We start from the raw sequence: 144,179 nt of genomic DNA, 5'->3' as shown, positions 1-144,179 counted from the left end.
GTTGCTATTGCTGTTGCTGCTGTTGTTGTTGTTGTTGTTGTTGCTGCTGATGTTTGTTGTTGTGGTTGTTGCTGCTGTTACACAGGGCGTACTGAGAGTTGTTGTAGTTGTAGTTGTTGTAGTGATTGCTGAGGGCGATAGTGTTGCTGTTGTTGTTGTTGTTGTTGTAGTTGTAGATGTTGTTCTAGTTGTTGCTGTTGTTGGAGTTGAAGATGCATCTGCAGCAGTTGCTGTTGTTGCAGTTGTTGTTGTAGTTGTTGGTTGTTCGTATTATTGGGTTGATTGTTGTTGTTGTTGTTGATGGTTGGTTTATTCAGTGGGCAGCTCTCAACGAAAAAATAATTGGCGTCTACGAAAATTTGTTTACGTATTTTAACCTTTTTTTTGGGGTTTTGGTTTATTTTTGTATTTTTTTTTTTTTTTTTTTTTTTTTGGTTTTGTGCAGCCAAGACAAAAAATGAAAGAAAGAAAAGAAAGAAAAAAACAAAGCGAATTCGAATATATATATATATATATGTATATAAATGCAGATATATGTATATGTGTGTACACACTACCAATACCAATACAATAATGAATAAATAAAAAGGTACGAATCCAAAAAAAAAAAAAAACACGACTTTATATTTTCTTCTCCCTTTTTAGCTCTTTTCTTTTCAACTCACCTTGATAATTCTGAGGCCAAATGGTGGGAACATTCTGAGACGAGAAACGAAAAGAAGAGAAGAGAAGAGTATATTGGTTATATATAGGTTTAGGTTAAGGTGGTTTTTCTTCCAGTGGGGAGAGGGCGGATGGGGGATGGGGGATGGCTTGGTTGGTTCTACTTACCATTGGCACACTGTAGTACTGATAGAATGGCTGATATTGCATGGCTGAAGGTGGGTAGATGGCTGGCACACCAGCGGCTGTAAAGTCAGTAACTAGGTTTTGGTTAATTGTTCCACAAAATAGTTGTTGGTTGGTTGGTTGTTTGTTTGTTGTTTTTGTAGATAGATACAGATGGTTGTTGTTGTTGTTGTTGGTGGTGTTGAGATTGGTGTGTATAAAAAGAAAAATATAAATAAACAAAATAAAAGCAAAGCCATCAAAAAAAAAATCACTCAATTGATATGAAATTTAATGAATTATTGAAATGAAATGGGTTTCTTGCTATATGTAAATGCACACACACACAAACATACACACCTGGTCATAAATACAGGTGGCGCATTTGTTTTCATTTATTTGGAATACCCTCTTTAAAAAGTAGTTTCCCCTAGTTTCAATATTACTATCGATAGGATTTCAACCTAACTGTGTGTGTGGCAACTGTGGCCCGGATCCTCAATACTACTTTTGAAGGGGGTATTCCAAGTCAATGAAACAATGTGCATTCCTTGTGCATCTCACCTGGCGGATAAACTGCAGCCGCAAACTGATCCATAGGTATGTTGCTAATGGGTGCCGGGGGCGTGGTGGTATAATAGACAGCTCCATTGGTGGCCACAATCGATTGCAATGGGTTTGGCTACATCGAATCAAGGCAAATATATGTATTAGAAATGTATATATATATATATATAATATACCAATTACTCACCTGCTTCTTGATGGCCGGCGCAATGTTCAATTTGCGATCACGTAGGACAACACACTCGCCCTATATATAGAGTGTGTGTGTGTGTGTCACACAGGGATAGAGAGAAAGGTGAGAGGTAGACAGACACACAGTGTGTGAGGAAAAGAGAAAAACGAGAGAGAGAGAGAGAGAGAAAAAAATAGATAAAACTGTATTAGCATTAGGTTATAGCAATTTTCATACACAAGCCGAACGAAATTCAAAGTCAAAATCGAACGCAGCAGCATCAAAAAGTTCTCAAAAAAAGTTAATAATAAAAAAAAAAAGTTATTTATATATTTTAAAATTAATGCGCAACGCTTTTGGTTTTTTCTTTATATTATTTCTTTATACCCTTGCGGCGTAAGTTTATATTCTTCGAATTTATATACACAAAGTGGTTAAAGTATCTGGCCGATCGGATAACTAGTACAGAAATCGGCCGATTTCTATCTGGTTTAACGATTCATTTGCTCGGACAGTCCAAAACAAAATTAAAGTATATACACACATATTTTGCAAGGATATAAATAACTTCGGTATAACGAAGTTGGTTTTTTTTTTTGTCTATATTTTTGTTCTTGTAACGGCACGGGGCTAGGAGAGAGAGAGAGAGAGAGAAAAACACGTGCCAAGGCAAAATACCATTACCAAATTATACATATATACGGGTGTTTGGTGTGTGTGTGTATGTGTGTGAGTGTGGGTGCAAAAGTGTGAGTGTGTAATCAGGTAATACTTCTTTTTTTTTTTTTGGCTCGCTCGAACATTAATTGAAAACTCAAGAAAAAGCTTTAAATTAGATAAGCAAAACTCAAAAAAACAACGCAACAAATAAAAAAGGACAAACAGGAAATGAAATTAATTTTCAAAAAACAGAAAATCAAATACAGAAGATCAGCAGGAGCAACAGCAGCTTCTTAATTTTCTATCAGATGCCATCACATCAGATTAAATATTCTGTCTTTAGTTGAAGAAATTTCATTTAATATGCATTTGCTTTGTGCTCTCTCTCTCTCTCTCTCTCTCTCTCTCTCTCTTTGATAACAGACCACCCACTACCCACCTCGAGCCAGGCAGCATTAACTAACTAAATATAAGTACAAGTGTACAACTAACTAACAAGGCAAGCAAGAAGAACTCCTCGCTAAGCTGAAAGTCGACGAAGACGACTCTTAAGACCCGTTCGCTCCAGTTTGTCTTTAATTGCCAATTAGTCTCGTCTGATACCCTTGTGATTTGACCGAACGACCGACCGAGTGACAGTCCGGCCCGATTGTCTGCCCTGTCGAGCCACCGCTCGAAAAGCGGACACTGGCCAGCCTTCCTGCCCTGGCATCCCCTTTCCCTTTCCTTTCTATATTTAAACAGAGATAAGCTTAAAGGCGGACGAGGCTGGTGGTTAGAACCATTTTTGGCCATTAACCTAAGCAAATGTTTGCAGGCCAGCTCGTTTTTCTCTCATAAGGAAAAATTGAATATAACAAAACCTGAAGAAGGAAAACCGCGTGTATGCGCGCCTATCCATCCCTTTGACCGCCGTTGGGTAAATATGCTTGGCTCTTTTTTTTATGTCATACCCTGGAGGTGGAAGTGGAGGAGCCCGAGCAGCTGGCACACAACAAAGCGACATGACAAAAGAAGGAACCGTAAGTAAACTAAAAAGAAAGAAAAAGCTAGCCACTTCTTCATCTTGAGCTTCTTCTTGGTCTACTTGTCTTGACTGAATTTAATTAAGAACCCTTTTTTGGTTGGCCTGGCTTTTACCCTGAGCCTCAGCTAGAGCCATAGAGCCAGAGCTGGGCAGGAGATGTTGCCCAAGTGGAATGGGTGGCTCTTTTGTTTCGAGCAAACACTCCCACACACACACGCACACAAAAAGGACAACAAAAACGTGGCCTGGGCACTCTAAAATAATTTATAATGTAAGAGAGAAAGATGAAACACATTCGTACACACACTCATACATGTGTATTATGCGTGTGCTATAAAGAGGATTACAATTTTATGCTGGAGACAATTTTATTTTCTATTTTTTCATTCTGTAAACTAGCTCCTTTATTTATAATGGTTGGTCCTTTAACTAAAGAGGATGAGAGTGACAAGGATTAGTGGGCCATTAAGTAACTATATACACACACTCTCTCTCACACACACACACACACACATGTGTAATTATGATGGTGAACTGCTAGAACTAAATTCTATAGTCATTATAAATAAATATATTTCACATACAATTTGAAACCTAATCTAATCTAATCTTAGGGATTCTAAGTGGGTGATAATCGGTCGCCTTGGACATCGCTTCCATGATTTCGACCCTTCGTGGGGAAACAACTATTCATATTTTAATCAGGATCAGGACATTTGCTCATATGTATATGAAAATATACTCTGCTAAGCTATTCAAATTAGTCTAATGGGTGAAATGCGACACACAAAAAAAAAAAAATAAAAGGAACACACACAAAACAAAAAGCTAAAAAGGAAAAAAAGGAAAATCCAACAAAATGTAAAACTTTGATAAATGAAATTTAATTAGTGTAATGTGTGTTGTATTTGCATTTTATGTGAGTGTCCCTGTCACACTGTCTCTGTGTGTGTGTGTGTATAGCAATATATTTATATGTATCTCGGAGGGTAAATGTGTGGAGATGTGTAAATTAAAACTTCGTTAAACGTTGCCACGGCTGTAAACCCATTGTTGGTGGTGATGCTGCTGCTGCTTTTGCCTGGTCTCTCTCTCTCTCTCCTTTGTGCCAGTTCGTCCTACCCAAACCCCCGCCGCACACCATCTACAATTTGTTGTTGCTGTTCAGCTTGTTTTTCCTGCAGGCATTGTTGGTCCTTCTGCCGTTGCTGCTGGATTTCATCTCAAAAGTAGATGGCTCACTCTTTCAAGCTCTTTTCATATACACAAGGACACTTGTGTTGCAGCAGCAGCAACAACAACAACAACAATGCATATTAACAACAAGCACAAAGTTTTTCACTTAAAATGCCACAAAGAGGAGTGCGAGAGAGAGAACGAGATTGAAATGGGAACTGCCAAAGAGAGACGCGATCTCAAAAATGGGCAAAAATTGCATCATTGAGATGCTGCTAGCTGCTTGCTGCTTCTGTTTCTGGTGATTATGCAATTATAATCAATTAGTATGCCAAATCAGAATATGGCAGACAAGTCAATTTCCAACAAGGTTTCTATCTCCTAAACACCCCCACACAGCCAACAACCCCATCTCCACCCTCCCGTTTGATTGTCTTTCTTTACTATATTAAGGCAAGATCTGTAACAGCAACAGCAACAAGCAAATCAACAACAACAACAACTTGTTTTGAGGTCCCATTAAGGGGCCGCGTGTAGGCTGTAGTTTGAATAGTTACTTTTGAACAGAGTAGGCTAGGGTTGGCTTGGGGCAGAGGGTGAGGAATGGTTTTGTTCCCTAAGACTAGTCCCCAATGAGTCTCAGGCGCCACGGCAGGGCGCTCCACATCTCTCCACTTACTTGGATGTGACCAAAATAAAATATGAAGTTCCGTTTCAATTAACTTATTATATTCGCTCAGTGCATATTTAACTCTTATTTTGGAAATTAACAACAAAATTAGGCCAAATCAAAATGTAATTGTTTGAACAATGCAAAAAGTAAACGAACGGAAATTATTAAATAACAAGTAACAAATGTAACGCTCTAAATTCTAATTTGACTAGTTTTTTTTTTTTTGATAGTAAAACAAAAAATGTAGTTTTTTGAATGGTTGGCTGGTTGTTTTATTTGTTCGAGAGCGCGTTGGAGAAGTCTCCATGCTACGCTTTCTCAATGAGACCCGCCAAACGTTTTATAAAACCTTCCTCAGTACAAAGACAAATGTTAGTAAGTGTGAGTGTCTGTGGTTTTAAATGTGTGTGTGTGTGAAGGATAGTTTTGAAAATTAAAGGTTTTCCTAAATATTACATTGGGCCTGTTCTCGATTTCGATTGGATTCGATTCTCACTTGATTTCAATTTTAATTTCCAATTTAAGTACAGCTTGGAAATTAAACTGAATGCTTAAAAAACAATTCGAAAACGATTTGAAAAATTAAAATATCAAATGAAGTTTTGTTTTGTTTTTTTTTTTGGTGCACACACAACTCTAACTGAACTCAATTTGCTTTTTACGTGTATATATTTATATATATATTATATATTAATAACTCGTGGTTTTAAGACGCAACTATACAGAATAGAATATGAAACTATATAGCAAAAACAAAAACAGAAACAAAAATAGAAAAAAAAAAAAAAAAACACAAGGCGAGAGTCGGCCTATGCTTTGGAAAGTTATTAATTTGTGGTGGGAGGTGGTTATATAAGTGGTTTTGGTTGGTGGGTGGTTGGTTTTCGGTGTGTGTGTGTCTAGTGTATATCTGGCATGAAAAAGATATATATATGTATAAAACGTAACGTAATTTATAACGCAACGGAAACGTAAACTCGAAAACGTAAAACTCAACAAAACGCAATAAGAAGAATTATAAAGAACAAAGTGCCGTCCGTACCTAAGGCGGTACATATCATTTGGATATATATATATATATATATGTGCGTATATATATATATTCAGATATTTTTTACTGAGGGGTATTAATCTTTTTGTTTCATTTTAAAGGAAGGGGGCGTCGAAGCCCCGCGCTGTTGTTGAGGTAGGCGGCATCTCAAAAGTACAAGTACTTTGTGTGTGGTTGGTGGTCGGTGATGGGTCAGGTAATGCCCTAAAAAATCGGAGCACAAGATAACAGATAGAGTATGGCAGTTCTTTGGCAAACGACGACAAGAAGACGAAGAGAACGACAGAGGCGACGTCTTCTTCTTGCGGACAGATATCGAAAATCAAAAATTGTGGTAAATCAAATAAATGTGTGTGTTTTTGTTATACAATGCCAAGATAATTGGGATAATCAATAATAAGCAAATTAACGTGGATTGGTAACTAATTGAACTTACATCAGCTTGCAGTCTTTGAGCCTCCTGTTCTGTTTCGAAGGTAACGAAACCATAGCCCTTGCTAACCCCAGCACGATCCACAATGATCTTGGTGCTCTTCACTGTGCCATAGGCGCTGAAGACGCGCGTTAAGTCGGCCTCGGTGGTATCGCCACTATACAAATGAAAGGGTATCAAGGATTAATTGGGGAATACCCTTAGTCGTCTGTGGTTTCGACACTCACCTAATGCCGCCCACAAATATGCGATTTGGTATCAATGTGCCATATTTGGGACCAGCCATTGATGCCTCGAGGGCACCAGCTGGCGCTGGGGCCGCCACCGGGGCAGCTGTGATCTTGTGCATCTCTGCCGGTGTCGTCTCCAGACGAAAATTGGCTCCGAATGGCAGAATTTTGAGGCTGTTCTTGTACCTTTTTGGTGCACACCGGCGAAAATTTGGATACTATTGTTCCACACACACACACACTCTCTTCTCTTTCTCTTTCACAAATGGCTTTTGCCTCTTGTTTTTCTTCCTTTTTTGCGGGTGGTGGGTATCGAACGATTTCTCTAATTTTGGTTAATTTAAGCTATATATATATATATATATATATTTGTATATATGTAAATGTTGTAGATTATTTTGTGATTCTCGTCTTTGCTTGTGTGTTTCTCTCGCTTTTCCTATATATATTTATATATATTTATTCCAAAATCTAAAAGTAAAAAGAGAGAAACATAAATTAGTTGGGTTCATTAATAAGTCATTAAATAGAAAGAGGGAAGCAAGGATAGAGAGAGCCCAGGAGGAGAGAGAGCCAGCAAGAGAGAGAGAGAAAGAGAGAGAGAAGGAAAAATTAAAATTGAATTTCGATCTCCTCTGAAAAAATGCCCCCTACATTTCGAAATGAATCTATTTTTGTATCAGCGACATATGTCACACGAGGAAAACTCAGCACTTTTTGCTGGCTAAACTAGCAGCAAGCAGACCGAATGATTTTTAAAGAAAGACACAGAGATTCAGAGAGTGAAAGAGAGAGAATAGGAATGGGAATGAGAATGGGAGAAAGAAAATACACAACCGAGACGTAGAGGTAGAAGAAGTAGACTCTACACAACCGACATGTGTGCACCATAAATTCACCTTCAGAGACGATGGCAAGACAACTAAATAGCACAGAGAGTTTAATTTTAACAGCAGCAATACCAAACGGCGACGGCGGCAACGGCAACAGCATCGCAACGGCAACGGCAACGGCAACGGCAACAATAAAGTTGCCTTGTCAACAGCAACATTTTGGGGAACATTTCACAATGGCTACACGCAAATCGACAAATAGCACAAAGTAATGTATCTTTCTATCTATACCTAAATGTATATGTACAATGTGCTTATATACAATCTTTTAGCTTGTTAAGGAAATACATACACGATATTCTTGATAATTAGCATCTAAAATGGTTTCTGTTGAGAATACGATGCAATCTAATTATCATTATACCTCTATTATCTATATATTGAGTCAAGCCCTGAGTCCATATACACAATATTCCCAAAAAAGGCCACACATGGCTAAAGATTACCTTTGTGTGAACTCATTGGACTAGCCAAAAGAATGCAGTTGACTGAATGAGTTGTAGCAGCAAAGCAAAGTGAGGAAAATATCCATTTTCGGATGATTTGCATTAGTGGGAAGATCACCTAACCATAGACCTGGCTCCAGTTAGTAAGGATTCCCCCTTTTGGCTTGGGGTACCTGTAAATAGCATCTTCTGCGATCTGCCAAGCAGCCTTTTAAGTATTACGTATTTCATGAACCCTGCGAAGGATCTTCTATAATTGCATTACGTAATACCCGAGCAGGCCCCACCCCCGGCACCTATGGCACAAATGGGCGCATGAGCAATCGGAATTGCAATTATTTAATCATGAAATAATTTATAATCTGCAACAATGCTGCTGCATACCAGTTGGATTTTATTAATTGCAGTTGCTATCTAAGGCATTTAGTCGCTCTTCCACCCCCCTCTCTCACTCTCTCTCTCTCTCTCTCTCTCTCTCTCTCTCTCTCTGTCACTCTGTTAATTAATATAATATGCAGTGCAACCTTCGTCAAACATTTCATGAGATATTTATGTTATGTTTGCTATGTATGTAGGTATGCCGATGTACATATATGATAGATGAAAATACAATTTGCATGTTTGGCATTGCATGTTTGTGGTAGCCGCCTCCACCCACACCCATGCCCGATCCCCCCTAGAACTTCCCCCTTTAGAGGGGCAAACTTAATAATTTTAGTGTCTCCCGTTCTCCCCTACCGATACGCTTTTTGGTGGCGCTTATGACGAGGCGGTTCGCGGCTTATCATTGAACATTTATCTACCATTCCCAAAGACAAAAAAAAAAAAAACAAAAAACAAAATAAAGCCATCCGCGCCACCGAATACCGTGTTCAATTGTGTGTATATTGTGCGGTGCTCCATATATTTCCATGTCAAGTGTTGATGTCTCTCCCATGTCCACCAATGTTCATGATGTTGTCCGATTGGTGATTGGCACATATACCAATGAAAACATAATTAAATTTTCATTAACAATGAAAATGTCAAAATTGTTTGCGTTTGCCCATACATCGAATCTATCGGCTTCGCTTTGGCATTTCAATTGTATCTGAAAGTTGGTTTTTATCGATTCCACATGATATGAAACAACAACGATATACTCCATACATGTACATATATACATATATCCAGGTATATATGTATACTCTCACTCCCCGCTCCTTTCAACCTCATATAGTACATTGTGTGCATGTACGTTCATATACATACATACATATATAAATTGGGCTTATCAGCTTAATGGATGTGAATAAAGCTGTTGCCAACGTTTGTATATGTATGTATGTATGTATGGGTGAATTGTTTGGCCTAATTTCTATCTACATATCTCAAAGTGTAATAAATTTTGAAAACTCGTGCATAAATCAAGTTAATAGAATTAAGAAAAACTAAAAATATAAATATTGATATTTCGCACACATTAAAACGCGTCACATCATTCCCAACAACAAAAACAACAGAAATGAATAAGAGTAATATGTTATTTTTCATTTTCATTTAATTATTTTTAGACCAAACACACACACACACACACACACCCAGGCAGACACACCGAAAGAAGTATGAAAATCAAAAATTGTTTTTCACATTTTCCTCTTGGCATGACGTTGTTCTCATATATACCTACTTACTATATACATACATATGTACATATATATATTTTCTTACTTTATAAAAATATAAATTTTTCAATTTTTGGAAAACTAGAGAAACTAAAAGCATCTCTCTTATGGCCCTCCACTCGCTTAGCACATACGTGGACAGACTGACAGATAGATGGATAAATGGACAGATTGACCAACCAAGCAGGCCGGCCACATAGTATATTGAAAGTTGGGACTGAATATATGATAGAAGCTAAGTGCCCCTGACATGATTCATGGCAACCGACGGCAGAAGATGGCAGTGGAGGAGTAAAGACGGGAGAGCCTTCTAAGATTTATGTGCGGTTCTTAATTATTTAGCATATTATAAAATTTTGAGCACTTTATTCCATGGGCCAACAAAATAAATTGGCATTCAAGAAAAATTGATGATGAGCTAACTTGCTAAACTTGGTTTCACAGTAGGTTTTGTTGGGTGGGTGAATGGGTGGCTTTTTGGCACCCAAGTGCCACACGGACCACCCCCTAACAGAGAGAGGGGGGCGGTCTCTTGCCCCAAATGATATTGTCGAATATCTGAGCCAAAAAACCGCATGAATTATTAAAATGTTCATTACAATGACAACGACAATGTAATGTTTGTGGCAGTGCTGGTGGCCATGGCCACGACAACGACAACAGCAACAGCAACAGCAACAACGACGACGACTTCACTCTCTTGAGATGATGTGGCAATGGCAAAGGTCAGGCAGAAAATCACGGCAACAACATGACAACGTCGACAAGAATATCAGTGGAATTTAATTAACATCAGCAGCATACCACCCACCCGCACAACAACCACCTCCCCCAAGTCAGAATGGCAGTCAGACATTCAGTCAGTCAGTCAATTTGACCAATCAACAATATTGCCAAAATTCCACGTGCGAAATATTGCACGAGAGAGTGAGTAATGCCAATGAAAATCGAAAAACGAAAAACCAAAAGAATTTAATAATAAAGCACAGAGGGAATTCTAGAGATAAAGCATATCGAAGCTGATGATGATGATGATGATGTTGAGGAAAGCCAGTCCTGAATCAAATGGAATCAATCAAACATTTTTAACAAAGATTAAAAAATGTGTAAAATTCAGTGAAGGGAACAAGGCACACAAAAATGCAATGTAGAGTTGGTTCAACAAATAAAAGGCAAACTAAAAGTGTAAAGCTTTAAGCCCTACAAAAACGATTCGAATGCACAACTCTAGAATAATGAAAACAGATGTGGGAAATCACTAGTTAAATTAAAAAGGTGGACCATTCGAAGTATCGGATATAAATTCTGCATGTCTTTTGTAGACCCAACTGGAGAAGCAACTTCTGACGTTAACAATTCACGCTTTTTCCAACAGTGTAAACCCCAACAAAAGCAACCGAAAATGTGGAAGCTGCAAAAATAGCAAAGGGCAAACAAAAAAAAAAACCAAAACACGATTTTAGCAAAGGCAAATATTCTGTTGCAACGGTTTTCCATTTCACATTTTTTGCTTTGGAAGAATAGAAAGGGAAAAAGGGAGTTTGTTTTCTTGTTTTTGTTGTTTTTTGGCACATTTTCCAAGCGCAACTTGAGCAATTAGGGCAATGCAATTAGTGAGGAGCAGGCTAGAGCCATCAAGCCTCAAACCATTGAATAACAAGCTGACCAAACTGAATGATGTTAGATGGTAGAGGGGCGGTTGACCTATAAATAAAGGGGAAGTGTAGGAAACCAAGCAAGAATGAGGGGAGAGGAGAAAAAATAAAACTAAAGTGCCGGGAAGAGACTACAGGAAGCCAAGAGGAAACTATGTTGTGCAAAGGAAGCAAAGCGTTGCGGCACAGTCCTGCCCTCAAGGCGTAAGCACTTTTTAAACTAAACAACCCACACGAGACATGGCCATAGTGTGGAAAGCGAAGAGATAGGGCGAGAGAAACCTTCAACTATGCACCAAATGTGGCCCTTTTGTTCTGGCTCACCTTTGCAAGTGGCGTCGTCGTCCTTGCCAAAATAAAAAAGTAAAGAAAAACAATAAAACGAAGGCAAGGAAACCTATAGAAACAGCGCCAACGATAGCCAAAGTCTGATAAACGCTGACACAGAAAAAGCTAAAGGCAAGAAGAAGACTGCCCTCTGCTGCTGCTGCGCCTGACAGTATGCTATAGACATCACACAAGAGGGACGCGCACAGACAGAGGTGGAAACGTGGAGCAAGGTTTTTCCTTTACCTGATAAGCTTGCACATACACACGTACATGCGAAATATCCCCACACACACACACACACAGAGAGAGAGATATAAGTCACATAAGGACAATTAGCTCGTAGAAGAAAAAAAGTTTTTGAAAGAGTTAAACTCAAAATGCAAATAGCAAGAGGGATAAAAGTGAATGGACAGGCATACGAGGGATGATACAAGGAGAGCAATGGAAGTGGGGAAACGGGCGGCGAAAGGGGGCGAGAATGCAAAATGGAGGAAATAGATGTTGATGGCTAAGGCATGACGACGATGACGTCGTTAAATCGTACGTGTTGGTGCATAACTTAAAAAGCTAAGCGAACCGAAAGACAAGAGTCAAGCTAACAGATACCAAGAGAGAAAGAGAGAGAGAGAGAGAGAGAGATAAGAGGTAGAGTGAGATAGAAAGCTACAAAGGAGGCAAAGGTCAATTGAAGTTGCGGTGCAAAGAGGCAAACAAGTATCAAGCAAGAGTCAAGTCAAGTGTAAAGCGAGAAAGCGCAAAAATGGCACACACAGACACACACACTCACACATAACCAAACCCAGTGAAAAGCCATGGATGCACTGACTCTGAGTGACGTGGGCCGGAAGTGGAAGTGCCTGCTCACCTACAAAAAAGGAAAATAAAACTAGAAGGAGAGCAGCAAGGAGAAAAAGAAAAGGCAGGCAGGCAGCATTTTTGCCTTTCTCCTGCATGTTATACAATCCTTGAGTATGGCAGAGCGAGGACGAGAACGGTTGAAGCTTTGGGTGTCAGTCAAGTGAAAGGAAATTGTAGCACACACACACACACACACACTCACAGAGAGAGAGGAAGAGTGGGAGTGGTTGGCAAGCGGTCGTAGAGAAAGGGCCTTGCGCCAAACCAAACCAAACCAGACAAACCAACAGACAAACATGATGATGATGATGATGCTCATCATGTTGCTAGCACGAGACGCGCCTCGGCAGCTAAATTGATGGCCTGCCATCAGCGTATCCATCTGATGTCCACTGTGTGTGTGTGTCCTTTCTTTTTCTCGCTCTCTCTCACACGGTAATATAAATTTGTATGTGTGGCACACAAAAAAATCCATAATCCTCAGCAGAAGCTGAAGCTAAAGGCAGCAGCAGCAGCAGCAGCAGCAAAAGGGAAACGCCAAACTACAAAAGCGCGAGCACAAATTGCCATTGCCTTTGTATGTATGTATGTGTGTGTGTGTGTGTGTGTGCATGTGCCTCTGTGTGTGTGTGTGTGTATCTATGTAAAAAGCCAAAACTTATGTGAAACAATGAAACTTTTGCTTTTGCTTTGGCTTTGGCTTTAGCTTCTGTTTTTCTCTGTTTCTGTTTTAGTATTTGTTTTAGTTTTATTTCTGGCCCTCGTCCAACATTTGCTTTGCCAAGCAACTTTAAGTCTTTTGGAATTAATTTCAAGCAAATGTATCTACATATAAAATAAATCCATCTCTCCTAACTCCTACAGAACTCGCTCTTGTATGTATGTGTGTCGTCTGTGTGTGTGTACATTTGCGTGTGGTTAGCAGCAAAGTTTCTGATGATTTATTACCACTTTGGAGTGGTTACACCCTCTTCATCCCCCCACCCTTTCATCCTTGCAGGGGAATACATAGTAGCGGAGGAGGTGATGGGAATTGAAGGCAGCTGGATTGGATGACATACAACATGGCGTATGAGCGATGGAGTAGAAGTCTCTGCTGACAAAGGATTTTGAGTGGAATTTGATATACTTCTCTTTTGCTACTCTCTACTCCTCTCTCTCTCTCTTGTATATCTACATACATATATCCATTAAATGTTGCGGCAAATTAAGTCATTAAATAACAATTTTTTGCCTAAAGTTTATTCATTCTGCAAAGCAGGTGGACAAACTGTCAGAGAAAGAGAAAAATATAAATATATATATATATGTAAATTTCCCTTTCTCCATATTTCAGGACTATAAAAATGCAATCACAAAGAAAGCCTAAAGAAAATAATAAGAAAAAAAGACGTAAAAGTGTGACTCTGGGTATCCACGTGAGAGTGTGAGTGTATGTATATCAGTGTGGGCGGGTGGGTGAGTGGGCGTGGTGGTGAAATGTTGGGGCGTAGGTGTGAGGGATGGAGCAACTATTTTTATAAACGTAGCACCAGCAGCTGCTGGTACTGCTGTTGCCTTTGTGTAGGCCAAAGGCATAAAATTAAAATGCAAAAAGAAAGAAGGCAGAAGAAAAAAGTGCAGACAATGGTTTGTCGACGGAAAAAGAGCTGAAGATAGTTGGTAGAAAGAGAGAGTGACGAGAGTGAGAGGAAGAGATACATAGGTAGGTGGATGGATGAATGTGTATAAAAGTGAAAAAGCGCAGCTGAGCGAGAATAGCATCAGCAGCACATCATCAAAGGCCAACTCAGCCCATCAAAGAGACAGCCAGCCAGCCAGTCAGCCTGTCAGCCAGTCAGTTGGCCCTTCAATAAGGCATTGAGCAGACGCCGACTTGATTTTATATGCCCTGTAGTAAGATATTAAGGGCCAGATGAAGCAATTCTACGAGAAAGTGTATCACATAAAGTCGACTCCTCCTTATGGTGTATATATATATATAGGATAAGGAAAAAAGCAAAAAAGGAAAAACAAAAGTTGCGCGCGCGCGACCATTTCTCATTTTCTCTCATTTTTCTACTTATTTTTCTTGCATTTCTTTTGGCAATGTTTTAAACATTTTTTGCGTCTTAAGTTATGTCGTCTGATGACCCAGTTGAGCAGGTTGCACACACACACACACATACACACCCACGAAGAGAATGAGATAGTGAGAAATCTAGGAGAAACAAAATGAGGAGGATAAGAAGAAGGAAACGAGGAAAGAGGGAAGAGTAAAATGTTTCCAAGCCAAAAATCTAATTATAAGCAAACGACCAGACCCAGCAGCAAGTAGAAAAATGGCTAGGAAGCAAATATATGTACATATATGTATTAGTATATATGTATGTATAAAGAGTTATGCAGATGACAGATCTGCCTACATAATGTGTATGGTGCATTTGAAGATATGAAAAGTAAGCAAAGCGTAGAAATACCTACATATATAGATTAATAGATATATCTAGATATAGAGATGTGAACTTGAACCAAAGTTTTTCGTTTTGTTTTTGTTTTATTTTGTTCTGTTGTGGCGACAGAGTGAAATGTTTATAAACACCAAGCCCCAGAGTAACCCAAAAAGTGAAAACGAGGAATAGAATAAATAATACGTTAACACACACACAGCATGTGGGCTAAATCAATGAGCTCCAATTAACATCTGCTGCTAAATATCATAAAAAATAGTAAACAATCAACTTGTATAGGAACTCAATTAAGGGCCAACAGGAAATTCATTCATTGAAAATGAAAATCTCACAAATGTGATAAGAACTTTTAAAAATCAATTGTTCTTCAATTCAGATTCTCTCAGAGAATTTCCCATTATAAACTTGAAGTGGAAACTTTTGTCAGGTGGCTTAAATATGCGAGTGTGTGTGCGTGTGTGTGTGTGTGTGTGCATCCGCTAGTGGGCAGAGCTGAAAATGATTTGAAAACCGTGAAAATATGCAGATAACTAATATTAACTTGTTGTTGTTGCTTTGTGCTCTTTGTGTCTGTTGAAATGCATGAATGAAGCATGGAAACGGCACAGTTGTAAACTGTTTGAATGAATGATTGAATGAAAATGGTAAAAAAAAAATGAGATGTATGTGTGTGTATGCCAAGTTTGCAGCTCCAATGAGTCTGTAAGTCAGAGTCGAAAGTTTTGACTCTCTCTCTCTCTCTATGCAAAAAGCTAAATTGAGAACAGTGCGTGCAGTGGTCCGCAGTGGTTTTCGTTTTGACTTGGACCGTTGACTGGCTGCCTCTGACTCTCGGCTCTGGGGGTTCTATTTATGGCCAGCAAGAACAGCCAACAAAATGAATGGCGGTCATAAAAACTGCCTCACGCAGTTGACCCATAGATTATGTAGGCGTGAGGGTGCGCACACACAGACACACACATTGTAAATGTGTGTGCTCATTGGTCTAAATGCATCACAGTATCTCAGTCACTAACTGATGAAACAACAATTTAACTTTAACTTAAGCCCAGAGCATTCGAATTTTGCAACCACAAATTGCATTTTCCATGCTTTCCTTTTTTGTAATTAAATAGGATTCAACTGGTTTGGTTGCCTTCAAAGATGAACTGTTTACTTGGGCCAAGTTTGAAATTTTTAACTACGTAGGGCAAGGACTGGACTTAAATACTCCTCCATGTGGGGGAGACACTACGATTCGATGAAGATTAGGGCCCAAGTGTGGGCTGAAATATTTTCAATATGTACCCAAAAAGGAAGCCGTATTTTCCTCCTACACGACACTCGTTTCTATCTGAAGGAAATTCTTAACAAGATTATTCCAATTCATGGTGTTGACCATGAATGAAATAGGTGTTATGTAACTGTATTTGAATGTCTCCATCGATTGCTTGTTATCCCCCCTCCTGCTCGCCCCGTTTTAACATCTCATACTCTATGTAAATTTGGTTAAATTGAAATAATGTTCTTTATCTGAGCTTGAGAATTCGGTTCCTTTTTTTTTTTTTTGTTGGCTCAATTTCAACGTTTTTATGCGTTTTCGCTTTTCTTTTTTGGGGGTTTTCTTGGCATTTCTGTTGACACAGATTTTCTTTATGGCCCCGTGACTACTCTTACTCGTCTTGCTAACTCCTTTTTATCCCATTATGGTTGCTCTCTGGTTTGGTTTCAGCTCCTTGCCGTACGTAATTCGCTTATGTGAATTTGTTGCTGTTGTTGTTGTTGTTGTTGCTACTGCTGATTCCTCTACAGACTCTCTACACTCTCGTTTATGAGTTGCGACTTTCGATAACAAAGCCTGGCGGCATTATATTTTTATGGCCGTATAAGAAGGATGAAAAGGGGGAGGAGGTGGAGAAGGAGGGGGCGTGTCCCGCCTGCTTAACCTATCCAGAGAACAGCTGTCGCCAATGATGGCGTCGCCGTTGCTGTTGCCAACGCTGGCGGCGGCGGCAAGACATAGAAAAAAAGAAAAAAATAAAGAAGAAACAACAACAACACACGCAAAATTCCTTCTTATTCTTTTTTGGGTTTTACTTTTGGCTCAAACGCGCCATCTTTGTATCTCTCTTGACTGAAAATTAAATGAAAACATACTCGTGCATAAGCAAAAGTACTTTTAGCTCTTTTGGCATGCGTGTCTCTTTATAAAGAACGAAAAAAAACATATACATATATATATAGACACATACATATATAAAATAGGCACAAAAAAAAAAAAAAAAAAAAGAATCTCTAAAGTATAACGAAATTTCACTTGTAGCCTAGGCGACGACGACGACGACGAGAAATGAATATTGAAGAGACATGCCGCATTATAATTTTAGATTTATGTACAGGGTGTTTCTTAGAGTGTTGTTGTTATTGTTGTTGTTGTTGCCTGGAGGCGTAGAGAAATAATAGTAGTAGAGGGAAAAGTCAAAAGGAACTCTCAAGCAGGCGGCACTCGCAGGCTAGGTAAGGCAATGAAAACCAGCTAAAATTTATGAAAGCCTTGGGAAATCGCAACTAAATAAATTGCAAGAGCATTAAGAAATTGAAAATGTTCTTTGGGGGTGATCCAGTGCCTTGGATAAGGGCTGTAAGCCTAATGACTCAAATGATTTAAATAATTCTAGAGAAAATTTTATGATTTATGAAAGAGTCCGAGTCGTACGTGTTGTTGGAATCGCATCTCTCATACTTTCCTCAGAAATGGGAAATTGGCAATCCAATCATAAGCTGGAGCAAATATCATTCATATTTCTTGAAGTAAACTAAAATAATTTCGATTTGGCCCAGATATCCTTGACCTTATTGCTGAATTGGGTCAGCAAATTGTAAGTGCAATCGTCTTTTTTGCAAATGAGTTAACAAATTTGTAGTGTGAACTTTTTTCACACAATTCACAAACACCCTTTGCGCACCCCACACACGCGCACACACACACACACACGGAGGAAGAGAGAGAAAGAATAAAGCCAAGCACACTTTAGATGTTAATATACTCTATCCCCAGGCGACATTTCCCATTGGCCTGCTGGGCCACACGAAATATGAAGAAAAGAACAAGACAAAAAAAAAAAAAACAAATTAAGGAAAATACAACGAAATTCTCAATCTCCTACCTCTCCTCGCTCTCTTCTTATACAATTTTCTCCTCTATCTTTCTCTCTTTGTGTGTTTGGCCTAGCGTGGGTTATTTTGAAACCATTTGCCAGTTCTTTATGAGACTTTTTGACTCTATTTCTAGTTCATCATGATGATCGTGTCATCGTCATCATTAGCATTTATACGAATGCAACTAAAAATACATATTAAAATCTAGTTGAATTTAAATTACCTTTTTTTCTCTATTTTCCAAAAACTTTCCACTGTTGTGGAAGGGGGCTGCTGCTGAGCGCTGTTTTTTTTTTTTTTGGTTTTCGAATTTTCAAATTGTCTTTTTCCCTTTTTTTTTTTTTTTTTGTTTGTTGGTTATTGTATTATTTATTTATTTATTGCTGCTTAAAGATAGATTAGCACCTTTTTCTCTTTCTCTCTCTCTCTCTCTCTCTTTTAATATTTAAAACGCGTGTGCTCTTCAATATTTATTTTGCATAATTTTTTTCCTTTTATCACTTTTTTCAGACGCTTTTCAGAAACTTTTCAATTAGAGCAAAGCAGCTGCAAGGCAAACAAAATTCAAAAAATGTTGGTGGTTTAGAAACGAGTATGTATTTGTGTGTATGTGTGGGTGTAGCATATATGTACATACATACATAGATAGGTTCGTTTGAGGTTTATAGGCATTTAAACCAGAAAGCGAGCTAAACTGTTAGCTTTTTTATTATATTAAATTGCTCGATGGTCGAAGAGAATGAATGAAAAATCAAGTCTTTCTTCACATTAACAAGAATTTAAATGAAAATGCCATGCGATAATGTTTATTTGGCTTATTAAATATAAATTTCTATAAATTCAATAAACGATGCGCTTAATGTTTAACTTGGAATCGTTATTCTCAAATTAAAAAAAAAACCGAGGCCACCACAAAATGCCATACATTTCTTTTAAGGGTAAACCGAGTTCTGACACACACTCCCACATATACACACACGGACATGAACAAAAATATTTTATAGAAATGTAACCCGTAAACGTTATTCAATTCGTTTCAAGTCTCTGGTTTATATCACTCATCAAATGGCGGTGAAAAGGCCAAACCCGGAAATATTTGAATAAACAAATTTTCAAGCCGCTTCTTTCTCGTCTCTCTGCAATGTTTGCCCAGTTGAGAAATGGTAACTTTTCAACAGTCGTTGGAAAAGGGCAGGGTGAAGTGGAGATGGGGAGAGAAAGAGAGGGACAAAAAGACGAGAGATGAGAAGGTGGAGGTGGAGGTGGATGTTGGTGTTGTTCTTTATGGGAAACATTACGTATACGCAACGTGTGTGCGAAAAGGCTACAAACAAGCGCTCACACACACACACACACGCACGCACAAGGGACAACGATGCCGTTGCCGATGACGACTGGCAATGAGGACGACGAGTGAGAGAGCCGTCGATATGGCGCTCTGCTTAAAGCGGAAAGGGAAATAGTACTCCCCCCTCTAGAGTAGTGTAGTGGGCGGGTGGTGCCGGGGGGGTTTGGCGTTTACGGGTTGGTAGCACTACTCAATGTTGCCTATCGTAGTTGCGATTGGTATACACAAAAAAAAAAAAAAAAGAAAAAAAACCAAAAATAAGAAAAAAAATTTTGTTTCAATCCTGCAATAAAACAGAACTTTTTTTGGGGGCGTCCTGTTTTTTTTTTTTTTTTTTGCTTTGTGTGTCACGCATGAAAGTGTTTTCCTGTTTCCATTGTTTTCTCCCACACCTCCCTTTTCTCTTTCCTTATCCCCATTCATATCTCTTGCTTCTACTATAATTTATGTTTCTTGCAGTTTCTGATGAAAATTGTCGTTGGACTTAAAACAAAAACACAAAAAAGCAATAACAGCAACAACCAAGAACACTCCGCGAGAATAAAATCAAGTACGTTCACACACAATTTTCCATATATAACCAACTACTCAGACATATACATATATACTTTTGTCGGATTTTATTATTTTGGCTAACACACACGCACACACACATCTGAACTACTACATTTTAGTTGTTTTTGTATATACTGTCGTTGACTTGGAGGTAAAAGTGTGAGTGTGTGTGTGTGTGCTCGGACGGGCTAGTACTTAAAAATTCGTTTTTATGGCTTTTTTGGCGAAAAAAACGCAGTTTATATATATTTGTGTTTTTCTCTCATAACTGACGGGCCGAAAGCCACGATATGTGGTAACTGTTTGGGCCAGGTTCTTGCTGCTGTTGCTGTTGTTATTGTTGTTGCTGCAGCAGAACGCATGAAAAACTGGCACACACACACACACACACACCACACGCATGCAATTACATCAAATGCTGGTAGAACTTTATACTTTTTCTTCTTTTTGTTGTTGTTGCTGCTGCTGCTGCTGTTGTCGTTGTTTTTGTAGCTGTAGTTGTTGTTACTGTTGTTGTTGTTGTATCACTCACACACTGACAACACACAGAAAAAAAAAACTAAAGAAAAACGTGAAAATTTTCAACGCGCGCGACACAAGCAACGGCGACGGTAACGACGACAGCGACGACAACGACGGCGACGACGACGACAACGATGTCGATTCGATAGCTTTTGTTGCTGGTGTTGTTGTTTTTGCTGTGCCTCTCTTTGTTGTTGTTGTTGTTACTATTATTATTGTTGGCTGTTTGTTGTTGATGTTGCTGCTGCTGCTGTTGTTGTTGATGATGATGTTGTTGTTGCTGCAGTCAGAAAATTCGGAAAAAATTCAAGAAGTGTTGCAATCACAACGACGGTAGAACAACGACTCAGCGTCAAGAAGTGAGCGCCAAACAACTTGGGGCCCCCAACAGGGGCAGCAGCAGCAGCGCTACCAACAGCAGCAGCAGCAGCAGCGGCAGCAGCAGCAGCAGGCAGCAGCAGGCAGCAGTTGGCAGTCGCCGTCAACGTTAGCGGTGGCAGCGCCAGAGAGTATAAAATGCGCGCTGCTGCCCACAACTCTCGTTCATTCCCTCTCTCTCTCTCTCACACTCTTTCTCTCTCGCACTCTCTTTTTTTTGAAGAGCATGTTCTCTTTCTCTCTCGCAATGTGTGAGCTTGTGTGTGTTTGGGGCTGCGCTTGCTCTTTGGTTAACAGAAAGTAGAAGAAACTTTTTTTTTGTTTCAAGGGATGCAATAATGCACGTGGGTTTCTGTGTGTGTGTGTGTGCGTGTGTGTGTGTTGCATTGTATGGGTTGTATGTGTGTGTTTATGTGGGTGCGAAAGAAAGATTACATTAAACACACATTTTAGCAATATTACATATATATATTTGGCCTATTTATTAAACAGGCAAAAACTCTCCGACCCACTAACAACAACAACTAGCAGCAGCAACAGCAGCAGCAGAGGCAGAGGCAGCAATCACAGTCGCAATCGCAGCAGCAACGATTAGAGTTGACAATGCCGACCAACTGAACGACTGATAGACAGTCAGTCAGCCAGACAGACCAACCAAACGATAGCAGCTGCTCCCTCTAATGGGACAGTGTTTAGAATGCGATTTAAATACAAACTAAATGAAACTAGATAGGCCATATGGAGGATAAAAGAAAGAAATTAAAATTGGTTTGTTCCTTCTGCTTTAAAATTCTCGTGAAAAAACTCTTTCATAACAACCTCTTAATTTAAATAGTTAGTTACCTCTGTCTCTTTTTTTTTGGCCGCCTTTTTATTGTGAGCGAATACCGGGAAAAAATGTCAAAATGTTGTTACTTCATTCATCTACCTTTGGTTTTGGTTGTTGTTCTTAATGTTGTTGTTGTTGTTGTGTCACATTACAACAGGGTTAAACAATAATCATAATAAACTTAATTAGCTTAATTTCAACTTCAAATATAAACACTGTGCCCCGCACGCAGTGGGCTCAGTGGTAGTGGCAGAGCGCCAAACCAAAGCAGCGGGGCAACAACAACAACGAAGCCACTAGGCAACGTTGACAGCAAAAAGCTAGCCGTCAACTACTCAGTCAACAGACGCTATGCCTGGCCAAGCAAACACAGTTATATTCTTTTTTTTTTTTTTTTTGGCTGCTGCCGCTCCCGCCCCATGTAGCTACAACAGTCGAGAAGGGGGGGCATATATTCAATCCAATGACAGACTCTCCAGGGAGGGTAAAATTTGAAAAACGATATTTTACCTCTTAAACTGAGAGGGATTTCGATATGCGAGAGACCAAACTTGGCAGGGAAGAATTCAAAGTCACTTTTTAATTGAAGCAAAAATAGGACCAAAATCATATATTAGGGATAAATTCCTATATACAGATTTATCTGTTTTAGAAAAATGGCTGAAACTGAAATACAAATTTACGTTAACTTAATAGGATAGAGGCAACAAATGGAAAACAAATAGAAAAATTGGGTTATTTTGGAGCCTAAAAGCTTTGAGTTAAGAGTTCTGACAAAAAACCAAATTTTCATTCTGCAAGGGTATCGATTGGGTCGATGATACAATGCTTAGTAGATTAGCCCTGCCTCTCTGGACTTTTTTTGTATTCTCATTTTGATTCTTTGCTTATTGTGCAATGATCCATAGCAACTTAATTGCTTTTGGTTTGGGTTTTTTTTTTGGCTAGAGTATAGCAACTGCTCGTACTCTTAACTCTCTATATGCATGCGTCAGTATATTTCATTTTTTTTTTTTTCTGTTTCTTCGCTTTGCGCTAGGCTGCACTTCAAATGCTCAATTGTTGTACCTCACCCAAACACCCCCCACCACCTATCAGTTCTAGCACAACCCACGAATACGTGTATTTGTGTGTGTGTGTGTGTGTGTGTGTGGGGAGGGCGCATAAATAACGCCACTGATAAAAATGGGCGAAGGGCGAATCGCGACGTAATTATGGCCAGAGCTTTTTTTTTTTATCAATTTTACGTTTTATACTTAAATTACATAAGCCAAACACACAGACAAATTCAAGGGGACAGATACACACATACACACGTTGATATATTAGCCAACGAGAAGAGCAAACAATGGCAAATTGGAGTCCAATTTGAGAAGTTGGAAAATTTCAATTTCATCACTGGCTGTGGCTGTGGCTGTGGCAGTGTCAGTGGCAGTGGCAGCAAGCACCAAAGACAGCGAGAAAAACAATCATGATAATTAAATTGAGTTCACTGATGCGTATACTTAACATTAAATTCAAAGGCAGTAGCAAAAGCCACCTCGACCCACTCTCTCTTTCTCTCTCAATCTCTCTCGCTCTCTATTTTTCTCTCTGTCGCTGTCACTAGTCAGCCGACAAACGAAAAACAAATTTAAAATTATATAGAATAAAATATATACATACATATATACGTATGTATGCACCATATAAAAAGAAAAACCTTCAACGACATCAGCAGCAGCAGCCGCCATCGTTTCCTCCTTGCTGAGTGTGGATGGGGAAAACGAAGCAGGCAAAAAATAAAGGAAAAGTTATATAGGTTACTCTCGCATCCCTCTGATATCCCTCTATATTAGAGCCAACAGCACTCGACGACGACCTACCATTACCAGGCTAAGAGAAAGAGAGCGCGCGTATCGTCAACAGAGCGAACGCTGAGAGAAATAGAAAGCAGAGCCTCGCGGTGAGAGTGAATGAGTGGGTGAGTGAGAGAGAGCAGAGCAAATGATTCCGTGTCAGCATGGCATGCAAATGTGGGGCGGCCACGCAAAAACCCACCCACTTAATGGCAACAACAAAGTAATCGGAAAATAAGAGCCAGCCAGCCAACCGACCAAACGACCCACCAACCAAAAGAAACTTTTAAATAAAGTTCAGGACACACTTTCCTTATGATCTTCAAAAGAATTTCCTATGTGAAAGGATTTCAAACAAATTGAATTATTAAATTTAATTACCTTGGCATTGAAACAATGCAAATTGTGGGAATACATTGCCAATTTTGGAGTACTAGTATTTTGAGATTGGCACAGAGACAATATTGGGGTTTGGATAAGGGAAATCCAGAAGGTGAAGGTAAACAGGGTATCAAAGCGTCGACCTGTTTGTAGAGCGCCATATCTCCTGTGAGAAGCAGAAAAACGGATAAACCCGAAATCAAAGCCACTTTTATCCGCTCTCAAGTGCAAAAATCATAGACACACACACACACAGGGACGACACAGAGCCCCCAAAAGCACTCCATGCACCCCCTTAACTGGCCATCGTCTTGCTCTCTGGGGTCTCTCTTCGTGTGCATTATTTATTGCTCTTATACAGCCGCGCCGACATTTAACGACGACGCTTCGTGTGTGTGTGTGTGTGTGTGCTCCACTGTCAGTGTCAGTAGCCGCCTCACACCTCCCACATATTAAGCAACAGAGAAGCAACCCCTCTTGACAGCACGCGCTCTCTTCTACACACACACTCACACATACACTCTATGTATATCGCGCTCTTTCTCTTTTGAGCTCTTGCCATGTGCGTGCGTGGGCGACGACACATATACAGGAAGCAGAACAGAACGGAACCCAGTTAACTAGTAAACCAGCAACCTATAATATAGGGCTTTCCTTGTTGTTATCCCTATCCCTATCCCACAGGAGCATGTGCACCAGCTGGTTAGCGTTTGTTAGTGCGCTCTCTCTCTCCCTTACTCTCACACACTTTATTAATCTGTCTTGCCGTTTCTCCCAAACGTTCTCTCCCTCTCACTCACTCTCTCTTTTGGTGTGTGTGTGTGTGTGCTGCTGTCAGTGGGTCTATTGTTTATTTTGTTTTGGCCTGGTTGTATAATAAATAACTTTGAAATAAATCAAATCTAAATAGCAAAATCACAGCCCTCTAGCCCCTCCTGCAGCATGGACAACATGTGTTAAATGGACCGCGAAATGTAAGCGGGGCCCGAAAGATGTTTTATTGGGTCAAGCAGCAACGACACTGTCGTTGCCGACAACGACAACGACAACAGCGACAGTGACAGCAACGACGACGGCGGCGACCTTAAAAACGCATTTAGCAGTCCGACAAGTCGTAATAATTTTATTAGCAAACATTAAAAAAAAAAGAGAAGAAAAAATAATGTTAAAAGCCAACTGCTGGCTGGCTATTTCGAAAGGTGTGCGTTTCTATGATTATTGTTGTTGTTGTTGTTATTGCTGTTGGTTGTGCTAGTTGTTTAGCTTCAGTTTAGAAGTTCAAAATCAAATACAAACAGAGACACACACACAGAGACATAGAGAGAGAGAGAGAGAGAGAGAGAGAGAGAGAGAGAGAGAGAGAGAGTAGTGCTACCGTGCGAACGAACAAACGAACTAGCGAGTTAGCCAATTGGGGGAGATGGAGGTAGAACAACTCTGGCGACAAGTGCAGGCGAGCTTCAAGGTAAAAAGCTTCGAAGTTGCCGTCGCAGTTGGTGCCTAAGTTAACGACGCGTCGCACTGAGTGCAAGATCAACTGAACCGAGTGGCCAAAAAGCCGAATAAACCGGAGAATCGAGAGAGTAAGCGAGACGGAGACGGAGACAGGGGAGATATTAAACGTAAACGTTTGAGGGAACTGCTAGTTAAGTACTTCAAAAAGCACTGTATGTTGCATATGAGCAACGGTAAATGCATACTATGCCAAAGAGAAGTCGACTCTTTCGAAACATTAATTGGCATTATACGTAAATACGAGTTTTTCAGCCAGCCGAAAGTGTAAATAATTACGTAATTATAGTCAACTAGAATGTCTCCCCTTTTCCCTCAGAGCTAAGTTATAATGGGCATAATATGGTCAATATCTGAGAGGCCCATGAGCCTGATATGGCAATTTCTGATGGGACAATAAATCCCTACATTTCAAGGATCATGAGAAATTCCAATTTGAATCCCAATTGAGTGAGTGGCTTACCACTCTTAAGAGACTGAAGCTATACCAAAATATCAATTTCAAAATCATGGCATGTTTCTCCATCCTTGACTGCTTTTTTCCACATAAGGTGATTTTCTTCTTTTGTAGGCATGCCGAAATGGAAATCTAAAATTACCACACACACACACACACACACACACAAAGAAGAAACACTGAATGCGGACACACATGTTTCATTTAACTAGTCCCATATACCTCTCTTTACCACTAGGTATTGTTGTATACAGGGACGGATTTGGAGAAGTGAAGACAAGGAGTTGCGAAACTTTTGGGAATATATGTATACAAAATGATTTTAATAAGCCTTTTTTGCCTCTCTTTGCCTGGACAAATATTCACCACTATCAAAAGTCATTTTGGCTTAAAGAGGCTCCTCCATACGATCGACAAGATACGGCACTGGTTGTATCTATCGGTGACAGCCAAACACGCACACACACATACACATTCTGTTCCCAATGGACCCAAACATCAAGCAAGTGAGAGCAAGGGGCGCAAGATTTTCAAAATGCTTTTTTGTCTTTTTGGCCGGCCAAGCATCAAGTGTGGCGACTAGAAAAAATAGTAAAAGAGATAAAATGAACAAATCGACCAGCAGCTGCTGCTGCTGCAGCGTTAGCGGCAGCAGAGCGACGACGACAAGAACATTAAGAAAAACACGTTTTAGCCAAGAACAAGACCAAGACCATGAGTTTAGTTAGAGCCAAGAGTTACATATCCATGAGAGTCGAGCGAGTCGGCGAGCATTTGACACACTGACCCAATTCCCGGTTTCGATTTTCTGGTTTTTCCTACAGAATACACGTTTTCCGCTGGATGCTCACACACATGCACGTGTACACTTGTGCCACCTCCTACCACCCCATAACCACCAACACACACACACACACAGACACTTCACGTCACTTCCCTTCTTCTTGACTTGACTGACATTCTGCTGCTCAAGCAAACGAGTTGCAAGCAACAAAGAATTTTCGCTAGGCATTTTCAAATTTGTTTTTCTCCCTCCTCGTCTATCGATAGTGCATGTGACATTTACTATTCAATCGGGAAGGCCCTTGACTGCCCACCCAGACCCCACCTACTTACCGTTAGCTGGCGCTTTTGTCGTCCTCGGGATGATGAAATGAGATGAGATATTTTCTGATTCTGGTAGTTCTTCTTATGCTTGGACAGTTCCTTCTTGTTGGATAGTTTCTACTGCCCTTTTACTGTGATAACTTTTGGCTTTGAATTTAGTTTGTTTTTTTCTTCTCTTCTATGGTGATATTTTGGTTGTTGTTGTTGTTGCTCTGCCACACCAATCAGCAGCACCTCAGCGAGTTCTGGTTTTTGTTGTTGTTGTTGTTGTTATGGAGGACAACGGATAGATAAAAGAGCTGTATACGAATACTTATTGCACGGAAAAGACAGACACGGATATAGAGCGCGTTTGGCCGAATTATTGCACGGGTGAAACAAATGAAAAAAAGAAACACAAATGGATAATAATTTCAAGTTGGTCGAATCCAATTTTGGCTAGATTGATTTTGTCTTTGTTAATTTTTTGCTGTTTCTTTTCCTTTCTTTTTAGTTTTTAATGGCCGTCGGGTTGGTGTCGCTTATTTGTTTGATTAGATTTGCGTTTTGTATTATTTTGTTGTGTTCCGATTTTGCTTTAAAGGATTTATACTTTTTATATTTTTTTTGTATTTTATTTTTTTTTTTTTTATTTATTACAACATATATTTTATTTTTTTTTATTTTTTGAATATATTTATTTTGCACTAGAGAACTTACTGCCTACGAATCACAATTATAAATGAGTATATCGATGCCCCCCCCTTGACCGGAAAAACTTCCCGTTATAGATCAAAAAAACAGCGCCGCCTATTCTCAATAAAAATTTTGCCCGAATTCCTCGATTTTGATTACATTCAAAGTGTCCTGCTAGATGAGTGAAAAAGACTATCGTTACAGTTATAGCTGTTTGTTAGTTCTCTTTGTATTTTGTTTCTCTCTGATTTAACAACCAACACAAAAAAAATAAATGTTTTTGTACACACACACGCGGCGGCGGCGAGAAAGTAGAAAAGAATTTTCCCTTTTTTCCGGCTTTTCCTCTTACATGCGTTCTCATCGGCGGACTAAAGAGCTAAAATTGAATGGAGATGGAAAATTTAACGGTGGCCGGGCCGTTATGAGCAGCAGCGACAAGAAAGCAGCAAAACAAACAACAACAACGGTGGTTCGCTACGAACCACATGGAACCACATGGAACCAGATCGAACTCGTAGCAAAAACACAAAGCCGACTAACTTATACTCTTCACATACTCATTAAAACTGACGTCATATATTTTTGTAAGCAGAAAGATCAATATTTTATACAATAATCAGGCATCTAAAAGATTTTGCAAGGCCAAAGCCTTGATTTTTTATGACATTATTAAAGGTGAATTTATTCGAATCTTCCATAAACATTTTTTTCATTCTCCAAGATGCGAATGAATTGAAAGTTTAAAGTTGTTTTTTAAATTCAGTAAATTTAGTTTTTTGTAAGCAATTGGTGGAACGACATTTCTTTTCTTTAACTTTTTTTTCAAAACCAAATTTAGGTTATTTTTCAAAGTGGATATTGAAGAAAAATTGGCAATGGAATGAAGTTTAGAACGATACTTAGACCGATGGTAGAGTGAGGCGCCACCGCAACATCCTTGAGGGTCACTTTGCTGCCAACTGGATGTACATCCAGGCTGCTAATGTTGTTGTTGTTGTTGGTGAGGTCAATGCTATTGTTATTCTCGCTTAGAATAGATACAGTCATCTTTTCGGGTAAATCTTTCGAGTCTTCGACAACAGACTGAGTCTGATCATTGGGATTAAAGATGTCAAGTATCCAGGATTGCGATTGCCAGTCTTGATTCTGTGAAATGGTTGGAAAGAAGATAAATATTAGAAATTATTTACATTATAAATTCCATTCTTACCTGGAATGAACCAATAAAGGATCCTTTTTATAGGGCTTGAATTCGCCATGCATATGAGATATGATTGTAAGTTACTTCGGTGACGTTCAGATACTCGTCCAAATTGACTGGCACCACACCAGGTAACAACGGTCATGCCCCTAAAGATGTGTGCTGAGGGTGGTAGATTGCTGAGCTTTATGGTCTATGACGCAGCAAGTGATATTTAAGGGAAAGGATTTCATGTATTAAGTAACATTTGCATTTATTAAAATATAGTGTAAAATTAAAATGATGTACCCATAATGCAACTCTGTTTTAACTTAAGAGGGTGTTCTTAAGTGATTCGGGTACGCCGAATCTGACTATATACTGGGTTTTTGCCCATTTCATCGAGATTGGGATCCTTAAGGGATCTGGGGTTAAAAGTTAAGCACCCAAAAGTATGCCATAGAATGTGGTAAATATGTATTTACTTCAGCTACTCGGGCGCAAAACGGGCTTTAATTACATAAATTTGGTATCAATCGAAAAGGACAAATTCCCCGAGAACAACCTCAGATGCGCCGAGGCGATTTATTTCGTAGTTTTTACGTAATTAACAAAAGAAAAATTATGTTTTTAGTGGGATTATAGCTGAAAGTAGCTATTTCCGGCCAAAGTGTGGCCGAATGTCACGACATGTTGAAAAGCACATCAAATGGCATTGCCAGATACAAAATTTTCTGGGCGGGAAATCGAAATGCGTTGCTGATCAACAAAGTTTTTCAAGTTTTTTGTTTTTAAAATTGTTTTTAAATGTATGTTTTGTTAAATTTAAGTACATATGTATTAGAGAGCTGCATGAATGAGAATGAATTAAATTCAAATGATTGATAATAATATTGTATCATTACAAATGGGGTAATTTTAAATAAATTCAACGCATTTTTTGCGAAATCCTTACGTGATGGACAAAAACTACCCCCAAATTACCAAAAGAGACTCAAAACAATTTGTAGGTAAGAAGTCGAAATGCTTTAAAAAGTGAACCTCCCTAACCGATACCCATACCCTTTCCGAACCACACCGAACTCCTTGAAACCACGTCGAACTCAGCCATTCAAGTCGAACATGCAACAAAAGAGCAACAGCATGCAACAAAAGAGCGAAACAGCGAGCAATTGATGCCAACGTCATACGAATGAGGCTATCCGCAACCATTGATCCCAAGCGATGAGGCGAACTGCAACAGATCTCTTAAAAATGTTTAACAGTGGCCGGGCTGTTATCTCGGTAACATGTGTTTAACATTGTTTGGGGTGTTTGTGAAAACATCCGTCGTTCAGTTTTATCAGCTGATTAAACAGTGTTGCCACAAATTGCAATTAAAAAATATGTGGGAAAATTGTTTTCATGGAAAATATGATTTTTTAATGTTTAGCATCAGTTTAAGGCATATAAATAGCATTTCATCTATTGTAAGGAGTCGCAATATCCATATTTACATTTTTATAAACAGCTGATGCTGGTGATTTGAATGTAACTGATGATGGCAAGTTGAATTCAGGGATGCATAAGAAGTTGGAATCAATAGTTCTAGTTATTGGACAACAAAATATATTTATAAGAAAGATATTCTACATTTCATAAATAATTTAGCATTAATTAAATCATTAGCTAATACAAATAAGGTAGATATATGTTTATAGCATTTTCATTCAGTTGTCAATGAACTGGATCGTTGTGCACTCGACTCCAGCCCTGGTTAAGTATTATTGATTTCTACCCAACCGAGCACCGCGCCACACTTGTTGATTAAAATACAACGATTCGGCTAATTTGTTGTTATTGAAAAGTTCCAAATCTAAAATAAATTCCGATTACCGGTAGAACAGGTCCCGCCAAGTAACTACCAAGTGGTTAATGTCCGACTCGCTGCATCGGTCAAAGCTCTCTCGCTCTTGCTCTTGCCCATTAATACATCTTGAATCACAGCTTAGACGCCTTTGCGTTTGTTTTTGCCTCAAGTTGAATTCTCAGTTCAGGTCGAACCGTTAAACTGGCAGCACAGGCTCGTACAATCATGTCCGCAGGTCGCGTAGTAATCTATGGTGGGAAAGGGGCATTGGGCTCCGCGTGCGTCGACCACTTTAAAGCCAACAATTATGTGAGTAACCAGCAAAGCCAAAGCCAAAAACACAATGCAGTAACCTTTCACTTTACAATTAACAATTAAACAATGATTCATTTCATTCCATTTTCATTTTCGAACGACCCTCAGTGGGTGGGCAGCATTGATTTGAGTGAAAACGAGAAGGCCGATGTCAGTATTGTGGTGCCACGCGATGCCAATTGGCCGGATCAAGAAGCGGCGGTGGTCAGCAAAGTGGGTGACTCTCTGAATGGCCAGAAACTGGATGCTGTCATCTGTGTGGCAGGCGGTTGGGCTGGTGGCAATGCCGAAAAGGATTTGGCCAAGAATGCCGATCTTATGTGGCGACAGAGTGTATGGACTTCAAGCATTTCAGCCGCTGTGGCTGCCCATCACTTAAAGGACGGTGGACTGTTAGCTCTAACTGGAGCAAAGCCAGCTCTGGAGGGTACTCCCGGCATGATCGGCTATGGCATGGCCAAGGCGGCCGTTCATCAGCTAACTCGTTCGCTGGGTGCTGAGAAATCAGGTTTGCCAACTGGTTCACTTGTTGTATCCATTCTTCCCGTCACTCTCGATACCCCAATGAATCGCAAATGGATGCCCAAAGCGGACTTTGGCACATGGACACCCTTGACAGAGGTGGCTCAGCTTTTCGATAAATGGACCAAAAATGAGGAGAGACCAAAAACTGGATCTCTACTACAATTGATTACCAAGAATGGCATCACTGAGCTCATTGCGGCGGAATAAAACTATACATAAATAATTGACTTGGCGCTTGTACATAATCCTCCACATCTGAATAAATAAATCGAATCGTTTTAGTGGTCTTTCAAATCGTTTAATGGATAACCTTTTGATCTTTTTTCCATCGTGGAGCTCTGCCTCTCTTTCTATTTATCTCTTTCAGTGCGGCACAAAGTAAAAACTATTTATTTATTTCTTTTTCTTCATAATCTTCATAAACAAAACCATGCCTGCAACGAAAAAGTTAATCGAATTAAAAGTTTGTTCTTGGAATTTTGAAAGGCATTATAATTAGATCGTCTCGATGGTTTGGGAAATTCCCCAGATCTCAGAAATTTGGATTACTCATTATGACTTTACCTCTACAATTATTTCCATGGAAACTTTTATAAATCTTATTGAATGCAGATTTCGTTTTGGCCTGAAGTGTTTTGGGGTTTAGTTATTTTTCTGATTTACTAGTTTTTATGCTTTTTATGTTTTTTATTCTATAGATTATCCCTCAATGTACATATTTGAAAGTATTTGTGATAATCATTATTTCGAAAATCAAGGACGTCAAAGTGCATATTAACTAAGTTTGAGGCCATACATATGTTCAAATTAATGATTAACAAGTTAAGTTACTGAAGCACTCACAAGCCTTAACGTATCCTCTAACTCGCTTGATTATTCACTGACTCATTTGTTCAGTTCTTCACTGACTTATTTTCCTAGTTCTATTGTCCTTTTTACAAACTAACAACAGGATAAAGCAGGAAACTTTAGACGTTTGCAAAATTGAAGATAAAAAATACATATTTCCCTTCTTCTTATCTACAACCAGAAACACCATGAATCAAAGAACAACTGAAAAAATGTGTAAGCAAGTAAATCAATCAAAAAGAATTAAATTTAGTGGACACACTCACTTAATCTCTAAAGGGAGTTACTCATTATTGGTTAACTTTAATGTTAATATGAAAGAGAAAGAGAAGGCATGGCATGTCTTATGAAAATGAGTGAGATGGCATGCATTAGGACCTGAATGAGCCACAGATACTTAAAAGGGCTTTGTCTTTTCTGTATAAACTCGTAATCATTTTAATGATCCCACAGCTTCAATCCTATCCTATTTTAAACTATTAAACTAGAAACTAAACCAAGGGCACAGCATCAGTTCGCATGGCCCTCATGGCCGATCTTTACCTACCTATAAATGTAATTATTACAAATACAATCATAAGCCAAAGGGAACATTTGTAGGCGTTGCGTGAATGATGCTCCAATTTCTCAGCCTCTTTGCCCAACGAATTGATATTGCGATCGGCCATTCCTGTGGAACGCGATACAACTTCTGTGTCCTTGCGTATTATCCGATTGGCAGCCTCTGTCTGCTCTTTCAAATTACGTGTCAGCGATAGCATGTGCTCTGTAATCTTGGTCTGTGCATTGTTATAATACTTGACAGCCTCGTTCATGTTGTCGCCGCTGACACCAGCGGCGTTAGCAGCAGCAGCCGCAGCACTGGTGGATGCAGAGCCGCCCGATGATGAGCCATGCTCATCAGGGCCACGTCTTCGCCGGACTGCACCGCCGTCTAAATAACGTATGGTCATGATAATTGAACTTCACAATTTGGAATTTTTCTTTTGGATTGTCTCACCCTGTAGCAGATCCTTTCGCAGTTCGTTGTATTGCTTGGTGTTTTGTAGTTGTCGCATTTCCTTTACGGCATTTTCGCCAGCATCTTCGGCTCCCTTGGACGTTGCTATCGTCGCCTTGTCCGCATAGCCAGTGGCCAGTTTGAGGGTTTGTAAGCGTTCTGTATAGCTGGAGATTTTTGATGCACTTTGGTCATCGTTCATCGCCGCCTAAATGTGACACAGTTTATTAATCAAAAGTCCCCTGATCATGGTTCAAATTTCAAATTTATATTTGTTGCAATGGGTGTTTACAGCTTGCCACGACAGGTGGCGTTTAGCAATTGTAACATCAACAACAACAACAACAACTTACAAGTTCTGCGACCATTGTATCTAGGGATTTTATGAATTTCTGCAGGCGCCAAAAGTTCTCCTCATTCTTGGCCAAATCCTCGCAATTGGCCAAAAGTGTACGAATGTTTACATTTAACTTCGTGGCCATTTTAAAGGGGGAAACATTAAACAACAACCACAAACACAGAAACAACAACAACAAATCAACAACAGGGCAAAAAAATACAAAAAAAAAAAAAAAAGATTGACTTTCGATAAACTTATGCGGGCGATAGATTTATCGATAGGTACCTACGCTATTATGACACAATGCATGAGTAGTGTTGGAAAACAGAGCACTTTCTGTTGCATGCCAGCAGTCAATGACATTGCGAACTAGACTATCTGAGCATGGATATGAAAATATATTTCATAATTGTAAAAACAATAGGCAGCTGTAACAATTTTTTCATTATTACTAATGCTAATTTCCCAACATTGTTATTATTAATATACAAATTGAATTAACTCTTGGTTTGGTTTGTTTCACCAATGTTTTTCTTTTATGTTTTTTAATGTTGACTTTCTTGCAAATAACTAATGGAAGAATTATTTGGCCTCCCTTTTTTTCCTCAAATTTTCATTTTAGAAATTTTTAACCTGTTCTAACCTGTTCCAGTTCGGAGCTATTAGTCCGTTTAAGGTTTAATTTCAACCAGTTATGGTTCTTGTATTGGGTTCCAGTTTATCTCAAACAATTGTATAGCCTACTTTTAGGATCACTTTAGTTATGTACTATTATTGGGGTTTACTTTTTGGCTAACTGCTTTAAATCTTATCATATGCCCTTGCCCCGCATATATCATTAATTAACCATATCAATACTTAAACCCTATTGATAGCCGAACATTTTCGTTATCACCCACTCACTATGCAAAAGGCACAAAATATTTTATGTATTTGTTGTTGTTGCTGATGTTGTTGTTGTGACTTGAGGAGGTATTTTTGTTTTTTGCTTTCAGGCACCTGAACCGGTGGCTGGCAGCAAAGTTAGTTTAGTTATTTTTGGACTCGTGGCGCATGTCAAGGCAGTGCCAGCTGATAGTTGACATCGCTAAGCCATTTGTTGGGCCCAAACAAATCCAGAAGTCGACTCAGAGCGCATGTGTAGGATGAGGATATGAATGAATGAAAGCAGTACCAAAATCTCACACTCTCTCTCTTTGGGTCGGTCTCTTGGGCTCTGTTTCTCTTGCTCTCTGTTTCTCTTGCGCAGCTGGTGAGAGAATTCCTCGCATAAATGTGAAAATCGAAATCAATAAGTAAGCGACGAAAGGGACAAATCGGAACCATCATTAACGGACAAAATGTAAAAATTCACAATTGAGGAAAAGCCATAAATAAAACAACAAAAAGAAGGAAAAAACACTGACAAAAAGCACACAAAAAGAAGGAAGATTTAACTCAACTATATCCCCACGGGCAATGTCCAAGAAAAGTGTTAGACAAATTCTCATATTTTGTTATCTCAAAAAGATAAACTCATCTCGGTCGGGAAAAAAGGAAAAGACTTAAGCTAGCTACCGTGAAATCAAGAAATCGATATAATAAAAAAAAAAAACACACACACATACCCACACAAGACGGGAGGGGTCAAGGGGGATTTTGGTTTGTAAAGTGCGTGGGACAGATTTATAAAAATTTGTGTATTAAAAAAATGTATATTTTTTTCTTTGTCGATTTCTGTGTGTAGTTTATATCTCTGGTATGGAAATGCTAGTAAATTGTTCTCATTACATAAGTTCGTTCCAGTTACACAGTTCAGTGCGTGTATATACATATATAGTGTGTGTGTGTGTCACTGTGTTATGACCATAGCAAATTCATTTAAATTAAGAACCTCACCCCTTTCCACTCTAACCTAATCATCAACATTCAGTAAAGTGAATTTGTTTCATTATTTCTGCTCTCATTTTCCAGTTTTGTTTGTTTGTGGTAATGTAAGGAAAAGCCCCCCTCCACAAGAAAGCCAAGTTAAGAACGTTGAAAACGTAGATAATAGAATTCATTTGCTAGTGCACAGGAGAACTTATCCCTCAGAGCCAACAAAATGCAGCCACCGCCACGTAAGGTAAAAAAAAAGAACAACAATACATTAGTATATCTGTAGTCAGGAGTGAAACTATAACTGAATACTTAACTATCTATCTTTCCAACTATCTGCAGGGTAACTATGTAAAGTTCCTTAAGAATTTGCATACAGAGCAGGTGGCCAAGTTGCAGTTAAAGAATCAACATGAGTGCGATCTACTGGAAGATATACGTCAATTCACCATCAAGCGTTCGGCCATCGAGAAATCATACAGCGAGGCCTTACTCAAGATATCGTCGCAGTATCTTAATAAGAAGATACCCAATATACCCGACATCAAGATGGAGGGCATGGAGGAGCGCTGGTAATGTGACGACAAGTTTCCTTAATGAAATTTTCCTTATTGCTTTCTTTCCGTACGATTATAGGAACATGTGGAGCGTTTGGCGCACTGTTCTCGAGGAGAACGAAAAGCTGGCGCGGGCCCGTTTGGCTGCCATTGAGGTATTCCAGCAGCAAATTGCCGATGAGGCCAAGGTTTTGAGAGACTATAAATTGGCCATTGCGAAGCGTTCTCTGTCGGGCATTGTTAATGTCCAGAAGGAGCTGCATTTGAGTGTCGGCGATGTGGATAAGACCAAGAAATCATATTTCGATGAGGAGCACTGTGCCCACGATGTACGTGACAAGGCACGCGATATTGAGGAGAAGTTGAAAAAGAAAAAGGGTTCGTTCTTTCAATCGATCACCTCGCTGCAGAAGAATAGTGCACGGGTCACTTCGCGCAAGGAATTGCTCGAGGAGAAATCATCGGGAGCCAGAAATGATTACATTTTGAGCCTGGCGGCGGCCAATGCTCATCAGAATCGTTATTTCACTGTTGACCTACAGACAACAATGACCACCATGGAGAATTATGTGTTTGAGCGAGTTGCCGAGTATCTAATGCTAATGGGGTGAGTTTCGATAAAATAATGCACAAGTTTTCCCCTAAAGTATGCAATAGAAAATAGATACAATACAATTTGGTCTGTTCTCGACTTTGATTCGGGTTTATGCTATTTATGCTTCGGCTTGATCTAAATTGGCCCCACCTTCTAGTTGATTCAATTAACTTTCCCCCCTTGTTATTGGTTTTTCCTCTTATGCACAGACGCACAGAGCTATTGACCTGCTCGGCCACACAGAACAGTTTTGGCAAGATCCGTGACCAGGCCCAGCAGTTGACACGGGAATACAATCTGCAGTGCTGCTATCTATTCTATCCGGTGCTCAAGCAGCACATTCAATATGATTTCGAGGCATGCGACAATGATCCAGTGAGAAAGGTAACCACTGAACATGATTCGGCTGCCGAGACTCTCACCAAAGAGGCGAAAAATTTAGCCGGACGTGTGGTTAAGGAGAATGCCTCGATAAGAGAGAATGCCAAAAAGTTGGCATTGTGCCAGTCATTACGTGACTCTGGTCAACGTAGCGACCCCAATGATCCAAATGGACCCGATTTAGATACAAAGATCGAAGAGTTCCGTGATCAAATACGTCGCTCGGAAACAGAAAAGGCCAAGGCGGAGGCATGCTTGCAGTGCCTGCGTGATGGTGGCATTAACGTGGACGAATGGGTCCAGGAGGCTGAAATAATGGGTGTGCAGGAGTTGACACGTTCGGCCAGTTCCATATCGATGCGCACGGACGCTTCCGGTCAGGGCGAGAATCCCAGTTCCGATTCATTCTATGACAGTGACAAGGAGGAGACCGCTGTAGCAGCAGGAGCAGCAGCCACATCCCAGGCAAAGGCAAACAAGCAGGAGCAGCAATTGTCACGGGATCGGACATTTAGCGACAGCGATGACGATACCGAGGAGAGGGCAACACCAGCAGCATCTGGAGCTTCAGCATCCGCAGCAGCCACTGCTGCCGCCATGTCGAGTGCTGGAGGTGCAACTGGTGGCTGGGATGATCCCACCGAGGTGAATTGGGGGGCCGAAGACGATGACGACAAGGACGAACCGATTGTACCCGAGCCCAAGGAGGCCATCTTCAAGTGTACGGCACTTTATAGCTATACGGCAAGTAGAAACAATCGAAAACGAAAACCTACAGAAAAGTAGAATGACTACATCTAACTTTTCAGGCTCAAAATCCCGATGAGCTGACCATTGTGGAGAACGAACAATTAGAGGTGGTCGGCGAGGGTGACGGCGATGGATGGCTACGGGCTCGCAACTATCGCGGCGAAGAGGGCTATGTGCCGCACAATTATCTGGATATCGATCAGGAAGCGGCCGGGGTGGCCGCCTTTAATGGTAGTTCAGGCAATCAATTGCGATCACAAATCTCATTCTCATCTGTCGATTATACTGTTGACACTGAAGATCAAACGGTGGACTCGATGCAATCGCCCGATCAGGTGTCGGTCATAATGGCCCCGCAAAAGCGCATCAAGTCGGATGTGGAATGGTGTATAGCTCTCTATGACTACGATGCCACCGCCGAGGATGAGCTGACTTTCGAGGAGGGTGACAAGATCAAGATTATCACAAAGACGGCCCACGGTGTTGATGACGGCTGGTGGGAGGGTGAATTAGATGGTAAATTTGGTAATTTCCCATCTCTGGTCGTTGAGGAGTGCGATGAATTGGGCGAACCGTTGAGCGAAGGTGGCGATGAGTCTCCACCGCCAACAGCACCGCCAACATTTGCCCTTCCCCCAGCTCCAGCTCTACCGCCAGAGTATGCCCATGAATTGGAATTGGAATTGACGGAAGATATGTTTGGATCGCAGGATACGGCAGGTAAATATTCTTACACGTTTATCTATCTCATAGAACTCCCTAAATCTGTCTCTCTTTCTCTCTCTCTCTTTGCGTCTTGATTTAGATGAGGATAGCGGTTATATTCCAAATGGCGCTGCTGCAGCTCCGAGTATGCCTCCGCCAGGTAAATGTCTATAACATGTTTACTTCTTTCACATCCATATCTACACTCCTTCTTCCCCCCCCCAAAAAAGAACAAAAATATCTTTCTTTCTCTCTCTCTCTATCTATCTATCTACTTATTTATATATATATACATATATCACTCTATATCGATTCCTTTAGTACCTGTTTCAAATTTTCAAAAACCAAAAAAAAAAAAAAAAAAAAAAATCTTTGTTATTACCTGCTTCTATATTCTCTAGAGGTAAACTTATTCTCCAAAGTGCAGCTCGTCTAACTACTACTAACCACCTACTCTACCACCAACCAATCAATCAATCAATCAATCAATCAATCAATCCACCACCAATCACCACCTACCACCACTGTAACTACTCTCCACTCTAATCTCCAGTAAATGTGCTAAACTACTACTGCAACTGCTCTAATACTCAACAAAAAACAAAAAAGAAAAAGAAAACAAAACCAAAAAGTTGAGACAGAAGCAAGAACTGAATTACTACTAATTTTTTACAGTGTTCTTTAGGCTGCTTAACCAACCAAAGTGTGTGTGTGTGTCGTATCGGTGTCGGTGTTTTTTGCCTCTTCGATTTTTCCTTTTTATATATGTATATGTTGCATTATTGTTTGTTTCTTCCTTTAGTTTTCGATATTATCTTCTTGATCTATTTGATCTCTCTATCTCTCTCTCTCTCTCACTCTGATTTTGCAGCTTTTTAATATCTATATACATATATATGTATTATACAATTTTCCATATTATTTGTACATAATCAGTATATAAAATTTGGTGTGTTTTCAACAAGTAAACTTTGTTAAACTATACTTCTTCGATTTTCTGCCCAATTGTTTACTTTGTATACACAATATTTTGTTTTCCCCCCTAACTCACTCACTATTGTGGCTCTCTCTTTTTTTCTCTCTTTGTCTCTGTCCCGATGTAATTATGTGTTTTTTTTTGTGTATTTTTCAAATAATTTATAGGGCAAACGCAATCTCTAACAACTGCCAAGAATGGTAATTTTATAAGGTTCTTAGTTTGCTTTTCTTCCCCCCTTCATATCTTGTATTTGGTAAAGGGAATAAATCGTTTAATCGAAGCATGCCAAGATAATTTTCATCAGTTTTTTATTTAGTTTCCCTTTATTGTATTATATAAACATATATATATACACAGTTCAGTTTCGATTTTGAACCTAATTAAACCCTTACTGAAGTTGAAAATTTCTTCCTCTTGGTTGTTTCCATTTTAAAGTAAAGCAATTTAAATAAGTAAATTAATGTATTAAAATTTTATTCAATTTGTAGATTGAGGAGGAGCAGCCATCTGCCCCTTCCTCTATATCTGACGATCTTTCATTTTAATTTATCATCACAAAAATGAAACACTAATGTGACCTCGAAAAAACTTGAAATTTGTCGAAAACTTGATATTAAACTTGATTAGCCTTATATATAGTTGAGAGGAGAAAAAAATATGTTTGTACTTATCTTAAAGCTTTGCTTGCTTTTTGTAATATTTTGGTTCCATCTGAAAGTAAAAGACGGCGAATATAATTATAAATGAAATGAATCAGCTTATACGAAGTTCGTATTGAAAAATGGCTCTATCAAAACCCATTTTGGAAGAAGGAAAAAGAGTTTTTCGTATTGGAAATTTTCAAGTGATTATAAATTATTATTCAATTTAAATTTTGTCTGTTTTTTTTTTTTTTTTGTTTCTTTGGAATATATTAATACTGGAAGAAGGCTCGTCCCTAGGACGCAAAATGGAGAAAGTCGCCCCTTAAAGTAGACAAACAATATCTGTGTCTAGGACTGTTGTATATTGCATACTTTAGGGGGTGAAATTATCCCCACTTCACACTGTGAACTGCACAATGGGAAATATCTGAGAACTTTTGGCCTTCATTGATTTCGGAAAAAGGAGATTTTCCTGTTGAATACGAGTTTGTTCATATTATGTGGCTAAGGAATTAAAGGGAACACTGTTATAATCGATTAATGAAACCAAAAAGGACAGAAAAAGAAGAGAAAGAGAGAGGAAAGAGTTAAGAAAATACAAACTGGAAAGTCTTTTACGGTCGATTAACTAATGCTAATAGATAGAATTTGGGATTAACTACTTTGCGGTGTTGAGAGTCGATATAAATGATTCTGCACAAGTGATCCCATTGGACTATGTGCATGTTGGACTTAGATGATCAACATGAGGACACTTTGCATCCATAAAGGATTCACAAGATCGGATTAAGAAATTAAAACTATTAGATTTAAGATAGGCAAAAGTAAACATAAAAAAAGAAAGAAATACAACACTAAAACTTTTCCAGTTTTCCAGTGATTCAGTTTTCGTATCTATGCATTAAAGAGCTAAAAATAAATTCCTAAGAGATAGTCTAATCAATGAAATGCTTTGAAAAAGCTTTGCATTTGATAATGTTTCGACAATTTGACGACTAATTTTATTTATATTTTTGTCCAATCCTATGTAAATATGTAGTTTTCTTTTATTTGGCTTTCGAGTTTCAATGATTTTATATATCTCATAGATGACAATTTCTTGTGAGTTTCTGAATTTTTTTATACTTTCTTATCAAACAGTCAAGACTTAAACAGTTTAAACATCTTTTTGGCCACTTCTCCGACCATTGTTGTCCTTTTCGCATGTGTGTGTGTGTATCTGTGTATACCTACTTACTTCCATTTCCCTATCCTTTTGCCCTACTATCCTTTTATATTATGCTATCATTTCGATTTATATTCTCGAATTGCATTAGTTTGTTTAAATTAGTTTTTGTCTAATCGGGCATGCAACAAGAAGTTGAAAAGGTTTCCTTGTAGTCCTACTTCACCGCTCCTAAAAATGATAACCACCATTTAACTAAGAGTATTCTTATATATTCTACTTAAAATAAATATATATATGTATATTACGAAATAACTAAATTTCATAATTAACTGAAGAACTGAAAACTATGCTTTTGGTTTCGCAACGAAAATTAAATTTTTCGTTTTGGGGCAAGAGAGATTAACTAAGTAAAGCAATTCCTATTCTCATTTTTATTTTAATGCATACTCATATTCAGTACTCATTCAAGAGCCTGGCATGGAGGTAAAGTATAGAAGGAAGTGAATTGAAATTCTTATTAACTAACTCGTTGTCTTCGATTCGCAGGACGATCTCAGTGATGATGGCAAGCCGCCCCCATCGTTGCCACCACCCCAATTGCCAAAGTCTGGAGCTGGTCCAGGAGCTGCGGCTGCGGCGGGATCTGGTACAGGGGCAGGGGCAGGGGCTACGGCAGCAGCTGGCAGCGCCAAAGTGAACTCAAACACATTGAATTTAGGTATGGCACAAATAATAGTTACCGCTGCAACCCCAATGGTTGAAGACGGTGCAGATAAATCTTTCCCACCAGTAGGAGAGAAGGAGGAACAGCAACAACCACAGCCACAAGAAACCACAAAGGATCAGCAAGCGGATAAAAAGCCAGAGATAGCGGCAAAACCGTTGACCAAGAATACGGCCCCTAAAGAAGGTAGGTGACTGGCAAAAGAAAATAATCACTGACCAATTGTGCATAATTTCGTTAAACAGAGGATCAACAATCCTTTTCCGAGGGTACGGATTCGGCATCGGCCTCAGTTGATATACCAGTACTGCAGGAGGCCGATGACCCCTTCAATGAGAAATCGAATGCGGGAGCAGCCGATAGCAAGGCCACATCAGCATCATCAACAGGAGATGGCGGTGGCAGTGGAGGAGGTTTCGAAGCTAATTTTGAGGCGAATTTCGATGCAAATTTTGATGATGCATTTGCTAATGCCGGCAGCGGAGGCGGAGGCGGCGGTGGAGGCGAACAATCTAACGATTTGGATCTAAATGGTCAAGTTCATCAAGAGCAAGAGCAGGACTTAACTCAACCTGGTCAGGATCAGGAGCATATAGGAGAGGATATCGAGGCACCCAAACAGGTGGTCGGCGGTCGAGCTAGCATACCAGAGGAATTGGATTCAAATCAATTGGCACGTTTGCAAAATCTTAAAGAGTCGAATGCTTAGAATGGGCTAGGCTCACTCTCTCTCTATCTCTCTTTCTGTCTCTATATATATATATATATATAAATAATACATTCACTGTTGATCGGCTACTTCAATGTTGATCTCTCTCTCTTCTTCTCTCTCTTTTTCTTTATTGTTTATATTTTTTAGGCACACGACCATGAGCATGATACATACAACTACTATATAGACTATAGCCACGGACAGTTATAAAGCGGAACACCCGGAACACCAATCCAAATAAACCCAAAATTAACACTCACCACCTAAACCAAAACCTACAATACCCATTGAAACATGCCAACACCCACCCACCCATCCACACACTTACGCACACACACACACACACACTCAAAGACACCTATTCACAAACACTTACAGATCCACACAAAATCTCTAGATATATATAGTTAATTGGTTTATATATACTTTGACTTAGACGGACAAAGCAAATGGCAAACGAAAATTAATTAGCTTTAATTGGTAACGATAAAAAGACAAAAATTACATATGCAAAAACAGAAAACCTCAGTCGATTTCCTTTTCGTTCAAGTATGTACAACGATTGCACACACACACACACACAATAGCTTAGACACTACATATACATATAGTCTATTCGAAACACACACACACATAAACAATAATTTTTCCAGAGACTGCAAAAACAATTTAAATAAATATTTCTACAAAATTTGCAAAGTTTTTAGCACAAATCATCAGCAATAAGGCTTCTGAATCCAACTTTAAGTCAATTTAGTAACTTTTCAATTGTTCACTTTGTTAAAGTTTATTCCGTTTTCCAACACTATATGCCGATTCATACACAAGTTGACAACACCAATTTGTGTGCTTAATGAGCTAATAGTTCATTTATTTATGAATTTATTTCTCTGATTTGTGTATATATCATATAGAGTATTTATTTGCAGTCTCTGATATATAAAGATATATAAATATATATATATATAGAAGCTCAAGTTATTGCATTTCATCAACCTCCCAACGACCCCTCCCATCATCATGGCTCAAATTGTGTACATCCATTAATGTAACAAATCAAAAACAAAAAAACCAACTTCTTTGACTGCCTCTGGGCTTATACATAGTTAGATATCAACTGGGCCTTCTTAACAACAACAAAACCACCATGTATATATATATATATATATAGATATATATATATATATATATATATGATACTTAGACATATTTATAAAACCTATACTAATAATTATTAGTTTGTAATGTGTTATACATACAATCAACCAGACATGTATCGGAACATATATATTTATATATATATATACATAGATTGTATTGAAAACCGTTTAAACCTAAAATGCAAAAGCAAATGAAAGGAAAGACAAAATTATTGTATGTATTCATTTGATAGCACACACTCATACACGAACAATTATATCGTATCAGTGTCTCACTTGCTATCTACTATCTGAAATTTCTCTGAAACGGGTCTTCGAATATCAGCTACTAAGTCAAGCGATAATATGTATATATAAATAAGAAGTATTACAGCAGCAGCCAATTTTAAGTGTGCTTGATGAAGAACTGTTTGTGCCAGCCAAGTTAAAAAACGAAAAAACGAAAAAACAAAACATAAAACATAGAAAACGTTAAACGAAAGATCGATCGAGAGCCGATTCGATCAGTTCAAGTTGATTTGTTTCTTTTTTGTGTTTCGTTGCGTTTTCGGTTTTTTGTTTTTAGTAAAAGCTTTTGCCTAAAGTAGATGATGATAATTAATCCTAATAACTAAAATGCCAGTACGTAAAATAATTAATTATTAAAACTTATTAATTGTTGTAATATTGTAACTGCAAAATGAAAAAGTCTGTAGTATAATTAGTTAAATGTTTTTTGTGTCCTAGTTAAATGAACTAAGTTGGTTAGTGTTGAATGGATTTCAATTCAATTTGACGCGACTACTCTAAATGAGATTTCATTTTGTGTCTGCAAATCAAACGAATAACGAATACGAATACAAATACAAATACGAATACTCACTATGAATAATCCTCACTCCCTTGTCCTTGTCCATGTCACAATCCTTACCCCTTTACACACACACCCACACGTACATAAATCTATATACTGTTCAAATCCAACAAAAATTAAAGCAATTGGTAAACTTCATATTGTCATGGAAAAATAATTATAATGTATTAATTATATGATATTAACATGAATAGTTATCGAACATATTATGAATGAGTATATAAGCCGCAAAATGTATTGTATGTAATTTGGCCACACGAGGTAATCAAAGTTTATTTCATGTATTTAGCATAAACCAAAACAAATTTTTGTTCAACAAACAACTAACAAATAAATTTCCACTTAAAATCAACCAAAGAATGAAACAAGTTCAAATTATTTATCCCTCTTCTGCCAAGACTTGGACTTCTGGCGGACCAGGGGCTGTGTAATGGTGCAACTTTTGCCCCTAAGCAGTCCAAGAATCAGCACATAAAGAGAGGAAGAGATAGAGAGAGAGAGAAAGATTAAGGTAGCCAAAGCAATTTCCAATGAGATCAGCATTAAAAAGTAGGTATATTTATATGGTTAAAAAAACGTGCTTTCTATACCCTTGCAAAAAGGGTAAGCTTTTTAATTTTGGTCAAAAGTATGCAACGCATAGAAGGAAGCATTTCCCACCATATAAAGTATATATATTTTTGAGCAGCACCACGAGACAAGTTCATATAGCCATGTCCGTCCGTTAGACTGTTAGAGCTACAGAGTTAAAATTTTGCATATTGGCTACTGCACGGCTTGTATATCTCGGATTCAGCAATTCAAAATATATTTACTCTTTTTCAACACTAATCGTATTGAGCAGTAATTATCGATAGAACAGTCAGTGTTGGATAATACTTAAAGAGTTTATTTTCATCGAGTAGCCATTGCGAAATTCGCTCAAAAAGTGTATAAAAACTGGGAAACTCGTGGGTTTGCTCATTCATTTACTTCCCTCTGCTGGGGCAACAACTGAATCGTATTGTTTCCTTATAAAACAAATTAAATTGTTCTTATTTTCACTAACACATTAATTAAAATGTGTGTACGTTATTACGATGTATTATATTTCTGTGTATTTTCCTTATTATTTAAAATTCCACTAAGAAATTGCCGTTGAAACACGTTTTATCGTATTTTCCTTATTTCAAAAATTCTAAAATTACTATAGCTATTTTCCACAAATTGTCCTGTGCAACTTCAATGGTATTTAAGATAAAATTTTATTTATCAACAATGTCATTATTGAAAACTCAATCATACCATGACAAACTCCTCCGGAGGTGTTTTACATACCTGTTTTTGCAGAGCATCGAAGTGCATATAAATTGTATAAGATTTTGATGAACAATATCTCATTCGACAGGAAATTTAATTGACTACCTTTCATAGTTCTAGTGTAGTTATATTTTAGAATGAATTAGTTGCTTAAAATGACGCTAAGCACGAAGACCAAAAAAATACATACAAAATTAACTATTTTAATTGGCTCCAAATTGGATCCTGGGGCCAAAAATTAATAACTTATATTGATTCAGATCCGCGTGGACGTGTTGTGTGGGATTTGCGTACTGTTTATCGATAGCAATGTCAGTGTTGGATAATACTTAAAGAGTTTATTTTCATCGAGTAGGCATTGCGAAATTCGCTCAAAAAGTGTATAAAAACTGGAACAGCTCGTGGGTTTGCCCATTCAACAACTTCCCTCTGCTGGGGCAACAACTGAATCGTATTGTTTCCTTATAAAACAAATTAAATTGTTCTTATTCTTACTAACACATTAATTAAAATGTGTGTACGTTATTACGATGTATTATATTTCTGTGTATTTTCCTTATTATTTAAAATTCCACTAAGAAGCATTAAAACGTTAAAGAACCTACCTACATAGTTATTGCCGGCGAAACACGTTTTATCGTATTTTCCTTATTTCAAAAATTCAAAAATTACTAAAGGTCGTTTTATCATATTGTCTCTTGCAGCTTGAATAGTATTGAACAGTAAATTTTAATTATCAATAAACAATGTCATTTTGGAAATTCGATTTCGATTTTCCAACAGTCGCAAATGGAAAATCCTTGGCTGGTTTATTTACTTGAAGTTTCTTTTACTTAACTGGAATTTGTATATTTTCATATCCTTGCAAAAGGGGCAAATTGAGTTTGGCCAGAAGTGTGCAACGCTTCTTGATTAGCACGACAAGGCGAGTTTAAATAGCCATGTCCGTGGATTCAGCCGGATCGGACCACTATATCATATAGCTCCCTTACAAACGGCAAAGTCACGAGCAGTAAACATTAGACTGGTTATAGGTATGAAAAGAGTAATAAAAAACTTGCAAGGGTATACAAACTTTGATGCGGTCGAAGTTAGCCCCGGCTCTCTGGTTTAAAATATATTTGTACACATTTTCAGTTAAGGTTTTAATTGTTTTACCATTTCTGCCATTTCACTCATTTTTCCTTCGACTAAGGATTTTGGTGTCTTCAACTTGACGTTAATTAGTGTCGGACCAAGCCAGGCTTGCAGCAATCATAAATATTTTAAGTTGTCTTTTAAGTTTTCTGCTTATCTTACAATTAAACAAAAAAACTTAAATACTTACAAAGATAATTTGTTAAACATAAAACTTTTGTTTTTTCGGACTATATTTAGGCCAATTTCTAAACGAAGTTACATCTCAATTATTAGCCTTTTTGCCCTTCAAAGACTTTGATGTTTGAAATTATTACTTTCGAAATTGGGAAAAAATTTAGTTTTCTTGATTTAAATTCCTTGATAACACAGGCCGACATTTTTGAGGTCATGAAAAAGTGTTTTAAGCTCAATAGATCTTCTATAGTAATTGGGGGGTGCTGATTACGGCCCTGTACTTAGTTTTTCTCTATCACGTCAGGATCTCGAAAAAAATGCGTTCAAATTATTCAAAATGACCTAATTTTCAATATATTATTCCATGATATAGGCATAATATTGTACTAAAAACATTATTATTTTATCCCATTAATATGCTAGGCTTGATTTAAAAGAAATTTACAAAATATCAAAGAGTGATTTCTTTGTTATAATGGATAATATCTTACACTCTGGATATGGTTCTATATTGAGTAAAATTTGCACCAAAAAGTATGCTATAGGTATGTACAATTTGTTCTTCTTCTTCCCTCATTCCCTAAGCAAAGCAACGCACGCATACACATACAGTTTATGTAGCGTTGCGTCTGTGTGTGTATGCATGTGCTCTGTTAACAGATGGTGACGTAGTAGGCAGCAAGCAGAGCTGCCGGCAGCGATTGAACCGATTTATATAGACTGTAACTTGTGTTCTATTTATCCGATCAGGGTCAAATTTTGGGATCTGAGATTTTATATCAAATTCTATTATATTGGTAAATTTCATGGGGATACTCCAATTTTTGCAAAAATTTTTGTTCCAGAGCTATATGATATAGTAGTCCGATCCCAAAGATTTTCATACTTTATCTCACCCGGGTAAAAAAAAGCTCCCAAAAAAATTTCATCCCGATAGCTCTTAAGATGGCTGAGTAAAACGCGTACGCACCGACGGACAGACGGACAGACGGACATGGCTATATCGACTTAGCTTCTCATGCTGATCAAGAATATATATACTTTATGGGGTCGGAAACGTTTCCTTCTGTGCGTTACAAACATCTGACCAATTTTATAATACCCTCTGCAAGGGTATAATTAAGTCTAAAAGCAAATAAAGAGACATTACTTACGAGAAGCATTTAAAATTTGCCAAAGTTACAGGTACTCAAAGTTAAGATCTTTTGTGAATTTTTCATTTTGTCAATTAACATATTTTGCTGTATTTTGGTAAATGAATGAATGATAAATAGACCTTTTAATCTCTGTCCCCCCCCACAAAAAAAAAAAAAAATTTTGTTATATGTACCTCCTTTACGGCTGACTCAGCATTAATGTCAATTTTCATAGTGTACTTAAATGACATCACGAACAGATTTTCATAGCATACTTTTTTGGGATCAAGCATTTGTTAACCTGAAATTACGAACTTTGCATTTTAAAAAATGTTTTGAGAGCAAAAACACTTCTTAACTTTTGGTCAGATGTTTGATCAGCGTGCGAAGACCAGTCAATATAGCCATGTTCGTCTGTGTGTTTTAACTTCACGTTCCCAATCAGAAATCTACTAGAATGAAAATTGGTATTAACACTATTTATTGATCAATTGTTTAACAAGTTTAACAATTTGTCGGATCGTAAGGAGCATTTATTTAAGCATTCTCTTCCTTCTTCTAACATAAATATGTTCATATTGTTTGAAAAAGGACTCATTTCAAGTGAGCCTATTAATTAAGATTTCCAAATAATTATTTTACGAAAACCAACTCAAAAACCAATTGTACAATTTTTCATGGAAACAGACAAACGAAATCGAATGTTGGTTTTTTCTTGATTTTGAAAACAACTCCTTTTTGTGTTTTGAGTTTCAAAGCGTAGTTAAAAACTATTCGAAACGTTCCACTTTGTGCAGGCTATCTGAGAGATTCTCCCTTCATTACCCCCTTGCAACCAAATTAAAACACAATTTATTTTTGTAATTGTTTTTTGTTTTTTTTTTGTTTGTTTGTTTTTTTGGTTTTTACATATCTTTATTTATATTCACTTCATTTGCAATATTATAGTATTTTTCTTCTTGGTTTCTCTTTGCTTTGGATGTATTCCCTTTGCCATTTTCATTGTTTTTTTTTTTTTTGTTTTTGTTTGTTTTTAGTATTTAACTTAATAATATAGGGTTTCCTTTTTTGTTTTCTTGTTGTTGGTTTTTGGGATCTTTATCATTATCATTGTTTTCTTTTTGTAACATTCATCGTTGATGTTAATCATGTGTATGCGTTTTCCGTTTTGGTTTTTATTTTCAATTTTTATATGCTATAGATAATTATTTACTCATTTAATTTTTATAATCATTTTTATGTTTATGTTTTTTTTTTTTTTTTTCATTTTTGGGTTTTTTTTTTTCTTTGTTTGTTTTTATATAACGAAATTAACACAGTCAAAATTTGTGATCAGTGATCAATCATTACATACGCATTTACGTTTGTTTTTTTTTTTTTTGGTTTTGGTTTTTGTTTTTGTCCTTTTTTTATTTTGCATTTTCATTTGCAAGTTTTTTTTCTTCGATATCTTCGATTTTTGCATTAAATAAGTTGTAAGTTTTTTCTTTTCGATTTTGTAATTTTCCTTTTTGGGGTTTTGTTTTAACTATATATGTATGTATGGGTGTATATTTTTTTTCTTCAAATTTTTGCGACTAGGCTGATTAATTAAGAGCAAAAAGTAAAGGTGCAATTGTTGGATATTTTTGTTGTTTTTTCTTTCATTTTTTTTTTTTTTTTTGGAGTTGTTCAACTGATAGTTACAATAATTCAGTAAAATCAATAATTGACAGCAGGCCGACAAAGGTGAGAAGAGACGAGAGATGGGAGAAGAATATATGCAATTCGATTTGATTGGAGATGGGGGAGAGAAGCTGGCGCAAGGGGATACATATGAGGAATTTTGGAAATTTTAAATTCTGGCTCTGATAATTTCTATAAAACAGAGAACAACAGAGAAAATAAATACAAATAAAAAACAAATATAAATGTTCATTTATTGCGTTTAGGAACTTTTCTCTTTTTTTCTTGTATTTGTTTTTTGATTTTTTTGTTTGTTTTGTTTTGTAATTTTCGTTTTTTTGGTTTTTTGTTTGTTTGTTGCTTTTAATGGACGGATAAAAATAAAAATTATTTAGATACAATTTCCTTTCTTTTTTTATTTTCTTCTTTTGTTTTGTTCGTAGCTGTTTTTTTTTTTTAATGGCTGAATGTTAATGAGAAATCCTTTTGTAATTGGGAAAGAAAATATGTTCAGTAGCCAGATTTTGATGTTTGTGGTATTACAGGTTGAAACGGGGGCGGAACGGGGCGGGGTTTTACCGATCTTAGAAATTGTATAACAAATTTTGCATTTTTACTTTGCTTGAGCAAAAAATTCATCGCTTGTCGAACAAATGCATCTACTTGTTTGTCGGATTACAAAAACAAAAAGAAAACAATTTGATGCATCAAATCAAAAATTATGCAACGTACAACCATAAGTTTGTCTCTATGTATGTGTTTGTGTGTGTGTGTGTGTGTGTGTAATATATATCTTGTTGTTTGGTTTTTGCTATGTGTAGTCCTGGGCCGGATTTCATTCGACAAAAACAAAAAACAATTTCTTTACCTAAGAAAATGAAGTTGTCTGTTGGTCAGTTAAGTAAATTCAAAACCTGAGCAAAACTTCATTGATTTGCTGGTTTTTTGGATGAGCAACTTGGGTTTTTCATATGAAAATGAATTGAAAACTTTTGGGAAGCACAGAAACTGCATCAAGAGAATGTTAAACTAAGATGTGACTAAAATTCCATATAGAAAAAGAAAATGATTCAATTGTTTACTAACTCCTACTTAATCCAGCCCAGGTTTATGTCTATCATATTGCATAGGATAGTGATTTAGTTAAGTTTTTATCAGTGATTGATCTGAAAATCAATTCGTTAGCTGCATCTAAAACTGTAGTGTCTTTGTGTGTGTGTGTGTGTGTTTCAACTTCAACTTAGGGCTAAATGTTTTCAACTTTCTTTTGCTTATCTAAATACTTTAGAATTTCATGTTTTGAGACCACCATATACATATATAATATATAATTTCATATACATCATACACATACATACGTAACTGTTACATTATATATGCATATATATGCACATATACATATGTATATATATATATATATAATTAGTTCTTTTTGTTTTGTTTTTGTTGCTTTATAAAACGTTGGTGTTGGTGTCCGCCGTCTAAACAGCAAAACACCAAAAAATGCTTCAAACATTTTTCAAATATTTTGTCATTGTGTGTATAATTTAACATTTTGTAACATTTATTTTGGTTTAGGTTTTGTTTTTTTGGTTTTTTTTTTTGTTTTGTTTTGTTTTCTCTTTCTTGGTTTTGTTTATCATTTTTGTTTTTGTTGTTGTTGTCCTAAATGCTGTTTTTTTTTGTTTAATTTTATTTTATTTTATTTTATTTTGTTTGCCTTATCATCATCAGCATCAATAATAATAATAATAATAACGATAATCATAATCATAATCATAATCATCATACATAATGTATATCATATATTCTCGTGGATTTCCCATTTGTTTGTTTTCTCATTATATTTATATAAAAAAATGTTGTTCATTATGGCCAACTAAATCATAAACTAGGTGTACAGTAAAAAATTGCATATGAAAAATTAAACCGCCATCAAATGTTTGTCTCTTTTGTTATTATTCAAAATTATTTAGTTATCCTTTCCATTTTGGTTTTTTTCATTCCCCCACTTTGCTTTGTTTTGTTAGTTTTATCGCTTTTCCTTTGCTTTTGTTGTTTTTTTCTTGGTTTGTTAAAATGTTTCAACTATGTCCGTTTCGGGATTTTTATACATATAACTAAAGTGGTTTTTCTTTTTAATCATTAATTATTATTATTAATATTTATTTTCATATTTAAATTTACGTTCTTTGGAAATACGCTCCGAAACCGTTGAGCAGCTATTTTGTTGTTCTTGTTCATGTTTGCTGTTGTTGTCCATGTTGTTGCTGTTGTTGTACCTACATGGGGAGGCAATGTACATACATCTGCTGATCCTGGGAAAGGGGTGTCTGTCTCTGTGTCTGTGTGTGCGTGTGCGTGTGGGAGGGAGTGGGGGTCTTGTATAATTTCCTTTAACTAGTTATAGTTTTGTTGCCTTCATTTTGATTTCCTTTCATTGCGGTAATTGATTCACTTGTCTTATCTTCTCTGTCGATCTGTTTGCTTGACTCCACAGCTACAATATACACACACACACACACACATATATATAATTATATATACATATGTGTGTATGTATATATCTATGTGGGTTTTTATACACTTATTAGTATATGTATGTAGATTTCCATATTGTTATCACCGATTTGCCTTTGCAGATAGATAGATAGATTCTAACTATTTTTTACTTTACTCTTTTTCGTTTTTGCCTTTGTGTTGTTTTGGGGTGGGGGAGGGTTTAAAGGGGGTTTGGATGGTATGCTTTTTGTGTGTGTTTTTAGGTGTTTTGTAATCTAAATTTTTGTTTTTTTTCTTTCATTTTTGGTAATTTGTTTGCAGTAAATTATTTTGCATTATATTCAAATCCATTTTACTTTGTTCAGCTAAATGTATCAAAAAAAAAAAAAGGAAAACAAAAATCAATTTTATTAAAAGTTATATTGCTTTCCTCTTCATTTCATTTTATTCTTCCTTTTTTCTTTTGTTTGTTTGCGTTTGTGTTTAATTGTTAAGTGAATAGTAGAAATGCCTAGTAAACAGTTTGGGGACTCACTAATTGTAAGACAAATTGTGATCTCAGATAGAAGAAGAAGTAAGAGGGATAGAAAGCGAAGGATAGAGAGAGACATCCTTACATCCTTCGGCTTCGTGTTGAAGTGTTGTTAACTGTTTAAATGAGTACTAGCCTTGTTAAGGGCGAAGATCGGGAAATGGACAGACAAAATGAAGTAGAAATTTTGGTAGAAATAGTAGTATTAAAGAGATAGATTATAAACAAAAATATTCCCTCAATATAGAGCAATGAATGAAGAAATGAATGGTAAAAGAGTAGTAGAAATTGCAGTGAAAGTAGTAAAAAAGCGTAGAAATTATCATTACAGGCCGATTTTAATTCTGTCTACCAGGCATATTATAGTCGATGATTCGACTCCTTACACTTTGTGTGTGTGTGTATGTGTGTCTGTCTAGATTGTTAATAAAGTAATTCTTCCTTGCTTTTCGCTGGATTATTGGTTAGATAATGTATTTGTTTTCCCTTTTATCTCATTTGTATTTTTTGTGTTTTTTTGTTTGGTTTTGTTTGTGGGTCGGGGAGGGGTATCAAATAGAGAGAAAGAGATAGAGAGAGATATATATAGATAGATAGATAGAGAAATGTGTTCCTTAGGTTGGTTAGCTGTGATCGATCCATGGCCATTCGGGGTTAACATCCTTGCATTGTGTTTTCCATCGTTTTAGTTTGATTCTTTTTGCCTTCTCTGTTCTTCCTATTTTGACATGGTACTTCCGTGTAGGTATGTGTGTGTGTGTGTGTTGATTTCACACACATATATATATATATATATATAATGCATATATACATATATATGTATGTATGTATGTATGTATATACAGTTAATTGTTCTTTGTCAATTTGTCATCATACTTTGGTTTGGATTAGGGACTGTTTACATATAAAAAACATCGTGCTACATATAGGTGCCTTAATACATTATGCATATATATATATATATACGAATATATATATATATATGTAGGTAGTCTAATAGTACTTATTAAATATGTATAGATGTGTGTGTGTGTGTGTGAGTGTGGTTTGTCTGATGTGTGTGTGTGTGTGTCTGTGAGAGAGAAATTATGCTGCTATGTTGTATATTTCCCAAAAAAAAAAAAAAAAAAAAACAGTTTTTGTTTGATTTGCAGCTTTCCTTTCCCCTGTCCACTGGTGGAACTAGTGTCGGGCATTGGCATTGTGTGTGTGTGTGTGTGTGTGTGTGTACTACATAATTCATCCATATGCTACCAAATTATGGCATATATATATATATAAATATATATATATATATAGTATTGTATGTTTTTGTATATACCTAAGCTTTGGCTAACTGTACAAAATTCTTGGGATTTTTTTCTTTTTTTTTTTTTTTGTTTCTTTTGTTTAGCCTTACATACTAAGCGTAATCCTTGTCCTAATCATACAACACTATATTAAAATTCATTGATGATATTTTGGTTTGCTTCCGTTTAAAGTTTACTTATTTAGTTCTTGTGCTAGGTTTAAAGTTAAACTCACTTGCCTTTAATTATGTTGTATGTGTGTGTGTGTGTGTGTGTGTGTGTGTATGTCTGTGTGTGTGTGATTCATCGAGGAACTTGAGCGAAAATTCAAATATATATATGTAGATTGTGTGTGTTTCCTTTGACTAACTTAAGATGGACATATCTCTCCTGCTTTGTCATCTTTCTTGTGTCCTTTAAGTTTGTTTTGTGTGTGTCTGTGTGTGTGTGTGTTCGTCATTTATTTAGCTTCCTTATTGACCGCTTGACTGTATCTGTATTTGTTTTTCTGTATCTTAACTGTGTTTCTTTCTTTTTTTTTTGGTTGCTGTAAGTTATTTCATTTAACTAGATGTAATTACATTAATTAACTAAGTTTAATTAATTTGTAATTGTTGTTGTTTTTTTTTTTTTTTTTTTTTGTGCGAAGTTTTGCTCCTACTTTGCTTTTTTTCAGAATGTGTTCTTGTTCTTATCCTTTCATTTTTGTTTTTTTTTCATCCTTTTTGTTCTTATTATGTTTCTCTTAACTTTTTTTTTGTTGTATGTACAAATTGTTTTTATTTTTTTTTTTTTTTTTGTTGATTTAGATCCCTTATTAACTATTTTCTTAGGCAGTTTCATTCATATTTTGTTTGTGTGTATGTGTGTGTCTCCGTGTGTGTGTGGGTGAGTGTGTCATTTTCTATTGGTTTATTCTTGTTTGCTTAAATTTTACATTTGTTCGTTATTTTATTATTCTTCTTTTGTGTTTTTCCCATTTTTTTTGTGGTGCCGCAAAGTTCATTTCGAAAAGTTGTTGAGTGAATTTGATTTTGGTTTTTTTTTTTATGTTTCTGTGCAATTTTTAGTTTGTAAAAAATGTTTTCTTTTTGGTTTTATTTTATTTTTGGTGTAACTAAAATTAATTGATTTATTAATAATTAATATTATAATTATGTATGTTATGTAGGTATGTATATGTATATTAGTTATTATTTTGCTATGTCAATTTGCACTAACTATTTTGCTGAGGGGCTTTTGTTTTTTTGTTTTATAGTTTATCAAAAGGTGCGCTCAAAAGTTTCATTAATCTATTTATATTTATGTTTTTTTTTTTTTTTTATTGATGTGCAAAATTAGTTCATTTCGTTTATGTGTGTGTGTGTGTTTGTTTGTGTGAGTGTGACAGAAAACAAATTAATTTGTGAAAATATACATATGTATATATATAGTTTGTATATATATATATATGTATACATACATACATATAAATTTATATATTTGCTTTCTTTTTTTCATTTTGGGTTTTTAACTTTTGATTACTCTAAAAAATTTGGCCATTTCAATTTTGGAAGCGCTAAGTCAGTTCTGAATGAAAAAAACAAAGACGAATAAAAACAAACAGAAATTAAAAGTAAAATTTTAAATGAATTATCTTAATTAACTGTTTAATTATCGCTGATCTGTTAATGTGTGAGTATTGATGTGTGTGTGTGTGTGTCTGTGTAAGCTGGGGGAAGGGTAGTTATTAAATCAATATAATTAGGAGCAAGTCTACACTTAAATTAGGGAAGACTTTTTGGGTGTTTGTTGCCTTTCTTATTCATTTTCCATTTTATCCTTTTTCTATTCTCAGAATGAACTCAAGTGGGAAGCAAGAAGATCAATTTAAAAGAGAAACGACAACAAACAAATTCAGATAAATCAATGGAAATTAGCCAAGTGTTATTTAATCATAAGTACAACATAGCAGCAAATCTCACCACATCCCGAAACTACAGTGAAAGCTCGGATTTTGTATGGGAATCATTCTCTTGAGACTCTTGATCCGACTGCGGAACTGTATAGCCTTATCTCAGTGGCGGATCATATTGGTTGAAATCAATCCTGGATATCACAAGTTTGATTATTGGGCAACTTCACCTCATTAACTGCTTATCGAAAGATTATGTAGTTCAATAGTTTTGTTAACATTCTGCATTACCTTTTGAAAAGAAACATCTATTGGTATTTGCCTCAGCACCAAAACCTACACAGATGAAGTCGTATTCGAATGGTTTGGTTGTGGAATTCAAAATCGGAATACCTTAAGGATCTTTAGCCAATATTTTCTTGATGTGAATCGCTTACTTTGTAAACAGATCGAATTCCAAACCTTCTTTTTGTTGTTTCAAATAGAAGCCTGGACATGAGTTTAGATCACGACCTCATTAGAATTTAAGTCAAACCTTGTGTTTAAGCCGGCTCGAAGTCAATCTTCAATCAATCTTTTCATGGTGCCTGAAGGTATGCAAAAAAGAGAGTCTTTGGCTTTGTAAAAGCTTGTATTTAGCTGCAATTCCCAACTAGTTTTAGCGTTAATTGAATATGGTGTGGCCCAATGGCAATACTGGAGTTCATTAGACTTAACCTGCTCACATTCTTTTCTGCTGCCTTTAAAGTAATCTTCTGTTGGAGATTGACCTGGTTCGACTTAGTTTATGAGTTCATAATTGAAAACGAGGAGAGATTTTAAAATTTAATTGAGCCTAAAAAGTGCTTAAAATTCAGTAAATTGAGTTTAATTTATTTTTCTGGTTATAATTTGGCTGTTTCTTTGATTGGTTTCGGGCGTGGTAAGATTCCATTTTATGTTGCACAAATATAAATTGATACAAAGTTGTCCGTTTGTTTTTAAAATGATGGATGTATCAGATTATATATAGATAATTGCAATTTTACTGCTTTACTCTGTATGTGTGTGGGTGTGGGTGTGTGTTTGTGTTTGACTGTCGACTGCGCTATTTTTTTCTGGTCTGATTCATTGACTGTTCTTTGTGTGTGTGTGTGTGTGTGTGAGTGTGTGTCTATGGCTTTTCATTTAATTAATTTTTTGTTTTGTTGTTCTTGCACATTTTCATTTTGGTTTGCTTAGCTTTGCTTTGTTTTGGTTTAATTTTGGTTTGAACATTTGTGTTTTGGATGCATTTTGTTTAATGTTCATTTTGTTGTTGCTTTGTTTTGTTTTGTTATGTTTTTTATAGTAATTTTCACTACAAATTTGCTATGCTGTTGCTTTTGATTACTCTTCATCGCGTTCATTTATATGCCATTCTCTTTGATTAATTCTAAGTTATTTTCATGTGTAAATCTATTTAACAATATTCTTTGCTTTCGACCTGGTAATATGTGTGTCCTTATTTTTTTTTGGTTTTTTGGTTTTAAATTATAATAATAATTTGTTGCATTTGTCTGCCCATAATGCTAGTTAAAATTAATTTTCGTGTTTTTTTTGTATATTTTTTTTGGTTTTGTTTTTCAGCGCCTTGCACAGTTTGACTCTCTTGTGCGCTGTTCACTCTCATCCTCCTCGGTTTGTTAGGTGTTTCTGTGTCTGTGTGTGTGTGTGTGTGTGTTTGAGTGTATCCTTTTTTGGTTTTGTTTTTTTAGTTGGGGGTAGTGGGGGAGCACGGTTGAATGCTTATTCCTCGCCAAGTAACACCAGATCGTCAGCGACCACGTCGCTAACATGGAGATAGATGATCCAGTACATCAGATTGAAGCAGACAAAGCATACGGGAAACACAATGCGCGAATATTTGTCAATATCCGAGGGAGTAATACCCAATAGTTTGTTGATATCCTATGTGGAAAGCAATGGAAAAGTATTAGCCCACTTTCAGATATATTGATTTGGGTTTTGATTTCTGTGTATAGTTTACCTTTTTTACTTTACCCGGATGCAGTAAATGGGCTGGGACAGCTGCCTCTGGGTCGCCACCACCATCTGGCGGACCGCCACCTCCGCCGCCACCGCCACCGCCAGGACCACCGCCGCCACCCGGCTGGGGGGCCAGGACCATGCGATTGCTGTCCACCTCGACCGCCATTGACCGTATTCTCTAGGGTGCCACCCTTGGAATGGGCTTTGGGATCATGGACCTTGAATCTCACCTCCTGGAACAAGGGTCCCACTATCGAGCAACCGCGCGTACCAACGTTTTGTTGGATATTTGAAAAGCCGATTGGGCGGTTACTCACTGTTTGTTTGGGCGCATGTGGATGACCATGGCTGTGGGCATGATGTCCATGCCCATGCCCATGCTCAGGCCCACCGATGCCCATTCCGCCGCCACCGCCACCGCCTCCGATCCCCATTGTGGCATTCGGATTTGGATTGGCCTGCTGCTGCTGTTGGGCCTGCTGCTGGGCCCCATCTAGCTGTTGCTTTTTCTGTTCAGCTATCTTTTGGATCGCCATAAATCTTTGTTTTCGCATTTGAATTCGTTTTGCCATATAGCCGACGGTGGCGTATTCTATATATATATATATATATATATATATATTTATGTACATATATATACATTTTCATTTCGATACCGATTCGATTTGATATAATAGATATATTTGAATTGCGAATTGATCGAATTGTTTTGATGTACGTTATGTTTTGTTTTTTGTTTTGGTTTTGATTTTGTTGACCAATTTAGTTTGTTTTTGTTTTTGTTTTTGGATGGACGGTTTGGTTGTGGCGGTACGGGGGTAAACGATTATGCGGGAATGCAGTAGTATATAAGAATTTCCATTATGAATTTCGATACGTAACGTTTATCGGTTATCGTTTCGTTCGATACGTATGCAACAGTACGTAATTATGATGTCAGAGAATTGGTTGCGATTTTGATCAGTTTTTGTTTTCGATTTTCGATTTTTGATTTTTGATTTTCGATTTTTGTTTTGGTTTGTTGGTGCAAGGAAATGGAGCATTTGGAGTTTATATTTTTGGTTTTGATTTGTTATCAGATATAAAGAAAGATATATAGAATAGATATGTAAGTCAATTATGAGATACAAAATTTTGATATTCAATATGATCAATTATTTTTGTTTTACAACGTCTAAGTAAATGAGTGAGTTGGCTTTGTGAGTGTGTGTGGGTGTGTGTGTGTGTGTGTTTAGTTCTGGGTAAATGCTTCTGAGTGTGTGTGATGGCAAGAAGACGTGTTAAAAGCGGCTTAAAGAAATTTTGCGTATTTGTTTTAAACTTGTTTGTGTTGTTGTCGATGTTGTTGCAGTATTTTTGTTGTTTTCTTTGTATGTGTGTGTGTGTGTGTGTGTGTGTGTGTGTATTTTAATTAAAAGAAACTATTCCTTTTAGTTTGGGTTTTAGTTTTGCAGCCAGGCAAAAGAAAAAAATAGTGAATGTAAAGCAAGTTTTTTGTTTTTGTAAGGATTTGTTTTTTTCTTTTGGTGGAAGAGTAAGGAAGAGGAGAGTTTTGTTCTAAATAGAAATATATTTATATTTGTATATATTTAGCCAAAAATATATATAAGAGAGACAGAGAAAGAGAGAGAGGGGGAGAGAGAGAAAGAGCAATTGTGCGTGTGTTTGTGTGTGAATATGTATGTATGTATGGTATATATATGCGTGTATATATATTCGAGTCTGTGTATTGCTCTTATTTGTTGTTGCTGTTTGCTGTTTGTTTGTTGTCGTTGTTGTTATTGTTGCTGTTGCTGTTGTTGTTGTTGTTGTAGTGAAATGAGTGGAAAAAGTCATTTGTAAGCCAAACGATTTATGTACACATTTATTTCTGCAGTTGGAGACCATCATTCAAGGAAAATGTTCATGTGCGTGCCTTAAATGCAAATTCATTGAACCAAAGTAACTCGCCCGTATAAGGGACACGAAACAAATTTCCAGCATTTTGTTTTGGTTTTGCGAAAATTGCTTGGATTTTGTTTTTGTTTTTCATGTTGCTGTTGTTGTTGTTGTTCTTGTTGTTGTTGTTCGTTGGTTGATTGAGAAGGACGAGGGGATTTTTGTTGCTGTTTGTCTTGTTTTTTTTTGTTTTTGCTCTTTATCCTTGATTTCATGGATTTTGGATTACGGTTTTGCGGATTGCGGAATTTCGATTTGTTGGCCATCAAAATGGTTAATGCCAGAGAATGTACATGGTAAATAAATACATACAAATACATATATGTATGTACATATGTTATGCACGTATACATGTACATTAAGAAATGCTAGAGCGTGACGAGTAACGAGTAACCAGTAACGAGTAACTTAGTAACGAGTGTACTTACCTTCTCTCTTCCGGTCTACAAAAATAAAACGCCAATGCTGCAAAAGGCAGAACAGAAAAGCAGATAGAGACAGAGGAGAGATAGAGATAGACAGAGAGAGAGAGAGAGAGAGATAGATAGATGGAGATAGAGATAGAGAAGGAGAGAGAGAAAGACAGAGAGAGAGAGAGAGAGAGAGAGAGAGAGCGAGAGAGAAAGTGGAAGAGGGAGCAACTACTTAACCATATCTTACCTAACCTCAAAATTCATTCTTTAGATTCATTGTCGTTTGTATTGTATTTGAAAATCTCAGATCTATTATGTCTGGATCACGTGCTTTAAGTGATCTAAACTTAATAGTTCGAAATTTATATGTATAATCTACAACAATTCGACGAGGAGATGGTTGGTAGGGTCGGGGGGAGGGCTTTCTATGACATTTTGAGGTTGTCTTTTTGTGGCTCTCATTGACCGTTTTGTCGGGTAGGAGGCCAAGAGGAGTCTTCATCTTCATCGTTTTCGGTGGCAGAGCGGTTGAGCTAGGAAGGAGGGTGCTGTAGGGCCTCCATCTAGCTGCTGTTGTTGTTGTTGGTTTAACCATATTTACAGTGTTGTGTAACTATCTTTTATTCAATTCAATCGCGACTCAAGCCAGGTGTGGCGCAGGGCATGCTAGATTCGTTTCGTTTTTTGTTTCTGTTTTTTTTTTTTTTTGATGCGCTCGGTTTATCTTTTTTTTTTTTTTTTTGTAATAAACTCTCCCGTACCATGGGCATTTCTTTTTAAATTTTTTGTTTTTTTTTTTTTTTGTTTTTGAAATGGAAAATAGACGAGGTGCGTTTAGCTTGAGTTTTCTTTTGTTGGTTTTGTACAGATTTTTGTTTTGTTTTGATGTTGTTGGGTTTTCTTTTTGCTTTTTTTTTTGGTTGTTGCATTTTGGCGGAAGCTGGGCGTATATTGATATCTGGGTACCATTCCAGGTTGATCAGTTAGTTAAGTGTCTCAACCTGATTGGCTAGTTTGATTGCAAGTTTGAAGTAGTTTTTTTTTTTTAAATCTTTTGAATTGTTTGCTTGAAGCATGCTTCGATTTTTGTTCGATTTACAGTATTGATTTGTGAGTGCAAATTTTCGTGTGCAAAACATTTGGAAATTTGTCGTGCCTTTATCAACTAAATATTTGTATATGTATGTATATATAATTGGTATAATTGGTGTTCATTTTGGTAATTCTGTATTGTTTGCTTGTATGTTTGTTGTTTTGTTTGTTTTCTTGTAAGTTTCTTTTGGTCAGGCGCGCGTATCTATGAATTTGCAGACATTTTCTTTAAATGATAGCTTAGTTTTTCTTTATGCAAGAAAAATTCATAACAAGAACATACAAATACGAAAAAAGAGATTTCTTTATGGTTTGGATTCTTTGCTTTTCGTTTTTTTTTTTTTTTTTTTTTTGGTTTTTGGTTTGCTATTGGCAATTTGTTGTAGTTGTAGTTTGTTGCTGTTGTTGTTGTTGTTGTTGTTGTATATAAGTTTGTTTGGTTTCTTTTCTTGTTTAAGTTGTGTAAGAGAAAAAGAGTTAAAGTTAAAAAAGAGAACTTGGCCAAACAACAAACGACGCTTGAAATATTGAATGAAATTTCGATTTTGTTTAGGGAATTGCCAAATATTTTGTTTATCTTTTTTGATTACCAAATCTCTAGCTATGCATATTTCAAACATTTTCATGTTTACCAAGTTAATTTTTTGTGCAAAAAAAAGAATCGTTTTCACTACATTTGATGGCCAAACTTTTTATAGTCCTTTTTGTTTTTGGTTTTTCTTTTTTTGGGTATGCCATAAATGATGTGAAATAGAATTGACTTAAACTTTTAAGTTAGAGATAGAGATTAGAAAGGAGAGAGAGAGAGAGAGTAAAAATGTATAATGTATGTATTTTGTATAATAGGGAAAAAACGTTGCATTTCATTTGATCCAACCAATTGAGGGAAATTTTGCCAAAAGTCATCGTCCTATTGTAATTGAAATTTTTTGAAGAAGGCAGCGTTTTTCTCAATATAAAATATGTTTTGTTTCTTTTTGGATTTCTTTTGGGTATTTGGTTTTTGGGGAGTTTTCTGTGTCCAACGCTAAGCGTGGCAAGGAAAGCTAGCAGAAAAACAATGTGAATGGGTGTATGTGTGTTGGTGTTGGTGTTGGTGTGTGTGTGTGTATGTAGAAACTTAAAATGAAATCATAAAATAGTTGTTAATCTTCTACTTTTGGCAACATTGACTTTGTCTTGGCCTTGTCGTTTCTAGGCCAAAAGTAAGAAGTAAAGAACTTGGCCAAAGAAAATCTGTATTATTTGTTAGTGTAATTGTGTGCATTGGTGTGTGTGTGTGTGTGATTGTGTTTCAATGTGAGTTATGGAATTCGTTTTAGTTTGGTGTGGGGAGTTAGTTTTTGTTTTGTTTTGCTAATTTGGTTTTTGGTTGTTTGTTGTTATTATTGTTGTTGGCTACTAATTTGTCTCTAATTTGTTTGATTTAGTTTAGTTTACCCAGTAGACTGGCAAAGACCATAACGAAGCATGTTCCCAGATAGACGTCAATCGATTTGACGTACGAAATCTTTGGCAGCGCTGCATTTGTTGACGACATCAAAGTGGTCATTGTCAACACGGTTGTCACACCGAGCGCCACACGCGCCGGCGTTGCATTGCGATTGAGCCAAAATGATACCCATGATATAATAACGATCAGTCCAGAGGGTATATAGATTTGTATAAGATAATAGCCCATCGAACGCACGAATTGTATTTCGCAGGCTAAACGCGAATAATTGCCTGTAAATTAGTTTGCATCATTTTTTTTTTTTTTTTATGAGGGGTTAATTTGTTTTTTCGTAGATATTTTTTTAATTATTCGCGTGCAGTTTTCAAACATCATTAATCATTTGCGCATATGACGAAGATCGAGTGAAAAATGAAATTATTATTTTTTTGTTTGGTTTTTTTTTTTTTTGACATAATCACACATAGTGAGTAGAAAGAGATAAAGAGAGAGAGAGAGAGAGAGAGAAAGAGAGAGAGAGAGAGAGAGGGGGAGAGAAAGGATGAAGAAAAATATCATTATTAGTATATATTCTGTCAAATTTAGTCATCATTTACAAATATAAATCTATATATGTATGTAGGTATATTGATTGTAAATTATTTACATATACATATGTTAAACAACACAAACAATTAATTATATATATTCCAAAATCAAAAGCAAACAAAAGATATACACACATATGAAATCAAAGGTCACTAACAGAAACAATTTCAAACAAAAGTCTAAAGAAAATTCTTTGCATAATAAATATATGAGCGCATTTTGGAATGATGTTAAACAAAGATGGCTACTTTGAACCTTCTGGAAAATATATATATGTATATTTAGTAGATAACTTGTATGTATGTAGCTTGAAATTCGAAGTTACAAAACTTCTGATTAAACTGGGCGATTCTTTTTTGGTTTGGCAGGCAATATTCTTAGTCGTAATGGTAATTGTTATAGTTATGGTTAGTAGTTTTTATAGAGACTTAGGTTTTGTTTTCTTAAAATCAAAAACGAGAAAAAAAGTGATAGACAACGGGGGCGAGGGTGTTTGAAAGTAAAATCAATTTCTGTATCCTTGCAGAGTTTTTCTTTTCTAGTGGATACAAAACTGATTTCGATTCGGGAAGACTCTTGGTAATTCTCCAAGCCATTTGGAAGTTCTTGGTAGATTTTTGATATTTTTCAGACAAACTGAAAACTCTGCAAGCTTACATGGACGCACTCCGGAACAAGCCGAAGAAGAAGAAGGTGTACAACAGAAACAAAAAAAGGTTCTTAACTAAAGTAAAGTTTTAAGTTTCGTGGTTATTAGGTTTAAGCTGTCTTTTATAAAATATTCAAAATGATAAGCAACTTTATAAGTAGTTATATAGTAGTTGTTAGGTGTTAAATTGTAAATTGCATAAACTTGCATTAAAAGGAAATAAGAGCAATAAGGTAACAGAGTAAACAAAAATTGATAAGATCAACGTAAGGAGACGGCTAAACTCGAAAGTATCGATAAAATGAGTTTTGGAGATATCTAAGCTAAGACCTAATATCGGGCAGATTTGTTTGCCTAAACAAAGTTGGCTGGCTTTAGTTTTTCTTTTTGTTTCGAAAATGTTTTCCTTGTTGAAAAAGAGATAATTGCTGTTTTTTTTTTATTTTTTATATATATATATTTATAAGATGAGAGCATGCTTGGGAGGGCGTTGTTGTTTTGTCGATTTTTTAAATGTATGTATATATACATATATATACATACATATATTTTTTATAGAAAGAGAGTGATATATATTTTGTTGTTGTTTTAATTTATATACATATGTGTATATATATATATGTATATATATATATATATAAAGAGAGAGAGAGAGAAAGAGTAGATATAGTTTATGATTTCTGAGCTTTTGTTTTTTTGCTGGTTTGATCTTGATCTAATTGATTTGAAATGTTGCGATTTAGATTTTTTAATAAAATAAGTTCAAAAATTTTATGTAGCATACTTTTTTGGGAGATTAAGAGAGATTTTTTATGCGCTTGTTTGTATTTTTTTTTTTTTTTTTGTTGCGGTTGTTGCTAATGTTATTGTTGTTGTTGTTAATCATTACAATAATACAAATGTTGTTGTTGTTTTTGTTGATGGTGTATTTCGGCAAGGGTTAATAGGGGGGAAGGGATACTATTGTTGTTGTTGTTAGGCTAATGAGTTTCGATAGCGATTTCAAAATTTATTTTTTTTTTTATAATTAAATACGGTTTTTTCTTGGTTTTTGTATTGTGTTTGGTTTGTTGTTATTTCGTTTTGTATTTAGAATGTAATAAAAACTAATTGTGACTAGTTAATCATGTAACTATAGAAGCATAAAATGAGTGTGCGTCTTTGTCTGTGTGGATGTGTTTGTATGTGTCTGTGTGTGTGTGTGTGTGTGTATAATAATGTCAGGCATAAATCAAAAGCATGATTTACTAAGTTAAAGCCATATCATCAGTTAAGCTTTGCTATATATATTCATTTTGAATTGTTTTGATTGATTTTTAAACTGTAAATATATATTTTGTAGTTATTATTATTTTTTTTTTGTTCTTTTTGCTCTTTTTCTGTGTTAAATCTTATGTTAAATATATATATATACATATATATATATATATATATATATATATATATGGGTAGAAGTGAATTTCAGTATTTCGGATTGAGATTTCGATTTCATTTTGATTTTTTTTTTTTTTTTTTTTTTTTTTTGGCTGTTGTTGTTTAATATTAGTATGAACTTATGAGAGCGTTGAAAATAAAATTGGAATCGAAATATAAATCATTTGAAATAGTTTGATTAAATAAGTAAGTATATGTAAAAGTTTCATATATATAGGAATATATGTATGTGTAAGCAAACGAAACCGAATCAAAGTTAATGAAGAATAAACTGAAAGAGACAATGAAAATGTAAGTCAAAAAGGTTAAAGTTCTTTTTCGCTACCTTAACATGCTTTTAAATTGATTGTTTTTTTTTTTTTTTTTTTTGGGTTTAATGATAATTAGTAACTGTGAAAAGCACTAAGTCGCGTATTCAGGCTATATTTTTGTTGTTTTTGGTTGGTTGATTGATTGATTGATTATTATTGTTATTTTTTGTGGGCTAAATGTTAAACGTTTGTATTTCGGTTGTTGTATTTTTTATTAAATATATAAACTAGTTAGCTAGCTAAAATGGTATTTGAAAGATATTATGCAAAAATCTGAAATGCTTAAGATGCTCTTAACATGCATTTTATTTGTAGGTTGGTTGGTTGTTTGGTTTCGTTTGATTTTCGTTTTGTTTTTTTTTATCATCGAGTTGAAGTTGCTCACAATTTGAGCCTACAAAATTGTAAGCTTAAATTGTTATCAATTAGCCTGTTTCTTGATCTGATATAGTATGTATTGAAGTTATTAATAGTAGATAGATTGACAAGTACTTTTTACAAATGCTGGCATTTTGCTAGAATGTTTTTTTCTTTGTCTTTTTCTAACAAAAACAACAAAAAGAAAAATGAATAAGACTTTTGATAGAGAGAGAGAGAGAGGGGAGTCATCTTGTTGAAAAGCAATTGATTAAACTAAAGACTCACATAAACGAAACCAAACCCAAAACCGAAAAATAAAGACAAAAAGATAAAGAAAAAAAGGCAAAATTAGATTTTAGTAATAGATATAATATATATATATATACGTTTGTGGATATATTTTCTTGACACAGTCATTATTATCATTTATATATATGTATATATTATATTTATTCGGGTAAAGTAAAAAAAAAAAAGAGTATTGTTTTATTTTGTATTATTTTTATTATGTATTTTTTTTTTTTTTTTTTGTTTGAGAAAGAAAATCGGTAACCGTCTACAGGTACCTGTGGTAAGACTGATTTCCATAGCTCTTTGACGATGACCCAAGACCTTGAATTGGGGTAGCGAAACTTCACTCGAGACACCAACCGAGTTAGGGCCCTCGTTCCATTTATAGCGTATGTCGCGCATCGTGTAGCCGACTATATATATATGTGCATATATGTACATATAAATATATATACATATATATGTGTGTATATATAGTTGGTTGTTGTTGTATGTGGTTAATTTGTACAGTTGGATTTTGTTGTAAAATTTTTTTTTTTTTTTTTTATTTGGTGTTGTTTGTGTTGAAGGAAACGTTTTATTTTACAGTTGTTGTTGTTGTTGTTGTTGTAGTAGTTGTCGTTGTTGTTGGCACAATTCGGTGTTGTTGTCGATACGAAGTTGTTGTTGTTGTTGTTGTTGTTGTTGTAGTAGTTGTAGTTGTTTGACGAAAAATATGCACAAAAACACAAAAAATACATTTTGTGAGACTATTAATAAGCTCTATTTTTGGTTGAAAGAAATTTGCATTATTTGTTCCTCATTTTTGCTATTCGTTTTTTTTTTTTTTTTTTGTTGATGGTTTTTTTTTTTTTTTTGTTATACAATTTCGTTTTAATTATTGAATTTATGCATTCATTATATATATTTTTTTTACTGCTCATGTAGTTGTCTGTTTTTGGTTTTTTGCTTCTATTTCATCATTATTTTTTTTTGGTTTTGGATTTTCATTTTGTTTTGTCAATTAATAGTCTCATTCAGAACTTGTTGCTTAAAGTGTTGGTTCGCATAAAATATATTTTTTGATTTTGTTTAAATGCTATTTGAGTTAAAAATATGATTTTTAAGTTGGCAAAGCATAACTAATTGTAATTAATTGTATGTAAAATTCATTTGAGCATTTTAGTAGGCCCTTTTAGATAGTTAGTTGTAGTTGCTGTACTTTGGTTTTTGGTTTACTTAAACTTAGAGCTACTGTTTGTTCTTATTGGCAGTAGTATTTGGTTTGAATTGCTTTCGACTTATGGACTATGGAAGTATTATGTCTGGTATATATAGGTATATAAAAGTATGTAGGGATATAAAAGTATATGGCATATGTATGTTTTGGTTGGTTGGTTGGTTGATAAAATGTGGCAGAAATGGGTGCTCTTGTATATAATTAGTTTCTGTTAACAATTTTCCAACGTATTCATATATTTGCTTAATCACTTAAATATATATATATATATATTCATGTTCATGTTATTTATATAGTACATTTTTTTTATATTGTATGCAAGGAGTATGTATGTATATATGTACGTTTAGGCCTACCCAAGCAAATTGAACTGGACTCTCTTTTTTCAGTTTGATTGAATTCATTGACGGGTTCACGAAACTCAAAAATGTGAAAAGAAAGACCAACAAAAGACGATAAAGAAACAAATATATATATATATTGTATAGTAGAGATATATGTATATATATTTGTATTGTATATTCTGAATCATAATCCTAGGCTAAACTGTCTGCACTACTGGACACAATTGCTGACTACTGAAAACGACTGATTAGCTGATTCAATATACTCAAGAGGTAAGATATGAAACCAAAATTAAAATCGCAAAATCGAAAATAATAAACTCACAACAAAGAGGTTAGTATTTCAATAATATAGTAGTAGAATAGTAGTAGTAGAAGGAGAAGTAGTAGAAGTAGTAGTAGTAGAAGTAGTTGTAGTATTAGAAGTTGAGGCGGCGGCGGCGGTGGTGGTGGTGGTGGTGATGGCGGTGGGTGTGGTGTTGGTTTGATGGTGGTTTTTGGTAGTGTTGGAAAATTTGAGGGGAATCTTTGAGTATCGTATAATATGGTTTTGCGACTTGGTTTTTTTTTTTTTTTTGTTAGTATTGTTAAGTAGCACAAGTTGTTACAGTTAGCACTCGATATAAAGTTAACAGAGTATTATGTGGACAAAATAAAACTAAAAAGGACGATAAGTAAAAAAAAAAAAACAAGAATCAATGAGGAAAATGTGCGTGTTTAACTTTCTGGCTCGACTTTCATCTTCTTCTTAACGTTTTCGCTTCGCGTTTTAATTATCATATGACTTGTGGTTTCTTTTTCTTTAGTCGTTGCGCTAACCTTTTGTATATATATATTTATTTGTTATTGTAAAAATAATAAAGTGAAAAATTTGTTACACAAAACGAAAGAGTTGAAACACAGTTAGATAAAAATGCTTATCAAACTAAAACGGAAATGTTAATGTGATTATTATTTGGTTTTTATAATTAGATTATATTCGTTTTTTTTTTTTTAAATGTTCTTTTTGATAGTTTTTTTTTTTTTTTTTGGTAGGTAATGTATTTATGGGGGTACCTGTGGTTAGGTTTATTTCGGTCGCCCTCTGCCTGTGTCCCAAAACACGGAACTGCGGGAGTTCGACCTCACTGCTCATGCCAACACTACTCAGTCCATCTCTCCAGAAATAACGGATATCTCGCATCGTGTAACCGACTGCAAATGTGGTTTGTTGTAGTAGTTGTTGTTGTTGTTGTTGAAGATGCGGATGCATGGGATGTTAGGTTGTTGTTGTTGTTGTTGTTGTGGTTGATGTTGTTGTAGTAGTAGTAGTTGTTGTTGTTGTAAAAAGGGGGGCAGTTGTTAATTAATTTGTTTCTATTTTTAATTTGTATTTTTTTTTGTGTTTAGTAGACAAAATATATATATATCTATATATATATATATATTTCTATGTATATATAGATATCTTTTCAGAGAGAGAGAGAGAAAAAAAGATACATATACGACATTGTCAAAGTTGAGTCCTAGTTATGACTGTTTCTTTGTCTCTGTGTGTGTGTGTTTGTGTATGGGAGTAATTTCTTTTGTTTTTTCCCGTTTTCTGTGGCGAGTTTAACAAAGAAATTTACAACGTTAGCTAGAGTGATTGAGTGAATGAAAAGAGCATGTATTGATGTATGTATGTATATACAATATACATTGATATGGAATACTGAGCAAAAGCGTGCCATCTGTTTTTAGATACATATATAGATATATGTATATATCTTTATATGATTGTTACAATCAATTAAACATAACTTAGACTAAATATTTTGAATAACCATTTGTCTTAAAAACTAATCATTAATTATATTTATATGTATGTATGTACATATATAAGTTGAGTATAAACATTTTTGCTTTTTTTAACTTTTATTTCTTTTCAATCAGTAGATCATCAGTTAGAGGAGCCTTCTGCTGTTGCTGTAAAGTGAGAAGGCGACCGAAAACCAACCAATCTGAATTTTATGATTCTGAAACTGTGAACTGTGCTGGGGAAGGAAGGGTGACTTGTTTGGGGTGAATGCGTTGGATAAGTTGTAGTCACTGGAAGAGGGAATAATTTTGGGTTTCGGACGTAGGGATGCGGAACGAGAGGATTATATTATTATTACTTTCTTTTTTATTATCGATGCACACAGAAATAAATGCCTTACAAAAATGGAATCAAAGAATCAAGTAATTTAATTCATTAAAAGAATTATCAAAAAGCATAGAAAGAGGCAAAATTTAAAAAAGCAATTTATTCATTTTTAAGGTTTGTTCTCTAAGTTTTAAAATAATTCAAAATACTATTTGTTATATCTTAGCTCTTTGATTCATATTTTTCTAGGCGACGTAAAGGCTGTGCCATTTCAAATATATTTTATTCTGTTTTTTTTTTTTATCTCTCTTTTCGATTAGCTTTCAATTGTCTGAATGAGTTTTTGTACTAAACAAAACTGTTCCTTGACTCGAGATATATGCATATGTATATGAATGGACAGAACTGAATGTAATTGAATGTAATTGCGTTTTTTGAGCGGCGGCGAGTATAAAATTGATTGAAAAAGTAAATGAATCGCAAAATGATTTCAAGAAGAGTTTCGAAAAAGGAAAACCTAAGGAAAACTAAAAACACTTGCAGCTACCTAAACAAGTGGAAGGAAACAAAGAGGAAAATTTAAAATCAAAACAAAAAGTAAACGAAAATTTCGAATTGGTTCAGCCTATACTCTGCATATAGACAATTGCTTATAGATAAATACTATTATTTATTTGTATTTTTTTTGTTTGTTTGGACAAAACTAAATTTAAATAAATTTTCTAGAGAACTTAATTGCTCAACATTGTTCACAATTTCAATCAATTGACATCGAATAATTGTGTAATTGCTTTTATCCCTTCTGTGTTTGTGTGTGTGAAACTTATTTTTGTTAGTGAGTGTGTGAGTGTGTGCGTGTGTGTAACCTTAAAATTTAATTGCTTGAATTTTCATTAAACTTGGTTGTTGTTACAACTTGCTTGTTTTTTTCTTATGCTCAAAAAACTCTGAACAAACAGGGCAAGGCCTTTGCATGAGAGAAATATAAATATAAAGCTAGCTAGCCATAAAAAGAGTGAGAGAGAGAGCGAGCGAGAGGTAGATACATATATAAAGAGACAGATGTACAGATAGAGAGAGAGAGAGAGAGAGAGGGGGAGTTTTGAAAGCAGTTATGGCCATGATATTTCAAGTTCAATAAAGTTTGTTTAAATTTAAGCATTCCTTGCGTCAAATAACACTGTGTCACTACTGTGGCACTGTTCAACACTGGACATTCAGGACCTGCACTTCAGTTCAGTTCAGAGTTCAGTTTTTCGTATATTTTTAGTGATTTTCTTCATGTTTTCTTTCTACTGCTTCACATTCTGAATGAGTTCTCATTTCATTTCATCATCATTTCATTTGTTATGCATTGAATATTAACAATTCGTTTATGTAAATAACATTATCATTGACAATTTGTTTTTGTTTTTCTATATCTGATTAGATTTTCTTGTTGCAAGATCTTACTTTGCAATCTTTTGTTTTTTTTTTTTTTTTGTGTTTTTCGTTTTATTTATTTCTGTATTGTTTAATATTATAACGATTATTAGTATTGGGTTTGCATTAAATTTTGATTTATTGACAATTCGAATTTTTGTGAGATTATCGATATAGTATATAATTTTTGAATTGAAATTGTTTTGATTTCTTGTTTCTATTTATTTTTTTCGAGTTTCAAAGGTATTTATTATTGATTATCAATTGCTTTTGTACTTACAGCTTTCAATTTCAATGTGACAAAGTTGTCGATCCATTGGGAAATATTGTAGATTCATCGGACACGATGCGGTAATAGTCAATCTTGTTGTTGTGATGATAAAAAGGAAATTCAATTAGTAATTGATTCAAACTGGATATTTAGTAATAGAGAATATATGTATATAGATATAGATATTTATATGTATATGTAAAAAACGAGCATACTAAACGCTAAGCAAGTACAATAAATACATACATACAACATTTACGAGTAGTTTAAGTTTTGCAGTTTTGGATTGGTTAGTTTCTTATATATAGGTATATTAACTTTTTTTGAGGTGGTGGGGCAACGGGGCAAGGGCAACGGGTAAGTGGAGTGTTGGGTGTGGCAAGGAGAAGGGAGCGAGTTCAATTGGATATGAGCTAAGTTAGTTTATTACACTTATTTTGCTTTTTTTAGTGAGAGGCACATTTTATATATATCGATCAGTCGAAGCGGCATTTTAATTGTAAAATTGGTGAGGCGGCAATTGGCTTCTAACAAAAGGGCGTTTGTTGGTACTAACTTAATTTAAGTACGTTGTGGTTGTTCTTTTTGTTTTTGGTTTGGTGTACACTTGCAGAGAGCCATAGGCACTTGATATCGGTATTATTACATTAGTAGAAGGTTTCTTTAAGAAGGACCGATTGAGTCAATTGAATCCCTAGCTTCATAGTTTTATCAACAAATCAGTTCTTTATAGATTTTGAAACTAATACTGAAACTAAAAAGTAGTTTACAAAGCTTTTTAGCCTTAACCTAATAAATAATCTTATTTTGAAATATATTTGCAATTTGTTCCACGATTATGAGTTTGAACTTGAATCGATCGGACCAAAATATACACTTTAGTCAAAGCTAATTTCAAGGATCTGCAAGTGTATTAAAAACTTCGGGTTGCCGAAATTTGATTCGTTTGGGAATTATTGAATCTTGTTTTGCTTATAAGGTATCTAAAACAAATTTGCAAACACTCTACTTATACTTGAGTTTGGACGGGGATTGATAAGTGATTTTTTTGTTTTGTTTTCTTGAGATGGGACTGGGTTGTAAGGATTCAATTCACTGAAAATAATGTATAGCTGGAAATTTTTCGTATCTGTTGCTAAAGTTGAACGAGTCACTGAGACTGGAGACGATGGCTTTTTTTCTGTGTATGTGGCGATTTTGGACAGATTCTTGTTTAAAGGTAGTAGAAAATATAATGCCCAGTAGCGCGTAATCTCTAGATACGTTCTACTACATTTGGGGTCCAGTCAAACCTTTTTGTGGTGTGTGTATGTGTGTGTGTCCTAATTGTGGCGGGGATGTGGCTATATGTATGTGGCTGAGAGTTAGTTTCGTTTGCAGACGGACAAACGCCTGATAGCACAAATGATAATGATTGTATTCGGTATACATATATTTGTATATGGTAGGATTAACGCTTGCAATTTGCCAACTTTTTCTTTCACTCTATGAATATATAATTAAGTAGTAGTAGTAGTAGTAGTAACAGTTGTAGTAGGTAGGTAAGGTTAGGTAATTAGGTTGATTCACAATTTCTTGTTTTGTTTCATCGCTTGCCAATTGAACTCACTTGATTTAAAGAAAAATTGTTATTTGATATATAGATTTGAAATAAATTCGTTTCGTTCTGTAGAAATTTGCATTTCATTTCGGTTATTAGATCTTTAAGAAAATTACAACATCGATTTATACACACACACATATCGAAAGGAAAAAGAATAGTTGCAAAAAGGTTTCCAAACTCAAAAGTTAAATTAAAGAGCTTTATAACAATTTTTTCTGTTTAAGAAAATTTCATTATTTTTCTTTTGTTTTGTTAAAGTTTTGTTTTTTGTTTTTTTTTTTTTTTTTTTTTTTTTTGATTGACAATTTTCAGATACACATACACATTTACAGACAGTAGTAGTAGTAGTAATAATGAAAAAAAAGGAGAACGTATAAAAAAAAAAAACATAAATAATATTAAATGCGTTTGGAAATTGATGGATTTTTATTTTTTTTTTTTGTAAGTAAATTGGTTTTTTGTTGCTTTTACCTAATACTTCTTGTTATCGATCCAGAATGATGCACACGTATGAATTCATTACTGGTTGTTGCAATGTGAAAATATGATTGTTTTTCATTTACAAAAAAGGTGTCAGGTACCCAAATATTCTTAATGAACTCTGATCCAACCGACAGTGTTTCTACACCAGGTCGTTTTCTATACGCTAAACGAGGATCGGTCCAAAATTGACGAAAGTAAAAATCCAATGTAAAGTCCTATATATTGATATGTAATCGAATGATAATCGATTCGATTCGATTCAATCGTCGAAGGGGAACGTTGGTTTTTGGTTGTTTTTGTTTTGTTTTGGGTTCGAGTTTTGTATTTGTTTTTGTTGTTTTTTTTTTTTTTTTTGGAAAGGTAGCAAAAAGAGATATATGTTTGTATCGGATTAGTATATTATAATTTTGTTTTTTTTTTTTTTTTCAGTGAGAGAGATAGAAAGATAGATAGAGAGATAGAGATATATAACTTACAAACTAGTTTAACTAAAACTAAAAGTTGTTGTAGTTGTTGTTATTTAATTTTTTTTATATATATGTATTTTATGTGTATATTGTAACCAAATGAGGAGGAGAAGTAACTTAAAAGAAGAAAAGTAAAGGAAAACCAAATTTGTTTTTTATTTTAGAGAAAATCATTTTGAGAATTGAGGTAGGTAAAAGTTAAAGGGTATATAGTAAGATGGAAATTGGGCATTTTCTTTGTTTTTCTTTTTTCTTTTTGGTTTATTGACACAACAAATACACTTAACAAACACACAAAGAAAATATACCATATGAAAAATTGATAACGTGCAACAATTTTGTTCAGAAAAAATTATGTAACACAATTCTTCTCCTGGGTGGGTGTTAAGGAGCGGACAGTGGGGTTTTTTGAGGGTTTTTGAGGGTGGGTGGGGGTTAGGGTCGAAAGAAGAACTCATGCAGGAACAGGAAAATGAAAATTCTTAAAAAAAAAAAACAATTTTACAAAAGATTAACTATACTTTGTACAGCGTTAAAAGGGGAATCTTCTCTTTTCTTCATCTTCTTCTGCTTTCAAATGAAAATCAAACAAAAGAGAAAAAAGAAATGTGGTAAAAGGAAAAACTGGAAACTAATGTAAACTGTTAACTGAAAGCAAAAGGCAAAACGGAATAGGCCACTAAATAAATGGTATACTATTAGTTAGCTTATTTACAATAGCAATAAGTAGTAATAGTAATAGAAGTACTAGTAGTAGTAGTAGTAGTAGTAGTAGTAGTAGCTGTAGTAATTTTATTTTTAGTAGCAGTAGAGAATAGTTTAGAAAACCCTGTCTCACATATAGAATGGTAATACGATTTTTCATGTGAATCAGTTGTTATTGTAGTTGTTTTTAAGGGCTTTCTCTGGCTACTACTTGGAATTGAACTTATTTGGACTGCTAGGGCAAAAAAAAAGGCTGATATAGATTTTGGAATTTTTGGTTTCTTTTTCTGGTTGTTTTATACAATTCGAATAAAATATAGAGAATGGAGTTTAAAGATTGGACATTTAGCTGTTGTTGTTGTAGGTATTTGGTTATTGTTGTTGTTGTTGTTATTGTAGTTGCTGCTGATGTTGTCCTTTTTGCAGTGCCTGAAAGCTAAAGCATTCTAAGAGGTAAGGCACAATAAGCATTTTATATGTGAATGTGTGTGTGTGTGTGTGTGTGTGATGGTTAGGGAAATTGAGTAAGTTTTTGTCACACTGTGACACTATAAGTTTTCGGTCAGTGTGTGTGTGTGTTTGTAAGTGGATGTGACTGGAAAAGGAGTAGAGTAAACCACTTGAGTAGCTTATGTATACGTAGTTCATTCTTTTGGGATATTTGTTTTTTATAGCCTTGCATATCATTATCTTCAAGCGCGTCACGTTGCGCTGAACACAAATGTTTTGGGTTTATTTTTTTTTCGTTTGTTGGAGGGGCATGGCATGGTTAGGGTTTAGTGTTGGTGTGCTGTGGGTCTGTTGGGGGGTGGGGGGTATTCAGGAAAAGAAACCGTAGAGGAGAAGTTAGGTAGTTAGATAGGAGAAACGAGGTTTGTAAATGTAAATGTAATAATAATAGTAAGTTGTAGTAGCAGTAATAACATTTGTAAGTAGTTATAAATATTTATAGAGACAGAGCAGAGGATTGGAGAGAGAGAGAGAGAGAGAGAGAGAGAGAGAGAGAGAGAGAGTAGAGAGAGAGAGAGAGAGAGAGAGAATTATAAACACAGAGACAGAGCACAGCCGTGCTGTGCTTTGAGTTGAGTATTGGGTACTTTGCCAAGACTTTAACCCAACTCAAAGTATTTCTATATAATTTATAGATACATATATCGGTATATATATATATATAAAGCATAGCAAAGTAATTGCATATTCTTTTTGCAGTACTCGTGGGATAGTTGCAATTATCCTTTTATTGAGCACAATTTTCGGTTCGCTGTTTTTTGCTTTTGCTGCTGCTAGATTTGGTTTCCACTCGGTACAGTACAGGCACGCCCAAAACACAAAAACTCAACAGACTCAAGAATAGTAATAGAAAACTCAATTCAATAGAAATTAAAAATTCAAAATCATAAAAGTTCATTTACATATATTTTATCAGAATTTAAAACAAAACTAAATCTGTTCTTTAAATTGTTTTTTTTTTTTTAATGTTTATTTTTTGTCTTTAAGTTTCATGTTTTTGGTTTTTTTTTTTTTTTTTGGTCTTTTTCAAAAAGGCAGGCGGCTAAGGTTGGTGGTGGTTCGGGGAGAGTGGGACATAAGGTTTGTTCAACTCTAAATATTTATATAATATTTAAGTGTATATATATATATATATATACTTGAGAAGGGGCTGGGTACAATAAAAACGGCATTACAATTAACCCCAAAAAAGGTGAGCAGGTCTATCGATTTGGTTGTTATTTTCTGTTTCATTTACAATTTACATATGTACGACTGTGTACTATATATAAAGAGGTAACTTTTCTTTCGTTGATGTTGTTGTTGATGCTATTTATTCCATGTGTCTATGTGTGTGTGGGTGTGTGTGTATGAGAGTTGGTTGTTTTTCTTCTTCTTTCTTTATTTCAGTTGTTGTCTTTTCGGCTTGGCATTGGCTCAGTTTATGTTGATTTTGTTTCTATATATAAAAGGACAGGGACGCTGAGGAAACAGAAGCATAAAAACGATATGTGAGAAATGAGACAACCAAAAAATACACTGGCCAACAAAATTTGTGGTTTTTTATTATGGTGAATAAATAAATTTGGCCCTTTTCGATTTTATCGGTCCAATTTATACGTCTTACTTATCCGTTGGGAACTAATTTTGCGTTTAATATAGTCTTACGATGAGGTCGATTTGAATTCAATTGAAATTACAGAACATTTGGCATTACCATTACAGAAATATTCTTATACATTTATCACAAAAATCGCTATAGGCCTGAATTCACTTACCCAAAAAAGTATGCTATACATTTTACATAGTATGCTCTAGAGTGCAAAAACTTGAACTACTGTTGGCATTAAATATGGCTTAAAGCTTGACATTAAAATCGAACAGAATTCTGTCCTCATAATGCCTTGGTATTTTCGTTGCATATGTATAGCATACTTTATTGGGCAGATAGATTTTGGAGTTCAGCGATTTCTGTCACATAGTCAGAAAGTGAATTTTGGTTGAACATTTTTAGGCACACTGTAAATTTGTTGGTCAGTGTTTAAATTCAATGTAATGCTGAATATGTACCTAGAACACAATGTATGTATGTATGTTAATATTATGTATGTATGTATGTATCCACGGTTATTTGTTGTCTTTGTGTATTCGTGTTGCAGTTGCAGTTGATGTTCGTGTTGGTGTTTCTGGCATTTCCCTGTTCATTTGTCGCATCAATTGATTACCATTGACTTGTGCACGTGTTTTTTTGAAATGTGATCAGAGAGTTCTCTGGGTGTAAATGGCTGGCGCCTAGGCTTTCAGTGCAATCCGTGTTTCATTTTTGTTTCGGGTATATTAACTGTGTCATTGAACTGTGCTATCAACAAAACATTTGTGTGTGTAAGAGTGATTTGTGTTTTGTGGAAATTGCCAATATCAAATGCTCTCTTTTTTTCTTTTCAACGCACTCATTGCCATGGAAATGTAAAGTTGGAAAAAAATTTGTATATATTCATATTCGTTTTTGGGTTAAATGAGTTGGTAAATGATCTAGAGAAATGAATTTTTGGATATCATTTGTGGGAAGTGGGGGAGGAAATTGAATTTTGGATTGCATGAGAATAGATTTGGCCCACAAAAATGTATTCTTGTCGTTTGTTTAGCCCCAAGTAACAATAAAAACCAAATAATAAACAATACAGAAAACGAAATTTTGTTGTTTTGATAAATCGCATGTAAAAACTTCAAGTTTAATCCAAAAGATAATTAAATGTGAAATCAATGTAAGAAAGAAACGAAACAAACAAGGTAACACATAAACAGGCAGCACATCAGTTGCCATACATATGTGTTAAATGGTAAATATGTATATCACTTTCGACTAGCACATTTACATTGATCGGTTTAGATTATAATGGATATTCATTCAATATTCATCTTGTTTAACAAATACGCATGCGCGCAGCCTCTGTCAATGGGGACTGCTGTGTTTAAATGGTTTAATCTGTTTGGTTTGATTTTGTTTGTTTGTTTTTTAGTTATTTTTTTTGCATTTGCTCACAATAAAGTACAATTAAGTAGCATATATATATTAATAATTGTTTGAAATGACGGTTATATATATATATATATTTATATATATGAATATGGCATAAATATCACTTAATATACCCGTTTACTCAATGTGCGAAAAAACAAAGTTGAAGCTAACTGTTCGACTTCAAAATCGGACAATAACTTTTACTTGGCATTGACATTTTTCATTTAAAATTATGGTCAAGAGAGATCTTGATCGGGTTTCTATAATTATCACAAAAGTTTATACTCAAATTAGTTAAGTTAACAGTCAGCAAGAAGATTCATTGAAATAGTTAGCTGTTTCTCACATCGCTTGAGAAATTAACAGCTCTCCATTAACAAATCAAGTAACAGGTATATAATAGTCGTCTAAGATCGACAATAATATTTCAATTTTTTTTCTTTTGTGGCCCAACAAAGTGTCAGTAAGTGTGGGTGTCAATGATTAAGAATTGATTAGATAGATGATGATTCTGGGTTAGTCTTATTGAAGGGTTTATGGGTGGGTCTTTAGGTCATCGGTTTGTAGGTGAGAGGCGGAAAGGGTAGGGGGATGCAATGAAGGGGGAGCAAACAAAAAGAACAAAAATACAATAAAAAAAATGTATTTATAAGTTAAGAATGAACCGAATGTAAAAGATGAAATTAAGAGTCGAAAAATGTCAAAGCGAGAGACAGCATACGAATAAATGTTGTTTGAAAGAGTTTGAAATTTATACTCAAGATTGAGAGATAGTTTCAGTATGTAAAGAGAAACAATTATGGATAGAGAGAGAGAGAAAGAGTGAGAGAGCGAATTATAGCAAGAGGGAGAGGCAGCATTTTTTGTAAATGAAATTTCTTTATAAAGTTTTCTAGTGTTGGTTTATTTATTTTCGTTTTGCATTTCAAAGTACAACATCAAATTCGATTATGAATATATGTAATTTTACACAATTTGCTGAAGTTTTGAAGCGGTTTTTATTTTATATTTTGCTTTGACTTTGCGTAACTCGAACAAAATGAACAACTAACGAAAATCGGCCAATCGAAACACATTGAGAACTATAAAAACAGACGAAACCAATTAATATATGCAACATTGTATCGCTTGTTTCTTTTTTTTTTTTGTGGCAATTTGACAACATTGAATTTCGCTATACATACATATATTAGTAAAATTTTTGTTAACGATTTATATAGAGTTATACATATACGACGTATATATGAATGCATATACATATGTATAGGGCGTTTGCAAATTGCTTTGAATGAAATTATGAACCGAAAGAAAAAAAAAAACAGAAATGTATTGGAATGAAAGCGCAAAGTGAACAAAATGTTTTGTAAACTTTAACGAACAATTTTTTGTTTAAAAATTTTGATTATTTTTTATTTTTTTTTGATCTTGCCAATTTGCGTATAAACAAATATAGATGAGAATAAATTGCTAAGACACAAAATGAGCTTAAAGCAACAGAGAAAGAGACAGAAATAGATAGATAGAGAGAGAGATAGATAAAGAGACAGAGATAAATTTATATTTCAATAGATTAATATATACATATATATGTATATAATAATATAGAAAAAGACAGACAGAGAGAGAGAGAGAGAGAGAGAGAGAGAGAGAGAGAGGGAGAGAGACAGATCAACTTACAGGTAATAGGTAGATAGAGACAGAAAGAAAATTAAGAATTAGACGAGTAGATTTATGCAATTTGTTTTTCGTTTTTTGTTAAAATTATTAAAATTTTGTTTGGTTGAAAAAGTAAACAAACAAATAATATTTTTTGTTTTGTCTATTGTTTGTTGTTGTTGTTGTTGTTGATGTTATGTTTAATGTTTATTATGTAGGTATTTTAATTGTTTTTTTTTTTTTTTTTTGTTACGTATGTACCATGAGAACTTCCGAAACCGAACTGATACTGAGGACATACATTGTGACGCCGACCTCCACAGGGGGACCTGCAACATATACACACACACGAGAGATTGATGGATTTTTGTTTGCTATTTGGTTTTGAGGGATTTTGTTTGTTTATTTGCTTGTTGTTGGTTTTATTTTATTTTTTATTGGTTTTTCTTTTTTGTTTTTTTGGTTTTTGGTTTTTATAGCTTGTTTATCTTTCTTGTACTAGTTGTTGATAGTTGTTCTTGTTCTTTGTTGGTGTTTTCATGGTAGTGTAGACTAAAACCCAATACATGTGAACAGAAACACACACACAGCGTTACACAAGTTTACAGAGGGAGAGTCAGACAGAGAGATAGAGAGAGAGTGAGATAGACAGAGAGAGAGAGAGAGAGATATAGAGAAAGAAGAAGCTAGATAGACAGCAAGAGGGAGAAAGGGTAAGTGAAATAGAGTTACAACAGATGATCAGCGGGCCAGTCTAAATATGGCAATGCCATAATATTTAATACCCTTACAAAATAACTTTAAAGCTTGTGAATGAACAATTTGTTAATTGATATATATGTATGTAGGTATATCACCCACCTCTCGTTTTTGGTATTCTCTTCACTTATCTGGGAATCTCTTCTCAGATTTTCTCTGGCATATTGTGATTTTTGGCTTTGTTTTGTTTTTGGTTTTCTTTTTTTGTTTCTTCAATCAATAGAAACGTTAAACTATAAGTTAACGCAATCAATTATTAAATGCAGTGTAAATATTTGCAGACTAAAGCCCAAGGACTAACGGATGGACAGATGGATTTAATGCCAACTTAATGCTAGAGAAACAATAAAAGTCTTCTGGTTCAATGGCAAGACCAAAATAAACAAAAATAAGTTGCAAGGGTATTAACACAAGATGATGAGGACGACACTGAAGAGAAAGAGAATATGAAGCTCAAGAAAGAAAGAGTTAAGCCAAAAGGACATACAGTTAGTCGATTGGCCAGGCACTGTCCCAAGTGCTGCTTACACTTTCTTAGCCTGTTCGTGATGGGGAGGGGGAGGTGGGGTTAAAACGGCTTAAATGATGTTTGGACTTATATTCATAATGATCTTATTGTTATTTGTCTGTTTTGTTTTTGTTGCTGTTATTGTTGTTGTGGGTGCTATTTAATTTCCATTAGCAAAATTAAATATACAATGTTCAATAAAACAGTTTAAACAGTTAAAAATGGCAAGCGGTGGGTGCGCTTTATTAATTTATTTTTTATTAATTTGTTTTATTTGTTTTATGTTTGTGTTGATGCTTTTGCTTTGTTTTGTTCGCTGCTTGTTACACGACGCCGAATGAAAACCAAATCAATCAATCGAACTACATTGAGAACAGACAGAGAGATATATGTATATAGAGAGACAGAGAACACAGTGTGAGAGAAACAGAGAGAAAGAGAGAGAGAGAGAGAGAGGTTGCTCAGGCTCAGCCATACGAAAGAGATTTGCATTCTGCTCGAAAAACACACTCTAGAAGAAGCTTTCAACGAAAAAATGTAACGAAAGAGAGAAAGGACAAACATTTTACCGTCTTTCTTTCTTTAATTTTTTTTTTTTTTTCGTTTTTTGTATCGTAGTTCTTCATTCTAATATACTCTAGGGTGAAAATTGTTTTAAACTAATTTTTATGTTTTTTTTATTTATTTTTATTTTGTTGTTTATTGCTTAAATAGCGGATTTAACACACCATTTGCGATTTGGCAGCCTGATCTTGTTTGTTTTTCTTTTTTGTTTTGCATTTTCTTTAAGTAATAAATTTGAATCTGAAGCTTTATATGATTTATAGTAGTAGTAGTAGTAGTAGTAGTAGGTAGAAGGTACTAGTAGTATGTGGGGCCCTATAAAAAGAAAGACAAAATCATATACAATGTACGGCATGTATGTAAGTATGTATGTATGTTTGTATGTATCCTATGCATGACATCAATGACACACACACATAGAGAGTGAGAGAGATAGAGAGCAGGATAGTTAGAGTGCGAGGCTGTGTGAGAGTGAGAAAGATAGATGGAGAGGGGGGCGAAGACGACAGCAAAAGAATCAGGAGTTAGGCATAATTTGTCTTTGGTTTGAATTTCTTTCATTTAGTTATATACATATCATAAGGAATTGGATTGGATTATGACAGGGCTTAGTCGGTAGGGGGGTGATGTGGGGAGTGGTGAACGTTTGGAGGGTCTGGCGTAAATGTGGTGTAGTTGTGCTTATTGTGTGTGTGTGTGTGTACTATGTGTCTGTGTGTGTGTGTGCCCAAGAGGAAATTGTTGCTGTTGTATATATTGTTGTTATTGTTGTTGTGCTGGCCAATATATCACAATCACACACACAGACACATACCAAAGCAACTACGCATAAAAGTAGGTGTGTCTGTTTCTGTGTGTGCGTGTGTTTTGTGTGTTGCTTTTTAGTCAACAAAATTTAATTTTGAAGTTGCTGCTGAGTTGGTTGAGTTAGTTAGTTTTGTTACGTTGTGGTTTGGTCCATTCAGAAAGACAAAAATAATAAAAGGAAAGTTAGAAAGAGAACATAAAAAGCATTTGCCAATTGAAGTTGATTTGATTTTGTTGGTTGGTTGGAAGGGGACATTTGGGGGAACGACGATAGACACACACATACCTATATAAATATATATGCTAGATATACACACACAGAGGCAGAGAGAGAGAGAGAGAGAAAAAAGAGGGAGAGAGACACACACAAAGAGCGAGGGAGAGATAGAGTAAGAGTAAGTGTGTGTGTGTGTGTGTGCGTGTTAACTTTTTTAGGGGGCAGAGGGTTCATGGAAATTGAGAGTAAAATTCATTAACAGGTTTAAAGTTATCCTTTTCATTCTGAATTGTTTCTTGTTTTTGCAGCCCTAATATTACACTTCTTCTCAAAAGTTCCTAGACAGAGCGACTTTTATAAGAAAGAAGACCTAAGTAGAATTTTAACATTGTTTTGCTTTCGGAAAAGTAAGTACAAATTATTTATTGGAAATTTGAAATTAAAATCAGGAAAACCAAACCCAAAAAAGAAAAAAAAAAACAATACAAATGCAGCAGCTTAAAAACTGTTAAAAAAACAAAAAAAAACATTAAAAAGAAATCCAAAAATTTCGAAAGAAAGAAAGATGGAAAGGCAACGACTTAAAGATTCGCAATAAAACACTTTCAACCAGTGTAATTTTTGGCCAAAAAAATAATTAACTTTATTTATATATATTTGTAGTTTGAAAATCATATTGTCGATTTTGTTTGGGTGTTTGGTTTAGTTGAAATACAAAGCAGAACAGTGGAGAAATAGTTTTAGGTATTTGTTAATTGTGGACACAAAACAATAAATGTGACTGTGTGTGTGTGTGTTTGTGTGTATAGGCCATAAAACTAATTCAAAATGTGGTTGAACAATATTCAAACTAACAGAATAACAAAGAAAACAATTGAATAACAAAAGATATTTATATTAAAATATCAAATGAAAAATTCCAAGAACAAAGACCAAACACAGATAGATAGAGAGAGATAGAGAGAGCGAACTGATAGATGATAAGTTTGATAAAATGCTTGAGATAGACAGAAATATAGAGTAGATAGATAGAGTAGATAGATAGATAGATAGATAGATAGAGAGAGATAGAGAGAGAGAGAGAATGAGGTACAAAGGTCATTTAGTTTGTACCATTTTCACTTCTGAGAGCGAGCTGATCGATAGCACATACATGGTGACTCCGACTTCAACAGGAGGTCCTAAAAACATGTACAGTAGTTTTGTTTGTGATTTCGATTTCAAATAACATATTTTTGGTACATATATTATATGTATATGTACCTATACTATATATATGTAGAGAGTTAGCGAGTAAGTTAAAAGTTGTAGAATAAAAGAATATAGATAGATGGCAGTAGAGAGTGGTAATAGTTTGGATTTAATAGTGGTGTATATTCCTCTTATATTGTTTGTCTAGTGCCTGCTAACATATACGTATATGAGTATATATATATACTTATATGTATGTATATATAGGTAGTGAAAATTTTAGTTTTTTGGTTTGTTAATTTCGACCTCTAACCTCACTAAATTATTGTTTCAGTTGATTCATTTTGATTTTCAATTATTTATCATTATAATACATATCGGTTTCTTTCATCGGGGCTATGCCGCCCCCAATTTTCGGCGTTTGCGTTTCAAGTTCAGGTCGCGTTTTGTGTTTGGGTTTGCTTTTTGCTTAACTTTTACTTTTGTTTTCTTTTCTGCTTTTCTTTTGCTTTTACTTTTGTTGGTAGAGTGTAACTAATTTGGCCTAAATATTGGCTAATTGGTCTACTTACCACCATAATTGGGTCTTACTCTTTTGTCGTAACTAACACTAAAGGAGTCGAGTATAGCGGATATGTTTACGTCACCCAACATGCTGCCGCCGCCAGTTCTAAAAAAAGAGAGAAAAAAAGTATATATGTTAATAGTATGAAATTTTAAAAAATTATTCATTATTGTGACATAAGTAATCTACTTTTTGATTCTCTATTCGGGCTTGTAGTTTCGGAATCGAAGTTAAGAAAATATCTAATTACATTAAGTTAGATCGATTGTGATGAACACATTAATCCACTGACTTATTCGTTTTGTCTGTAATAATTTAATTGGTTTCTGAGGTCCGTGATTAGTTCTTATAGTTATGTGAAAAAATTTGTATTAATATTAGTCAAAAATCGTTGCATTAAAGTCTATCGATTCAATTATAGAACTATTAATTTCATTGGTATAACTGGGCGTTGCCTTCGGTTCATGAACTTATTGAGATCGACATTTAGAAAAGTAATTTGGTTTGTAATGAGTAAAAAACTAGTAGTTGTTTGTAAACTAATAACTCATTGAATAAAGGCACTGATTCAGTGAGTTATCAAGTGAAACAGTGCGTGAGTCAAAAAGGAACACGTTCAGTGAACATGTTCACTCACTCACTGAAGACGGTCATTCAATTCTGTTCACTCACTCAAAAGCAACCCGATGCTACAAAATGTGTATTCTAACTCTAATAAATTGAAAATATGTTTGTATATAACCACAATTTATTATTTAGATCTTGAAATGTTCTACGAATGTTGTACGAAAACCTTAAAGATATTTTATACCTGTTCTCCTGTAAAAAAGAAAACTAAAGATTCCTACCTGTTTTTAAATAAATTTATATAAAAAGAATCACACATATTGTTGAATTTTTAAAATGGCTTTTTGTTTAAGTTTCTGTGAAGAAGCAAATTTAAAAAAGTACAGCAATATACGCATACATACATAGCTCTAGTAGTATAAAGTAGCACAATATTTGTGTTTGTCTGTTTGTTTGTTTGTTTATTTGTTTGTTGCTATGCTCTGCATCATTTTGTGGCAAGGACTTTTAGCATTTCCTGGAATACAACAAATGATGGCAGAAGCAGAAGGCAGAAGAAGAAGCAGTAGTGCTGCTGCTCCTGGTGCCTGCCACATCGTTTGCGTTGCGATGCGTTGCAGGTTAAGTGCGCGTGTGTGCTACTTTTTCGTTTTGCGGCATCAACGGTGCCCACACACGCACCCACATGAATGTGTGTGTGTGTGTGTATGAGTGTGTTGTGTGTTTCTCCTGTGCGGCATGTGTGCGCTCCTTTATCTGTGTGTTTGTATATATATTTCTATACATACAAACACATGCGTATATAAGTGTGGTGTGTGTGTGTTTATTATTTATTGCAAGTGCCTGGCAATGAAGGCACACACAAGCGCTCAGAGTTTGAGGTAGAGGCACTTCAATGCCTGTTTATTTGCGTCTATTCTACGCTAAACTGTGCTATTAAAGCGCGTTTGTTGTTATTTCAACTGTCGAGTCGGGGCATTGGATACACAGAGACCCAGCTCAACACAGGAACTGGGTTCCTGCTCTATGTGTTTCTCTCTCTATTTTTTTGCGTATGCCAGTGTTTGTCTGTATGTGTGGGTGAGCAAAATCACAATTTAATAAAAGTTGCGCCTGCAAATAAACACACCCAAGCCCCCTCTGGGTCTCTTGCCAACGCGTTGCCAACACTCAAACAGACGCTCACACACAATGAGCTGCTGCTGCCTGCCGCTGTCTCTTTGTATGCGCGCGCGCAGGTTTGTCTCTTTGTTTAGCATTTTCCTAGCTGACTTTTCATTTTCCTTTTCATTCCATATATATAAACATATATATATATATAAGTATATGTGTATATAAATACATACATCCATATATTTTCTATATTACTTTTTATCATTTGGCTTGCACAATTCTCGCATTCACAAGTCAATTGTTATAGATGATTTGCTGATTTGATTTTAATTTCGGAAGCTCACAAAAGTATGCTATCATTGAATAGGTTCAATTCCCACTCTACCGCAGACCCCCACCGCTATTTGTTTGGTGGGGCGTGACTCTACTCTACTCTCTCTCGTTCTCTCTCTCTCTCTCTGATTTTCCCGTCACTTCACTCCTCTTGTCACTCTTTTGGCCTACGCTTGAGCTTTAACCCAAGTCGATGGGCTAAAATTGCAGAGGCCTATTTATAAATATGTATGAAAATAAGTATAAGGCAAAAGGTTTTTTTTTTGCGTTCGTTTCGTTGCCTGACAACAGTTGATATGCGGTTTCATTCTTCTTTTTTTACCCCTCCCTGTTTCTGTTCTTCTTTTTTGGGGTTTTGATGTTGATAATGAAAAAGTTTTGATTGCTATTTGATTTGAGTTTTAGATTGTGTCTGTGTAGGTCTGCATAGAAGTATGTACATATGTACATACATATATTTAGCCATAGCTGTGTATATGTTTATTTGTTTATTAACACTTTCGTTCAGGCTTACCTACCACCCGGATGCCAGGTGGTATGTGCTGTCAATAAGTTTGTCGTAAAAATTACTTGAAGGACGCGAACATTTAAACAAACTTTTCGATTGCAGCTACTACTTACATACTATGTAGCTAGTGGCATGGTGGCGTATACGCAATATGCTAAGTAAGTAAGAAAGTAACTAAGATTGTCAAATAATTTATGCAGCAATGTCTCTGTGTGTATGTGCCTAAGTCTCTATTATGCATGTTGGTGTGTGTGTGTGTCTGTATGTGAGTGTACGTATGTATGTGAGGCATGCTTGTCGCTAAGAGCACTACAAAATGTCAATAGGTCGTACTTGAAAGCGTCTAAATATTTGCCTATTGATTGATAGAGTAGCTAAAGAGCAAAAAAAATATGAGAACATAAGAAAATAACAAAAACAAATAAAAGGGACAGACAGCGAATATGTACAGTTACAGTTACATACTGAATAAAAATTTAATTGAAATGCCAGTGTTCAAATTGCTAAGAAAGTTAGCCAACTAATTGAAGAAATATCAATCAGTTGTCAGGGGGCAGCCTTTTAGTTTTTTTTTTTGTTTGGTCTTTGCAGTTTGAAATTCACATTTTGCCAATTAGTTGATGGCTTTTGTTACTCGGACTAATTGGACTAATCGTGTGCCAACAACAACAGCAATAACTAGCAATAACTTAACAATTTTCTTTTCTACTTCATTAATTTTGCAGTTCCAAAAAAAAGGAGGTTTTCCTTTATTTTCCCCTTTATGGAATACAATTTTAGTTGCAGGCATGCAATTAGCTGTGCACTCACGTAAAGTAAAGTACATAACAATTTTCTTTAGTTTTTGTTTCTTTGTTACTGTTACTGTTCGTTTAATTTCTTTTCGGCAAAAAAGTTGGATGGGAATGAAAGCAAAGTGTAAGTAAGTAAGTAAGTAGTAGGAGAAGAAAACAAAAACCCTTACTTTCTGCTTCAAGAACAATAAAACAACAACAACAACAAGATGAAGGAAAATGCAAAGTCATGCGCACGACAGCCACCAAGCCCAAAACGTGTCGCCTCAAGTGCCACGCCATTGCCATCTTATCGCTGGCCACAGTTTGTAGCCTTATCTTGAGCCACTGCACGTTCTTTTATAAGTTTTCCACCCACCTCAACACCCCGCCCCCGCAACACACACACACACAAAAGTCTCTGTGTGTTTGTCTCTGTGTATTTGTGTGTGTATGTGAGTGGGTGTGGCTGCTGCTGCTGCTGTTGCTGGTGGTCAGCGTAAATGAAAATGTAAGAAATATTGTTGTTATTGTTTGTTGTTGTCGTTGTCTTTGTCGTTTTTAGTGGCGTTTTGAGTGCTTTGGCCATTACGTATACGCTGCGTTGGACACGCGCCATTGCATAAATTCAAGGGGAAACATTAAAACAAAACGGAAATGCGAAAACTACTAGCAAATATTATCTTTTCTTTCTCTTGCCAATCCTCGTACCTTCCCAGCCTCCATCTCCATCTCCACCTCCACCACATCCCGACGTCCCATCTCTTGCCTACAACGACCGTGTGTCAGCAGCAAAACGCCAACGCCAATGCTTGAGATAAGCAAAAAGATGCCTCTACTAGAGGAAAAGTCCCTTGTGTCTATGTGTGGGTGTCATCAGTCCCTGCCCGACTTTATCCTCTGGCAAAATGGGATATGTGTGCTCGTGTTTGTTTGTGTGGCTGTGTGTGTGTGTGAGTAAGCGTTTTTTAATAAAGTGATAACTCGATGTCTGACAGCCGCCTGACAGTCGCTAAAAATAAACACATCCGCTTAATAAGGCAGCCGCCAGCAAAATGGAGCAGGATGAACATGGAAGCTAGAAAACTAAACAGACAGATTGGACATGTTAGAATAGATTGGCCAGGCCACGCCCAATATTAAGAATTGGCCCTGTCAAAAAAAGTTCTCACACACACTGACACACACACATAAATAGCTTAGAATCATGAGTAAGAACCATTTTTAAGAGTATCATTAGATTCAAATCAATTGATTCGATTCAATTTTATATAATTGCTTGCTTCATTTCTCATTCTCTTCGAATATGATATTCCAAGCAGATACATTGCAGTTTCAGTTCAGCTGGCGCCAATGACGATGAAACCATTCGTTGTGGTTCCTGATTAAATTAAACTCAATTTCCAATTCCAATTGCTAGTGCCGGTGCCGTTGCCGGTGACGGTGACGGTGCCAATCTCAATCCGAATCCCATATCCAATCCCATTCTCAATTCGAATTGCAATTGAGATGCTAAAGGTAAGGGAAGTTATAGATAGGGTGGAACAGTATAGAACTGATAGAGGGGGTAACGGCGGCGTTAGCGGCGGTAAATGCATAAAAAATTGAATTGCATTGGCAAGTCCTTGACATTTTGCACAAAATGAACAGAAGCAAACTGGTAACTGGTAACTGGTAACTGGTAACTGGTAACTGGCAACTGGCAACTGCTGGCAGCAGGCAGCATGGAATTGTCTAAGCATAGTTGGGACTAGTCCTAGTCAGAGGCCAATAAAAATAGTTGTCCATGGGTAAATGTGAAAAAAATTAGAGCTGCCTTGTCTGGGGCTTTATTAAATATTTGATAGGAGAGAGCGGAAAGTATATATTGAGGTAAGACGAGTATAAGCGGAGCGACAAAATGGCAAATGGCAACGGCTGGGCATACAAATACAGTAAGTAGGTCCACTAGATGCGATGAGATGAGGGAAGGGCAGGGCTGGGCAGGGCTGGGCAGGGCCAGAACCAGGACGAGCACCAGGACCGACCGTTTGTAGATATTTTCAATCATACTCAAAATGTGAAGGAACAACAATTTACGCTCAATGACACTTGACGGCGAGCTGTTGGCGCTGCTGCCTTCGCCAAGTGATGCAGCCATACACACAGACACACACACACAAACAAATACTCGGACAAAAGCTCGAGTTCGGGTCTGGGTCCGGGTCTGGGTCCGGGTCTTTGCTTTTGTCGCTACCACTTTGGCATTATCTGCTATCAATAAATTCCAAGTGAAGTGGGCACTTGTGTGGCAAGTGGAGCACAACGGCGCACACAGCAGGCAGTCAGGGAGCCAGTCAGCCACAGGGCAGAACTGGGCAACGGGGCGTGGCACAGCAGCCTGAGCTTTTGCCTCACAGGAAGTGGCAGCGTGTAAAGTGAGCAAACTGTGTCGCTGTGGCCTTTGACCTTTCATTGGAGGAAGAGACGAATAACCATAAAAGAAAGATCCGCCGTGTGCGGGGTATGCGGGATCTGTGGGAGGTGAGCGTTGGGGATGGATATGGTGGTCCTGGGACATTTGCTTTTCCTTTTCCTTTACCTTACTTTGCTTTGGCAAGGCTGTCATTTTGCTGTTGCATACTTTGTGGCGGCGCCTGTGCAATGTTGCATGAAAAAGTAGCGTAAACGTTGCTTGAGAGCCTAGCATGGAGCCTGCCCCAAATAAACACAAGCCCAGCCAGACCAACCAAGCAACCAACCAGTCAACCATCCAACCAGCTGCTGTGTATATATGAGTCGACTTTTGGCACGACATTTTGTTTCGTTTTGGTTTTTGGCTTTACTGTTTTTTTTTTTTTTTTTTTTTTTTTGTTCTTTGGCTTCTTGGCACACAGTCATCCACATGCCACGTCGCGTGTACATATCTCCGTGTCCTCGTGCCACCGTGGCACGCGATCGTGTAATCCCATAAACGTGCATTTGTACTCAAGTACGTTGTCGCAGTCATCGCAGTCGTCGCAGTCAACGCTGTCGCGCGGCAGTCGACAGTAAAAAGACCTCCTTCTTTTGATTTGCCTAATTTGCCAGGTTGCCATGTTATGCAAATGTTTGCGGCAGTCCCACTCTCTCTCTCTCTCTCTCTCTCACTCTCTCTTTTGGTCCCTTTCTATATCGTATTCTCTATTTTACCCTGGGCCTAAATATTTACTAATGAGCGCTAACCCAAAAAGGAAAACAGCAACCAAGAGCACCAGAACCAGGAACTAAGCCCTGGGCTCTGCATAATTTGTGTGATTAAGTTGACAGAACGCGACAGCTAATGCCACACAATTGTGGCAATTTCTTTGCACAAACTGTCCAAATGTATATACATATATATATATATATATACGTTTAGTGGGTTGTGTCGAAGTTAGTTGGGAAAGGGGTTAGTGGGGTCTATCTACATATTGGTTAAATCTCTCCTAAAAATGTCACCAACTCTGGTCAAACAACTAGTCGAACCCAAAAAGTAAATAAAAAGTACACAAAAACTCTAGAAGTTCTCCACACTGACGCTGACAAATCCGACGACGCTGACGACGACGCAGAGGACGGGTGAGTAATTACAGTGAGCAGAGAAACGACTAGAACGGAGCGACAAACTGAGAGAATGGCAGTTGTCATTTTTCAATCCCCGCGCGCCATTGGCCATTTTTAATGACTGGCACATGCAAATGTGACAATGACGATGTGGATCTGGCCTACAAAATAAATAGCCATTCATTTATTCAAAAGTCAGTCGGAAATTTTATTTGCTGACCGCTGTCATTCTGCCTAATTAGCGCACAATACAAGCACCAAAACGACTCTCGGGCACAAGTAACCCCCCTCAAAATACAAAAAGGAAAAAACATAGCATACATTTGAGCGCATATTGCAGCAAAAAAATAATTTGAATAATCATAAATTACCATGAATTATGACTCCTGTGGGGAAATGGCGATTGGAACCAAAAGTGTCAAGGGCAGGGAGCGGAGAGTGCTGAGGGAGGGGAGATGGGTCATTGTATATACACGCACCTGGGTGGCATAAAGCTTGCCCAAAATGCTGCAGCAAAGTGTCAGAAGCGAAACAAATTTATTGTTGCTATTATGAGTTTGTTGTTTCTGTTTTGTTTTTTGAGTGTGTGTATGTGTGCATTGCTTCTATGCCACAGTGCCCATTATTTGGTCATAATTTAATGCGAATTACAAACGCGTACGCCCCACTATGAAGTTATTAACCTAATTGATAGTTGTAAATGCCCACTAATTGTGTAAACGGACGGCAACATTGGCCAATGCCACCAACGCCAACAGCTACGACGACCGGCAACAACAACGTCAGCTTTTGTCTCTCATTCATTGTGGGAAGGTGGGAGAAAGTTTGTTCGAGGTGACATGGGGGCGTGTTCAATTACAATAACAAAGACGAAAAAAACAAAAACATAAAATAAACCAATGAACAACAAACATTAGATCCGACCACATGTAAGCATCGAGTGTGTTCCATGTTTAAATGGAACCCCAAAAACCTATGTCTATCATTTTGGTGTTAAATTTAATTTTAGTAATCAAATGCGGCCTGCATGCATATGTGTGCTGTTGTAGTTGTTGACGTTGTGGTCAGGTAGAACTATCGAAATAATAGATAGATAGATACTTTTAGAAAAACATGCACCTTATGCCAACCACTGAACACTACAGAGAATTGGACTAGTTCGTTGCCAATAAACACAATGCTCCTTTGGGTATGGCACATTGGGGAAGTTCGACCTGTCCAAATAATATTCAAAGCTTATTTAAAGAGATTAAAAGATCTATCCTATAATACTTTATCGAGCATTTTAAAACAGACTTTAAAAGTCAATACATCAAAAAATCATATGTTCAGCATTTCATTGAAATGCTTCATTTGCTTGAACCTAGCTGAATACATTTCAGCTGAGGTATTAGATAATATTAAGAATAATGTTGTACAATGATTTGTATATTAAAGTTTATTTAATTCTTTAACAAAGTGTTCTTTAAATTTATTCTATGTATGTGGAATTCGCAAATTTCACTCTTTAGGAAATACCAACAAATATGTTTTAATAAATTGTGTTTGAAATCAATAAATAAAAACTTAAAGTATTTTTTATTTTCCACAATATTTTGTTTTACTCTTTAGATGATCCTTAGAAGTTTGTTTTACATTAAACAAAACTTCGATGTGAAGTTTTCAGAAAATAACAAACTTAGCTTAAATGTTTCTGAAACTCCTTAAATTTGTTTTAATCCTATCTACCATGGAAACGGTTTTGCTTCTACAAAGTTTGGTTTTCTTAAAAAATTAAACGAGGCTTCAAAATTTTCAACTTGTAAACAATTTATTACTGTACCATTAAGCTGTGCCATGTCTGGAAAGGAGTATACCTAATTTTGGAGCATTCAAGTCGATTAAATTGACAATTAAATAGAGAAAGAATATTAGACAGAAGGCGAGAAATACTGTCTCTTATTTGTATTCGGACAGATTTAATATTATAATACAATTTCTTATTCTATGTAAAGAGGCTTTCGGATGCGGAACATCAAAGCGATTTTGACACCCGTGCCGAGTCGATATGGTCCTATCCGCCTGTCCTTCTATTAACTTCATGCCCCCAAAGAGAATTCAACTGACATGGAACCTGATATTTTCAGCTTTTAATTACCCAATTGTGTTTAAATTTAGAATGGTCTTTGTCACACCCGATGACTATAGCCCACTTTATTGAGAAATATCTTAGTGAAAATATAAAGTGGAAATTTTCCATAGTATATAAAAAATCTCAAGAACGAAACTTATTAATGGAATCAACGGTTTCAAAATAAGCGACCCCACAAGAATTTAAGAATATCGGTGCAGTGAAAAATATTTTCTCTCTCGTCTCAGATGAAAAATCAAGTGAAATTGAATTGAGATTTTAAGACTTACGCTGCTTGTACTGTGTGAAACCGTTTGTTGACCGTCTCCTGGGCGATCAGGGCCATGTTGATCGCCAGCCAAATGGTCAGCAAAGGTGTCCGTGGCAGAGGTGCCAATTTGGCGAATTTGTTCATTGTTGAATCACTCATGGTGGTGCTCTATTGGTTTATGTTTGTGGTTAATTGTGATGGTAATGGTAGTTGTTGTTGTAGTTTTAATTGTTGTGTTAATAGTGCGCAAAATTTTGGAAGTTAAGGGTTTTTCCTCTGTTGGTTTTTGTTTTTTTTTTTTTTTTTTTAATACAAGTTGCTGTTGCTTAATTAAAATTGTTGTTGTTGTTGTTGGTGTGGATTTTTCACTTTTTAGTTGTAGTAATTTTGCATTAAAAATTGAATTGTTGTTTTGAATTTGTTTGTTGTTGTTTTTGTTGTTGTTGATGTTAAAGTGGGGTATAAAGTAAGTTATAGTTGCAGTTGTAGTTGCAGTTTATTAGTCAAGGTTTGCTCCTTTGTGTTTGTTTTCTTTTTGGGTTTCTTTCTTGTTAAATCCTTGCTTACTCTCTTGATCTTGCTCTGTGTCGTTTCGATTTCGTTTAATCCTTGCAGTGTCTCTTGTCTCTTTGCTTTTATCTTTGTATGTTTATTTGTTTTGTTTGTTTTTAATTTTGTTTTTTTGCTTGTTTTTGCTTGCTGAAGTTTCTCAGTCAGTGAGTTAGTTGGTTGTATTAATTAGGCAGCGAGGCATTCAGTCAGTACTTCAGTGCGTGTAGTGTTGTTGTTGTTATTTTTGTTTTGTTTTTCTTTTTATTCCTTCTTAATGTGATTATGTGTGTGTGTGTGTGTGTGTGTGAGTGTGTGTTTGCGAGAGAGTGGAGAGATATATATATATAGAGAGTTAGAGCGAGAGAGTGAGTGAGTTGGAGAAGACTTTCTTTTCTTCTTTCGAATGGTTTTGTCCTCCTGTTTCCTTTTTTTTTTTTATTAATTTACACTAGAGACAAGCTTTGACAGGATCAACCAATTCAATTGTATATCATTGCTGTTTCCCTCTCTCTGTTAGTTTGTTTATTTGGCTGATGATGGAATTTTATTAGGAGACGGAGATCGACACTTTTTGTTCGGCTACAAGAAGAGGATGAGAGTCGAGATGTTGTTTTAGCTGCTGCTTCCTGTCAGAATTTGTTCCTTTTTGGTTTTATATTTACTTTTAATTACTTTGAGCTCGCTTTTGCAAATTCCTTGAAATTGAGCTTTGTCTTCTTTTCTCCTTTTCCTGTTCTTTTGCTATTCTGTTTTATTTTGCCTTTCCTTTTCGGTAATTCGTATCGTATTTTCTGTTGCCCGCTTGTCAGCCTGATGATGATGTCCTGTGGGGATTTTGTTTGCTGTCTATATATATGTGTGCGTGTGAGTGGTTGTATGTATGTGTTGTGTGTGTGTGTATGTGTGTGTGTGTGTGTGTGTGTGTGAGTGTGAGTGTGTGTATTAAATGTGCTTATACAAAATGTACATTTTATATCCCGCAATGCCTTTTCTGGTATGTTGCTTCCTGCTCTCTCTGTCTCTCTTTTTTATTTTCGCGGATTAATTTTCTTCATTTTGTTTTGTTATAATTTATAGTTTTTTCGTTTCTGTTTGTTGTTGTTTTCTTGGTTATTGCTGCAATTGTTATTCGTTTTATTATTATTATTATAATTATGTTGCTGCTGTTGCACTAATTCTGATTTTATTTCTTTTAAGTTCATCATCCAATGGGACGCTCCATTTCTCATTGCTTAATTAAAATATCGTTGTTAGTAAGTTGATGTTGATGTTGTTGTTGTTGTAGTTGTTGCTGTTGCTGTTGCCTGCAACGTGCTTGCCTCGTTGCAAAATCTTGCCCTGCTGCTGTTGCTGTTGTTGTTGTTGTTATTATTGTTGCAGGCAACTTGTCTCATTTTACTTGTGTTCGATTGTTCGATTTGCCTTTCGCTTTAACTTTTGGCATTGTTTGTTAGATTATTGCATTTATGTTTGTTTCTACGTTTATTATTGTTGTTGCTGCTGCTGCTACTGTTGTTGCTGTTGTTCTTGTTGATGTTGCTGTTGTCAATTCTCATCATTTTCTTTACTTTTTCTTACATTTCTTTTTCTATTTTTATGGTTTTTTTTTTTTTTTTTTGGTTTTGTGTATATATCAATAATTTGTTCTAAATTTTAACACTGAAAAAATTTGAAAACGTGAAAAAATAAGCATATGATTTTTCGAATTCGAATTCTGTTCTGTTCGTTTGTTTTAGTTTAGTTTTGCTGCCAATTGGAATTAAAAAATAAATTTTCCATTTTTTTTACACTTATTGAAATTTTTTCCTTTTTAATTTAATTTCTTTATGATTTTAGTTCGTTTTTTTTGTTACAGTTTTTATCTCAAACACACACAAATTTAGAAAATTAAAAAAAGGAAAAACTTTAAAAAAAATCTCAAGCAAAGCCCACACATATTCGCATACACGCCCATACAAACTAATTTATATACGCATACATACAAATTAACTCACATTCCCATACATATACACGCACACACACACTCACACAGACAGAGACGACACAGTTTGAGTTTTGTATAAATGTTTTCTGTTGAGTTTGGCGTTTTCTCAACATACAAATTTTTTATTCACTTGGCCCGCTTTTTCGTCCGTTACATTTTCTCAGTTGAGCGTTTGAACACCGTTTGGCAGGACCAAGTTGGCGTTGGCCAGCTCGAGGAGCCCAAAACAAGGCAACGTAAAGCCAAGCCAAACCAAAGCCAGGCCAAGAGCAGAATAATTTTTGCAGAGACTCAGAGATAGCGTGTGTAAGTGTGTCTGTGTGAGAGAGCTGCTCTCTAGCGAAAAATAAGAGAGAGCCAAAAATAGCTTGAGCCCGAGCTGCTGCTGCTGCTGCTGCTGCTCCTGCTTCTGCTGGTTATCCTGTGTAAACGTGCTATAATATCTGCAAAGAACAACAGAGAGCGAACTAGCAAGCACGCAAACAAACGAGAGAGAGAGACCGCGCTGCCTGCCAAAAGAGAGGGAGAGAGCGCCAGTTCCTTATCCTTTTTTGGCATTTTCTTCTGTGCAGAAATGTCACACAACTCACTGGCAACCCCGGCAGTTACACTCTGTTTAGCATAAACGCTTGCTACTTGGCTCCAAAAGTCGACAACTGGCCCCCAGTCTATGCCCCAACTGTCCTGTGGACTTTCTATATATGTATATATATATATATGTGTCGATGTGAGTTTTTGTGTATATGTATATGGGTGACTGTGTTTGTGTGTCGTCTCATTCTCATGGCCCGGCCAGTGCCTTAGCCATTTGGCTTTTATATTGGTTTTTTGTTTTTATAAATTTTTTCGCATGTGTTTTTCTAAACGTATTTTGTGTGATTTGTATGCCAGTTTTCTCTTCTCTCTCGCTGTCCCTCCCTTTCTCCTTTAGTCACTCTCTTTTTCTCTATGTCTTCTGTCTACGCTGTGTTTGTGCGAGGAATGGGTTGAGGGGAGATTTTCGCGCTTTCTTGTGCCACTTTTTGTGTCGCACACATATCTCGTTAATTGGTAAGCATGCGTTTCTTCTGTTTCCGTCGTTGCCGACACCGCCGCCGCCGCTGTCGCCGTTGTTGGTGCTGCCTTGATTGCTTTTTGCGGCAAGCCAAAAAGGATTTGTCAAACGCGTTGTTAAAGAAAAAAAAGTAGGAGATGGAGACTAAATCGCATTGTTCAACTTGACAAAAGAAACGTTAACATACATATGTATGTACATACATATGTGTGCATGTGAATATATACATATGTATGTACATATATACATAGATGGATGGTTGGATGGATGTTTGGATGGATGGTTATATGTAAATGATGTGTATGCCTCTTCTACTACTTCGCGCCCCCAGCTCAACACCCCGCCACATCCGATTCTTTTGGAGGAGCCTTTCACTTTTTCTCAACCTCAACCCTTTTTCTGCTTTTTCTTTTCCTTTTCCCTTTTTTTTTTTTTTTTTTTGGTGTTGCTCTGCATATTTTATATTCAATGATAAGAGTTTGACATTAATTAAAATGGCAAGAGTTGCGTGCGTGCGCGTTCGCTTATATTTGACATTTTACATTTCACTTGCAGTTCCACACACGCACACACACACACATAAGCATTAAAATTTATGCCAGATTCCCCATGCTACCCTACCCACTCTCCTCTGCTTCCCTTCACCCCGTTACATGTATGTGCATGCATATGTATGTCTGTGTGTGTGTGTGTGTGTTTTTAAACGACTTTTGTTTGGCTTGCATAAATATTTTCATATTGTGAAATGAACGAAACAGCAACAGCCCACAACAACGACTCGTGGCAACGAAGACAGTTATTAATGAGTTTTGGCCCTGCTGCATATTTGATGGCCTCCGCTTAAATATGCCATACTTAACTTGAACTTGCATATTTAATGCTGCTATACAGCACAAAAAAAAAAGCAAAAGAAAAGCAACAACACAAAAATTAATGAAAAAAAAACCGTAGTATGACAACTTTCTAATTACTTAATCAGATTTTATATTTAAGGCAAATCATTTTGTTTAGGGTTATAATACGCACACACAGCATTTGGGGAATTCGAGATGGGGTGGTATTTAGAGGTACTTGGCCCCAAAAGATATGCTATGAATTTCATAGTTCGTATTTTGTTGTTCTTTTTGCTGCTGCTCCTGCTGCTATGTAAGTCTATTGAATTTAGATAGGAAATTGGGTTGAAAGTTAAATAAATTTCATTGAAATATTCATGCGGACAGAAGAACACCAAGATTATGACGATGATAATGATATTGATGATAACGAAGAAAAGGAAGCAGAAGCTAGGGCTGAGGGGGACCACACTAAGTTGGCTAAGACTTTGAGCCATTAACCTCGTGGCTGCTGTCATCATCATGAGACAGCAGCAACGGCAGCCAAGGCAACGTTCAGTCATCTCACTTCCATCCATGTCTATCTTTGTTACTCTGCTCACGTTGCTAACATAATTTCTCTCTCTCTCTCTCTCTCTCTTTCTCTCTATCTCTCTCCCTCTCTCTCTCTCTCTCTCTCTCTGTTGCTAGCACTTTCTTGTCTTGCTTTCTCGTTCTATCTCTATCCATCTGCTGCCGTTGCTGCTGTTGTTGATGTGTGGCTGGGCACGTTTTTGGCAATTAAAAGCATATGCGGGCCATGTTCTTGCCATCGTCGTCGTCTCCTTACTTCATCTTCTTCTTCTTCTTCTTCATTTTCATCTTTTTTTGGGTCTGGCTAATCAACGAGGCCGCCCCAACAATTTGCTTGAAAATTAAACAAAGCAAAGGGCGTACGGTAAAGAGGGAACTGTAGCAGAAGGAGCAGCAGCAGCTGCCAAGACGAAGACTACCACACGCAAACAAAATGTATACACATACCAAAATATATACACACACACACACACACACACACACAACCTAAACAGACACGCGCACACATACAACACCATGCGTTGCAGCAGCAGCCTTTGCCTTTGCCTTTGCCTTTGCCTTTGCCTTTGCTCTCAGTATTTATTTACTGATATTTTGCTTTGACTTTGTGTTTGCCATTTGCTGTGTGTGTTGGTGTAAGCGCGTATATGTAGTTAGCAAATTCGGCCAAATTTCTCTGCCTGTGGGCATATGGCTTCAAAAATTTATAATTTTTATGTCCTACTTTTGTTTTTCAAAATGTAATTTCAAGTTTAGTTGTAAATTATTCGACTGTAGTTTAAGAATAGTTCAACACACTTTATTGTCTCTGTATGTGTGTATGTGATTTCTTTCTTTCTTCACACACTCATACGCATTCACACAAATACACAGAAACACACATAGTCACTCCTACAAACACATACAAATGGACCCGCTGCTCTCGGTATACTCAGAAATATGCATAAGCTACGCCTTTTTTTTTTTTTTTTTTTTTGTTTTTTAATTTTGGGTTTTTTTTTTTGGCAGCAAAGTTTACTATAACAATTTAACAAGTTCTTTTCGGGATCAATTTGTGATTCATATATGTACATATATGTAAATATTTTTTGATGGGCTTTTTATTTTAGTTTTTCGGCTTCTTTTTTGCTGTTGATTCTTTTTTGTTTTTCACACAAGATATATAAATTAATTTTGGATTTATTTATTATTGTTAATATTTTGTTGTTGTATTTGAACTTTATTTTTATATACCAAACGAAAAAAAAAAATGTGGAAAATGTATCTATGCCCTAAGAGTTTATTGAACAATTTTATCCGCTCGGCGTTAAGGACAACGACAACGTCTCGACTCGACTCAACTCAACTCAACTCAACTGAACTCAACTCGCTCACGACCGACTGGCACAGTCAGAGTCACAGTGGCCTTACTTACATCACGACGAAGGTCTGCAAAACAACAAAAAACAACAACAACAACAACAAAACAAAATAAAATAAATAAATTCTGGGTGCGACCAGGCAGCCGAAGCGAAACGACGATACGACAGGAGCGCAGACGAGAAGACGAAGTGCAACGAAATGAGACGAGAAGCAACCAGGATACGATGGGCTGCAAAAGACTCGGTAAGTTGGTCGGTCGGTCGGCAAGTCGGTCGCTCGGTCGTTTGCTCGATGGACTCTGTGGAGAGCTTTTTGCCGAAACGGCGATGGCGGTGTGACGTTGTGACGGTGGCAGCGGCATTGGCGGCGGTGGCACTACATTGGCACAGTTGTTGTAGGTCTTCGTTGTTGTTGGTGCAGGCTTTAAGCACACGCAACTGTTTCGCTGCCTCTGGCACTGTGTGTGTGTGTGTGTGTGTGGCTCTTTGTGTACAACCGGGAATCGTTTTGCCTCCCCTCAATGCCTCCCTGACAACTTTCTCGCACACAAATCAACATAAATCAGCTAAATCGTCAGGATACAAGTACACACAGCAAGCACAGTAACTGTTGGGGGAAAACTAAAGGGGATGTCGGTGAGTTTAGTCGGTAGTTTGCTAGGATTTGGTGTGGCAAAACGGGGTGACCGGGGGCTAAAGAGAGAACTGCTTGGTTGCAAGACTACAAAACAGCTAAAGCACTGTATTAGTAGTAACATACGAGGGCTGTTGCTGTTGCTGTCACAGTTGTTGATAGTGGTGCATATATAGAGAACATGGGTTTGGTTTTGCATTTGGCTGCAATGTTGTGTGTATGTATGTGTGTGTGTGTTAGTGCGTGTATGTGTGCTCAGGCCAAGGCTCTCACTCAGTCACACACTAACTCACTCACTCACATGGCGTATGCGTAATGTATATGAATTTCAGTAAACTGTTGACTAGACAAACTGACCTTTTTGTTGTACAATGTTCATACATACATACATACATATATGTACGTTCTACGTATGTATGTATGTATGTATCTATGCATCGAGTGGACTTTAAATTGCTTTTTATTAAGTTCATTGAAGTGGAATCAATCAGAAACCACAACCAAAGTTTGCAGATTGTGTGGATTCTATGTATGTGTTTGGCTGTGTGTGTTTGTGTATTGGTGTGTCTGTTGATGTGGACTCTTAACTGAAACATAGTTATAAGCATTTTTCATCCCAATGGATGAAGAGATCTCTCTCATAATAATCGCTATTAAACTGCTTAAAGCCTCAACGATTCAAAGTATCATTGTTTTGCATTTAGATATTAAATTGCTTAGACAGAATTTTAACAAGCCTTATCTAGGATTACTCACATTTCACCATTGAGTGGGAGAAAAAATAAGTAAAAACAAAAACATACAAAATTCATTTCAACTGTATAAAGAATTATAATAGTGCAGGGCGCGATTTATTGTTCAATTATCTCACATCTATGTGAGAAATATAAGATTTTTGGTATAATATTATAATAGATCTTATCTTGTCTTCATTTTTAGATTCAAATGATTCAGACTTGGCCTTTCATATTTAATACTTTAATGATAATTTTAAAAAAGGACAGAAATAAAGGGCAGTTTAAGGGTTTTGTTCTTAGCATATTAGAGTAGAGAAGTTTATATACCCTTGAAGTCCTTGGCAATAATAATGTTACATTTTAAAAATTCTTTTTCTGTAACTCAACTCATCAATACACAAACAATACTCCAATTTTTATGAAAATGTTTGTTCTGGAGCTATATGATATAGTAGTCCGATCCTGATAATTCTCATACTTGATCAGAGCCAGATAATAACAAGCACAGAAAAAAATTTCAGCCCGATATCTCTTAAGGTGGCTGAGTAAAACGCGTACTCACGGACGGACAGACGGACATGGCTATATCGACTCAGCTTCCCATGCTGATCAAGAATATATATACTTTATGGGGTCGGAAACGTCTCCTTTTGTGCCAGTTCTATAATACCCCCTGCAAGGGTTGAATAAAAAAAAAGTTTTAAACCAGAGGGCGCGAGCTAACTTCAAATTGTATACCCTTGCAAGTTTCCCTATCTACAGCCGTCAAAGTGGAAAAACGTTTAATCTAAAAAGTCTAATGTTTGCGAATGAAGGGCCTACAATCTTAGCATAGCAAATAACGAAGTTATTGGTCAAAGTCACAATTGATATAGTCACACGATTTTGATTCAATTTTTGCATTTTGCATACTATTTATTCATCATCTTTTATTATTAAGGCCTCAAAATCTTTCAGTAATTCTGCATCACGGGGATCCATTTCTGCCGATTCATTCGGAGGCTCCTTATTTATTTCCTGATTAACCAAATCCACTTTAAGGAGACTCTCAAGACCGTTGAAATAAAAGTTGTGTTGAGATTCCAATTCGGGAAATGAGACTGGCTTGATGGTATACTCCAGTAAATCCTTACCACAGGGCAGAAATTTGCAGTCCACAGACACATCGGGTAAATCATTGGTATACGCAATATCTCCAAGGAATTGTTCCCTGATGAGGGGTCATATATGATTGGTTTATTTGTCTAGTATAATATCGCTGTTCTACTTACTTTTTTTTGTCGTTTTTCTTGGTTTTTTAGATTTATCGGGTGCTGCCATTATGAAAAATTTAATAATCCTTAGCTCGTTGGCACAATGACTTTCCTCTTTGCTTTGTCACGTTGTAATAAAATTTGACAACTTTCTCGTTTAGCAATGTAACCGAATCGAATTTTACAAAGCCTGCTATTTTTGCTTAAAATTGCCATACAGACAGAGTGACCTGCTCATATTTTGATCTGGCTTTTGTTTTGGTTGTTTATTTTTTAGCTACTTGGACCCAAAACAGCCGTAAGACTGCTTTATTGTCTAGTTTTATAGAAAGAAAGAATATTTATACGGAAAGCTATATGATATAGTCAACCGATCATGATCAAATTTATCACATTCATTAATATTTACATTTAACTGAGAAATATATGTACATTTTTATGACAATTCCGTAAAAAGTAACCAAGTTATTGACAAAGTCACTGTTTTCCACCGCTCGTTCGTGTAAAACCAATATTAAATTTCACGACAATAGCTTAGAAGTTGTTGAAAATAGTCAATACTCATGATTTTGCAGTTTGTATGAAAGCTATAGTGGTCCGATCTGGCTGAATCCTAGATAAACAACCTGTGCAGTATATTGAAGCCTACATGCAAAATTTCAATAGCTCTTACGATCTAGAAGGAGTTTGCGTTGATCCAGACGGACGGACATGGCTATTTAAGCTCCTCTCGCGTGCTGATCAAGATATATATACTTGCTTCTATGCGTTGCACATTTCTGACCAAAATTAATACATATACCCTTTTTGCAAGGGTATAAAAATGGCGTCGAATCTGATATCGAAAACAATTAGCAATGCAATTACAGCTAAATTTGTCCTCAAGAGACCTGTATCAGGAAAATACCTAGGAAAGCAAGTTCTAACAGAGGTCGTGGTCTTAAACTTCAAGATGTATATAGAGTAATAGAACAATGTAGAGACTATTTGTAGAGACAATTTTGTCGGGTATCTATCCACCGTGTACATTTTAAAATATTTGCAATGACAATTCTCTTTATCATTCATAAGTTGTGGCTATCAATTTCACCGCAAGTATCTGTTGTTTTTTTTTTGTCTGGCGCTTAGTTTGAACTTTGTTTATTTTGGTATTTAAGGTTGACCCCTATTAGTTTAGACTATGTGAGAAATATAAGATTTTTGGTATAATATTATAATAGATCTTATCTTGTCTTCATTTTTAGATTCAAATGAAGTCAGACTTGGCCTTTCATATTTAATACTTTAATGATAATTTTCAAAAAGGACAGAAATAAAGGGCAGTTTAAGGGTTTTGTTCTTAGCATATTAGAGTAGAGAAGTTTATATACCCTTGAAGTCCTTGGCAATAATAATGTTACATTTTAAAAATTCTTTTTCTGTAACTCAACTCATCAATACACAAACAATACTCCAATTTTTATGAAAATGTTTGTTCTGGAGCTATATGATATAGTAGTCCGATCCTGATAATTCTCATACTTGATCAGCGCCAGATAATAACAAGCACAGAAAAAAAATTTCAGCCCGATATCTCTTAACCCTCCGTCGGACACATATTTTAAAACCTTCGGACGGACACTTGGGTCTGGCCAGACCCCTATGTATTTACATGCATTTGCATGCATTTAAATAGAAATTAACCATATATTCTGGCTCATATATGTACCGAGTAGGTAGATATTTTAATTTCTTACCATTCTTAATCGATTTGCCATGCATTGAGCTATATGTGGAAGAAAATATATACCCGAAAAAAATCGGATTACGGAAAAAAGACATTTTTCTTTCGTTCACTTTTGCTTTTTATTTTTAATTAATTTGTTATTGTTTTAACAATAGAAATGGAATGAAATGTAATTGTATTTTGGAAAATATAATTCCAATTTTCTTACGGATTCTGAGAAACACAAACAAAGCATCATCATTCGGCACGTAGTCCGCGTCATCATGGTCACCAGTATCAAATGGATCAATTTCTTCACCTTCTTCATGTTCATCTCGATTTGTTTGTTGCATATCATTCAATAATGCATTTGTCAATCGCGAATAAAAAACAAAAACTTTGTGCAAGCTTGCCGCTAAGTGTGCCTATGTTTTTTTTTTTTTTTTTTTTTTTTTATTCCTTTATTGATAGGTATAGATAGTATAGATAGATATATACATAGGAAAAAGATGTCATAAAGGGAGCTTGATCCTAGGGGACGTCCTCGTGGGAATTGCTTCCTAGGGTCGGTGGCTCTCTCTACGACGCTCCAGCTCTCATGAGTTCGGATTGTCGCAGATCCCGCATTACATATGCTGCAAAGCTGTTGACCGCTTCCCATGTTTGTGGGCTGCCAACCATTGAATCCACGAGGTTGTTCACCGTTAATCCAGCCCCTGCAGTGAGTTCTAAGTGCCTTCTTTGGGACTCATAGCGCCGACACCTGAAAAGAATATGTTGTGCGTCTTCTACGCTGTTATCGCTGCAGACTGTGCACATAGGCGATTCTTCGTGTCCAAAGCGATGGAGATACTGCCTAAAGCATCCATGACCGCTTAGTATCTGGGTTAGGTAGAAATTTACTGACCCATGCTTTCTGCCTAACCACTTCTCTATAGTTGGGATCAGCAGGTGGGTCCATTCTGTATGAGTGTGTCTATGTGTGTAATAAAAACGGAAATGTATTTAATGGTTAGCGATATATATTTTAAAAGCCATTACTGCATTTGACAATGAAAGATACATCGAGTCCCACATCGTTCAGGATTGAAAATTTTCATAGCTAAACCAAAAAAAAAAAAAAATTGCAACCCACATATGAAAACCCAAATTTCGTTTTACACTTTAAGTGGTCCGGGAATTTTTTACGTTTCCCTTTTGCTTTATTTACTTTTCATCATCCTTAATTATTAAGGCCTCAAAATCTTTCAGTAATTCTGCATCACGGGGATCCATTTCTGCCGATTCATTCGGAGGCTCCTTATTTATTTCCTGATTAACCAAATCCACTTTAAGGAGACTCTCAAGACCGTTGAAATAAAAGTTGTGTTGAGATTCCAATTCGGGAAATGAGACTGGCTTGATGGTATACTCCAGTAAATCCTTACCACAGGGCAGAAATTTGCAGTCCACAGACACATCGGGTAAATCATTGGTATACGCAATATCTCCAAGGAATTGTTCCCTGATGAGGGGTCATATATGATTGGTTTATTTGTCTAGTATAATATCGCTGTTCTACTTACTTTTTTTTGTCGTTTTTCTTGGTTTTTTTAGATTTATCGGGTGCTGCCATTATGAAAAATTTAATAATCCTTAGCTCGTTGGCACAATGACTTTCCTCTTTGCTTTGTCACGTTGTAATAAAATTTGACAACTTTCTCGTTTAGCAATGTAACCGAATCGAATTTTACAAAGCCTGCTATTTTTGCTTAAAATTGCCATACAGACAGAGTGACCTGCTCATATTTTGATCTGGCTTTTGTTTTGGTTGTTTATTTTTTAGCTACTTGGACCCAAAACAGCCGTAAGACTGCTTTATTGTCTAGTTTTATAGAAAGAAAGAATATTTATACGGAAAGCTATATGATATAGTCAACCGATCATGATCAAATTTATCACATTCATTAATATTTACATTTAACTGAGAAATATATGTACATTTTTATGACAATTCCGTAAAAAGTAACCAAGTTATTGACAAAGTCACTGTTTTCCACCGCTCGTTCGTGTAAAACCAATATTAAATTTCACGACAATAGCTTAGAAGTTGTTGAAAATAGTCAATACTCATGATTTTGCAGTTTGTATGAAAGCTATAGTGGTCCGATCTGGCTGAATCCTAGATAAACAACCTGTGCAGTATATTGAAGCCTACATGCAAAATTTCAATAGCTCTTACGATCTAGAAGGAGTTTGCGTTGATCCAGACGGACGGACATGGCTATTTAAGCTCCTCTCGCATGCTGATCAAGATATATATACTTGCTTCTATGCGTTGCACATTTCTGACCAAAATTAATACATATACCCTTTTTGCAAGGGTATAAAAATGGCGTCGAATCTGATATCGAAAACAATTAGCAATGCAATTACAGCTAAATTTGTCCTCAAGAGACCTGTATCAGGAAAATACCTAGGAAAGCAAGTTCTAACAGAGGTCGTGGTCTTAAACTTCAAGATGTATATAGAGTAATAGAACAATGTAGAGACTATTTGTAGAGACAATTTTGTCGGGTATCTATCCACCGTGTACATTTTAAAATATTTGCAATGACAATTCTCTTTATCATTCATAAGTTGTGGCTATCAATTTCACCGCAAGTATCTGTTGTTATACCCTTGCAAAAAGGGTATATTAATTTTGGTCAGAAGTGTGCAACGCATAGAACGAAGCATCTCCGACCATACAAAGTATATATATTCTTGATCAGCACGACGAGACGAGTTCAACTAGCCATGTCCGTCCGTCCGTCCGTCCGTCCGTCTGGATCAACGCAAACTCCTCCTAGACCGTAAGAGCTACATAGCACGTAGGCTTGTATATACTGCAGGCGTTGTATATCTCGGATTCAGCCGGATCGGACCACTATATCATATAGCTCCCATACAAACCCCAAAGTCACGAACAGTGACTTTTCCCAATAACTTCGTTATTTTCTATGCTATTATCGTGAAACTTAATATTTGAGAGTTTACTACGCCTATAAGCGAATATGCCAAATTTGATCAAGATCGGGTGACTATATCATATAGCTCCCATACAAACGGCCAAGTCACAAACAGTGACTTTCTCAATAACTTCGTTTATTTCTGAGCTATTGTCGTGAAACTTAATATTAGAGAGTTTATTACGCCTATAAGCGACTATGCCAAATTTGATCAAGATCGGGTGACTATATAATATAGCTCCCATACAAACGGCCAAGTCACGAACAGTGACTTTCTCAATACCTTCGTTATTTTCTGAGCTATTGTCGTGAAACTTAATATTAGAGAGTTTACTACGCCTATAAGCGACTATGCCAAATTTGATTAAGATCAGGTGACTATATCATATAGCTCCCATACAAACGGCCAAGTCACAAACAGTGACTTTCTCAATAACTTCGTTTATTTCTGAGCTATTGTCGTGAAACTTAATATTAGAGAGTTTATTACGCCTATAAGCGACTATGCCAAATTTGATCAAGATCGGGTGACTATATAATATAGCTCCCATACAAACGGCCAAGTCACGAACAGTGACTTTCTCAATACCTTCGTTATTTTCTGAGCTATTGTCGTGAAACTTAATATTAGAGAGTTTACTACGCCTATAAGCGACTATGCCAAATTTGATTAAGATCAGGTGACTATATCATATAGCTCCCATAGGAACGATTGGTCGAAAACAGTGACTTTTGTAAATAACTTCGTTACTTTTAACGCGATTGCTTTTAAATTAAACATTTCTTAATTTAATATATATGTTAATGACTGTGCCGAATTTGATAAAGATCGGGTGACTATATCATATAGCTCCCATAGGAACGATCGGTGGAAAACAGTGACTTTGATCAATATCTTCGTTATTTCCTATGATTGTAGGCCTTTCTTTCTCAAGCTTAAGCCTTTTTAGATAAAACGTTCTTCCACATTGATGGCTAATAGGTAAGGATGGAGTTACCAAAAAAGTTGCAAGGTTATACAAACTTTGACGCGGTCGAAGTTAGCCCCGGCCCTCTGGTTTTTTTCTTTTGTCTGGCGCTTAGTTTGAACTTTGTTTATTTTGGTATTTAAGGTTGACCCCTATTAGTTTAGACTATGTGAGAAATAAAAGATTTTTGGTATAATATTATAATAGATCTTATCTTGTCTTCATTTTTAGATTCAAATGAAGTCAGACTTGGCCTTTCATATTTAATACTTTAATGATAATTTTCAAAAAGGACAGAAATAAAGGGCAGTTTAAGGGTTTTGTTCTTAGCATATTAGAGTAGAGAAGTTTATATACCCTTGAAGTCCTTGGCAATAATAATGTTACATTTTAAAAATTCTTTTTCTGTAACTCAACTCATCAATACACAAACAATACTCCAATTTTTATGAAAATGTTTGTTCTGGAGCTATATGATATAGTAGTCCGATCCTGATAATTCTCATACTTGATCAGCGCCAGATAATAACAAGCACAGAAAAAAATTTCAGCCCGATATCTCTTAACCCTCCGTCGGACACATATTTTAAAACCTTCGGACGGACACTTGGGTCTGGCCAGACCCCTATGTATTTACATGCATTTGCATGCATTTAAATAGAAATTAACCATATATTCTGGCTCATATATGTACCGAGTAGGTAGATATTTTAATTTCTTACCATTCTTTTTTTGCGTGGTGCGTTGTCGACACGTTGTCCGACAGAATTCCTGCTGGTTATTTTTGCATTTAAAGTGCAAATAAATTGTTTAAACGATGGCTATTGGCTCCAAGATTATTAAGCCCGGCGGCTCGGACCCCGATGACTTTGAGAAGTCGATTGCCCAGGCTCTGCTTGAGCTGGAGGCTAACAGCGATCTGAAGCCCTACCTCCGCGACTTGCACATTACCCGTGCTCGCGAGATTGAGTTCGGCAGCAAGAAGGCCGTCATCATCTACGTGCCCATTCCACAGCAGAAGGTGTTCCAGAAAATCCAAATCATTCTGGTCCGCGAGTTGGAGAAGAAGTTCTCTGGCAAGCATGTGGTTGTCATTGGTGAGCGCAGAATCCTGCCTAAGCCCACCCGCAAGGCCCGCAATCCTCTGAAACAGAAGCGTCCTCGCTCCCGCACTCTGACTGCTGTGTACGATGCCATCCTTGAGGATCTGGTCTTCCCAGCTGAGATTGTTGGCAAGCGTATCCGCGTCAAGCTGGACGGATCCCAGCTGGTTAAGGTGCACTTGGACAAGAACCAACAGACCACCATTGAACACAAAGTCGATACCTTCACATCGGTCTACAAGAAGCTGACTGGTCGCGATGTTACCTTTGAATTCCCCGACAACTATCTGAATGTCTAAGAGTTTCTGCGTGATTATTGCGCCGGTGTTCAGTTCATCAAGGAAAATAAAGGAAGGACTCACATCTGTATTCTGTCGTACAGAATAAATGTTATTTTTTACATGAGCTGCAGAACGTAACATCAAATAATCGATTTGCCATGCATTGAGCTATATGTGGAAGAAAATATATACCCGAAAAAAAATCGGATTACGGAAAAAAGACATTTTTCTTTCGTTCACTTTTGCTTTTTATTTTTAATTAATTTGTTATTGTTTTAACAATAGAAATGGAATGAAATGTAATTGTATTTTGGAAAATATAATTCCAATTTTCTTACGGATTCTGAGAAACACAAACAAAGCATCATCATTCGGCACGTAGTCCGCGTCATCATGGTCACCAGTATCAAATGGATCAATTTCTTCACCTTCTTCATGTTCATCTCGATTTGTTTGTTGCATATCATTCAATAATGCATTTGTCAATCGCGAATAAAAAACAAAAACTTTGTGCAAGCTTGCCGCTAAGTGTGCCTATGTTTTTTTTTTTTTTTTTTTTTTATTCCTTTATTGATAGGTATAGATAGTATAGATAGATATATACATAGGAAAAAGATGTCATAAAGGGAGCTTGATCCTAGGGGACGTCCTCGTGGGAATTGCTTCCTAGGGTCGGTGGCTCTCTCTACGACGCTCCAGCTCTCATGAGTTCGGATTGTCGCAGATCCCGCATTACATATGCTGCAAAGCTGTTGACCGCTTCCCATGTTTGTGGGCTGCCAACCATTGAATCCACGAGGTTGTTCACCGTTAATCCAGCCCCTGCAGTGAGTTCTAAGTGCCTTCTTTGGGACTCATAGCGCCGACACCTGAAAAGAATATGTTGTGCGTCTTCTACGCTGTTATCGCTGCAGACTGTGCACATAGGCGATTCTTCGTGTCCAAAGCGATGGAGATACTGCCTAAAGCATCCATGACCGCTTAGTATCTGGGTTAGGTAGAAATTTACTGACCCATGCTTTCTGCCTAACCACTTCTCTATAGTTGGGATCAGCAGGTGGGTCCATTCTGTATGAGTGTGTCTATGTGTGTAATAAAAACGGAAATGTATTTAATGGTTAGCGATATATATTTTAAAAGCCATTACTGCATTTGACAATGAAAGATACATCGAGTCCCACATCGTTCAGGATTGAAAATTTTCATAGCTAAACCAAAAAAAAAAAAGAATTGCAACCCACATATGAAAAACCAAATTTCGTTTTACACTTTAAGTGGTCCGGGAATTTTTTACGTTTCCCTTTTGCTTTATTTACTTTTCATCATCCTTAATTATTAAGGCCTCAAAATCTTTCAGTAATTCTGCATCACGGGGATCCATTTCTGCCGATTCATTCGGAGGCTCCTTATTTATTTCCTGATTAACCAAATCCACTTTAAGGAGACTCTCAAGACCGTTGAAATAAAAGTTGTGTTGAGATTCCAATTCGGGAAATGAGACTGGCTTGATGGTATACTCCAGTAAATCCTTACCACAGGGCAGAAATTTGCAGTCCACAGACACATCGGGTAAATCATTGGTATACGCAATATCTCCAAGGAATTGTTCCCTGATGAGGGGTCATATATGATTGGTTTATTTGTCTAGTATAATATCGCTGTTCTACTTACTTTTTTTGTCGTTTTTCTTGGTTTTTTTAGATTTATCGGGTGCTGCCATTATGAAAAATTTAATAATCCTTAGCTCGTTGGCACAATGACTTTCCTCTTTGCTTTGTCACGTTGTAATAAAATTTGACAACTTTCTCGTTTAGCAATGTAACCGAATCGAATTTTACAAAGCCTGCTATTTTTGCTTAAAATTGCCATACAGACAGAGTGACCTGCTCATATTTTGATCTGGCTTTTGTTTTGGTTGTTTATTTTTTTAGCTACTTGGACCCAAAACAGCCGTAAGACTGCTTTATTGTCTAGTTTTATAGAAAGAAAGAATATTTATACGGAAAGCTATATGATATAGTCAACCGATCATGATCAAATTTGGCATAGTCGCTTATAGGCGTAGTAAACTCTCAAATATTAAGTTTCACGATAATAGCATAGAAAATAACGAAGTTATTGGGAAAAGTCACTGTTCGTGACTTTGGGGTTTGTATGGGAGCTATATGATATAGTGGTCCGATCCGGCTGAATCCGAGATATACAACGCCTGCAGTATATACAAGCCTACGTGCAAAATTTCAGCTATGTAGCTCTTACGGTCTAGGAGGAGTTTGCGTTGATCCAGACGGACGGACGGACGGACGGACGGACGGACGGACGGACATGGCTAGTTGAACTCGTCTCGTCGTGCTGATCAAGAATATATATACTTTGTATGGTCGGAGATGCTTCGTTCTATGCGTTGCACACTTCTGACCAAAATTAATATACCCTTTTTGCAAGGGTATAACAACAGATACTTGCGGTGAAATTGATAGCCACAACTTATGAATGATAAAGAGAATTGTCATTGCAAATATTTTAAAATGTACACGGTGGATAGATACCCGACAAAATTGTCTCTACAAATAGTCTCTACATTGTTCTATTACTCTATATACATCTTGAAGTTTAAGACCACGACCTCTGTTAGAACTTGCTTTCCTAGGTATTTTCCTGATACAGGTCTCTTGAGGACAAATTTAGCTGTAATTGCATTGCTAATTGTTTTCGATATCAGATTCGACGCCATTTTTATACCCTTGCAAAAAGGGTATATGTATTAATTTTGGTCAGAAATGTGCAACGCATAGAAGCAAGTATATATATCTTGATCAGCACGCGAGAGGAGCTTAAATAGCCATGTCCGTCCGTCTGGATCAACGCAAACTCCTTCTAGATCGTAAGAGCTATTGAAATTTTGCATGTAGGCTTCAATATACTGCACAGGTTGTTTATCTAGGATTCAGCCAGATCGGACCACTATAGCTTTCATACAAACTGCAAAATCATGAGTATTGACTATTTTCAACAACTTCTAAGCTATTGTCGTGAAATTTAATATTGGTTTTACACGAACGAGCGGTGGAAAACAGTGACTTTGTCAATAACTTGGTTACTTTTTACGCAATTGTCATAAAAATGTATATTTCTCAGTTAAATGTAAATATTAATGAATGTGATAAATTTGATCATGATCGGTTGACTATATCATATAGCTTTCCGTATAAATATTCTTTCTTTCTATAAAACTAGACAATAAAGCAGTCTTACGGCTGTTTTGGGTCCAAGTAGCTAAAAAATAAACAACCAAAACAAAAGCCAGATCAAAATATGAGCAGGTCACTCTGTCTGTATGGCAATTTTAAGCAAAAATAGCAGGCTTTGTAAAATTCGATTCGGTTACATTGCTAAACGAGAAAGTTGTCAAATTTTATTACAACGTGACAAAGCAAAGAGGAAAGTCATTGTGCCAACGAGCTAAGGATTATTAAATTTTTCATAATGGCAGCACCCGATAAATCTAAAAAAACCAAGAAAAACGACAAAAAAAAGTAAGTAGAACAGCGATATTATACTAGACAAATAAACCAATCATATATGACCCCTCATCAGGGAACAATTCCTTGGAGATATTGCGTATACCAATGATTTACCCGATGTGTCTGTGGACTGCAAATTTCTGCCCTGTGGTAAGGATTTACTGGAGTATACCATCAAGCCAGTCTCATTTCCCGAATTGGAATCTCAACACAACTTTTATTTCAACGGTCTTGAGAGTCTCCTTAAAGTGGATTTGGTTAATCAGGAAATAAATAAGGAGCCTCCGAATGAATCGGCAGAAATGGATCCCCGTGATGCAGAATTACTGAAAGATTTTGAGGCCTTAATAATAAAAGATGATGAATAAATAGTATGCAAAATGCAAAAATTGAATCAAAATCGTGTGACTATATCAATTGTGACTTTGACCAATAACTTCGTTATTTGCCTTCATTCGCAAACATTAGACTTTTTTAGATTAAACGTTTTTCCACTTTGACGGCTGTAGATAAGGAAACTTGCAAGGGTATACAATTTGAAGTTAGCTCGCGCCCTCTGGTTTAAAACTTTTTTATACCCTTGCAGAGGGTATTATAAAATTGGTCAGATGTTTGTAACGCACAGAAGGAGACGTTTCCGACCCCATAAAGTATATATATTCTTGATCAGCATGAGAAGCTAAGTCGATATAGCCATGTCCGTCTGTCCGTCGGTGCGTACGCGTTGTACTCAGCCATCTTAAGAGCTATCGGGATGAAATTTTTTTTGGGAGCTTTTTTTTTACCCGGGTGAGATAAAGTATGAAAATCTTTGGGATCGGACTACTATATCATATAACTCTGGAACAAAAATTTTTGCAAAAATTGGAGTATCCCCATGAAATTTACCAATATAATAGAATTTGATATAAAATCTCAGATCCCAAAATTTTCGGATAAATAGAACACAAGTTACAGTCTATATAAATCGGTTCAATCGCTGCCGGCAGCTCTGCTTGCTGCCTACTACGTCATCATCAAATCAACAGAGCACATGCATACACACACAGACGCAACGCTACATAAACTGTATGTGTATGCGTGCGTTGCTTTGCTTAGGGAATGAGGGAAGAAGAAGAACAAATTGTACATAGTATGAAGAGTAAAATTGTTTTGTTTGTATATTAATGAATTGAGTTGCAGAAAACAAATTTTGAACATGTGAAATTATTATTGTCAAGGACTGCAAGGGTATATAAACTTCGGCATAGCCGAATTTAACTTCTTTGATATTTTTGTTTTCAAATTGAAGCATGCATGAACATGAACATATAGAATACATATACACTTACACATGTGAAACGAAGTAAACCGCGGTACTGTCGGTATATATTTTTGCTCCGTCTGAACTTTCATAAACTGGTGTCCGGAACGCCTGTAAAAGTCAAATAAGGAGTCAGATTGATTCCAAGGGAGACTAAGTACAGCCCTCAATATTTGGCCTGGTAGCAATCTTTGCTTCTGCGGCAGGCCGGTCCACTGACGGTGGAGGGGGCGAAGGGTGACGGCTACTTGCCTCTCTTTTCCTTTTTCCCGCCTCTCACCACCAAATATTTCCTGGTGTGGGTGAGAGTTTTTTATCCGAACTATTTCCAGAATTGTGCGTCTTGTTGTTGCACCAACTTTTTCTTAGTCAAAACTGCATCAACACAGCTGATCTTGCCAGTGTTGGTAAACGAGGAGAGCAAAGGGGAGCCCCTACCTAGAATTCGGCAGGGGGCGCCTCCGGGCATTTTTGGCGGCAGATTTAAATTTGGATTTAAAAATTTAAAATCTGAATTCAAATTTGGTTTGTTTCCAAGCCTGTCCCCATGGATAAGCTAGCTGCATCCTTGGAGCATCAATCCCGTATTGGTGAAGATCTTCTAGGCACTGCTGCACCAGAAGAGTCGATTTTCGGTAAACGGCCGCTGCTCATGCGATCGCCACCGTCGGCATGCAGCGTACAACATCGGCATGCAGCGTACCTCAAGCGGTTGCAGAGGCTGGGTTAATGCCAGACAGTCCATGTTTGGCACCGAATGGCCCAACTGTTCAAGTGGTCTCGCACATTCCAGAGCTGGATGAACTGGGATCACTGATATGGCAGCTGGACAACACCTTTAACCAAGGCATCTCGGCGGACGATAAACCACGAAAGCCAGTCCGACACGTTAACATGGGCACTAAGCAAGCCATTGTGCGAATGAAGGAACTGCAGGAACTGCTCTGCCTCAGAGTGCTTGCGGGTGAGTTTCGCAAAACCCCGCATAACAGCGACAAAAGCACACAAATTACGCCAGCGAAATCGGGCTCTAAGCCAAACAGGCCTATAATGGGGAGCGATCAAGACTCCGCCAAGCGCCGCAGAGAAGACATAAGTCGAAATACTCCCCCAAAAAAACACCGTGGAGCGACAATTCCCAGAGAAAAATTAATGCGGGAACAAACATCTGCCCCTGGGCAGGTAGGAAATGAGCGCGATCCAGACCAAATCGCCCAAGAATGGCAACAAGTTACGTACAAACGTGCGAACAAAAAACCACCAGCGAAAAAGGATTTCCCTAGGCACCGGCCAGACGCTATTTTGTTAGCTAATAAAGCCAACTTGTCTTATAGCGATATGCTAAAAATGGTAACGTCTAGTGAAGATGAAAAAGTGCGCTCGATCGGCGCTAATGTACGCAAGGCAAGACGCACAGCGAATGGAGACCTCTTATTGGAGATGAACAAGCCGATGGCTGAGAACCTCCAGAAGCTTACGAAAGATTTCGAAGTAGCTTTCGGTGCTCAGATTGAGGCCAAAGCACTCTCAGATTTCATCAAGCTTGATGTCAGAGACTTGGACGAGATGGTGTCTAAGGACGAGCTAGTGGCTGAATTTTCGAGCCAGTTTGGCGTCCAAATTACTACTCTGGCGATAAAGAGTCTACGACCAGCATTCGCTGGTACACAGCGGGCGACCATCGGCGTTCAGGCAGCCCTAGCCAAAGATATCCTCAATGTGGGCAGAACGAAAGCCGCATTAGAATAGACAATACACCTGTTAGATGCTTCAGATGATACGAATTTGGGCATGTTTCAGCACAATGCAATTGCCAAGAAGACAGAAGCGACTGGTGCCTACGGTGCGGCATAAAGCCAGAGGCTGTAAAAACGCAGCGAAGTGTTTCCTATGCACTGCAAATGGCATAAAAGAAGCGGGTCATGTTGCCGGGAGCCAGCGTTGTCCTTATGGGCCCCGTTGTGGCCAGAACGCTCTTACAAAAAAGTTAATCATGGTTAAGTTCATGCAAATTAACTTAAACCACTGTGAAGCAGCACATGATATGCTGAAGCAAACGACGAAGGAACAAAACATTGATGTAGTCATCGTAAGCGAGCCATACAGACTCCATGGCGGCAACAACACGACCTGTAGTACGCAAAGAAAAGCGGCGATTTTGCTAACTAGCTTGCGACCGCTGCAAATGTCTCAAACCCGGGCTTTTGCACATTTTGTACGGGCTAAGATAGACCGGTTCTGGGTGTATAGTTGCTACATGCCACCTAGCATCAATCACCAAGAATTTTGCGCAGCGCTGGATGAGCTGGCTACCGACGCAAGAAGCCACAGCCCACTCATTATAGATGGTGATTTCAACGCGTGGTCCTTAGAGTGGGGCAGCGTTTCGAACAATGCTAGAGGCCGTGCCTTATGGGAGGCTTTTGCCCTACTAGATATTGCCCTGCTAAACAGTGGCAATCAAAATACATTCAGCCGAGCGGGTGTAGGATCGGTCATTGACCTCACTTTTGTCAGCAGCAGCATTTTTCGGCGCTCCTCTTGGAAAATCGGCGAATTCTACACGGCTAGCGACCATGAGGCGATCCTTTTCGATATCGGAGGATCAATCCGTCAGCGTGATGTGCATCCGGTGGCATGCAAAACGTACAAAGCGGATACCCTGAATGTTCCCCAATTCACTGCCGCTATAACTGGTATAGAGTTGGCAACGGAGTCAGCCCAGAGTATGGCAAACCAATCGGCTCGTAAGTTAGACGAGGCGTGTGGCAAAAGCATGCAGGAACGTAAAGCTTACCGTGGCCACCATAGATCTGTATTCTGGTGGAATGATAGCATTGCAGAAGCACGGCGGGCTTGCTTTAGGGTAAGACGGTGTTACCAACGGGCGCGAAAAAGGAATGATGGCAATTGGCCCTCTCTTCATATAGTTTATGCAAGAACTCGTAAGGCATTAAAACGGGCCATACATTCCAGCAAACGGGAATGCTTCCTTGAGCTGTGTGACTCAGCTGATAAGGACCCCTGGGGCAAGGCCTATAAGATTGTAGTGAAGCGTGTGTATGCAAATAAAAAAACTGCACCAACAAATCCGGAGCAGCTGCGGGATATAGTACAATCTCTGTTTCCAGCTAGAAGCGATGCACTAACGTGCAGAAGACCGATGCAGACACATTTTGCTGTCGATGTAGTCTCAAATGAGGAGATAAAGGCCGCGGCTGGACGCCTCAACCCTAGTAAAGCTCCAGGGCCAGACGGCATACCAAATCGCGCCGTTAAGCTGGCAATGATGCTGAACCCAGATATATTTGCACAGGTGTATTCCCAATGCCTCCGGGAGGGCTGCTTTCCGGACATATGGAAGCTGCAAAAGTTGGTCCTGCTGCCAAAACCAGGCAAAAGCCTAGATGAGCCATCAGGATACAGGCCAATTTGCCTAATAGACACCATAGGCAAGGTCCTGGAATCTATTATATGTGCGAGGCTAGAGTCAGCCATCAGGCTAGGCGGCGGTTTGTCACCCAATCAATATGGATTTAGAAAAAGTAAGTCCACAACTGATGCCATTTCAAGAGTGGTCGATATTGCCTCAGAAGCTATTAAAGGTGAGAGATGGAAAGGAGGTGCAAAAAAATATTGCCTGCTGGTCACCCTCGACATAAAGAACGCTTTTAACACTGCCGATTGGGGATCTATTCTTGACGCACTGCAAAACTTTGGAGTCCCGGCCCACATTCATGCCATCACCTGGAGCTACTTCGGAAGGAGGCAGTTGGAGTATACATCCGATGCTGGAAGCGTGCTGCATTCCATATCTGGCGGGGTTCCCCAAGGATCCGTTCTGGGCCCTTTGCTATGGAACATAATGTATGATGGCGTCCTGAGGTTGACACTCTGTGATAGCTGTCAACTAGTAGGCTATGCAGATGATGTTGCACTAGTCGTCGTTAAAAAAGAGATTAAGCAAGCAGAGGCTGCAGCAAACATGGCCATCGCAAAGATAGTAGAATGGCTGGGCTCCGTGGGACTCAAATTAGCGGCGCAAAAAACAGAGGCCGTTCTAATTTCAAGCAGGAAACTTGTTGAGACAGCACAAATTACTGTTGAGGGGACTACGGTCCACTCCAAAAGAGCTATCCGCTATCTTGGCGTGTGGATAGACACTCGACTAACCTTTCGAGAACATCTAGCAAACATTCAGGAGAAGGCATCTGAATGCGTGCGTTCGTTGTCAAGGATCCTCTTAAACACGAGGGGCCCAAAACAAGAGACGAGAAAGCTGCTGACGACAGTACACAGCTCCATTGTACTTTATGCGGCTCGGATCTGGAAATCGGCGTTATTAGTAGAAAGCTACAGCAGGGGCATACGGTCAACCCACAGACTTTGTGCACTCAGAGTCTGCTGCGCGTTTAGAACGGTATCTGACGACGCAGTATTAGTGTTAGCTGGGATGCTGCCACTTGACATTCAGGCGGATGAAGACACAGTCGTAGCTGCAGCACCTAGTGATAAGCCCTCGAAGAAACTGGCACGCGCACAGGCTAGAGGCAGAAGCCTAAAAACATGGCAGAGAAGATGGGATGCGTCACAGAAGGGCAGATGGACCCACCTGCTGATCCCAAATATAGAGAAGTGGTTAGGCAGAAAGCATGGGTCAGTAAATTTCTACCTAACCCAGATACTAAGCGGTCATGGATGCTTTAGGCAGTATCTCCATCGCTTTGGACACGAAGAATCGCCTATGTGCACAGTCTGCAGCGATAACAGCGTAGAAGACGCACAACATATTCTTTTCAGGTGTCGGCGCTATGAGTCCCAAAGAAGGCACTTAGAACTCACTGCAGGGGCTGGATTAACGGTGAACAACCTCGTGGATTCAATGGTTGGCAGCCCACAAACATGGGAAGCGGTCAACAGCTTTGCAGCATATGTAATGCGGGATCTGCGACAATCCGAACGCATGAGAGCTGGTTATATGGTTAATTTCTATTTAAATGCATGCAAATGCATGTAAATACATAGGGGTCTGGCCAGACCCAAGTGTCCGTCCGAAGGTTTTAAAATATGTGTCCGACGGAGGGTTAAGAGATATCGGGCTGAAATTTTTTTCTGTGCTTGTTATTATCTGGCGCTGATCAAGTATGAGAATTATCAGGATCGGACTACTATATCATATAGCTCCAGAACAAACATTTTCATAAAAATTGGAGTATTGTTTGTGTATTGATGAGTTGAGTTACAGAAAAAGAATTTTTAAAATGTAACATTATTATTGCCAAGGACTTCAAGGGTATATAAACTTCTCTACTCTAATATGCTAAGAACAAAACCCTTAAACTGCCCTTTATCTAATCTAAAAATGAAGACAAGATAAGATCTATTATAATATTATACCAAAAATCTTATATTTCTCACATAGTCTAAACTAATAGGGGTCAACCTTAAATACCAAAATAAACAAAGTTCAAACTAAGCGCCAGACAAAAGAAAAAAACCAGAGGGCCGGGGCTAACTTCGACCGCGTCAAAGTTTGTATAACCTTGCAACTTTTTTGGTAACTCCATCCTTACCTATTAGCCATCAATGTGGAAGAACGTTTTATCTAAAAAGGCTTAAGCTTGAGAAAGAAAGGCCTACAATCATAGGAAATAACGAAGATATTGATCAAAGTCACTGTTTTCCACCGATCGTTCCTATGGGAGCTATATGATATAGTCACCCGATCTTTATCAAATTCGGCACAGTCATTAACATATATATTAAATTAAGAAATGTTTAATTTAAAAGCAATCGCGTTAAAAGTAACGAAGTTATTTACAAAAGTCACTGTTTTCGACCAATCGTTCCTATGGGAGCTATATGATATAGTCACCTGATCTTAATCAAATTTGGCATAGTCGCTTATAGGCGTAGTAAACTCTCTAATATTAAGTTTCACGACAATAGCTCAGAAAATAACGAAGGTATTGAGAAAGTCACTGTTCGTGACTTGGCCGTTTGTATGGGAGCTATATTATATAGTCACCCGATCTTGATCAAATTTGGCATAGTCGCTTATAGGCGTAGTAAACTCTCAAATATTAAGTTTCACGATAATAGCATAGAAAATAACGAAGTTATTGGGAAAAGTCACTGTTCGTGACTTTGGGGTTTGTATGGGAGCTATATGATATAGTGGTCCGATCCGGCTGAATCCGAGATATACAACGCCTGCAGTATATACAAGCCTACGTGCAAATTCAGCTCTGTAGCTCTTACGGTCTAGGAGGAGTTTGCGTTGATCCAGACGGACGGACGGACGGACGGACGGACATGGCTAGTTGAACTCGTCTCGTCGTGCTGATCAAGAATATATATACTTTGTATGGTCGGAGATGCTTCGTTCTATGCGTTGCACACTTCTGACCAAAATTAATATACCCTTTTTGCAAGGGTATAACAACAGATACTTGCGGTGAAATTGATAGCCACAACTTATGAATGATAAAGAGAATTGTCATTGCAAATATTTTAAAATGTACACGGTGGATAGATACCCGACAAAATTGTCTCTACAAATAGTCTCTACATTGTTCTATTACTCTATATACATCTTGAAGTTTAAGACCACGACCTCTGTTAGAACTTGCTTTCCTAGGTATTTTCCTGATACAGGTCTCTTGAGGACAAATTTAGCTGTAATTGCATTGCTAATTGTTTTCGATATCAGATTCGACGCCATTTTTATACCCTTGCAAAAAGGGTATATGTATTAATTTTGGTCAGAAATGTGCAACGCATAGAAGCAAGTATATATATCTTGATCAGCACGCGAGAGGAGCTTAAATAGCCATGTCCGTCCGTCTGGATCAACGCAAACTCCTTCTAGATCGTAAGAGCTATTGAAATTTTGCATGTAGGCTTCAATATACTGCACAGGTTGTTTATCTAGGATTCAGCCAGATCGGACCACTATAGCTTTCATACAAACTGCAAAATCATGAGTATTGACTATTTTCAACAACTTCTAAGCTATTGTCGTGAAATTTAATATTGGTTTTACACGAACGAGCGGTGGAAAACAGTGACTTTGTCAATAACTTGGTTACTTTTTACGCAATTGTCATAAAAATGTATATTTCTCAGTTAAATGTAAATATTAATGAATGTGATAAATTTGATCATGATCGGTTGACTATATCATATAGCTTTCCGTATAAATATTCTTTCTTTCTATAAAACTAGACAATAAAGCAGTCTTACGGCTGTTTTGGGTCCAAGTAGCTAAAAAATAAACAACCAAAACAAAAGCCAGATCAAAATATGAGCAGGTCACTCTGTCTGTATGGCAATTTTAAGCAAAAATAGCAGGCTTTGTAAAATTCGATTCGGTTACATTGCTAAACGAGAAAGTTGTCAAATTTTATTACAACGTGACAAAGCAAAGAGGAAAGTCATTGTGCCAACGAGCTAAGGATTATTAAATTTTTCATAATGGCAGCACCCGATAAATCTAAAAAAACCAAGAAAAACGACAAAAAAAAGTAAGTAGAACAGCGATATTATACTAGACAAATAAACCAATCATATATGACCCCTCATCAGGGAACAATTCCTTGGAGATATTGCGTATACCAATGATTTACCCGATGTGTCTGTGGACTGCAAATTTCTGCCCTGTGGTAAGGATTTACTGGAGTATACCATCAAGCCAGTCTCATTTCCCGAATTGGAATCTCAACACAACTTTTATTTCAACGGTCTTGAGAGTCTCCTTAAAGTGGATTTGGTTAATCAGGAAATAAATAAGGAGCCTCCGAATGAATCGGCAGAAATGGATCCCCGTGATGCAGAATTACTGAAAGATTTTGAGGCCTTAATAATTAAGGATGATGAAAAGTAAATAAAGCAAAAGGGAAACGTAAAAAATTCCCGGACCACTTAAAGTGTAAAACGAAATTTGGTTTTTCATATGTGGGTTGCAATTCTTTTTTTTTTGGTTTAGCTATGAAAATTTTCAATCCTGAACGATGTGGGACTCGATGTATCTTTCATTGTCAAATGCAGTAATGGCTTTTAAAATATATATCGCTAACCATTAAATACATTTCCGTTTTTATTACACACATAGACACACTCATACAGAATGGACCCACCTGCTGATCCCAACTATAGAGAAGTGGTTAGGCAGAAAGCATGGGTCAGTAAATTTCTACCTAACCCAGATACTAAGCGGTCATGGATGCTTTAGGCAGTATCTCCATCGCTTTGGACACGAAGAATCGCCTATGTGCACAGTCTGCAGCGATAACAGCGTAGAAGACGCACAACATATTCTTTTCAGGTGTCGGCGCTATGAGTCCCAAAGAAGGCACTTAGAACTCACTGCAGGGGCTGGATTAACGGTGAACAACCTCGTGGATTCAATGGTTGGCAGCCCACAAACATGGGAAGCGGTCAACAGCTTTGCAGCATATGTAATGCGGGATCTGCGACAATCCGAACTCATGAGAGCTGGAGCGTCGTAGAGAGAGCCACCGACCCTAGGAAGCAATTCCCACGAGGACGTCCCCTAGGATCAAGCTCCCTTTATGACATCTTTTTCCTATGTATATATCTATCTATACTATCTATACCTATCAATAAAGGAATAAAAAAAAAAAAAAAAAAAAAACATAGGCACACTTAGCGGCAAGCTTGCACAAAGTTTTTGTTTTTTATTCGCGATTGACAAATGCATTATTGAATGATATGCAACAAACAAATCGAGATGAACATGAAGAAGGTGAAGAAATTGATCCATTTGATACTGGTGACCATGATGACGCGGACTACGTGCCGAATGATGATGCTTTGTTTGTGTTTCTCAGAATCCGTAAGAAAATTGGAATTATATTTTCCAAAATACAATTACATTTCATTCCATTTCTATTGTTAAAACAATAACAAATTAATTAAAAATAAAAAGCAAAAGTGAACGAAAGAAAAATGTCTTTTTTCCGTAATCCGATTTTTTTTCGGGTATATATTTTCTTCCACATATAGCTCAATGCATGGCAAATCGATTAAGAATGGTAAGAAATTAAAATATCTACCTACTCGGTACATATATGAGCCAGAATATATGGTTAATTTCTATTTAAATGCATGCAAATGCATGTAAATACATAGGGGTCTGGCCAGACCCAAGTGTCCGTCCGAAGGTTTTAAAATATGTGTCCGACGGAGGGTTAAGAGATATCGGGCTGAAATTTTTTTCTGTGCTTGTTATTATCTGGCGCTGATCAAGTATGAGAATTATCAGGATCGGACTACTATATCATATAGCTCCAGAACAAACATTTTCATAAAAATTGGAGTATTGTTTGTGTATTGATGAGTTGAGTTACAGAAAAAGAATTTTTAAAATGTAACATTATTATTGCCAAGGACTTCAAGGGTATATAAACTTCTCTACTCTAATATGCTAAGAACAAAACCCTTAAACTGCCCTTTATTTCTGTCCTTTTTGAAAATTATCATTAAAGTATTAAATATGAAAGGCCAAGTCTGACTTCATTTGAATCTAAAAATGAAGACAAGATAAGATCTATTATAATATTATACCAAAAATCTTATATTTCTCACATAGTCTAAACTAATAGGGGTCAACCTTAAATACCAAAATAAACAAAGTTCAAACTAAGCGCCAGACAAAAGAAAAAAACCAGAGGGCCGGGGCTAACTTCGACCGCGTCAAAGTTTGTATAACCTTGCAACTTTTTTGGTAACTCCATCCTTACCTATTAGCCATCAATGTGGAAGAACGTTTTATCTAAAAAGGCTTAAGCTTGAGAAAGAAAGGCCTACAATCATAGGAAATAACGAAGATATTGATCAAAGTCACTGTTTTCCACCGATCGTTCCTATGGGAGCTATATGATATAGTCACCCGATCTTTATCAAATTCGGCACAGTCATTAACATATATATTAAATTAAGAAATGTTTAATTTAAAAGCAATCGCGTTAAAAGTAACGAAGTTATTTACAAAAGTCACTGTTTTCGACCAATCGTTCCTATGGGAGCTATATGATATAGTCACCTGATCTTAATCAAATTTGGCATAGTCGCTTATAGGCGTAGTAAACTCTCTAATATTAAGTTTCACGACAATAGCTCAGAAAATAACGAAGGTATTGAGAAAGTCACTGTTCGTGACTTGGCCGTTTGTATGGGAGCTATATTATATAGTCACCCGATCTTGATCAAATTTGGCATAGTCGCTTATAGGCGTAGTAAACTCTCAAATATTAAGTTTCACGATAATAGCATAGAAAATAACGAAGTTATTGGGAAAAGTCACTGTTCGTGACTTTGGGGTTTGTATGGGAGCTATATGATATAGTGGTCCGATCCGGCTGAATCCGAGATATACAACGCCTGCAGTATATACAAGCCTACGTGCAAATTCAGCTCTGTAGCTCTTACGGTCTAGGAGGAGTTTGCGTTGATCCAGACGGACGGACGGACGGACGGACGGACATGGCTAGTTGAACTCGTCTCGTCGTGCTGATCAAGAATATATATACTTTGTATGGTCGGAGATGCTTCGTTCTATGCGTTGCACACTTCTGACCAAAATTAATATACCCTTTTTGCAAGGGTATAACAACAGATACTTGCGGTGAAATTGATAGCCACAACTTATGAATGATAAAGAGAATTGTCATTGCAAATATTTTAAAATGTACACGGTGGATAGATACCCGACAAAATTGTCTCTACAAATAGTCTCTACATTGTTCTATTACTCTATATACATCTTGAAGTTTAAGACCACGACCTCTGTTAGAACTTGCTTTCCTAGGTATTTTCCTGATACAGGTCTCTTGAGGACAAATTTAGCTGTAATTGCATTGCTAATTGTTTTCGATATCAGATTCGACGCCATTTTTATACCCTTGCAAAAAGGGTATATGTATTAATTTTGGTCAGAAATGTGCAACGCATAGAAGCAAGTATATATATCTTGATCAGCACGCGAGAGGAGCTTAAATAGCCATGTCCGTCCGTCTGGATCAACGCAAACTCCTTCTAGATCGTAAGAGCTATTGAAATTTTGCATGTAGGCTTCAATATACTGCACAGGTTGTTTATCTAGGATTCAGCCAGATCGGACCACTATAGCTTTCATACAAACTGCAAAATCATGAGTATTGACTATTTTCAACAACTTCTAAGCTATTGTCGTGAAATTTAATATTGGTTTTACACGAACGAGCGGTGGAAAACAGTGACTTTGTCAATAACTTGGTTACTTTTTACGCAATTGTCATAAAAATGTACATATATTTCTCAGTTAAATGTAAATATTAATGAATGTGATATTAATGATCATGATCGGTTGACTATATCATATAGCTTTCCGTATAAATATTCTTTCTTTCTATAAAACTAGACAATAAAGCAGTCTTACGGCTGTTTTGGGTCCAAGTAGCTAAAAAATAAACAACCAAAACAAAAGCCAGATCAAAATATGAGCAGGTCACTCTGTCTGTATGGCAATTTTAAGCAAAAATAGCAGGCTTTGTAAAATTCGATTCGGTTACATTGCTAAACGAGAAAGTTGTCAAATTTTATTACAACGTGACAAAGCAAAGAGGAAAGTCATTGTGCCAACGAGCTAAGGATTATTAAATTTTTCATAATGGCAGCACCCGATAAATCTAAAAAAACCAAGAAAAACGACAAAAAAAAGTAAGTAGAACAGCGATATTATACTAGACAAATAAACCAATCATATATGACCCCTCATCAGGGAACAATTCCTTGGAGATATTGCGTATACCAATGATTTACCCGATGTGTCTGTGGACTGCAAATTTCTGCCCTGTGGTAAGGATTTACTGGAGTATACCATCAAGCCAGTCTCATTTCCCGAATTGGAATCTCAACACAACTTTTATTTCAACGGTCTTGAGAGTCTCCTTAAAGTGGATTTGGTTAATCAGGAAATAAATAAGGAGCCTCCGAATGAATCGGCAGAAATGGATCCCCGTGATGCAGAATTACTGAAAGATTTTGAGGCCTTAATAATTAAGGATGATGAAAAGTAAATAAAGCAAAAGGGAAACGTAAAAAATTCTCGGACCACTTAAAGTGTAAAACGAAATTTGGTTTTTCATATGTGGGTTGCAATTCTTTTTTTTTTGGTTTAGCTATGAAAATTTTCAATCCTGAACGATGTGGGACTCGATGTATCTTTCATTGTCAAATGCAGTAATGGCTTTTAAAATATATATCGCTAACCATTAAATACATTTCCGTTTTTATTACACACATAGACACACTCATACAGAATCTCACGTAGCCACTCACACACACACGCATACAGAGACAGATGCAGAGTTATTTGAAATACAGTTAGCAGAATCCAAAAACTGGTTTGGCAAATGGACATTCAGGCGGCCATTTTGTGGCCACAGGACAACATGGTGGGTGTCACTACGAAATAGAGTTTTCGCCTTCGGCTCGTTCTGGTTCTGGTTCTGTCCTGTCCTATCCTTTTCCTATCCCGTACCGCCGCTGTGCATGAATGTGGGTCTCTGGCCCTGGAACTGACTCTGGCCTGACGATGTCAACCAAAGTTGACTTTTCGATGCGCACTGCTGATTTTTTTTAATAAGCATAAATTTTGGCACGTAAAGCAATATGGGTAAGCCGCAGAAATACACACACACACACATACACATACCATTTGGCACACTCATAACCATACACACACACACACACACACTCTCCTCTTCGTATCTCTGTCTCCCTATATTACTCTCTCGTTTTCAGCCTGATTCCTCCAAGCCCTGACCAAACGCCTCTCACAAAGGGCGCAAATTGATTGAGTCTGCCGTTGTCATTTGTCGCTGTGGCGGTCCCTAAAATTTATGAAAATGAAATGCCACGCAGCGCTTTTCCGCTTTTCCGCTTTTGGCACGTATGTATGTCTGTCTGTTGCGTGTGTATGTGTGTGGTTCTTTGTGCGTATTTGAAGCGAAATTAATGAAACACATGCAGAGTCGCGTAATTTGTCATTTCGACAAATTTTTGAATTATTTAAACGGAAATCTTAACGTCAGGCAAGCCAAACAAACAAATGTTCGCAGCGATTTATTCGACTCTCTGTATGTGTGTGTGTGCGTGTGTGTGAATACACTTTGCATATGTATATGTGACTATCTGTGTGCGAGTGTGTAAATGTGACTGTGACAGGAACGAATGGCGTTTTAAAGACGCCGCCATGAAATTGCCAAACCAAAAATGGCCAGCCAAGGCACATTTTTGGCCATAAGTGTATGTGAGTGTTTATGTGTGTGTGTGTATGTTAGTGCTGTTATTCCATTTTGTCGGCAAGAAGCTGAATGCATTATGCATACCCTATATAAAACAAAAATACAGGATATACAAGAATAACTGTAACCATACGAAACTGTTTAATATCGATTACTTCAACGCTGAAATCACATCCTTCAGACTTCTCAATCATTCGCTGTAGTTATGTAGTTACAAGCAGTTTTATGTTTCTACTACTAGTTTTTTTTTAGTGTTGCGAACATTTTTCGATAGCTTTCCAAGATGATTTTCTTTACTATCTATAATCTAAGTCTACTTATATAAGTAGGTATATATAGGATATTCATCTAGTTGATCCTCGTTCTTGGCTCAATGAAATTCATACTTGTTTCCATTTGCTTTTATGCGCCCAAAAAAATGCTCCTTTTTGGACAAGGACGACTGTTGGCAGAATGGTTACTGAGGAATGCGAATGTGAACGAATCAGAATGGGATTGGGGAATGGGGAATGTTGTTCGGCTTAATAGAAACGTAACTGCGTACAATTGCTGGCTCTGGCTGCCATCTAATGGCAGTGTCGGGTACATTCAACCAACCAACCAACCACCCACACATCCATTCACACACACACACACACTCATGAAAGTTAGTTGCCAAGAAAAAGAGAAAAAAACATTGGCTGCCTTATCTCATTTGAATGCGCCTCTCGAAAACTGGTGCGTGAGTTGGTGTCTTTCAGTTTTTCCTTTATTTTGGAGCCGGTGCCGGTAGTGCCAATGCCACTGCCAAGCTGGTTGTTGGTTCAAATTCCTTTTTTCTTTTTTGCTGGCATTTGTTTTCATACGCTGCGATATTTTGGCGCTGTTTTGCATATTTTTGCCATAATCTGTATTATCGACGATTGCGAATGAGCAGCAGCAACTGGAAAACTGAAAGAGCTACAGTAAAAGTTGAAGAATATATAATGATTTTTTTTTTGTGTTTTGTCCTAGGAGGCGATCTTCGTTTGGTCAGGTCAGTTCATTGTTTTGCTATCTCTCTCGCTCTCTGTCACTTTGTTGTTCGTTCTCTGTGTTATTTTTATTGTTTTCTTGTTTTGGGTGGGGAGCGGGCGGGGCAGGGAATTGTTTTTTGGGTCACTTATGCAAACAAAGTTATTAATTACACTTGCCGCTAGTTACTGCGGCTTGTGCCGATGCTGTGTGAAAGCTGCGGCGACACGATGTGGGGCCCAAGGACAAATTAAGTGGTCACCAGTGCAAAATGCCATGAAAACTCTGGCAAAAAGCTGAAATGCTGGCTAACCAAAATGGCTGCGCGACCGTGTAGCCGTGTGCCGTAGCCGTTGGCCATCGACAAATAAAACGTAACGTAATGCTTTTGCTGCTGCTACAATTTGACCTAAAAAGATAAATACTTTTGCAAAAGTTTTTGGCCAGAGTTGTTTTTGTTTTTGTTGTTGTCATTGTTGTTGTTGAGCATGACGCTGCGTATACGTTATGGCTGACTGAATGTATTCGCTGCGTTACGTATACGCCGCGTAGTTGTTTTTTTTTTCAAATATATGCATCTAAAAATGCTTTGAACATTGCGCGATTTCTGTTCCCTTGTAATAAAATAAGATAAATCGCACATAATACACAACCAAGGCAACATCAGTAGCAGCAGCAACAACAACAACTACAACTACAACAACACGAACAACATTTGAGACAGAAAACAAGCCTGGCAGCCACCACAAAATGCTCTGCTAAAAATAAAATGTAAATAAATAATTTGCACTGCGTCATGTCAGAAATTTTAAACACATAATTAACCGCTTATTTAACCCTTTTCTGTTGCTCTGTGGCTGCTGCGCCAGATAACATGGCATAGGGCATGAGGCATGGAGTTCATGGAGGCATGGGAGGCATGAGCCATGAGGCATAAAGATGGGCAATGAGCAATGAGTGGAAAGGGGAGGGGTTTTGGAGATGGCGCTGGTGCTGGTGCTGGTGCTGGTTCTGGTTCTGGGTGTAGAGGAAGGCCACATGAGCAGCGCTGGAAATTCATTAAAGTTGTCTATGCTCGGGGCGTTCACAGAACGACAATCGGGGCCAGCCCCGCAACAATGCCTGCCTTGCCCTGTCCTGCCTGGCATGTCCTGGCAATAGCATGGCATGGCATGGCATGGCATGGCATTGCTTGCCCTGGTCTGGGACAGCGGCAAATGGTAGTGGGCCAGTAGGGGCAATGACGACAACGACAGCGACAATGTTCGAAACAAAAGCGAAACAAAAACAGCAACAATACCAAACATAGAGCAAGCGAGCGAGAGGCAAGACGAAAAGATAGGGCAAAATGGAGATGGCTGCTTGACGGTAGTCAGTAGTGGGTAGATGGAGAATCGGAGCTTCGTTTGGTTACACCAGAGAAAGAAATGCCCCGCTTCAGATACACATACACAAATACAAACACATATTTCCATTTGTAAAACAGCAGGAGCGAGTGGAATGGCAACGGGACGCATTGCCTGTTAGCTCTGTTCAAACTGTGGACATACACACACAACCCAGAGAGATACAAGAGGCTAAACATGACGAAAAAAGCTACAACATTTTTAGCACATTATATTTATATTTAAAGTGAAATCAAATACAAATTATTTTTGTTAATAAAAAACTATCCAAATAGCTTAAAATATTGTTAAATGCTGAAGTCAATACATTTTTTTTTTTTTTCTGTTTTGTACTCTTTTCCTGGTTTTCTTTACATTGTTGTCACTCGAAATAAAAGACTTGGAACATTTTTTGCCAATATTTGATGCGAAGGATTTTCGGCCTAAAGCTTACTTCTGAAGGGTATCTAAGCCCTTGCAGTTTGTTTTTCAGTTCCAATATATGTATGTATACACTTCAATGACAATCATTCTTTCTCTTTCTATTTTGCTTGGTTTTTAATTTTCATTTCCTTAAATTTCATAGATGTCATATATACCATTGAAAACTAGAGATGTTCCAATTTGCCAAGAATGCTTTAACTTTTCGACTTGTATCGACTATCGAACAACTTGTTTTATATGCTTCGATACTTTTGTTTTTAAAGTTAAAAACTTAAAAAACAAGTTTTATTTCAACAGACCGACTGACTGGCTATATGGATTTTGCTTTTCTTGCTGATCAAGCTTTATGGGTTCGGAATTCTCTCTCTTATTTAGGTGACAAATTGTTGACCAATTTTATAATGCCTTTTTTAAGGGTATAATGGAAAACGAACATAAAAATGTGGACCACCTCTTCGACTGTCACAGGTTTTGGTTTTCCGATACATCTACCATGTAGTTTTTGAATGTGAATGCATCTGGGTTTCTATGAGAAAGGTATAATTAAATAAAGTTTAAAATAAAATGTTATTGATCGATGTATATATAAACAAATATATACAAAATCCATCTATATATTTTACTTGTTTTTCTATCTTTTATTATATCTAGTTGGATATTTATTTTGGTTTATCCACTGTGCGCGGTGGCGACATAAGCAATAAATGTGTCGCTCCATGTGAGGATGGGAGTGCCAAAACTCTCTGCATGGGATAGAAAGGCGTTGAGTGGATGTTGTATGTAGCTCTCTTCATCCTCATACTGTCGCCTCCATACCTAGATTTCACCGACATGTGTTGGCCTGATGCTGATACTTCTGCTTCTACTTCTGCTTCTACCACTTGTGATGATAATGATGTTTGATTATGATGATGATGATGATGATGATGCTGTGGCATCTTGTAATGTGCCATACACCTAACATTTTCCCTTAGCTTTATCTCGCTCTCACCATCATCATCGTCATCGTCGCTATCGTTGCCAGTTACCGCCCATTGATGGGTGTGGGCGTGGCATGGACACTTAGCAGCTGGACATGGAGTGAAAAATGCATGTGCACAACTGGACAACAGCAACAAAGCAAAGCGCACAACAAAACAAGCAAAAAGTATAAGAAAGAAGACACAAAAAAAGTACAGAGACACACACACACACACACACACATATGAAAATTGTAGGCGACAACAACTTTGTTTTCTTCTTTTCACACTTTTTGTTTTACGTTTTATGTTTTTTTTTTGTTAGTTTTTTTTGAAGCTTTGTCAATGAAGCTCTACAAAAAATGGAAAAAACGAAATTGATTCTAGTTAGCACATTTTGTTCTCGTTTTCGTTTTTTTTTAGGTTGATGTGTTGTAGTTTTGTTGCTGTTGCTGTTCCTGGCTGACCCGCCCAGCCACCAGCGACCAGCAGCAGCCGCCAACATCGTTATACAAAAGAGCAGGAAGTGCAAATGTTTCTTTCACTTTTCGCATGTTTCGTCCTTTTTGCCTGTTACTAAATTATTAGTGTGACCCACACAACACACACACACACACACACACCTCGGCACACAAGTTAGTGCCGAGTGATGGGGAGGGGGGAAAGGGAAAAAACATATACAAAATGGCGCCTGAACTTTATGCTAGTTTCGCTTTGTGCCATTTTGCATTTTTAAAACCAAAGCGACAAAAAAAAAACATACAGACACACGTACATACATACATACATACACAACCTGATAAAGAGATCCCAAGGAGTCGCGTAATGGGCGCGGCCAAGCAGCAGCTTCTTGTTGCTGTTGTTGGACAGCTGAGTGCCATTTGTGTGAAAATTGGCTCTAGCCCTGCCAAAAAAAAAAAAAAATAAAACAAGAAAAAAGAAAATAACTTTCTTCTTCCAACTAACTGCTGAGTGGGAGTAAAGCGAAAGAGAGGGGCACAGAGAGAGAAAGAGAGAGAGAGAGAAAGAGCGAGAGCGAGAGCTAAGTGGCAAGCCACGGGTTTCAGTTCAAGGGAGTCAAGGAATGGAATGGGGAGGGGAATTTTACGAAACAAGGGGTACGGTGGGGCGTATACATAATTTCGTCTGTGCTGCATGAATTTTTAAACCCCAAGCGCAGGTAGCAAGCACAAAAAAGCAAAAAATGGCAACACTTATTAATGTTTGAGCAGCGGCAGCAGCGTTGGCCAAGAACAAGAACAACATTTTTAGGCTAACAGCGCGCAAGCGTTTGCCCGGGAATTTCCTAAAAAACCGCTGAGAGGCAGACAAAGTGAGTAAGTGAGTGAGTGGAGAAAGATACACACGCACACACACACACACATAAAGCGAGCAAGAGAGAGCCTCGGAGTATAATAGAAATCAAGAGAAGAGAGAGAGATTAACTAAATAACTGACAGAATGCTGCAAAGTTCTCTATATTTCCCGCTCTCTCTCCCGCGTACGAAAGGACCAGTGTGTGTGTGTAGGTTCTCTCTCTCTCATATTGTTAAGCGTGTGGCGCTTTTGTGTCTGCCCCAAAGATACTCTGCACCCCTTGTCGGGCCCCAATTCATCCTTCTGGCTCCTCAACACAGACTGTTTGCTTTGTAGATTTCAATCTTTTGTTGTTGCTTTTGTTCTTCCATGTGTGCGTTTGTTTGATTGTGTATGTATGCGCGCGTATTTGTGTGTGTGTGTGTGTGTGTGCATTTTTCTTATACCTTACGAGCAAACAATTTCCCAACGCCACGCAATCAACTTAATTTTAGTTGCAACATTATATTTCTGTTGTCAGCAGCAACAGCAACAGTAGCAACATCTTCCATATTAACCCCCCCCCCACACACACACACACTCATCGCCTACCGCTTCACACATTGCCACACTTCACACCCGTCTGTTTTGTTGCCTCCAAAAAGCAACCTAAATTGCGTATGCTTTGGGCTTAATCTGAGGTTAAATACATGTGTTTGTTGTTGCTGCTGCTGTTGTGCCATTCGAGCGGTGGGTGGAGCGTCGGGTCGGGGGAGGTTGCTGCATGTTGTTCTTGTTGTTGTTGTGGTTGCCATTTTTATTTTTATTGTTATTGTATGAGTATGCGTGTGCCTGTAACAGAGTATGTATGTGTGTGTGTGTGTGTGCGCCATTTTCATTTTATATGCTGCTTAGCTTTCAGTGCGTGACCTTTTCTTTCATTTTTACATTCACTTGCCATTATTGTTGCTGCTGCTGCTGTTTGTCTTCTTTTTTTTTTGGCTACTATGTGTGTCTGTGTGTGTGTGTGTGTGTGTGTAAGCATAACATTTTCCTTTTTGCCTCATTGCAGGCAAACCACAAAATCTGCTTTTGTATTTTGTTCTTGGTGTTTTCTTCTTTATTTTTTTCTTGCGTCTTTGAAGCAACAACAACAACAAGAACAAAAACACCAAGAGAATCTTATCCAAATTAGCATAATGGATTTTTTTGTCAAAGCCTTGTCCTTCCCCACATCTCCTCCACAGGACACCACAGCAGAGCAGAGTAGAGCAGAGCCACATACTACATAGAACTGCTTCCTCCTGGCTGCCATTGGCTTTTTGTAAAATCAACGCCGGTCGCTTTTCTCTCTCACTTAACGCTTCCATGTAATTTGCGGTGGTCCTGTGTCCCTTAATCACGATATGCATTCACATTTGCCTAATCATTTGGCTTAATTAATTGGCCAGGTGAGTTGGGACAGCAGAAACAGGAAAATGTTACGTGCGGAGCAGGGGAGGGTTGGGTGAATGAATTGGCATAGTCGTTTATTTGTTTGCTTGTTGGCCACATTTTAATTTATTAAAATCAAAATGTTTGAGCTTTGATTTGCAATTTGTTGAACCGCATTTCAATTAGTTTAATGCGACGATGTGGTGATGACTCCAGTGATAATGATGATGGCTCCTCAACATGCCTGAACGATTGTCAATAGATTTGAAAAGGTAAAACCAAACTTGCAAATATTGCCTAATTATAATGGGATTGAAACTGGAAAATAAAATTTGTCATTATGCATTGATTTCATTGGTCTAATTAAAATATTCTCCAAAATCAATGAGTCTAGACATCAGATTCCATCTATCTTAAAATGAAATACAAATCTTAAACAAAGCTTTTAATATTCCTTTGATTTTTTTCTTCTATTTGTATGCTGTTTCTTTTGCACTTGATTGTATTTATCTCTATAAGCTGTCACTTTAAAAATCGGCTCTCTATGCCTAAAATAACTTACTTTTTCCACCAATTAGTTGGCACATCAACAAACAATGCAGGCCACAATATTAACTCACCAAAAATAAATAATAAACTTTCTACCCTAAGGCACTGCATTGACTTATTAGAATTAATTAATACAAAACTAAAAGTAATGCCGTTTTTAGTTTTTCTTTCCTTTTTTTCCTTACAGCAAAAAAGTTATTTTCCAAAATTGTTTTTCGATTTGAAACTGATACAAAAAGGTCGCCAAATCTCAATGAAATTTGACACATCCATTAAAAAGAAGATTTAACCGATAAATTAAAATTTTCATATATATCTTTAAATTAATTATATCTTGGTCATTTCCTCAATACAATACAATCATTTCATTAAACAGTGATAAAGGAAGAATGAATAAATAGAGCGAGTTAGTTTGGATAGAGAGCACATATCCAATATGTAAAACATATACATATACAAAATAGATACATACATATACAATCCAAAATTAATTAATTAACTAAATATCCTAGAAATCAGCTCTGCTAGAAGTGCTCGCTCGAATTTGCTCCAAAATTTCAGCACTGCAGTTTTGGCGCTGTTTGATTTGATCATGAAGGACAATCAAGATTATATGTATTTAAGTTCTTAATATACTCGAAGATTCTTCCTTCTTCTGGGATGTATAAATTGTGGTCATATTATTAAGCTCTCAAAATTGTAATTTGAAATATACAAAACATAATTATGAAATTTTGCAGGTTGAGTATACCAATTTAATCACCTAGTAATCAAAGGAAAGTCATAGAAATGAATGCCTTACTAAATTCGTGGCCATCATTGTACCACTGAATCAGTTTCAATTTTAGTTCATAATCGATTCAATTAAATTTCAGAGCTTTTAATACAGTTTTATTTGATTTCGATGAAACGTTTTGCTAATTTTAGTTGAATAAAGAAATCGATTCAATTGAAATTCAAACAAACAGTAAAATCAGTTTTCTATCAGTTCATTAAAATGCCACACACAAATGCTAACTTAATTAAATGAAATTTTGAATCGTTTACCGCCTAGCATCATTTAGCTATTATGTATGTATGATTATTATTTATACCTAATGTGCGGGGATGGGGGGCATAATGAGAATGTGCCACAATGTTAGTTATAATTCAATTGCCTTTTTCATGACTATAATGATGAGCGGGACCCCTTTCCACACCCCCCTGCTGGGCTGATAGGCGGTGGGCGGTGGGCGTTAGGATTTTGAATTAATCTCTCTCAGTGTAATCTCATTTGCTTTAAGTTAAAATTAATTGGAACTTCCATCCATCTCCTTCCCACCTGGTTGAGTAATTTATGGGTCTATGAAAAGTAGTTGACTAACACTATAAACCAAACGACTAGCATCATAAATAAAATGTCTTCTCGGTTGATATCAAATTCATACAATAAATATGCAAAAAGGCTTTTTTCATTATGCGAATATGCATGCAGCTCATTCCGTCCCACCGCACAGACTCACCTTGCCTTGCCTTGACTTGGCTTGGGGGATAGCTCGCTTTTCGCTTGCCAGCCATAAATTCTCATTAATAAATCAAGTGAAAAATCAAAAGTGTCTCATAATAAAAACTAATATATATGGGAGCTGTGTAAACACACACACATACGCAGAAGACAGAGCGAGAGCAATAGAGACAAGCACAGCACAAGTCAGGCATATTAAGCATACGCATTGTTGTACAGGTGCGAAAAATGCCAGAGAGCAAAGACAGACAGAGAGCCATAGCAAGAGACACACAAACAGAGAGAGAGAGAGAGAGAGAGAAAAATTCTCTCTCTGTTGTCTGCACAGCATCTGCTTGCAGCTTGAGATAATCGGATTGAAGTTTTGTTGAACTGATAGCTGCAAAACAGAGCGCGGCACGCAGAGAGAGATAGAGAGCGAGCTAACCGAAAAGACTATAAGAGCAGACATTGCGAGAGAAAGAGAGTATAAAGGAATCTCTGGTTCGTGCCAGGTTAGCGGCCCTTGCACGTTGTATGCTGTGACTGTTTGAGTTATGACGTCATTAAAACGCACAGCCTCACCTTGTTCAAATATGAAATAGCAAGCAAGCAAGCAGGCAAACAAGCTGGCAGGCAGGCAGCCATGTCCGTTGCCTGGCCCAGTCCCAGTGCTCCCCTCTTCTCCAAATACGCTGCCTTCTCTCCCTCGATTGCTATGGCATCTGTGAGATGTCGTCGCTGGCATGCTTTGTTTGTTTGTGGCCTCTATGAGTATGTGTGTGTGTCTGTGTGTGTGAATTATTTGCTCGTTTTTACTCATATTTCCTGGCATTTTATCACTTTCGCAGCAAAAACCTAAGCATACGTTTTCGGTGTATGCGTCGTATTTGAAACCATTTGTCATGCATTTTTCATATTTTCATGCAACGCACACACACACGCACACACACAAATATATTGTATGTATGTATGTATGGATGTGTGTATAGACACATAGCAAACACTCACAAAATGTCAACGTCGTCGCCACTTGAACAACAATAACATGCTCGACTCCTATTGAAATATCTTTCTCATCTCGCTTTTACTGCTTCTCTACTTTTTCTCCCATTTCCACACCCACTTCCATTCACCCACACCCTACTCACACACTCTTGCACAAGAATCTACTCCATGTTGCTGTGTCATTTTGACATTTGTTTACATATTTATGTCAGTCAGTTGGTCGCTAGGTTGCCCAGCATCAGCATCAGTTTCCTTCTCTATTTCTGTTTTCTGTTTTGTGTCTCTTGTGTTGCCTTTGGGGCTTCTAGCTTTGGTTCTACTTCTGGCACTGGCGCTGGCACTGTTTCTGGCTTTGGCTTTAGCTTCAGTTCACTTCATTTCACATCTCGCTCTTCTAGCTCTCGCTACTTTCATTTTTTTTTGCTTTTTATTTTCCTTTTTGAAAGTCGTCGTCTGACTGGCTGCCATTCACTCTTGACTGCCAGTTGTCCCAGTGTTGGCTTTTGTGCTGTTTGCTTGCCTCAGTTCAGTGTGCTAAGCATCCTCCTCCTCGTCATCATCATCATCATCATCAGCGTCGTCGTCGTCATCATCATTATCATCAGCTCATACCATGTCTTATGTCTGGCAGTTTTATTCTGCAGCCTGCACTTCAGACTTCAGTCATTCAGTGTTAGGTGTGGGCGTTGTCTGATCTTTCATCATCGTCAGCGTCCAAGCATTGGACAGTTTTATGGTTAACTCACACCCACGCATATTCCCACACACACACATTCGCACACAAAACACACTCACATACATTGGCACACATGTGCGCTCTTAAAACTTTATTATGTACCTGACCCGCCTTTGCTTTTGACTTCATGCTTCTGCTTCTGGTTATTTCTCTGCTTTTGACTTTGCCTGCTTCTGTCTCAAATAAAACAGATTTTTGCCTTGCCTCAGCGCTTTATAGCGCTTTATCCACACCAGCGTCACTTCCGGCTTCATTACGTTGCACGGAGCCCAGAGTTTGTCAGAGTTTGGCAAAACTCATTTCCAGCTGCCTAGCACTGGGTTGCAATTTACCTCCCCAGACCGCGCTCCTTCCCCTTCGCTATAAAAATCCTTACCAACCAAACCATCCAAGCCCCTACAAATAGTTTTTTGGCATGCAAAGCGAGTAATGCCACTCAACTCGAATCAACTCATAACTCAAGGACCAGCAGCTATTAATAAACCTATGTCAAACTTTTATAAACTAAAACGAAAACGAGAGAAAAAAATGAAATAAAGGAATCAACTTTGTGGGCAGCCCCCAGAAAGCATTTTCTGTGCATTACAAATGAAGTAACTAGGCAGGCGGCCAAGCCAAGCAGCCCCTGTGAGAGTATTCATCATATTAACCCTATATGGTAAGAAAATCAGTTCAAGTTCCATTTAAAAAAAAAAAAAAAACAAAAATTCAACAAATTCTGTTCTTTTTCATTCTTTAATACCCGTTTGTTGTGAGTCAGTTTCGACAAGCAATTCAATTAGCTGTTGACGGGTTTGATATTCAATTACTACCAATTAACTAAAACTTAACTATCGGTTATATTGTTAAAGAAAACACAATTAAAACGAAAAGTAATGCTTGCCATAGGCAGCCAATTTGAGATCTGCAATTAATGCTCAAGGAACAATTTTTGTTCTCCAATGAGCTGTCATTTCATACATTTTAGCTATATTATATCTATATAATATCAATAATGCAATTATAGAAAAGTATTTCAATCAAACCAACCTATTTTAATTATAAATAGGTTTCTATAACTAAATCGGGTAAGCTGATTCTGAATATAAACTTTGTTTTTGCCCAACATTTTGTCAAATCGAAGGATGTTGTAAACTATGCACCCAAAAGTATGCTAGAGTCAGAAAATAATTTTAATAATAAAATAAAATAACCTCTCATACTTTGGGGTGCAAATTGCACATATTTGAGAATCCTAACCAAAGTGTATGATATTGTGTATTAGAGCAAAGAGTACCCCTTAGATATATTGTGAATTGATTTTCTAAATTTATCTTTTACCTACCTAATATATAAATATGAATAGGGATTCCGGAGGAGAAGAATAACCCAATCTTCATTCGTTGAATTCAAAATATGAACTCATTTTATTAACAAAAGTATGGAGTTTATATAGGGAATCTTAGGCTCTAGGAGATAACAATTGTTCTTAAAATATCTTATTCTAATGAGACTCAAATCCCACGTTATCGGGGGTTGAAAATTATTATTATCTTGGGCACGGCTTCGGCCACATGACCTCCTGCCGTTGTGATATTTTGGGTTAGTTTAGAACTACAAGTGTTTTTCCACAATGTGTGTGGCTGATTGTAATTCTAGTCATATGCTAGATTACTTGTTTGTGACAAAAGTACAGTTTTATTATAATTTCTTTAGTGCATCTGATTTGGTGAAGCCGCTTCAGATGAACACGATGTTTATTCTTAAACAAATAGGTTAAAATAATAAAGTTAAGTATAGGAGCCAGCTAAAACACAGTTTTGGTTAACTCTAAAAAGTTTTGAAAGACAAAGTTACGGTGAATATTTACGTATAAAAAGCCGATGGCATCCTATTCTATTTCTGAAACAATGTCTTTTCCTTATTCTCCTACATCTTGGTTATACATCTTGGTACAAAAGAGAGCTAAAAAAAACAGTGATTAATATATTATTGGATGCTGCCTAAATATTGCATTTTCGTGAACATTAAGGGGTTAAATGGTTTGTTGTGCTTTGGGCTTTTGTGTTTTTTAAGCGCTTTCCGCATTGACTTTGATTAAACCTTTTGCCCAAAGCTGCTTAAAACTGCAACAACGGTGCCTTTCGCCTCTCAACGCTAAGTCAACAATAGCAGGAACATCAGCCACAATTCGGCCAAGTTATGTGCTTAAAATAAATAAAATTTATAAACGCCGACAACATGAAGATGCGACGCCACGGCCGACAGCGCCGACAACGACGACAGCGACTGGTAAAGCGTCAACACCGACGAACGTTGAGGGGCCGCATGCGTTAACCTTTGGCATTTTTAATTAAACGAACAGCGCATAAAATATCGACACTTAATTTGCAACAAAAGCAGCAAAGAACAGAAAAAAACCAAAATACGGGCAGAAAATTAAGCAGCAATGTCAGCCAGGCGAAGAAGGGAAGCAGCAGCAGCAGCGGCAGCGGGGACGGCAGCAGACGAAGCGATTTAACGAACCAAGCAACGAACTGAATCGAAACTGAACCTAACAAACGAGGCGAATCAGCCGGCTGTATGGTATTGCATTAAAAGCAGGTGAGATCCTGTGACAGCGACGACGACGACGACGATGACGACGACAACGACAACGACAGCAACGGCAACGGCAAATGAACGAGCCTATTAACAGGTAACAAGGACAACAGGAAATGATTACAGCAACACAACAACAACAACGATAAAGAGTGAGGAGCTGAGAACTGTGGCAGAGAGTGTGAAGCAAAAGCTGAGTCGTGCTCTTAATTAAGAACTCATGTTAATTGTAATTATTTGGCACATGAAATTTTTATTAATTTATGCCGCTCACAACAGCAGCAGAAGCAGAACCAGCAGCAAAAGGTGTAAGGCTTTTACATAGTTGCTTCTACTACTTCTCCAGCTCCCAGCTCCTACACCTGTTTCTGTTCCTGCTCCTGCTCCCCCGTCATTCTCTTGCCATCGCTCTTCCTACATATATAGCTTCTGCTGTAGTGTTAATGATGATGCGGCTGCTTAGTATGCCGTTGAGGTGCGCTCCCTCTATATGTGTGTGCGTGCTCGTGTGTGTGTGTGTGTGTGTGTATAATGCTATAATGGGCCTAGGCTATGGGACAAAGCTTTGGACCTGGCGTTGAAATATAAAACGAGCAAATGATGGGGCCCAAACCCAGGCCCCAGTTCCAATGCTGCCATCATCATGTGGGCCCTGCTGCGCTCATAAGTATGCTACACATTCAGTGCCGGATTAAAAGAAAATTTCTAAAGCCGTTAGCAACCTTCGTACCCTGCCAAACAAACTGAAAATTTTGCTAACTTAAACTACAAAATTTCAATTTTGCCCAAAAGTGTCTGATATATTTGGAAGTTTTCCAAATTTTTGTTCTCAAATTTGTAAATTCCAATTCCAACGAAAATTAACTAACTTTTGCTTAACTCTTTACGCTAATACGGGAAAAGGAACGCCTTACATTTCGCTCCCACTCAAATTTTTTTTCAAAATAGCGTTCATTAAAGTGTGATCACATAAACATTTTTAAATCCATTTTCATTACTTTTTTTGGGGTAGGATTGAAAAAAGATCGTCCCTCTAACGATGTATTAATGTGTATTATTTAAGCTGAAATACATACAACAATAATTTTAAGTTACACTCAAAATGTTATATTCAATTCAATATAATCAATTGATATTAATCTTAATGTGTATGGTTAGAAAGTAAGTATAGTTACAGTGATTAAAGAATCACACAGTTCAAGTCCAAAACCAAGATCCATAATAGATTTTTTACTTTAAAGTAACGCCATTTTATCAAACATTGATTTTTTATTGATTGATTGATATTCATCTCTAAATCGAACAATTTTTCGAGAAAATCCATTTAGTTCGTTCAGTTAAGGATTAGAGAAAGAAAAATCACCACAGATCGCCTTTGGAAAGGGTTTTTAAGATATAAAGAAATGAAATAAGAGTTTAACTAATACTAATTTAATGTATGAGGCTACAGATCACTTATAAAAGACTATTGTGGAAATGGTCATGACATTTTTGTACGCAATCCGTCCCTGTACATACATACATAGTACACACACACACACACACACACACACACATGCTTAGTGTGCGTATATAGTAAAGATCTCTGCAGACTATGGGCGTTGACAGAGTTGTGTCACAAAGTTGTGTGCTAGTGACTGTACTTTAATAAATGACTTTCATATCATTTTATTGAAAAAAAAAAAAAAAAAAAAAAAGGAAAAAAATGCAAAAACGAAAAATTTCCAACGACCACAAGCACCTTTTGCCCATTCTCGATGCTCTACCGTTGGCAGCCCTTGTTTCTATTTCCCATCTAATCATTTTCAATTAAGCTCAACATATTAAAAATAGACACCCCAGCAGAGGCAACAGCAGTAGCACGGTTAGCGGCAACATCATTGGTCAGTCAGACAGCCAGCCAGTCAGTCAGTCAGTCAGTCGGCCGCCTCCGCCTGGATGCCTGAACTGAACCCTAAAAAGGCAGTGTAAAAACCCCAAGCGAGTTGTTATACTACCTTTTGGGTTACGTTTGAAGAATTTATAAATATTTTATTAAACTGTGCCACACACACACCCACACACACAAACACACACACACACACACAGAGATAGGGAACACAACAGCAGCCAGCAAGCGGCAAGTTTTTCCCCATTTTCTCTCAGTTTCCCTTTTTGCTGTTGCTATTGCTTTTGTTGTTGTGCTCTTTCAGTTATTTTTGTTTTGCGAGCGTGCAGGGATTTGCCTAGGTTGAGGCTTGTGTGCCTGATGATGAGACTGAGTCTCAAGTTGATCTTCTTTTTACTTGAGCTTCTGTTTCTCTGCTCACTTTATGCCTGACACCTCCTAACCCCAACCTT

General features: G+C 37.0%; 6 protein-coding genes and 2 long non-coding RNA genes across 21 annotated transcripts in view; 5 read left to right on the top strand and 3 right to left on the bottom strand.

Moving 5' to 3' along the window:
* Nucleotides 1-28,233, bottom strand: part of bol (boule homolog, RNA binding protein) — a 34,751-nt gene extending 6,518 nt beyond the window's left edge. The window contains exons 1-8 of one of the 8 annotated variants that reach the window (XM_068293040.1): nucleotides 27,188-28,225; nucleotides 6,815-7,288; nucleotides 6,591-6,744; nucleotides 1,583-1,642; nucleotides 1,393-1,510; nucleotides 832-923; nucleotides 666-699; nucleotides 1-377 (exon numbers count right to left, since the gene is read on the bottom strand). The exon at nucleotides 1-377 is cut by the window's left edge and continues 479 nt beyond it. In XM_068293040.1, coding sequence (XP_068149141.1) covers nucleotides 373-377; nucleotides 666-699; nucleotides 832-923; nucleotides 1,393-1,510; nucleotides 1,583-1,642; nucleotides 6,591-6,744; nucleotides 6,815-6,936 — 585 coding nt within the window. In that variant the 5' untranslated portion in view covers nucleotides 6,937-7,288; nucleotides 27,188-28,225 and the 3' untranslated portion in view covers nucleotides 1-372. Of the gene's footprint in view, nucleotides 378-665; nucleotides 700-831; nucleotides 924-1,392; nucleotides 1,511-1,582; nucleotides 1,643-6,137; nucleotides 6,359-6,590; nucleotides 6,745-6,814; nucleotides 7,289-18,474; nucleotides 18,798-20,589; nucleotides 21,011-27,187 lie in introns of those variants that run through there. The other 7 variants (XM_068293014.1, XM_068293006.1, XM_068293032.1 and 4 more) reach the window with 7 other exon arrangements.
* A 2,563-nt stretch (nucleotides 28,234-30,796) lies between these two features.
* Dhpr (dihydropteridine reductase) lies at nucleotides 30,797-32,027 on the top strand. Its single transcript, XM_068293445.1, has 2 exons — nucleotides 30,797-31,194; nucleotides 31,309-32,027. The coding sequence occupies exons 1-2, from the start codon at nucleotides 31,111-31,113 to the stop codon at nucleotides 31,930-31,932; spliced, it is 708 nt and encodes a 235-aa protein (XP_068149546.1). The 5' UTR covers nucleotides 30,797-31,110; the 3' UTR covers nucleotides 31,933-32,027.
* Use1 (Vesicle transport protein Use1) lies at nucleotides 31,235-34,145 on the bottom strand. Its single transcript, XM_068293435.1, has 4 exons — nucleotides 33,928-34,145; nucleotides 33,575-33,782; nucleotides 33,122-33,508; nucleotides 31,235-32,159 (listed from the first exon to the last, which is right to left on the bottom strand). The coding sequence occupies exons 1-4, from the start codon at nucleotides 34,054-34,056 to the stop codon at nucleotides 32,119-32,121; spliced, it is 765 nt and encodes a 254-aa protein (XP_068149536.1). The 5' UTR covers nucleotides 34,057-34,145; the 3' UTR covers nucleotides 31,235-32,118.
* Nucleotides 34,146-35,192: 1,047 nt separating this feature from the next.
* Nucleotides 35,193-45,351, top strand: nwk (nervous wreck). Of its 7 annotated transcripts, none has more exons than XM_068292966.1 (13): nucleotides 35,196-35,387; nucleotides 35,868-36,018; nucleotides 36,114-36,343; nucleotides 36,408-36,935; nucleotides 37,133-38,048; nucleotides 38,114-38,774; nucleotides 38,860-38,919; nucleotides 39,903-39,935; nucleotides 42,008-42,033; nucleotides 42,097-42,268; nucleotides 42,344-42,460; nucleotides 42,520-42,947; nucleotides 43,134-45,351. In XM_068292966.1, exons 2-13 carry the CDS (start codon nucleotides 35,998-36,000, stop codon nucleotides 43,194-43,196), a joined length of 3,255 nt encoding a protein of 1,084 aa, XP_068149067.1. In that variant the 5' UTR covers nucleotides 35,196-35,387; nucleotides 35,868-35,997; the 3' UTR covers nucleotides 43,197-45,351. The 7 variants fall into 7 exon arrangements, with proteins under 7 accessions (XP_068149097.1, XP_068149090.1, XP_068149067.1 ...); XM_068292958.1 differs by having other exon boundaries at nucleotides 42,341-42,460; XM_068292980.1 differs by lacking the exon at nucleotides 39,903-39,935 and having other exon boundaries at nucleotides 35,197-35,387; nucleotides 38,114-38,285; nucleotides 38,355-38,774.
* Nucleotides 45,352-53,632: 8,281 nt separating this feature from the next.
* Nucleotides 53,633-101,133, bottom strand: Rdl (Resistant to dieldrin). Its single transcript, XM_068291699.1, is given in 11 exon segments — nucleotides 53,633-58,559; nucleotides 58,639-58,767; nucleotides 58,769-59,232; nucleotides 63,524-63,808; nucleotides 67,445-67,582; nucleotides 72,542-72,624; nucleotides 74,607-74,833; nucleotides 84,926-84,993; nucleotides 85,576-85,673; nucleotides 94,827-97,018; nucleotides 100,709-101,133. Coding segments are annotated over 10 exon segments (1,794 nt in total). The 5' UTR covers nucleotides 94,967-97,018; nucleotides 100,709-101,133; the 3' UTR covers nucleotides 53,633-58,397.
* Nucleotides 101,134-110,193: 9,060 nt separating this feature from the next.
* Nucleotides 110,194-110,983, top strand: LOC137578171 (small ribosomal subunit protein eS7). Its single transcript, XM_068291825.1, has one exon. The coding sequence runs from the start codon at nucleotides 110,269-110,271 to the stop codon at nucleotides 110,851-110,853; it is 585 nt and encodes a 194-aa protein (XP_068147926.1). The 5' UTR covers nucleotides 110,194-110,268; the 3' UTR covers nucleotides 110,854-110,983.
* A 3,130-nt stretch (nucleotides 110,984-114,113) lies between these two features.
* Nucleotides 114,114-114,728, top strand: LOC137580172 (uncharacterized). Its single transcript, XR_011032964.1, has 2 exons — nucleotides 114,114-114,371; nucleotides 114,433-114,728. It is a non-coding gene; the product is annotated as an uncharacterized lncRNA (long non-coding RNA).
* Nucleotides 114,729-127,125: 12,397 nt separating this feature from the next.
* Nucleotides 127,126-127,798, top strand: LOC137580168 (uncharacterized). The gene is made up of 2 exons (XR_011032962.1): nucleotides 127,126-127,383; nucleotides 127,445-127,798. It is a non-coding gene; the product is annotated as an uncharacterized lncRNA (long non-coding RNA).
* The last annotated feature ends 16,381 nt before the right edge of the window (nucleotides 127,799-144,179 follow it).

This window comes from Drosophila tropicalis, unplaced genomic scaffold (genome assembly GCF_018151085.1).
Source record: "Drosophila tropicalis isolate 14030-0801.00 unplaced genomic scaffold, ASM1815108v1 contig_1190, whole genome shotgun sequence".
Taxonomy (NCBI): Eukaryota; Metazoa; Arthropoda; class Insecta; order Diptera; family Drosophilidae; genus Drosophila; species Drosophila tropicalis.
Note: the sequence above shows the minus strand (reverse complement) of the source record. Positions and strands in the feature narration are given on the sequence as shown.

What these genes read in the sequence shown, in the direction of transcription:
- Dhpr (XM_068293445.1), top strand. Translation starts at nt 31,111, where the DNA reads ATGTCCGCAGGTCGCGTAGTAATCTATGGTGGGAAAGGGGCATTGGGC. An exon ending in ACTTTAAAGCCAACAATTAT is followed by an intron (nt 31,195 to 31,308) that starts GTGAGTAACCAG and finishes AACGACCCTCAG; the next exon opens with TGGGTGGGCAGCATTGATTT.
- nwk (XM_068292949.1), top strand. Translation starts at nt 35,998, where the DNA reads ATGCAGCCACCGCCACGTAAG. An exon ending in TTCAAGAGCCTGGCATGGAG is followed by an intron (nt 42,034 to 42,096) that starts GTAAAGTATAGA and finishes TTCGATTCGCAG; the next exon opens with GACGATCTCAGTGATGATGG. An exon ending in AATTGGATTCAAATCAATTG is followed by an intron (nt 42,948 to 43,133) that starts GCACGTTTGCAA and finishes TATATTTTTTAG; the next exon opens with GCACACGACCATGAGCATGA.
- LOC137578171 (XM_068291825.1), top strand. Translation starts at nt 110,269, where the DNA reads ATGGCTATTGGCTCCAAGATTATTAAGCCCGGCGGCTCGGACCCCGAT.
- Use1 (XM_068293435.1), bottom strand. Translation starts at nt 34,056, where the DNA reads ATGGCCACGAAGTTAAATGTAAACATTCGTACACTTTTGGCCAATTGC. An exon ending in ATACAATGGTCGCAGAACTT is followed by an intron (nt 33,783 to 33,927) that starts GTAAGTTGTTGT and finishes TGTCACATTTAG; the next exon opens with GCGGCGATGAACGATGACCA. An exon ending in TGTAATAATTACATTTATAG is followed by an intron (nt 32,160 to 33,121) that starts GTAGGTAAAGAT and finishes TTTTCGTTGCAG; the next exon opens with GCATGGTTTTGTTTATGAAG.